This window comes from Cuculus canorus, chromosome 2 (genome assembly GCF_017976375.1).
Source record: "Cuculus canorus isolate bCucCan1 chromosome 2, bCucCan1.pri, whole genome shotgun sequence".
Classification (NCBI taxonomy): Eukaryota; Metazoa; Chordata; class Aves; order Cuculiformes; family Cuculidae; genus Cuculus; species Cuculus canorus.
The window spans coordinates 63,930,410-64,074,588 of record NC_071402.1 but is presented as its reverse complement, the minus strand read 5'-3'; the positions used below and the strand labels follow the sequence as shown (position 1 = coordinate 64,074,588).

Sequence of the window (144,179 nt, the reverse complement as noted above, 5' to 3'; positions counted from 1 at the left end):
ATGCTCGATATCTACTCCTAAATCGTTACCACTGCCATAAATATCTAATTGTAATACTGCTGGTTATTCCATAACAAATAAAGACAAGGAATGAAGATCACCATGTCCAGGTGAAATGGAAAAAAAAATAATAAAAATTAAGCTGCTATAGAGAAAAAAAATCTAAGTATTCAGGACCCACAGACAACAACTAGACTTAAGGATCCGCAAATCTCACTGAGAAATGTGAGGCATATTCTCTTAATGTATTTTAGATGTAATTTTAGATGTATTTTGGATGTAATTTTCAGTCTTTCTCCCAGCCTGTCTCTGCTCCAGCATTTTCCTGCATTTCAGCCACCACTCTGCATCAATGATTTTCACACAGGTCCCAGTCACCATTAAGCACAAGGTAAATCGTTCGGCTTTAATAAAACAATAGGCTCTGGAAAACAATGTCACAACCCCTGAACAGAGGAGGGATAGGGAGGCTGCAGGTTTTACTCTGATGAAGTTTCTCTCTGGTTCTTCTGTTATGGTTGTCCCCACTTATAACACTACTGCCTTTCCCACTGTCTGCACCAAAATATCCTCCAATTAGGCATTCTTCCTTTTTCTCACTTTCAAACCTGCTCTATCTTTGATCCCTTTGTATGGCAGCAACCTCACAACTGCTGCAGGACATCACCAGCAGAAAGCTGATACTTTCCCATCTTGGCTCACCCGCTGCACGAGCTGTGTTGGATCGCATTGCTGTATCTGCTCCATGACTTGATGTCACCTCTAACATGACTGCAGCAGTTTTGTCAAACAGCTACTGGGGTATAGGCAGAGAAAGCTGCCCAAAAGCACAGCTAAATTTTTTTGAAGACATTTAACATTCCTCACTCCTGGATGCTTCATCATGGTTCTGCCACCTCTTTACACAGGACAAGGGGAACATAAGGTCAGTATAAGGCAATGATTTTGACTGAACAGCATTTTATATCTATTTACTACAGATTAAAGGATGTGAGCAAATAAAAGGCAAACGAGAAGCTGCATCCTGTCTTTTCTACAAATCACCAGTGATTCTGCTTTTGCAGCTTTGTCCATCCAGCATAATAAAAATAAAAGCACTGAAACTCTGGATGTTAGGCACAACCTCAGGCATGTGTGAAATGATGGACTAAGCAGGCCTTTGGTCTTTATGTCTGGGCAAGTACATGGCTCTAATTAAGCCATTCTACACTTTCCTCTCAAGGCCTAATGCAGCATCTTGTGACTACTAAAATAATATAGCTACGATCTACCAGGTCTTTATTCTCTTCTATGTATTCCCTTAGCACTGGCAGGAGGTAGAGCGAGAAGGTCTGTCTCTTCCCATTCGAAGATTCCCCTCATGTGCAAATGCTGAGATATGGTCCCAGAGAGTAGCAAGGACCTAAATTGCCACAAGCAGATATTCAAACACCTGCTTTAGCACTGATAATGCTCAAGTGAGTCACAACAATGAAGCTAATGTAAGAATGACAAGAAATAGTAGAAAAAGTCAAGAACATATGTAACTTGTCAGACAAACAGTTTTGTAAACAGAAGCTGTATTATCTGAGAAACAATGTGTGACCATTTCATGAGTATTGAAGACCTTGTTTCTTGTTTAATTGCAGAGAGGGAAGATTTCTTGACCTCAAGTGTTTTTGTCTTGCTAAAAAATGACTATCATTAGTGAGAGCTGACAAAAGGTATTTGTCATTTCAATTTTCAGCACTTATGGGATTCTGGTGTCACTAATTTGCATTATTTTTCCCATCTTTAGATCTTGTTGTGTTGAGAACTAACTTGGATAGCTTTACTGAAGCGGGGAGCACTCACAGCTGCATTTGAATTCAGTTATCTGAGTCGGCTCTAATAGGCCTACAGGAGAACAAAGGTAAATACTTCCTCCTGAAAGCCTTACTCATAGACCACTTAAGCAAATTCATATGTACATTACTACAAATGAATTATTTTGATTTTTAACAGAACATAACTGAAAAGGTCAAATAACAACAAATATGGCAATCTTAATCCCTCATGTCTCTCCATCAATCTTTCCACAACAAATAGACAGAGAGGGAGCGAAAGGAAAAAGAGGCAGCCGTGTGTGATTACCAGAGCAATAGCAGTGAAGCAATACATAGCAGAAAGCACATAGCTCTCTGCACGGAAATCAATTTCTCCCATGGGATGGGGTCGATAGTTGTCTGACAGGACAGTATACAGGCAATTTAATAGCATTTTATCTAAATGAATCTATTCTTCCCCTCCCCCCCCAGCTTCAGAGTTCATAAGGCGGCTCTCAGTAAAATAAATTTATTTATTTATTTATTGTCATACAACAGGAAACTATTTACCATTCTGAAGACATTACCATTATCTCTTAAAAATCATTTATCCCTCTTAGTTGCTCATTACTCGCAACTCTTTATCAACATTGCTATTCTAATTAGTTAACTCACGCATGTAGCTCATAAAAATCACTTTCAATTACTCTGGAAATATTTTTCTTACTCCAAAGCATTTTAAACTATAGCTCACTCTTTCAGGAAAAACAACCCCACAAACAACAAAAAGTCAGTTGTCTCTAAGGAGTATTGGTATCTGAAATGATATTTTTATGCAAGAAAAAGCTTGTCTTTTGATGCATGCATTATATACAGAGACTGGCTGTCCAGTGTATCTATTTAATAACATTTAATAAATAATAAAACCAAGCTGATCTTATTAGTGGATATCTGTGTGAAGTAAATGGTAATGAATGAGAACCCCTAATATGCATAATTCCAAGGATGGATCTTCGGCGTTCTGGGAGTTTGGTATTGTGCCCCAAAGGCTCTTGTAAATCCAGCTGCAGTTCTTACTCATCATTTAGAAGATTAGGGGCTGATAAGCGACAGTCAAGCCTTATTAGAACAGACTAAGGCAAGAGGAAACATTAATTGGTTAATTTAATGCACAAGGAGACAATAAACGCCCATATTGTGGTTCAGATGCTGTTTCTTCTATTGATTTGTTCACATCCTATTTTGTGAAATTCTCACAGGTTCTTGGTGGAGATACTGTGTGACAAAGTCTAAGTTTAAAAACACCAGAATACTTTTGTTTCCTATAGCTCCTCTATATGCCTATACCTCTTGTATTACTGAGGAACCTATCAGTAGCCCTGCCCTCGGAAGCCAAAGAATGAAGAATATTCCCTTGCCCTAGGACTCCTCCAACAAAGCAAAGGACAGACCCAAGGTATAGCAGCTACCTAGAGTGAAATGGGGTCTGTCACTCCTCAGTGGTAGGTATTTCTGCCTTGAACACCAAAATCTCAGCTACACCAGCTGCTAATTTATATCCCGTTCTAAGATTTCCTTTCCTTGAGATGTCTTTCTCACATCTGAACAGGAGGGAAAAGAAGTTATCTCACAGGGGAAGGAATTCAACAGGAGAAGGAGAGTCTTTCCTTCACTTAGCTGACCTAGGCACTCTTTCCCTCTTATTCTTTAGCACTGTAACTTGGAAGACTGGAGGTGATAATTCACGCACACATTATTTCAATAATTTACATTTGCAATAATTTTAAATATTAAGATATAGTTTGAAGGCATGCAAGCATCATTAATTTCAAATAAACATTGTATATTATGCTATGTTTAACATTATTCAATCTCACTTTTTGTAGATGTATTTCACTTCTAAGCATGGCTTTCGAATCGTTCCTTTCAAAAATCCCTAGCCACAGCCTCTACTTTCCACACAGCAGCCTGGCACAGTTCCTGCTGCAAGCAAGGCTCCTTATGTCTGTGGCACTGGCTGGAAGGTCACTCCTCCTTGCCTGTTGCAGCAAAACTCTGTTTGGGCAGAACACCTTTATGCTTCAAATGTCTTCAGTAATTTCACATTGGAAGTTGATGTCTTCTTCGCACCTCCCCATATATAAGGAAAGAGGTAGTCTTGTCTGACTCCATTCCACACATGATGTGGTGCTGCAGGGTGCCTGTTAGCAGATCCCTAAAGTCATGGAAACCTTGGCAGAAGAAGCAGTGTCCACCGACAGCCCAGCACAACATCCTCTACACCACTACTTTAACTAGTACTCCAGCTGCACTCTCTTATCTCCCAAAGGACCGACCATATCACAACAATCTGAGAGTGTCTGCTAGACCTATTTTTCTGTTTAGGGAACGAGCGTATCTTCTTGTTGATACAGTGCTTATTTGCAGTTCCACTGAACACTATGTGGGATAGCAAGTGAGAAACCTATTCTTCTGGACGCAGCGCAGGGATAAATCAAGGCAGCTCTCCACATCTCCGATGATCTGACAGTCTGCTTGGAGCAAGACCAACGCATTTCTTTCAAATCAGCAAGCAGGTACCCAGTAGCTGGATTAAGCAAGTTAGTCCATTTCCTCTTCTGGAGATACGGAGACCCCGATGCTCTTTCACTGGGCTTTTATTCCACTGAAGTTCTGAGAGTTTTAACCATACTGAAAATGAATAAAATTGTGCAGGCTGCCCACAGTACTCCCTGTCCTTTGGGCCTCACGCATTAATGAGATGCTGTTAATAATGCCATTCACATACGCAATAATACAAAAGATTGTAAGTACATTCTCTTATAGAATATTCATCGTTAGTGATCACAGTAATTAACTTAAAATAGTTCCTCATCCTTCTCTGTATAAGTCCGGGGGAAAAGTAAGCACTGAAATGTAATATGACTTAGTGCTCATTTAATACAAGCAAAATTTTATCTAAGCTATCTGGTTATTCTCGTTTGGCTAACTGGGTGGCTGAATGTGGAGATAAATAAATGAATAAATAGATAGATAAATAGATTTCCCTAAATGTCATAAAATTTCATAGAAATCATTGTCCCTAAAGAAAAAAAGTGCGTGCTACAAAACCAGTTCTTAAAATTCATATGTGGGGTTTTTGCAGTCTTTTGCAATTGGAATTTCCAGCCAGCCAAGATTTTTATTGGCCAGTTTGAAGCTACCTCCGCAATTTATGTTTATACATAAACAGCTCTGATTTTAATTGCTATCAACTTCTTATACTTGATAGATGGTCTTAAACATTTTTTGCCTCCTGAGGCTATTTACTGTGCAAAGTATTGGCACACTTTCAAGATTTATATTCCTCTAAGGAACAAAGTTTACAATAAAAAATAATGTATTCCGTGGCTGTGAATGGTAATGTTACTAAACAATCAAAAGATATTTCACCATTGATGGTTATTTCCCCTTCGCACCCAGCATGGCACTGTTTTTGTCCTACTATAGACTTAGGCATTTTAGTTGTCTTTAAGAATCTAATTTGCCTAATATAATATTTCAGAGATCCAATATTACATAATATAGTTTCCTTCCACTAGAGCTATTATTGGACTAATGATTACACTTCCATTTTTCCCAGTAATTATTTTAAGAGGGTAACTCTTGTGGAATGGATTTATTCACTTATGGGACTGCAATAAGCCCTTACAGAGCTCAACCATGACACTGCAGTCAGAAATAAGAATTGTTACAGAAGTGTTAAATACAATGTCAAACGTACATGTAGTTAGTAATTATTTAGGCTGACATAACTCAGTAGATGATTGAAGTCACACCTGGATCTAAATATTTGGAATGGATCCAGTCTGATGGTAGCAATCATGGGTCACATTGCATAGAAAAAACCCAGAGGACAAGGATGGATTCTTAGAAAAATATATGAAGTCGTACCATTTCTATGCAACTGCTGTTGCAGTACTGCAGGAGTTATATTATAAAGATCTACAAGTAGCTCATTTTAAATCAGCTGAAAAGATCTCCAGCACTGAAACAATTCATAGATGTTATTTAATGACAAAGTTCAGCTCTCAGCTGAACTCTTTCAAGGGAGAAGCTTACAGTATGTTACTTTTTTCAGCCATTTCAGCTCTTTAATACAGATTTCCACATCAATTTATCTTGTAAATAGGTAATTTAATGTCACACAGCTCTAAGGAAAAGAAAATACAGTTCTGCGTTGCTCTCTTTTTATCTTACTGCTACCACTTCACAAAGATAAGCAGGCACCCCAGCAATAAAAGGAAACACACTCCAGTGGTACTATGACACATCTTCCTCACTGGCTGGGGAATAGAAAAGTTGTGATTGAAGAGGGTCTATGATTTCCCTGGGCTAGGTGATGATGCAGCCTCTGCAAGAATAATTGTCGTGACATTCTGAATTTAAACACCGCGGTACCTGTTCATGGTGAGGTTAGCATTCCAGGTTACTTGGGTTTTGCCCTGGAGATGGAGGAGACATTCCCTACAATATCTACTAGAGATGGTAAATATTCTAGGAATAAATGCTTTTGTCAAAGTAGTAATTTCTATAATCCCCTCTTTCACATCCATCTTATAAGGGTTTTCTAGAGCAAACAATAGTCTAAACTGCAGACAGAATAAAAACTAATGAAAGCAGAAGAAAAGAAGTATAAAGGGATAGAAATGAGCAGTTGCTTAAATCTGTTAACTAGATATAGAAACCACTAATGAGAATGGTCAGAAAATTGAAGACACCAAAAAGGAAAATATTTTTGCAGATTTCACCCCTGTAGGAGAAAGCAATAGAAATGAAGATCTAATTAAGGTTATGGTTCAAAAAAGCATGTACATTTTTACTTAAACATATATAAGCTTACTTAATCATTTATACAAGAAGTTTTTCTAGTTCTACAATCACAAAGTTAGTTTTTACTTGGGCCTGGTATTTGGTGTTGCAAAGATTTTTGCAATATCACGAGTGAAAGTCCAATGAAAATTTCATTAGAATGTAAATCAACTCTAGAAATCTCTTTCAAGATATAAAACTGATAGTTCTTCTGTAGTGCATTTTATTTATTCCTTTTGATGCAAAGATATAAATCGGACAGCAATTTTCAAGTAGTCTAAGAGGGGACTTATAAAAGACAGTGGGTGAGATAATTGATTTCTGATTATTTATGTTTGTTTTATCTTTAGCATAAATAGATTATAAAAATACTTTGTTTCATGGCAGGTGTTTTTCTGATGAGTTTTAAGTTACGTATGATATATTCTTAAGAAGAGATATACTAAAAATAGAAATTTATTTTTAATTTGACTGCTGTTGACTCCCGTGCTTAAAAACAGTATATGCACAAAGAGGTTTATGCACTATGATTTTTAGATAATCTGTTTTTAAACTGCTGACTTGGAAACTGTGAGATTAATAGCACTGAGAGCATCTGAAGGTAATAGGATTACAATTTAATATTAACTAAGAGTAGCAGTGCCTCATCTCTGGGATAAAGTAGAGTAATTATTCTGTAGTGGCATACAGTGGTGATGCATGATAACTGCAGCTTTTCCCTGCATATTTAGGATTTTCTGTTCACTGGTAACTAGTTTTTACTTGTAATAGCTGCCATAAACAGGCACAGAGCAAGTCTGTAATGCTCTTACCCTAAGCTGATGCTGATCAATTGACAGACCCATTCTCAAAGGGTCCCATACTGATACAAATACACAAGGAAAGACTGCTTACTTTTCTCCCAGAGAGCAGAATTATAAAAAACATCTGCTCTCACCACTAATATACTCCGGGACTGGTGATATTGCACAGTTCCTCTAGGAGAGCCTGTTGTAGCCTAGAGTGGCCAGAGGTGATGACTGTTGTGCTGGCTGCAGGACAGAAGGACACAGGGACTGGCAGCTCCTGCTGTACTGTCATCTAGATCTCAAATTTTTTTCCTCCTTCTTCTGCTAATTAAATGTATCTGTGTGAAAGAAGTTGGCCTCCATGCCATGTTGCCATTCCTTCTGGGATGCCAGGGTGATTTGGTTTTGTGTGTTGTCACATATGATTGTCTGACCAAGCCACACTTGAAACAGGGTCACAGCTCCTCAGGGCAGTGACATGAGGGCTGTGGAGTCCTTCTTCTTGTTGTAGGAGTTTGTAACAGAAGCATTAAGAGAGCACGGCTGATGTGCAAGTGGAAATCTCTGTGCATGAAAGGACCAGAGAAAACAGCAGAGCAAAGACCACAGGAACAGCTTTTATTTGTAAACACAGGCACAGTCAACAGTAGACAAGCTCAGCAACATAGAAGAAGGTGTAGTTTACATCAAGATGAAAAGGCCTGTGCTTCAATAAGGGCAAAGTACAGCTAGGTCAACAGAGGACGTAGACAAGCGGATGACAAAGAGGCACTTTATCCCTAGCATTGCTTCTCCTGCACACACAGCATTAGCAGAAGGATGCACGAATCAGGAGATGGAAACTGCAGAGTAAACTATGATTAATATTTACAGGGTCAGAGAATTAAATAAGACGTATTCAGAAGCGCAAGATTGCCATACTAATATCAATCCTTAGAAAGTTAAACAGACCCACCCAACAAACCATTTAATGATGACCAGTCCTTGCCAGCCCCATGAGTGCAGTGAGGAATCTGCAGTCAAAGCTCCCTGTCCCCCAGGTCACGCACAGTGACTTCTGGCCACACCTAGTAGACATGTACTCGCTGCTTGTATGCAAGATTGAGTGAATGAAAGCTAGGAGAGCAATGTATATTTGGTGAGCAAACCAAAAATATTTAAGTCAGAATAGTAGGGTGGCAAAAAAAAAGCAACCTATGCATCTTCATAGTCATAGTTTGAGGAGGGATATTTTAATAATCTTAGTTTGCAGGATGTCCTTACAAAACACAAAGCTTGAGAATTCGGTGTACTTCAAGGCCTGCTAACCACAGAACTTCAGTGGGATTCAAATGTTGTTATTTGTGCAAGTTAAAGTCTACCTTTCAGGTAAAGTGGAGTTTTGAACCAACAACTTCTGCATTTCTCCCAGAAAATTCAGACCCACGGAGGATCTCATGTACTGCATCCACTTAAAAGTAGTGTTATACTCAGTATTAATCCTCTCCATTCCTTCCTTCTGTCCAGCTGTACAGATTTCTAGTTAGTTTCACTCAGTCATTTTGACTCCTTTTCTTGCTGAGGGATGTATAGGAAAACAGTTTATGATGTAAAAGGGATAATGACTCAACGAATGAGAAACAATAACAAACCCACCAATGTAATCGAAGATAGAAAAGAATTACCTTAGTCGCAATTCATCTCAATGTCAAGACCTCTGCTGTTCAATGAACCCTGTTAGGTTAGCAGATGTGAGCCTACTCTACACTCACAACAGACCTGCGCCGGTACCCTGAGGCAGGAAATATTATCTGGGAGGAACTCAGTGCACAAGGAGCCTGATGAAGCTGTTCAAGACCATGCAGCAGAGGAAGGAACCTGGGATTTTTTAGATAGCCCTAGTATGGACTTACTTTTTCCTTCTGGAGAGTCACAGAGGCTCAAAATACACCTTTTAAGTCACTCATATGGTAAGAGCCACTTACTGTTTCCACATCTCATTCGTCTGCTCCTCCAGCGGTGTATTCCAAGGTCATTTGTGACCCCTGCCGCTAGCTGTGCTGCAGTTCCCTTCTGTTCATACAGGGCTTCCAATGTTCGGAGGCCTTTTTCAGAAACTCGGTAGCACAGTGTCAGGAGCACACAGAGAAATTGGAGAACAAATTGCCCAGCATTAGTAACACATACAATAAAAATACTTGACTGCCTGTGAAAAAACACTAGTAGAATAAATCAGAGAAGAGATGGAAGGGGAGGTAGGATGTATGTTTCTGACGGTAAACGTAATGGCAGCAAATCTGTGGACTGAAGGGGTAAAAAACTCCTAAGCGAGAAGCAGCCATAGGCATTGCTAGCTAAGAGGGTAAGAACATCACTTCAGCACACAGTTCTTCTTGTAACCACTTCTTAACAGCACCAGGTAATAGAAATGCTGACCAGAAGTGACCTCTGGGGGTCATTTCCCACTCAAAGTGGAACTGTTGCCTGCACTGGAATGTGTTGAATTTGACTGAGCCTGGAAAGCCTGAAAGGATAGAGTTATACTGAAATGTTTTCATGCATGTTATTTCTACTGATTTCAACATAATGTGGCAATTTGAACACACACAAAAATCTGTGTGCAAAATCATAAAGCTAAGTAGCTCTTCTACTAATGGTAAAAAAAGTCACTGCTTCTTGAAACTATGATAATTAAATCTATGTCAGCTGTGTTATAGGAGCATCAGCCTATATTGTACAAACTAGTTTACTCCTTTTTCCCTATGAGAGCTATGGAAGTTTCTGCAGCTGCACTTGTGCATCTGCCTTATTCCTTGTAAGCAGTAGAATAATGATAGGAGAGCATGCATTGCAGGACTGTAACAGTATATCTGCGGTGCCTAAAGAATTGTTTAAATGGATCCCTTGTTGTGATATTTGCAAAAGTAGGCAAACAATCATTCACTTCATAAGGAGACAAGCTTAGCCTACTCAGGAGCTGGCTTTGACCATTGCCACGCGTTGTTACCTGTAGTGAACTAGCTAGCAGAAGTATTAAACATAATCTTTCAGCTATGCCTATTGACTGTGAATTTTAAATAGACTCTGCTATAGTCCCTCAGTGGAAAAGTTTATTTTACTTTAAGAATATATAGGGTTGTGCTTTCAGTACTTTTTCTTTGTTTAACAAGAAGCTTTCTTACTGAAAACCCAGTAGACCACAAAACCAGTCAGGGGCTTTTATCCAGGATGTCTGACCCATCGCCTGACAATAATTAGTTCAGGTTAATTACAGCAAATCTGCAGATTTGCAGCCTGAAATCATCTCATCCCCTAAGCTGAACCCTCCAGAGGTTTCTTTTATGAGCTCTGCATCCTAAGGGTGGACTTAAAGTAATGAATTTGTCTCTAATAAGATTCATAGGTTTGTTCCCTAAGCAATGGTGTCAATTATAGAACCTAACACTGATGGCTTATTTTGCTGAAAATAGAGAAATAGAGAGTTTTTAATGAAGCGTGCAGGATTTTTAACATTTTTATTTAACTCTTTATATTGTCGAAAAGTACAAAAATACAGTTATGCAAAATATCATACCACTTTCTATGTATTTCTGTGTGTGCCAACAGCTAATTTCCGTCTGCTCTATAATGGAAAAGGTTAATGTAATGACTCTGAGATTTCATTTGGAAATGTTCCAGAAGAGTGTCTGAGTATTTGCTGCACTTAATGGCAGGAAGTAATAAGTGAGGTTACGTATTGGTGAAAAATGTTTCATGTACTGAGAAGATTAATACTGGAGAGTGGCACAGGGGACACAAGCCTGAGGCTTCCTCCTCAATTCTGACACAATATAATATGTCCATACTTGATACGTGCCCTTCTGTAGTTAGCTCTTAATCATTAACAAAGCAGACAGTAAGTCTCTAGGGAATACGGTTTCAGGAGAAAAGAAGGAACCAGTTGTAGGATTTTCCTCTCTCCTACAAACGAGTTGCAGGCACCTCTAACTGGGAATACTGTACCAGATCATACTGGTACCAGCACAGTACCAACATAGCATGACAGTGCCATAACACCCTTAAGGGTTTGACTCTGTCTTTAGTACTTTAGTACTGGTTTTTGTGCATAGCTACTGTAGTTAAGGTTCCTGGAAGATGAACCGCCATGTCACAGCTTTATTTCAGCATTTTGTTTCACATTGGTTTTATTTCCGATTAAAGATTTAGCATTACTGCATATGAGAGATATAGCCTCTCCCTTCCTTTAAAACTTTACAAATTTATTTTTAATTCATATTAATTACCTGCTGTCTGACACAGTCTGAGTCACAAAACCGAGGTTTTGAGCTCATGAGAAATAGCTCTGGTCATTTATTTTGCCCATTTTAATAATTAAATTATTTTTTTGCTTTTAATGGCATTGAAAGAAAAGACAACATTTTGGGACTCCCCTGGAAAGAGATTGTTGAGGTTGGACCTGGAAGGGAGTAAATGTGGCAGTAGCCATTACTGGAAGGGCACATGTGGCTAAGAAGCACAATATCTGTACAACTACAATGGCTCCTAACATTTAAAACACAATTTACCTGCACAAGGAAACCCACCACAAGAGCATGTTTTGCTCTCCTGCCAGGCATCACACAGGCAGGGCAACACAAGCCATACTTTCAGAAAGGCTTTTTAGATCAGCTGTGGTCTGTCTGCAGCTTCAGCAGAGGGTAGAGGTGAGCCTCCATGCTAATCTGGGTTCTGGGTGCTCAGCTGAGCACAGAAGTCACCATCACAAAAAGGAAGTTTGGATCAATATGGGTACGGACTGTTGGGTTGAACTTAGAGAACTTGTAGAACTCGTGTCAGGTACCTAAGACAGACATCAGGGAGGACAGGCTGTTGTGTTCACTGGTGGTCTAACTCACACTGGGAGGAGGTGCTCCAGGAGCCAGATTAGAGATTCCCTTGCATCCCATGGTAAAGACCATGATGAGGCAGGGTGTTCCCCCACAACACATGGAGGCTAATGGTGGAATAGATATCCACCTGCAGCCCATGGAGGACCTCACAGAGGAGTGGGTGGATGTGCCCTGAAGAAAACTGCAGCCCATGGAGAACCTGTGCTGAAGCAGGCTCCTGGCTCCTGGCAGGACCTGTGAACTCACAGAGAAGAACCCACACACATGAGCAGGTTTGCTGGTAGGACCTGTGAAACTGAGGGGAACACACGCTGGAGAAGTTTGTGCCTGCAGGAATGTGATCTACTTGAAGGACCCACACTAGGGCTGTTCATGAAAAACTGCAGCCAATGTGAGGGGCCCGTGCTGGAGCAAGAGAAGATTGAGAGGAGGGAGGAGCAGCACAGTTGAAATGGTATGAACTGACTACAGCCACCCTTCCCTGTCCACCTGTACTGTTTGGAGAAGGGAGGTAGAGGAAATGGGAGTGAAGAGGGGCCTGCAAAGCAGGTAGTGGTAGGGAGAAGGTGGTTTTAGTTCTCATTATCCTACTCTGTTATTAATAGGCAATACATGAAATTAATTTCCTCAAGTCAAGTCTGTTTTGCTGGGGACAGTAATTGGTGAGTGATTTCCATGTCCTTATCTTGCTTCATGAGCTTTTCATTCTATTTTCTCCCCCAGTCTTGCTGAGGAGGGCGGGTGAGGGAGTAGCTTGGTGGGCATCTGTCAGCCAGCGAAGGTCAACCCATCACAAGTACCAAGACCTAAACTTTAAATGGAAAAATTACTTCATTTCATATTTTCCTAACAATATCTAGGTCTGTATTTCTGCAGCAGGAAATACATACCTAAGAAAGCAAAGTGATTAATCACTTGTCTCATATAGCAGCCAATATTGAAGTATGTGCCATTTTTTCTGTCTCAGGGCAGAAATATGAACCTACAAATTGGATGTTGTACATGAGCATCCACCTTGCTTGAGAGACCCTCAGCCTGTCTGTAAGTCAAACTGTCCTCTTACTCGTTCGTGCAAATAAAAACTATTTCAAGACAAGCAATTGAAGACTGTATCTACAGCCCGGCAGTTGCAGTAATTGTCTCAAACACAGATTGGACCTGTGACTTATTTTACTGAGGGAACAGTAGGAGGATCATATTTGAAAAAGCTCAAATTTCTTCTGATGTTGAATCAAATAAAAATTCTACAACCTCTCACATCTCTCGCAAAAAAAAAAAAAATATTGTTTTTCAGGTGGCTCTAGGGACTGACAGGTGGTATTATTACTTAGGAAACGCATTTGGTCACCTCTTTAAAAACACTTACGTTACAAAGTTATCCAGCAGGGGTTCAGTTAGGAAGAGCACATACTTTGCTTAGTTCTGTTAACCCTGCTAACTCAGCGTTGCAACATGTTTTACCACATAATAACCTCTCACCACAGAAAGACCACAGAAAACCTCAGGTGTGCAGGATACCCATCTTTTAATCTCACATTGCAGACAGAACTCTCTTCACTTGCAATGTGTAACCTGTTAATTGTCTTACCCTCATTTATATGATAAGTGGTTCATTTCCTTTATTGTGATTGAATCCCCTCCCTGTATTACAAGAAAACTGGAGCTGCAGAGAGTGCTTGATTGGATTTCATTGCTGTAGGCCATTTCTTAAACAGGTTACAGGTTGACAAACATAGAAGAGGGATCAATATCCATCCTTTGCCTCATTGACAAGCTAATCTTTTCAGTAAACATTTCATCAGTACCTGCCATTTGTATACATACCTGACTCATGAGGATGGAGAAAGCTCCGCTTTATAAGGTTTAGGTAACTAATAAATGAAAAGACAAGAATATAAATGGGACAAATCATCAAGATAGCATTTTTAAGAAAATAGCCTTTCATTGCCTGCAGAGTATAACCAAGCATGTTTCCAACCATTCTTAATTTTAATTACGTTGCATTACACTCAGACCTGGTGTCAGCTTCCGTTTCTGCAACTTAGCTTGTACCACTCTCTCTGAAAGGTCTGCCCCTCAGCCTGAAATCTCCAACCATGTTACAAATGCTTTTGAAGATCACACTCGCCAGAATTAGAGGTATTAAATGAGCTCAGCAAATATAACAGGGGAACTAAACTGTTCCTTTTCAATGCACAGGGCCTGCTTGCTTTTTTGCCTGCTTTTTCACTCCAATCCAGATGAGCAGGGCCACCACGCTTGAATAAGTGACATCCTCCTTTCTTATGACAGATAACAGGACTATTTTAAGGGGGAGGTTTAGTGAAGCCAAGCCTCTACTAATCACTTCAAACTCATGAGTCATACTCCAAGAGAAAGCAAGAATTATGTTAAGTGTGTTTGGAGACATATTTTTTTGTTTGCTTTTGTGTCACAGGTTGACGTCTTCTTCGCTCACAACTACATGGGCTAGAAACTGCTATTTTATCCAGCATAAGCTAAGACCAAGTTGTTCACTATATTTGGGCTTTTCTTACAGTCCTGCCTATTAGACTTGCACGGCTGAATGACAAATGCTGCAAAAATTGGAAATGCCGAATTTTGGTCTAACCTGGGACAGAGCATGAACCCCTGCAGGGTCTGTGGTGAAGGAAAACAGAGACCAAATGGGACAATTTGGGTTAATAAGAGAAGAAAATAATTCTTCTGTTGAAACTTAAGTAATAAGTTTATTGCTATCTTACTGTCTTCAGAATAAAAAAAAAGTTGGTATTAGTGATGCAAACAGCCTATAAACCATGGCAGACAATCCATTTATTTTAAAAGCCCTTCCTCTGCTTCTAGGATCTAAAGCTACTACTGGCTAGACTAAAAGACTGCACCATTTCTTCTTGCACCGCTGAAACACAGGCAGCAGAAGGGTGTACACAGGAAAACAGCTCCTTTCCACATAGACAAGTCTCCCTTCATTGCTCTAACCTGTCTTTTCACTAGGGCTAATGGCAATGGTTGTGCTGGTGCAAACTGTCCATTGGTGCGAGTGCTGCTTTACCTAAGCTGCTTGTGATCACAGTTACAGGGCTTGGCACTCCTCTAGCTTTAAGCAACATTAAGGCTTCTAGACCATCTTCATAGGGAACTGCCAGTGGATGTTAGGATGGGATACCAGCCCTATGCAGTCATATCAACAGATATAGGATACTGCACCAACGCAGCTTACGGTGCATGTTAGTTCCTTCTGACAGTTTTAATTTACCATCTTGCCAAGTTCTACAAATCAGGAAAGTCCCTTGCAATAATTTTGGAGGCAAACTGTTTCTTGAATTTCTCCCTCACTTTCCTATTTCCTTTCTTCTGTGATGTAAAGAAACTTTATTAAGCCACACAGTGATATTAACGACCAAATAAATTTTGTAGATAGTAGAAAATATAAAGGTGAAGATTATCCCAAGTGTAACTTCAGTGACACCACTGAAGCGACATTAAAAATATTTGAGTCCTTCATCTTACTAGCAAAAATTAAGGTGATAAAACTATGCAGCACTTCAGGAATATGAACAGAAAAAACGTGGGATACTGTAAAGGTCAGGAGAATGCACACACATTGCCTTTTCTTCCCTAGGGAGTCTTTCAGTTCATGTATTAAAATAAGCATTCACTAACTGCAACACACCTCAGGTGCCTCTTATATCATCTGTATAGCTTTAGGAAGCATAAGTGGAAAGGAAAGGCTCATTTACTATTCAATAGTCTGGAAATTTAATGTAACGTATTTCCAGCATCTTGGATGCTCTCCTTTCTCATATCAAGCTGGTCCATGTGAGTCTGAGAACTTTTGTTTTCCAGACTTTGAAATCAACAAAAAAAAGCAGTGTTAGGATACTTCTTTTATTTGATGTGCAGACTGGATTAGAAATATAATAGGGAAAAAATATTCCCATAACATAGGTTAATTGCTAGTAAATGTTGCTCAAGCCGTCTTAGGTATGTTGATTAATGGCCTCAGTGAGCAGCTGAAAAATAGCTAGGCTGCTGGAAAGATCATTAGCAATTTTAACTCTTTAGCTATTGTGATGGGCACAGAGAAACAATTACTAACATTTATAATACATTTCACTTAGTACAGTGGCATACTGAAGTGCAAGTTACAGTGAGGCAGAAAACCACTGAGTTTTTCTTGCATTCAATTTAATAGAAGTTTACAAGACAAAGAGAGGCAAGATTTTTTTTTCTTCTTTTTCTAAAGCTTTTGGACACATCGTTGACAAACGCATGGGGGATTTTGTACAGAAAATAATTACTCAGTTCTGCTCATTAATCCTAATCTTTGAAAGTGGAGGGGGGAGAGATGGTGTGTGAAAGGTAGCATGCAACGATAGACCCTTTTAGCTTATAGAGGCACAGCAATATTAAACTGTGATTTGCAGCAGCACAAAGCTTGCAGTCCAGGGGCTAAAGAAAAGAACGATGAGCTTTCAAGCTGCCTTTGATCTTTCAAAGCTCTGAATACCATAGCCTCCCTCAGAGCATCCAAGAGACCTTGGTGCTTGTGGGAATTAATGACAATGCCTCTTCTTGCCCAGACCAATGGCAGACCCTAGTGGCACTTCAGTGTCTATTGCAGCTTCAGGGAGAGGATCTCTCACTAGTCAGAAGAGAGGATTTCAGTACTCTTGCAGATCACTCTAGACCATTGATACGACATAAAACCAGGACAAGGATCTTACTGTCAGCCTTTAAATAGCCATCCACCTCCACAAACACAGTCTTAAATTGCCTTTTTCTAATCTAGTCCTCAGAAGAGAAGGAAAGCATCACCTTCAGCATGACTCTTCTTTGTGGGGCTTCGACAGTCTAGAGCATCACTCCACAAACCTCTAAAGACAACAAGCAGGAGGGTGGGAGAATAAGCAGATGAGCTAAGAAAAAAGAATCATAGCTATGCATAGGGCAGTGAACACTGCTTTGTTCAGGTATAAAGCAGCCTCCAGAAATTATGATCCTGTTCCCTGAAATAATGTGCCTTCCAGCTGTCTGTGTAGTAGGCAGAGCATATTGGTACACAGGTCTGCCAAGATCAACTCTACATGGTTGAATCCTCTTTCTGGCCTGAAGATAGAGTCCTTGACTCAGTTCAGGTACAGCTGGGTCATCTTCTCAGTCTGCTCCACCAGATGAACCAGGCATGCACAGAATGATCCTTTAGGGTATGGCAGATGTTTTTTTTAATCCTTCTATATTCTTCCGGCCACTTTCCACCTTCAACCCTAGGAATTTCTCAATAACTTCTGTCTACCAGATCATCTTTGTACCAAAGAGCGGCAGAAGGGTGACACACACTTATGAACAGATATCACTGTCTCCTAGACCATTGCTTGGTAGGCCCTGGTCTCGCACATAAGCACAATGAAACATCCCTAGTGCTCAGGGCTCTTTCTTCCTGTCCTTTTCTTGTGCTAGCCTGAACGAACTTGTGCTATCTACTCTCAGAGACTCTGTGACCATATTAGCATTCAAATCCCAGGAGGGGAAAATAAAACAATCCTGAGCTGTGAGAGAATAAGAATGGCAAGAAGCTGAAGGCTATATCTAGCTGGTAATGAGACAAGTTCAATTGTAGCAGACTCCTGGAAAGCTCATCAAGAACAATCCCTCACATGGTTTCAGAAAATATGCAACAGGAAATTACAGCCTGAAGGCACTGTGTTCACTAGCAATTCCAACCAAGAAAGGGAGAGAGAGCACAAACCAAAATAATTGAATAAGACTCTTTGAGTTTTATATGCAAGCTCTGCACTTGCCAAGGGAAGTGGGCAAGCAGCCAAAAGGGACATGATTTATCACTAATTATCAAATACAGGAGAGAAACAGCCTGCTTGTTGGAGAAAAATATTCATGTAAACCTTTCTCTGAATTTTCTAATGAATATACTTTAACATTGGTAAAGTTCAGTAAAAGCACATTTTCTACAATGTAACTGTCTGGAGTGAGGTATTTGGTCATGTACCTGTGGTGGAATGGCAAGAGGAAATCCCCCGTGTTTCTTACACAGGCATAACTTTTTTATTGGTGCTTCTAAGAGGAGATGCAGCCTGTGCACAGCATAGACACAAAGAATGAAAGGTGCTGTAAACTATTTGTTTCCTAGAAGTAACATGTGGGATAGATAGCTGTATGCAGTGATTTGACACACTCATAAGGAACGTAAACCCCTTCTTGGCAAGAGTCCACCAATAGACAGGTCCCTACTGGGGGTGGGGGAGGTCTTCTCTATTTTGGAGAACTATCTCCATCCCCACTGTGGCCAGGCAGGGCATTGTCTCCTCTCAGACAGGAGCAAGCGCTGTATGTTGATAATGCACACAGCCACCCCACTTTGAGGCAGCCTTCCAGCCTCAATTTCCCCTGGAGCTGTGGCCACAGATCTACTCGTCTGTCTTCTTCCACTCCCAACAGATCCATGTCAGTACACTCACAGGTATCCAGCACCTTCTTACTGTGCCTATGGCTGGTGAGGATATTCAACGATTGAGTCAGTACTACAAAAAACATTGAGAGCTGCATCAGCCAGGATGCTTTCATAAATGTAAGCTTTTCATATAACGATTTTTTTTGTTGTTACTTTCTTTTCTGCAGTCAAGGTTTAAAGTGAACTTTGGATGCAGGTAGATAAGGCAATAGCCCCAAAGCTGCACCATTTGAGTTTGCTGTTGGCAGAGACTCTGGGGAGGGCAAAGAAGCTGGTGAAGAGTCTAAGGCACGTCTTGTGAAGAGCAGCTGAGGGAACCGAGATTATTTAGCCTGGAGAAGAGGAGGCTGAGGGGAGACCTTATCGTTCTTTACAACTGCCTGAAAGGAGGTTGTAGTAAAGTAGGTGTTGGTCTCTTCTCCCAAGTAACAAGTGACAGGATGAGAGAAAATAGCCTCAAGTTGCACCAGGGAAGGTTTAGATTGGCTGTTAGAAAAACATTCTTTACCAAAGGAGTGGTGAAACATTGGAACAGGCTGCCCAGGGAAGTGGTGGAGTCTCTGTCCCTGGAGGTGTTCAAAAAAACATGTAGAGATGGCGCTTCAGGACATGGTTTAGTAGGCACAATGGTGTCAGGCTGATGGTTGGAATGGATGATTTTAGAGGCCTTTTACTTAATGATTCTGTGATTCTATGATTCTATAAATCTCCTTGTATTCCCATCACTTTACCTTACTCTACATTTGTATGGGCTCAGCTAAATCCCTTCCAAATTACATTTTTAGTCAGATTCACAGAGCAAAATCCCCCTAACCCATGGAATCATAGAATGCTTTGGGTTGGAAGAGACCTTTACCAATCAAGTCCAACCCTCGCCTCAGTAAGCAGGGCATCCTTAACTGAATCAGGTTGCTCAGAGCAGTCCCCTTTCATGGTTTAGTAGACATGGTGGTGTTGGGCTGATGATTGCACTTCATGATCTTTGAGGTCTTTTCCAACTTCAATGTTTCTATGATTCTAAGAATTCTTTTACAATGAGAGTGGTGAAACACTGGAATAAGTTGTCCAGGGAGGCAGTGGAGGCTCCATCCCCGGAAACATTCAGGGTCAGCTTAGATGGGGCTCTGAGCAACCTCCTACAAGAAAGCTGGAGAGGGACTGTTCATAAAGGCTTGTGGTGGCAGGATGAGGCAGAACAGGCATAAGCGGGAGAGGAGCAGATTTAGACTAGATATAAGGAAGAATTTCTTCAACATGAGAGTGGTGAGGTGCCGGCACATGTTGCCCAGGGGAGCTGTGGCTGCCCCATCTCTGGAGGTGTTCAAGGCCAGGTTGGATGGGGCTTGGACAGCCTGGTCTGGTAGGATGTCCCTGCCCATAGCAGGGGGGGTTAGAACTGCATGATCTTTAAGGTCCCTTCCAACCCAAACTATTCTATGATTCTACGATTCTAAGTGCCACATTTACACAGTTGTTTTTTAACACCTCCAGTGAAGGAGACTCCACAGCTGCCCTGGATAGCTTATTCTTCCTTGTATCCTGTCTAAATCCAACTTCCTTAATTTAAAACCATTACTCCTTGTCCTGTCACAACAGGCCTGGCTATGATGCCTGTCCCCAGCTTTCCTCCAGCCCCTCTTTAGCTACTGGACGGCGGCCAACACAGCCCGTCTTTATTCCAGGCGACGCCGTGATAATTGCTATCACAGCCCAATAATCGACCCGCGCCACTAAGAACGTTACAAATGATGCTCAGAGCTAAAAGTCAAAGTGGCGCAGATTTTGGGGAGACCCCGGGGCCCTCTCCCTCGGAGGTGCGGGGACGGGCGGCGGCAGCAGCGGCTACGCCGGCACCCAGCGGGAAGGCGGGGCGAGGCTGCCACCTGCCGCCCGGCACCCTCGGCAGCGGCTGCATCCAAAGCGGAGGCGGCGGGAACTGTATGTAAGGGGCGTCCCTGCCAAAGGTTTGGGCAGGCAAGCGGCAGAAAAGACCAAGTTCCTGACGAAAAGTCGAAGTTGAAGCAGAAGTGGTGGAAAGACCCCAGCTGAGACAGCATCCTTCTTCACAAACCCGAGAAATGCAAGGCAGCAGTGATGGCCACTGCTCCATCTCCACCTTCCCCTCTCCAGCCTGAGGGAGTAGCAACGCACTATTTTTCCTTCTTTTCCAGCACAGATTCCATTAACCATATTTTACAGCTGTGCCTGCCTTAAGGGAGGGGGGGGATCATAGAATCATAGAATAGTTTGGGTTGGATGGGACCTTAAAGATCATCCAGTTCCAACACCCCTGACATGGGCAGGGACACGTCCCACTGGATCAGGCTGCTCAAAGCCTCACCCAACCTGGCGCTGCACACCCCCAGGGATGGGGCATCCACAGCTTCCCTGGGCAACCTGTGCCAGTGCCTCACCACTCTCATAGTGAAGAAATTCGTCCTTATGTCCAGTCTAAATCTGCCCCTCTCCAATTTAAAGCCATTGCCCCATGTCCTATCCCCACAAGCCTTTGTAAACAGTCCCTCCCCAGCTTCCTTGTAGCCCCTTCAAGCGCCAGAAGGTCGCTGTGAGGTCTCCTTGGAGCCTTCTCTTCTCCAGGCTGAGCAACCCCAACTCTCTCAGCCTGTCAACATGTACTGCCTCGGCACTTGTGACCCCTGCCCGTGGGCTTCGCAGCCGGAGTATCCAGTGTGGGGCCATAAACTTGGCTGTCTTGCTAACTTGACACCAGAGGGCGACAAAGAAAGAGCAGAGTGCAGCCCTACAGAAGCAGCTGCGGGCAAAGTGGCCTTCCTTCGTCATTACCTCTCCAAGGAGGAACCTTGCAGGGCAGTTTTACAGTGGCTGTTAGGTCATGCAAGGGTGAAATCATCCAGAATGCCCTCCTCTGTGCAGCAGAGGAACTACGAAGTGTATGGGGAGGAGTGCAGCAGAGCAGGGTTTGCTCAGCACCAAGACTTGCTTTTAGGGGCACACGGGATCATAGGGATGGTGCTTCGTCTAGGAGGGTGGCAGGGACACGTGCTGTCAGAACACGACTCCAACAGACAGGGAAGGGGATGCTAAACCCAGGCACTGCTGGAGACTCTAAGGCTCTCCTTGGCTTTCAGCATTCAATACCTGTCACAAAGGTCTTCCTTAGAAGCTTGAAGCAGCAGATTATTTTGTGGCTTATGACTTGCTTTGGGCTGATAGTACAGGAAAGCCCAGGACTACTGCAACTCCTGTTTTGTGTTCCTGCCACAAGAAGTGAAAACTCGCAGTCTGGTGTGCAGGACTTTTTGGAGCAGAAATTATGTCCCCCAAAGATGTGAAGAGAGAGCTGAGAGGCACTAAAACTCTGTTCCATCATCTCCTTACAGTTTAGTTTGGGAAAAGCAATACAAGGATGCAACAGCTCACTGTGGAGCTGCATGTGCAGACAGGGTTTTTTGGTCTTTAGGCTGTGTGAAAGAGACAGAAATAATGATAACATTTTCAAATTTTACTTTCCTATCATGTAGTAATCAAAGCAGCCTAATCATGATGTTTTCCTGTGTCCTTCCCAAAAATGTGGTTTTCTCAGATTTCTAGTGCCTGGTTCAACAAGGAAGGGAGGTGGCTTTGGTTCAAAGGCTTGCTTTATGCCATCTCAAGCCCCTTTTCCACTTTTCTTGGTGTAAAACAGCTTCCAGAAGGCATCTTAGACATAGTTGTTCCCTCGCAAAGCATCTGATGGAAAGAAGACATGGCACTGACAAGTACTGTGACCACAAGGCAAGCGTCACTGGTGTTTGTAACCGATAGACTGAAACAGTCTGGGGCTTTGTTCACATTACCATGTTCTGGTCATTCCAATACACATCAAAACATGGGGCAACCAAGATGCCAGTGAGCACTTTGCCTTCTTAAAAGCTTTATTTTCTAAGCTTAAGATGTCCAATACTTCAGTTGAAGTCATATCTGTCTTTTTCTCAGTTGGCTTCTTGGATATCGTAGGAAGAAAAGAAAGCAACTGCTGAAAAGACAGTTCAGATTAACATTAAAACCAGTCACGTAGGGAAAATGTTTTTAAATAATGACTAAGACAGAGGGGAAAAAGGACACAAGTTACATCTTTAACCCCAAAAGCTGTACCAGTGAAGTTAGGAACAGATGAAAGTGCTGTAAGGGCAAGTTATCCTCCAGTGGGACTAAGTCTATCAGACCAGAAACCTGCATGGACCTCAAGCAAAGGAGAATGTTCAAGTGAAGCCCAATCTAAAGAGGCTGAAGCCAAATGAGGAGTTTTATGCCATAGATGGTTGGAGGGGAAGAGAAGAGAAGACTTTAAAGAGGGAGTTGGCATTACGTGGCAGACTGCTTTAGTGGGATGTCCCTGCCCATGGCAGGGGGGTTGGAACTGGATGATCTTTAAGGTCCCTTCCAACCCAAACTATTCTATGATTCTATGATTCTATGATCAAAGTCAGAGATACCCTCAAAAGCTAAAAGCATTCTCAGGAACATGTGACACTCTGCAGCTAGCAGCGCACTGGTCTAACAAGACACCTCTGCAGTCCATCCAATCAAGTCAATAACTTTGTCAGAGGCAAATCCACCTCAAAAATTAAAGCTGGAGACAACTAGAGTGGCTCAGCTCCCAAAAAGCAAACAATTTCCAAGTACAGATTGCAAGATTCCAACCACGTGCTCATATCTTTGTTGTCCATAGGCTTATTATTATTTGTGTGATGTGGTTTTCCATCTTGTCTGTGGTCTTCTAACAGTACTTCTGCCACTTCATAAAATTACAGAATGGTTTGGGTTGGAAGGAACCTTAAAGATTATCCAGTTCCAACCCCTCTGCCATAGGCAGAAACACCCACCTTCCACTAGATCAGGTTGCATAAAGCCCCGTCTAATCTGGTCTTGAACACCTCCAGGGAAGGGGCAATCGTGATTTCTCCAGGCAACCTGTTCCAGGGCCTCACTGTTCCCACAGGAAAAAACTTCCTCCTAATAGCTAATCTAAATCTCTCCTCTTTCAGCTAAAAACCATTACCCCTCACCCTGTCACTTCACTCCCTGACAAAAAAGCTCCTTCCCAGCTTTTCTGTCGGCTTCATTTAAGTGCTGAAAGGCTGTTGTAAGTTCTTCCCAGAGCCTTCTCTTCTCCAGGTTGAACAAGCAAAACTCTCTCAGCCTGTCCTTGTGTAGGAGGTGTTCTAGCCTTCTCATAATCTTTGTGGCCCTCCTGTGGACTCGCCTTGAAACTTCTCAATGTTATCTTCCACTTTTGGAGGAGGAATTGCCTGGATTTTATCTGTTTGTGAGGATAAAGGAGGGAAGGTAGCAAATTGAAATGCTTTAATGCAGGCTTCCCTTTGTAGCACTTTTTTTTTAGTTCTTCCCTAAGTGTTCTGTTATTATTCAACACGGAAGACTGGAAATGAAGGCACAGACCAGCTAGAATTCCTCTTCCTTCTCCTGTTGCTGTAAAAAAGACCTTAGAAACCACCTGCAGGCCTCTAAAGACAGGTATTTTTCTCTGATATCAGAGCTATCAGGTCAGCCTTTTTTTTTATCCCCAGGACTTCTATGTGTACACCTCTGGCTGAGGAAGCTCTTAAATACCTTGTTCTGCTCTAACATGACAGGAGATAAACTTTCCTTGTCACTTTCCAATCTCCACAACTCTCCAAGATGTGGTGAGGAGTGGAGTGATACACCTACACCCAGTCTTTTAATACAGATTGCTGTTAAGTCAGTCTTCAGTGTACACTTCCCAAAAATCATACGTCTCTGGCTGAGTCACATCAACAACGTTATCCTTCCCTTTGCATTTGGATTCCTGTGTACCTCATGGTTCACTGCGCAGCCAGAGTTCATTTGCAGAAGGCATCAACATCATGAGCTTGGTTCACGAAGAATTAAATTGACAGAGGTTTTAAAACTGTTGTAATCATAGAATCGTAGAATCACTAGGTTAGAAAGGACCCACTGGATCATCGAGTCCAACCATTCCTAACAATCCCTAAACCATGCACCTCAGCACCTCATCCACCCGTCCCTTAAACACCTCCAGGGAAGGTGACTCAACCACCTCCCTGGGCAGCCTCTGCCAGTGCCCAATGACTCTTTCAGTGAAAAATTTTTTCCTGATGTCAAGTCTGAACCTCCCCTGGTGGAGCTTGAGGCCATTCCCCCTTGTCCCGTCCCCTGCGACTTGAGAGAAGAGGTCAGCTCCCTCCTCTCCACAACCTCCTTTCAGATAGTTGTAGAGAGAAATAAGGTCTCCCCTCAGCCTCCTCTTCTCCAGGCCAAACAACCCCAGCTCTCTCAGCCGCTCCTCATAAGACTTGTTCTCCAGCCCCTTCACCAGCTTCGTTGCTCTTCTCTGGACACACTCCAGAGCCTCAACATCCTTCTTGTGGTGAGGGGCCCAGAACTGAACACAGGGCTCAAGGTGCTTGCATTGAATCTCTGTGGAGTGCATGAAGTGTGCATTCAGTCTATTTGAGAGACCTTGTACTTCCTTCCATGTCTGATTATCTCTGATAGTCCCTCAAACTGCTCTGTCTGAAAAGCTCTGGAACTTCATTTGCCAGTAGCATTTTAAATAGATAACTACAAGCTTGTATTTTGTCTTCTCTTTACTTATCTTCCTGGTTTTCTCTGACATGAAGAAAATCTAGGTGGCAGCAAAGAAAAATTCTGTCTTCACTCACTCAACTAGGATATACATGGTTTTATACCAGCCATTCAAGGAATTACAGGGCCAATAACAGCAATGTTAGGAAAAAAAATAGAGTATTTTAATGCTATTAATTTATTTAACATCAGTTTTTACCTTTACTTGAGTTTCAGTAAGCCTATTTTTTCCAGAAAGTCCTGTGCTCATTCTCAGGGATGATAATGTACTGCACGTGAAACACTTGCCTATTTGGAGCTGCAACATTTGTTAGCTGAGGGTTGAAGAGGGGAAGGTCCCAAGACTGCAGTTACTGAAACACACACGTCTGAGTGGGAGTTGAGTGGGTATCCTTTACTGAGAACACATCAACCGAGAGAGGCAGCAGCAGAAATTAAATGAGACACAAGCAGGAGATCAAGAGAGAAAGAGGTACGCCTCTTCGGCTTCAAATGTCAGTTCAATCTTTGTAGAAAGGGATGATGTACAATCTGCTGTATTATTTATCATTTCTTAGAAGGTCTCTTCTTTCTTTCCTGTTCTACAACACCTGCTGCTTAGTTTTTTGCTCCATGTTGCAAAAGCAATAATGTCATATGTTAATATTCTGGAAATAAAATTTGGAGACTATCCAAAAAAAAACCTCAGGTAAGAGCAAAGGCTTGAGTAATTCATATTAAAAATATTTAATTTTCAGGTGTTCGTTATATATGTTAAATTCTTGATTACAGCAAAAGGGTTGTAACATACAGCATCACAGTGACATATAATCAAGCTGTAACAGTGCAGTTTATTACAACTGTGTAAACAAAAAGTATTTCTGTAATGGCACTCTTCTTGAACCATATCCTGGCATACAGAATCTCAGCAGAAGTCAAAAGAAACATCTACAAAGTAAAGAAAAGTCTAAATTGAAGCACAGTATATGCACTTGGCCAAAACAGCTCAATCCACATTTTGTAAGAAGAAAAGGTGTCCTCAGAATTTTTGCTTGCCTGCTTTTAAGGAAATCCAATCTCATTTTTTTCAAGGCACCAATCCAGCACGTGAAGTGTTTTTATTATTACTGAATGATATGAATAAAGATCATGTCCATGTGCGCACCTCCTACTGTAACATTACTAAAGGAGACAAGAGATGATTTGGAAATATTATTTAGGAATTACATAGCACTACATGTGGAAGAAGATACTCCTTAGGAAAGAAAAATAAGTTATTGAGAAATAAAATCCAACATGCTTCATCAAAGAAACGATTTTGTGCATAAATTTTTAAGAGAAAAAGTAACTTACTTTCCTGTAACAGAAGTAAACTATTTAATGGTAATAAAATGTACATACTGTAAACTGTAATCTCAAATAGATTTTAAATATTAACATCTAAAAGGTTAACACTGGGATTTAAACAATTTTAGTAGTTTTCAGGTTGTGCATTAGTTATGCCTTGCTTGCTGGCAAAATTGAATCAATCAATGTTTTAGTGTTTCATGAGATCCTTTTAATAAAAAAACATAGGTCTGACTGCCACTACATTTTACACATGTACATTTCATACAGGAAGTTTTGCATATGTTCCATCTGCAGAGAGAAGACCCCACAGTAGTAGGAGGTATGGACAGAGCAAAGAAGTTACAGTTATTAAAAAATACTGAAAAACTGGGAGTACGTGACATAATTACAAGCTGATATCTTCAGTTCACAGAAAGATATAAATTTGCTTGTTTAAAAAAAGACACTCGACATGTGCTTACTCACATGCTGACACAGAGTTCATGCAAACTATAAAAAAACCTACCCACTTTATAAATTTTACCCTTCAGAAATGCTGAATATGCTTCATCCTCAAATAGACTGAAGTCAGAAACAACAGGGACCTAATATGCAGATTGACTCAACCAACAGGTAATTGCTCCCTCTTTAATGAGAAGTGACCAGCAGTATCAAACAGGAAATTTCATTGAATCGTACTTCATTTCTAACATCATGAAGTCCAAAACCGGATTCACATGTAAAGGTAGTAGAACTACCTTTAAGAGAAAAAAAAAAAAAGTTATTTTCTTGGAGGAAGGACATTCTCTTCATAATAGCCTGGATTTACTACATTTCCAGCTGGGTCATATCTAGCCACAACAAATGTAGAGCCATCACTAGCAGATGCTTTTCCGACACCCATCTTTTTTGTACTCTTCCAAACCATTGCTGTGAAGTGACCTGAAGAGATATAAACATAGGCATTCATTTTTAGGTACTAAAGCTATAACATATGAAGGGCAGGGAAAGAAAGAGCAATACAAAACTGTTTCTTTCTCCAAAAGGAGAACAAGCTAAGAACATGAACATCTACACCTAGCCTTCCGACTTGAAAAAGCCTGATCTGATCTGTTTCCACACTGTTATTCCCAGCTCCATGTCCTATAGCCAAATAAGAATTCCTGGCGAGGGAATCATGAAAGAAGTAGTTTTATGAGTACCAGATATAAAATCAAACAAATACATCATGGACTTGACTCCCTGCAGTGTGAACAGCAGTACTGACAGTGACTATTATTCATGTGCTTTGACCATCTCATACTCCCCCACGCATCTACATGCGCAACTGTTCAAAACAATATTGGTTTTGTGGCTACTTCTGCCCAGCTGTTACAGCCACCCTTGCGTTGCGCTACTCTGTCAGTTGCTCCCTTTATGCACAGACAAACCCCGTAGGAGAACACCATGATTTTCTGCATCTGAAACAAGCTCAGGCATATATCTTCCTTGAACCGTATTCAAGGAACAATGTTCTTATGTTCATTTGACTATGGACTGTCAATATGCAGTCAATGGCCTGTGGCTGATCTCCAAATTATATCTGAAGTTACCTCTGTGACTGAAGTGACATAAGTTGGTAGAGAACACGTCAATGTAAACAACAGCACAGTACATTTAGTAAGACACCTATATGATGCCAATTTAGTATTTTCTACAAATTCATTTCCCTTAAAAATAAGCTACCTTTTAAGAACTACGGCGTTAGAAGGAAAATAATATTAAAAACCCACAAATTTTGCATACTTCTTAATTTCTCGATTTCCTTTTACCCTTTTGTCAGTTTCTATATAAAACTTTGGGGAAATTTTAACATTTTCCTTCTTATTTTCTTTTTCCAAGAATCACAGAATCATGAGGTTGGAAAGGACCCACTGGATCATCGAGTCCAACCATTCCTAACACTCCCTAAACCATGTCCCTCAGCACTTCATCCACCCGTTCCTTAAACACCTCCAGGGAAGGCGACTCGACCACCTTCCTGAGCAGCCTGTGTAGAAATAAAGGTAGTTTTTTGAAAAACACTAAAACGAGTTGGATGGGCAATTTATTAAATTAAAAGCTGTGTTGTTGACAAAAGAGTACCCAGTCTGAACTTACCTGTCCCAGAAGAAAACCCTGGGTTCTGAAAGCTGTAATTTTTTATTTCACTGTACCATCTGTCAGCCACATCCTTTCCTGAAAGACAAAAGAAATCTGCTGTGAGTGCGTGTAGCTCACTTATAGCCTGGCCAGCAAGATCTTCCATTAAGAGCTGGCAAGAACTCCTAGAAACATGGAGAAAGTCTTTTCACTGAAAAGAGTTTTTGAAATATAGGTAAGGTGGTAGTATATGTAACTTATCAAACATATTGTTTAGCAATAGCTGTTGCTACTCGGATAGTACTTATTCCAATGCTTTTTATTAAACACCTTAAGCCATCAGTACCATCAATTATTTGAGTTTTTCTCAACACAAACATGGTCCATCAGCTTCTCCACTGGAGTGCCAGGGATGCATGACTTGCACAGCCTGACTCAAAGCCTTGACAGGCAAGCTATGAAACTGCTGTATAATCAGGCAGAGTTCATCCTATCCAGGGAAGACCTTTGCAGCAAGATGCTCATCTGGTAAGACAGAGCTGACGAAGAGTGCTATACTGTCACCAGCAGATCGGGGAACAGGGCCATCCACCAATTCTTTTCCGCTGTTGAAATTTCATAACTTTGAAGTTAGAAAAACCTTTGGATAGTATTTGGATCAAGATGGGTCAGAAATCCCTTTAGTCCTCAAAGAAATCATCTAGTAATTTAACACGTTGAGTTTACATTTTTTTCTGCCTATAGCCTTTCAGCCCGGAAAGCGGTGAATACACATCTCCCTCATCTTGGATGAGTGTTCCTGTCATTAGGATTCTATACACAGTTTTCACCACCATTCTCTCTTGGAATGTGTTTGAAAAGACCTCAGTGAGCTTTGTCAGATTTTTAGAGCAAAAGGGCACAGGGACGTTTTCTACAGGAGGCCTCGCACCTATGGGTGCAGGTGTACAAACAGCTTCCCTTACACCTCCAAGCAAACCAAAGCAAAAAACGACACCTCTGAGATCCTCTATTTTTACATGTCCTTATCAGCATTTAATACTTCAAGTTTAAGTGCATTTATTTTTTAGTGGTTCTTACTCAGTACTTGAACCACTATGGATGTCCACTTTGAGGTACTCTAACTCAGGGTACTATAGTCAGCCACCACAAATACACTGTCCTACAAATGTGTGAGGACTGAGACTATGGCCGTGTAGTGATGTAGCTCTACATGTTTGCAGGTCTTTAAGGGTGAAGTTTGCCAAAGAAATAATCCTTTCTTGTTTCTGTTGAACAGTTAAGGAACCTGATAGAAAGGAGAAGATTCAGATAATCTGCAATGGATCCAGTGGAACAGGCAGGACAGAGGGCAGGAGCTCAAACCAGAACTTACAGATGCTATTTACTCAAAAGTCAAATGTTACTTCTTTTCCATTACTGGTTGTTAGGAAATTCTTGTGTCAAACACTGTAGGGGAGAACAGGGCACATTTTTCCCTGAGCTACATCAATAATGAAATTTCTGTGTAGCATTCCAGGAAGTATAACGCAAGCCCAGTTGATTTCATAGCAAGCTGCCAATGCTGTTAAGCCTACCGTCATGAAGAACGCTGGTCCCTGGTGGGCTCTTGGCTGCAGATCAGCCATGACTCATGTTTTGCTATTTTACAGCAAAAAAGTCTTAAACTTGCACTATTCTGGAAATCAGACACTGCATTAACTTCTTTAAACTTCAGTTGCTTGTGAGTGCAGTCTGCTAAAAGGATGGCATTGTTAGCCTGGCACGTTGGCTGTCCGAGATGTCACTTAAAAGAAAATGTTGAATGAAATGCTACCTCTTGAGACGTTTGTGAGCTCAAAGTACAATGAACTTATCCATGCCAAACTGCTTGTTAGGGATGGTGATCTCATAATAGAGTCAGTTTACATGTTCTGCATAAAAAGGCAAAAAGAGAGGTAAAGCCTCTCTTGCTTCCCAAAGTAAAAGTTCCAGGAATAATGATAGGATCCTTCCTTCCCTGATCTCCCTACACCAAACAACAAACCCTGTAGACCTGTTTTACAGGTGAAGTCTGTAACACAAATAAATATGTGTTCGTTTGTTACTCACACTAAAGCTAAAATAAAGACTGAAAAAAGTGCACAGAGCAACCTTTGTGTAATACAAGAGGAAAAGAAAAAGTACATAGTAAAAAAAAAGAAAACAGAACCACAAAAACCAAGCAGATCATCCTGTTCCGCCCTAGACTTCCAAGTAATGAAGGATTTCGATATGTTTGTGGCAAACTGGGTAGAACAGAAGTACAGAAAAAGACTGCCAACATGTCAGATCTTATGAAGCACATATATTTTACATGTACGGGCACTTAAGTGACAAAGCTTTGTATGTAGCAATTTTATAGATCTAGGACTGCATTCCTACTGCTAGCATCCCTTCATTACAGATCAGTGTGATATAGTTCAAGAGAAAATTATCCCCTTTCTGCTTACTGTACCCCTAAAGAAGTGTACCTAGGCTCCATGTGACAAGAACTTAAAATCTCTATAATGGAAATATTGCAGGAGAGATGGAAGTTTTGACAAAGAGTATCTCTTCATTTTTTTTTTAATTTAAAGAACAATATCATGTGAAAATTTGTTAAGTCTTTAATTCAAGGAAAATGGGAATAACATTAGGCAATATCTCAATCCTGTACATGAAAGACAATGAGCACAGTTAGGTAGCGCAATCTATGATGTGTTAATTCCCAGCTTTAGTGATGAAAGCTTGGAACTTATTGTAGCCAGGCAGTGAAAGCCTAGAAGCTAATAGTTGTGCTCCATTTTTCATGTGCAGGATCAGGTTTTTATTATATGGCATTGCTGTCATCCTCCTTGAATTAAAACACTGCTGCAAGAAGTTAGACTGACTTGTTCCCAGCAATAGAGAAGGTGACCAAAGGACTAGGCGACTTCTGACCTACTCCATCTTGAAACCATGAAAGTGTCCTGGAAGCAAAGGGCATGAACTGTCATAGACCACAGGAGATGAGGGGGGCCCTATGTGGAAGTTGTTACATGAGAAAACAGGTAGGTACCATGGGATTGAACACGCTCTTTCCTCTGAAATACTTTGCTACCGATTCTTTGCCCCTTGGGGAGCTGTAAACAATGTGGTCGTGAGACATAAGACAAATTAGCGTTGAAATTGACAGCCGATACACAGGGGACTGAGGGAAAACTCTATTTAGAGCCGAGTGACCCCCAGGCTTCACAGTGCCTAGAGAAAATGACCCACAAAAGAAGAACAGCAGAGCACTGAGCCTACCTGCATCCTCAGACTTGCTGGTTCAAAGAACTGACCACAGCATTTCCATTCCAAATTATTACAGAACAGATGATGCAGTTATATTTAGCATTCATTTCCATTTAGGATGCATCTGAATGTTTCATTTAAAACAATTTCCACTCCAAAAAGCTCTCTTAAAACAGGGGTTGGTTGTTGTTCAAAATGCATTTCAATGAGAAGGAAAGCACACAGAAAAGAACTCTCGCTCCCACCGTTCTTTCCTGACTATAGCAGAAACGATAGAAGTTTACTTCTATCAAAAAGCACACAGATCTGTCCTGCAGTCACCACTGCAGCTTTTCTTCTGCTGCTCCACTTGCAGAAACAATTAGTAATTTGTTTTTGGGTTTGTTTTTTTTTTGTAAATATCCTTCCTGCAAACCACATTCACAGTTTCCACACTTTCTTTATGGAAACATAGTCTGACTCCACCCTTCTAGTGATGGCTGCCTGATGACCTGCTTGGTTAAACTTACCTGCTGTTCATTTTGGTACAGGCTGAATCTCACTCTGAGTTTCACCAGCACCTTAGGACATATCTACATCATACAAAAACTTGGTGCAACAATTCTTGAATTAGCACCCAAGTACAGTTCTGCCTAAGACTAGGTCCAGCACAGCATAGTCATGATTATTTAGTCTTTGCCCAAGCTATGTGCTAGTAACATGGCCACAACGACTGAGGCCAGTCCATACAAAGGACTAACAGCCCCAGTGCAAAGCTCTTTTGCCAATACCACTCTCTGAAGGCTGGAGAGGTAAAAGAGGGTCACTGTGTGCAAACAGGTTTTAGTACTTTTCTATGCCCATGCTTTACACCTGATCAGTTGTCCTATTAAATTTCATTTCTGACTCTCCTCCTGGGTGAGGAGCTCTATCCTGTGTAGGTGGAATGGCAGGGAGGGGGTCTGAGCACCAACAACTTGTATCAGACCAGGGGCTGCAGGCACCTGAGTGTCTGCAGTGCCAACAACTGGAGCACCAGTGCAGGTGTGAGTATGTGAGCAAAGCACAAAGTGGATTAGAGTAGGTAAAGAGATCTGGGAAGAGTTGCTAGAGGAGTGTATGGCTACCACAAAGATAAGGGAGGTGCTGGCTGGCAGCGAGACCTGCATGTGCATGTGTGTGAGATATACTGTACAAGTGACCACTGTACCAGGAGTGGAACCGGAGCCTCAGGGGTTTGTACATCCAGGTGCCAGTAACTGGGGTAGACTGAGATTCAGGGGCAGTTACGGGGTAGACTGGGTGTCTGAGCCTAGCTGCTGCAGGGATCCACACTGGAATGTTATTTCCACTACTGGAATACATATATTATAGATTAATTAGTGCCGTAAGAATATAAATCCATTACTAGAAATATTTATTTTAATATTAAATATTATGAAATTTTATTTATATATATTCTACTAAAAGACTTTGTCACCATCAGCCAGAAATGGGAACAGGATGAGGCCCCAGTGCTGTTCATGCAAATGCTGACTGCTTCTGCCTGTGCTGATCCGTGTGGCCAGCTGCATATATACATGTGTTGTATATGTGTATTTGTGTGCTTGCACACCTGGAAATACACTTTCAGCCTCCCTATAGGGAACATGAGGCTCTCGCAGCCCTAGTACTGTATTCAGATCCCTCTAACATTCAATTTTTCTGGCCCAGCCTCACTGTTACTCCTCACTCTAAAGAAGCTTTAAATCTTCAAGGAATCCAACTAAGCAAGTTGCGAAAAACATTCTAATAAAAATCATATAGGACATATTTCTGTGCAAGGATGGGCAGCACCATGGCTATCTATTTAAAAACCTGGTACCCCAAACCTGAGAATTTCTCAAACATTTTTCTAGTTTTCGTTATCACAACCTTCCTTCCACCAGTCTGAGTGGAAAGAAGGTAGACATAGATTTAAGTTTGCTTCAGAAATAAAATGTCTACCTAGATTAAAGTCATACTAATGGTTTTGGGAACAAATCCTTTACTTCCGGTGTTCCTCGTGCAGGTTATTTTATTTTGTGTTATTTTATTTAACAGCACTGTATAAGCCTGCTGTTAGACAGCAACAAATGCATCAAGGCAGACTCTTAGTGAGAGCATGCTCCTCCAGGACTGGGACAGAGGGTGGATGTGGCAGTCTTCCCGCTAGTCCCAATCTGTAGACAGACTCAAGTTCCTCCCCTAACAGATGTAGGTGATGACATACAGTGAATTTCTCTTACAAACTTTCTAGAATCTATAAGCTGCAGTGTTTTTACAGGCAACATGGCATGTTCTTCATGACCACACCAGCCATCCCAACCAGAATTTAGTCATCCAGTGCTTGCCCCCACCTCCCAACACATGAAAAATGAGACAAGGCATCCTGAGAAGCCTGACATACTACAGCTGCCAAGGCAGGCTGCAGCCTCTCATATTAGTGGCAGATGACAGCTCACTTATTTGAAGACAAAGAGAAGTATGCCACGGAGCAGTTCCTGCAGGACTAGAGGGAGGAAACAGCTGTCAACTATTTTTTGGATTACAGGGATAAACATATTTCCAGCAACAGCTTTAGACTACGTAACTCTAAAAACCTGAATACAATTCAAGGTATTCTTGTACCAGAAGAGCAGTCAAACCAGACAGCTCTTATAGGTGAAAGCTTAAATCTTTCCTGAAACAAGAAAAGCATCTCATGACATTATTACAGAACTCAGTGAGGGCCAAAATAAACAACAGCAACACTTCTTTTAGACAGAATACAGAGTATGCTGGAGGTTTATTGAGCTTTTCTTTATCTGAGAAAGAAACTGAAAAACACTGCCTGCCTTTGTTAAGCCCTTGAATGGATGCCTTAACACAAATTTCAGCCTCATTGAGCAGGGTACAAATTAACTATCCAAAGGCAACTATATAAGAAAAATAGGAAGAATGAATTGGCCTCAGAGAGATGAAGACTAAGCCCAGATGAGACAATAACTTTCTTTGAAGAATGAGTTTTCTCATTCTGGTACTTTGAGCGATCCTACTACACAGGAAATGTAGAAATGTTTTACAGAACAAAGGAGGATGTAATTTAGTTTATTCAGCAAGACGTTCAGTCCACTGGATAAAATATACTTATGTATGGAAACAGTGGATTGAAGACAACAGATGGGATTCAGAAAAAGACAGCCACTACATAATCTATGGAAGGAATCATGTGTTTTGTTTCCAGCTCTCTAAATGGGAATTCTGTAACTTTAACCTCAGGGGAAGGAGCATAGGCCATGAACACAAAGAAGGAAGAAGTAAGCCCAGTAAGTGAGTCATAGACACTATGCAAGCTCTGCTGTACATCTGTGTTTTCCCATGCTGCTCTGAACCCTCACCTCAGATTCCTGCGATGGACAGAATGCCAAATAGCTCAAATTGTATTTTTCCACCCCAGGTTTCTTTTTCATCATGAAAAAGTACCCATTAGGGACTAGAGTTGGCACTTGCAGAGGAACCAAGTAACATCCCTTGGTCTAAAACTCACCAAAATTTCCAGGTCCTTCAAACAGGGCCTCCAGCCTGCAGAAATGAGCTTCTGTCTCCCTGAGGCTGTGCTGGAAATTCAGGGGGTGGATGGGAATAAGGAAAGCAAGCCATCACTTTTAATACATCCCACCTGCTGTCTGAGCAGGCTAAGGCATGAACCCTGCTCATTGGAGAAAGGAGGAGGGAAGAGCCTGCTGAATATTGCTCTGACTGAGGGCTCACTACAGGCTGTCAGCCCGGCCAAAAATCCAGCTCCTTGGGAATCCAAACCAAAGGTTGCCAGTTAGGTGTTTCACTCACAATCAGAAAACACATGCATTATTTTTGTCTTCAAAAGCAAAGGCACGGAAAAAAGCTCAAAGCCTGCTTCCTGACAGAGCAGAAGAAACTAGATTGTTTAACACAATAGCCTCTGTCCCTTTGGTGTGTGTCCCCCACTTCCCAGTTTTTGCCCTCACAAATGGAAATTGCTGTATAGCGTGCAATGGCCCTTCTTCCACTTTCCTCACCACAGCTGGCCTGTGGTCAGCCCTCTCTTTGGCTGGGACAAACTAAGGACAGAGGTGAAGTACAGGGCATCGACAGCTCCCTTCACTCATCCCATGGACATACAAATAGCGATCAAGACAGCTCCACAGTGGGGATATATGGAGCAGCCTGGCTCCCAAGTCCTGCCTCCAAAGGGACTTTGCACACTAACACAGTTCCTTACCTCCTCCATGCCTACATATGCTCCTAGCTCTTAGTACACATAGGCAAGTGCACACACCATCCCATCCCCATGAAGCCTGAGCTGAGCTGAGCTGTGGGTGGATGTGCTTTCAAAGAGAAGGAAGCACCAATAACTCCTGCAACCAGATGCTGTGAGCCCACAGTACATGAGACAAGCCATTTATCCAGTGTCTGTGAGACAGCAAGAGAAGAAAGCTTACCTGGTTGGTCATAGGATGCCCATGCTAGGTTTTCTCCACATTTTCCATTAGCAGACTCAGAGCTGTGTTTGAGGACCCTTGTGGTAGCCAGTTCTTCTGCATACCTAGCAAAGGAATCCACAGGTTGAGACAGACCACAGCCAAAGTGAGCAGAGAGGGGGAGGAATGGGAGGAAGAGGAGAAGATGCAAGCAAAGAGTGTTGCTGGAAGATGACTATTTAAGGCCAGGTTACTCAGTTGCAAAGCTCTGAAGCCAAGTATGCTTTAAGCTTGCATAGATCTAGCTATCCTTAGCTGCAGCTGCTGGTGGAAAGGGAAGTACCTGCAACAATTGCTGCAGGTGTCACCTCCTCCTGACATTTCTAGGACCCTCACAGGAGTAAACGTTCTCATTGAGATCGGAAAAAAAAGACCAAAGTGGGAATTCAGTCAAAGCAAGTGTAAAAATAACTACACTTACAAATGAAAAATAAGTCAAATGCAAAACAAGTGAATGCACCAGGTAACAGTATGGAAGAGAAGGGGACCACACAGAGAATCCAAGGCAACAACAGTGTACACCAACATAAGAATAAGCAGCACTGCTTCTGTAGAAAACAACATGTACGAGAGCGTGGGATGTATTTTATTATCTTTCAACAATAGGTTCAAGAAGAGCATCACGCGTAAAATAATGATTCTCTTTATTCAATATTGGAAAGGCTTCAGTACAGAGACAGTCAAATTGGAAAGACCATTTTCTGTTTCTCATGGCACAAGAAATAGGAGTCAACACACAGAATCATGTCATAGATCTAAAAGTCAAGTAACACAAAGAATTTTTTCCACTCTGTGCAGCAGGCTCATCGCCACTGGACAACGCAGACATCAAAGCGCCAGTGGTTTGAAAAATGAGCTAGACAAATTTACAGTGTGTGTATGTTGGGGAGGAATCTTCAGGGCTTATTAAACAGCAACAAAAAAAAAAAAAAAAACCGAGGATACAATCTACTGCTCGGGATACCCATGATTTCCAGGGGAAATGTGTAACTTCTAGGAGAAGATAGTGCAGGAAGGATCATCACATCTGTTTTATCCTGCTGCTCCTTCCCTAATCATGAATTACTGGCATCTGCCAGAGACATGAAATTGGTCCAGCTGAACATTTTGGCCCAAGCTAGTACTTCAGTCATTAGGTTCTCATTTCCTTCTGTCCCCCCAAAACAAAATTTAAAAGTATTTAGCTACTGCCATTGCTTTAGAAATAATGAAAGCTTGTCAGTTGTCAGTCTGCTAGATCCTGAAGTAGAGGATCTTCAGATGATCATTCATGCCCTATCCTATACTACAGTCCTGCAGCATTTCTGCTCAAGGATTCCCACATCCCAAGCATGAAGCAAGACTGGAACAGAGTACGCATTGCACATAGGCAAAACTGCCAAGGATTTGAGACAATTTGATCAATTCACTCTCTCGGGCAGTTAGCAGCATGAGATTTCCATCTGAGATCATCACCCTGTGCTTCATTACAATCAGAGACAAACAGGTACCTGCTGAGGGTGACTCATCTCATGCTAAAGCAGGGATCCAATAGTCAGTTCATCTAACCTGTCACAATTATTGAAACCGAAAATAATAGGAAACAGGCCATTTTCAACACAAACAGAGAAGCATGGAAAAGTACTCAGAGATATGCCAATATATACCAACAAATGAATCAGATACACCTAAAGGAAAGGTGAAGTTCTTTGTCAAGACAGATTTTGCAAAATCTTAAGTTCAAATAAGAGATTTCTTGTATTTCATGTCTTCTATTCAGATCAAACCACTTCTGGTTCTTGCTATCAACCAGTTTCACCAGTCTCTGAACACGCTTCTTAATTCTTACAAGTTACAGACCACAAAGGTTTCCTATTATTATTCATCACAGCAGGGAAAGTCAGCTGAGGCCAGAGAGGACTGTGAAGAATTCCAGAAGGACCTAAAAATACTCTGCAAGGGCAATAGCACACTTAAAGATAAGTGTGGAGCAATGCATATTTGACAGAACAATCTGAACTACTCATGCAAGTTGAGTTGTTTAAACCAACTGTAGCACTTTGGAAACACAAAAAGTATTATTGTAGAGCCAATGAAATTTTTTCCTCTTTGTAAGGCATCACGTAAAATGGAACAAAAAAACCCTTTGAAGAACAGAGGAAAACCCCCAGAAGATTACAAAGTTATGTGGATGAGTCACTGGCATTCCATCTCTTAGAAAACTGTATCCAGTTATCATGGTGTCTCAAGAAGAAAAAAAAAAAAAGTTGAAAAGCAAAGATAGAATTAGATCTTGCCTGCTGCCAAAAGGCACATCCGCATGCCATGTACAAAGTGCATTGTATGGTATAGCACCTGGTGGACATCTCTGGTCTACGAGTGTGGGAAGTGGTGCATCTGTGTGACAATGCAGCATCATGCTGGGATAGGAAATCAGGTTCTGGAAAGGCTACAGTCTCTCTGGCTCCCAACCAGCTGACATGGAAAAGTCTGAATGCGTATGGTAGAAAGCCTAACAGGAGAAGAGATCTTATGTCTGCGGGGATCAAACTAGCCACCATTTAGCTATCAGGGAAAGACATTCATTTTCCATATAGTTTAAACTGCATTTATTCTTTCAGGTCTCTCCTTTGCACTGTGAGGATCAGCCTGAAAAAGAGTAAAGATTTTCAAATCTACTTTGAAAAAGTTTGCTGTAAAGGGAAAGGACATACTCTTGTTGTCGTGCCTACAGCAAAGAGGACAAGTAACATTGGACTCAATTTTCTGGAAGGGAGACTTAGGTCAGGCAGCAGGAGGATGGATCCACTGTATGTTAGACTGAGAAGAAGTTGAGCAGTATTTAGCGCTGGAGAAGAGGTATGATGTGTCTCTCCTAACAGGCTAGAGAACAACGTAAACTGATTATGCTTTGGGGGCAGGGAGATAGACAATTTGATCTGGAATTACTTCTTTCTGATTCCATTGATCTTAGACCAGTCAACACTTCCTACCATGAGAAGTTCATTTCTCACTATTTCAGCAGCAGTGGATATTCTGCAGATGACAATCCATCATCTGACAGAGGTGGTGGTGAAGCATGTTTTAGGCAACTACCCCCTGCAGAGGTGACATACCAGTGTAGACAGATGCAGCCCACATCTGGAAAAGAGCGCAAGAAAGACTTATACAGTTGTGACCACAGAAGTGCTGATGTGACCAGCTGATATTATGTGACAGGGAAAGAAGGGATGACAAGAGTTGGGGAGTTGGGTAGGGAAACACAAAGAGTAGAGTCCCTCACTCCACTCAATAAGTCTTCACTGAATACTGGTTTGTCAAAAGGCAAATATTCTGGCAGTACACACAGTCAAACCTAGCAGATAAAAGTGTAACAAATCTTTTTAGAGCAAAGAAAGGGCTGAACTCACTGTTGGGCTCCTCTGTTTAACTTCTTGCAGAGTTTTAATGGAGGGACTCCATGTTTCTTCCTGTAGTCATTGTGTGCTTTCAAGACTTCTTCAGCAAATTGTTTCGAAGCTGAAATCACATCAAAAAAAATGGAAAGGTCTGTCAAATGCAGACATTACTGAAAACAGAAAAAGCATACCCTATAGCTAAGATACTGGTGCAGGCTGGACTGAAGAACAGAAGAATACCATCCTCTTTACTTGAAAGTTGGATGAAATTAACCATTTACACCTTCCATCCAGGAATTAACAGTAAGAGACACTCCCATTGGGATGGTACAGACTCACTAAAAGTTGAATAAAAATGTAAACTGTATTCCTTTCCTTGCTAGCAAAGTGATTTAAGGTCAGTTTGACCGACGTCCATTTTAAGATTTCAGCACACTGCATTACCATTGCAAAGAAGTCTCAGAGTAAATGACAAATAGGTACTTTAAGGAGATGCACTAAAAATGCAAAACATTGTCAAGGCATGCAAGAATTTTCCGTATTAGTCAAGACACCACCTAAAGAAAACTGAGATGCGTAAAACTACGCAAATACTTTGAAACATGCACTTTTTATCTATTATATAATACAAATTCATAGAAATCTCAAAATGCAGCTTTATTCCGCTCAAGACAAACAATTAGTTCACAAACAACAAGTGATAAGTAAATAAATGGCTGCTGGGGATGATTTTTTTCCCTCGTGCTACAGTATATTCGGTAAATATCTGAATTCCAAAGTTACTACAAAGCTTTAAAAAGTTCCTTTTTGTACCTTGATAAACTTGAGACTTTCACCAGCACAAGGCAGAGGACAAGTAACAACTTGCAGTGCAATTGACCTTGATGGCAAGCTCATGTTACCTGCTTTTATGCCTTTGCTGAGATTTTCCCCAAGATTCAGAGAGGAAAAAAAAAAAAATTAAAAAAAACACACCTTCCTGGCACTGGTAACCCTGTGGAATTTGCTGCTTTAAAACAAATTTAAAATAAATTTGGAAAACAGGGAACTAGGTCAGTTAGAGGGTACAGACAGCATCTTCAAAATAGAAAGATAGCTCACTTTCTCTGTGTTGCCGAAGCATCTGAACAGGCCAAGACATCTTTGAGTACTTACTCCACTTTTACTGGGACAGAGGTTTCTACATTTATTAATGATTCATCAGCTTTATTTCTGAATACCCTAAGCAGCACAACTACCATCATTTTCCTTGTATGACACTTGTGAAGTTCAAATAGACCTCCTGACTATAAAGTGTTTTCAATTAAGCTTAGTTTTCTCAACTTCCTCTCACTACTTGATCCTAATAACTACAATCAACCATTCTCTCCTTTACTAGCATGGACATTATCCTCCTGTTTGTAATGATGCATTTTCTTCCATTGGAGCTGTGAGTTTGCACATACTCCCCTCCTAACTCTTTACTAAGGTGATTACTCAGCCCATGTTCATGCTTTAAGCTGTTCTTAGAATTCTCTCCAGTTTCCCCAACAGCTTTAGGATAACATAGCAGCCTAAGATAATATCAGTATCCAAAGCACATAAAACGCAATTGTTTCATGCAATGTCTTAAACCTTTTGAACACAGTCTTAAGTCGGGTTGACCTTTCCCAGACCAAAGTGTGATTGTGGACATATATCTAATACATTCTCCATCAAGATGCTTTCAGGCTAGATTTTTTGATACAAAATAGTTTGCATAAGACAGCAACAGGAACCCTGTTGAGTGAGGTAAGATCTACCCACCAGCTTCCTCCTCTTAGGTTTTTCTTCAACTTTGTGTGTCACAAGTTGCATGTCATCAAATAAAACAGGTACCTCCACTCCGGTGTTTAAGCACACACACACCCTTTTTGCTAACAAACCTCTCCCATCACTCTTACTGCCATTGCTCCCAGCTCACTGATTCTATCAGGCCAGAATCCTAAACCTCTCATCTGCTACATCATGCAGGGTCATGCCCTATATCATTGGCTACTGAGGAAAGCAAGAGTGTAGCCAGTTTGCTTAGTTTCACTGATGCAGAGGTCCATGCTTCCAGCAGGGAAATTTTAAGACAGACTGAAGACGAAAGTTGAAGTTCACAGCTTTGGAAGTTGACTCACATACTCCAGGCTTCATTTTTCTGCACAAGACCATCTTAAAGGTTGTGGCTGTTATGACCTAGACTTAATAGCTCATCCACACAACATTAAGTGTTAGAAAAACAATCCAACTGCAACTCTGAAATTTCTATTAAAATTATTTGCTCTCAATTAAAATAACATATTGAAATTCTACAAAAAAAAAATATGAAGTCAACTGAAATACGGGCTGTGTCAATTTTCAGTCCATCCATTAACAGAAGTATTGCACAATCCAGCTCTGTAATAACATTTTAACTTAAAAAGAATAACAAGACATGGGCAAAACTAAGTTTCCTCTATACACTGCTCTCGCTGTCCCTAGAGAACCTCCATGCTTACCTTCCCTCAAAAGTGGCTGCTATAGAAACATTTATCTACTGTGACTCAAGCTCATGTGCTAAACACCTCCCTCTCTGCACAGCTTCTTCCATGCATGCTGATGTGTGGAGAGGGACACTCAACTGCCAAATTTATTTCAGATTTGTTTTGGAAGACATGTTAAGTTTTTCCATTTTACCCGTGTTCCATAGACAGAGAAGTCGGATGCTAAAAGTGAGAGTTAACAGGAGTTTGCAGGCTCCCACCCAAATGTGAACAGCTTCCCAAACAGCTTTGGAGACGTACTTTTTTCCCTTCATGTAGGCTGCTTAAGCTGCTAGAAAAAAATATTTCCTGCTGTCAGGAAGTAAGGTTTGGTCATGAATCATTACACAGCTGAATAAGTAAAACAGCTAAAGATATTAGATACAGTTGCTTGCTTCTCATTATTCAATTATTTACCTCCATTCTGGATTCTTCTAGAACACTGGCTAAGATAATGACAGCATGTGATAACAAATATCCAGGCTATTATGTGGTACAGAGCATATCTTACAGTTAAGTTTTTAACTTACAGTTTCATTCATCAACTTTGTGTGACCACAGAAAAGTGAGCTGTGGCACCTTAGGCTGCCTTTTCCCATCAGATTTGTTTATCTGAATATTCTTTATTCTCTTGCTTTCTCTAAACTGTGCCAATCTAGTCCGTCTTTCTCAGGTGAAGAGCTCTTCATGCCCGAATCTTTCCTGCCTCTTCTCTGAAACTTGTCTTCTCCTGCTCTGTTATATGCTTAGTTTGGACATCAAAACAGATGCGAGCTATCTGAACATGTCTTCTACAATACTAGCTGCTCTGCATTACCCTTGCAGCTCTCAACTGGACCTACTCCACTGGTCTTGCAGAGCTGAAAGATGATGCGAGGAAAGAGTAACAGTAAAATATGCCACAAAACACAAACATAAACACTCTTCTACCCAATACCTACACAATAGAAATTTTGGGGATAGCCCTTATATCAGCACTTGGGATGTACAACATTATACCAGGTATACACTTGACTGGCCAAAAAAAAAGCATACTTTTATGGCTAAGTATTCACCCCAGTGATTCAAGGAAGATCACAATTTCAATTTCTAGATGTATCATTGTCTTGTCAATGCTCTCTGTCCTATTGTTTATGGATTAATCTTTGCTAGTACTTTTGTACTTTCCACATATACTAAATTCTTCTATTTTGCCTTCAGATAATTAATACATCATGCAATCAATAAGAAAAAGTTGAGGTTGTGCAGCCTAGAGGACAGAAGGGTCTGGGAAGACCTTATTGTGGCCTTTCAGTACTTAAAGGGGAGTTCTGAGAAAGACAGAGACAGACTTTTAGCAGGGTCTGTAGCAATAGGACAAGGGGTAATGGTTTTATACTAAAAGACAAGCTCAGACTAGATATAAGGAAGAATTCCTTTACGCTGAGGGTGGTGAAACACTGGAACGGGTTCCCCAGAGAAGGGGTAGATGCCCCATTCCTGGAAACATGCAAGGTCCGGTTGGACAGGGCTGTGCTGAAGATGTCCCTGTTCATTGCAGGGGAAGGCTGGACTAGATGACCTTTAAAGGTCCCTTCCAACCCAAGCCATTCTATGGTCCTACATTTCTATGAAATAGACCTCATGTAGAGCCCTACACAGCAGTGTCCCATTATGTCTGTCTCAATGTCTCTTTGAGCCATGGAGGTCTCAGCAGGCCTCAATTCTTCACCCAGTGTGTGCGCACTACAGTTAAATTGAGATAATGACCCCACCTTTCAACTCTGCCCCAAACTAAATAATTACAAATGTGCTTATATAATGGCTAAAGCAACATATCTCAAGAAAGTTGCAAAATATACGTCAAAGGACCCACCCTTTTAGAAAGGAGTAAACACAAAAACCTGATACCAACAGCCTTGGCAGTGTGACTCAGTGTGACCCAAGACATTACACGTTACATCTAAAATCTTTCCTCCCCAGGACCCAGGCAGAAAGAAGCCAAGTGCCAGAATACATGGAGAGGACACAAATGCAAAATGGACAGAAAACACATAAAAAGATAACAGGGTAAACACTGAGCATAGTTCTGCTTTAGTACTGAAATCCCTTCAGTCTCCCTTGACTTTGTAGAATTGCTCTACTCTACTCTGATAGCAGAAATGGAGGAATAAGAATGCAGCAAATACAACTGCTAGTATGCTCAGCAGGTTTGTGAAAAAAATCATTGCAGGCTTTAAGCAACTGTAAAGTAATTCTATCAAGAAGCCTTTTGTTACTGTCCCAGATAATTAAAGATACCTCTATTTCAACAAACTTCTCAAAGTATATTAACAGACTGGAAACAAACAAAATTCTTGAGTAAAAGACAACCCAGTTTCCAATGACCACATTTTCATCTAGACCTTTCTAAGAAACCTGGGATTTTTGTTATTAATAATCATTATTAATAAACTTTATTCTCACTTGAAATTTAATTACCTGAAAACTAGCATTAGCAGAATCTTTCATTCTCCAAGAACAATGTTCCTTCAATGGAGAAGTGCTGGATATTTAACCAATATGAGAAATGTTAAGAGAACAGTTATGCCTCTGCTGCATTTTGACTCGGCACTTTGGTTTGATGTCACAAGCACTCCAGGGTAATCTTATACTGGCTAGCCACTACAATGCCACAGGGAGAGAGCATTCCACGTTTCTTTCTCCACATACTGTGCATGACTGCACTTTACCGCTCTCCATTTGGGACAGTAACACCTTCAAAGGCCAGCCCTTTATGCTGTCATTTGGGAACATGGATTTGACACTCCAATTCATTAATCACTTCCAGCCATAAAACCTGACCTCCTTCAGTGCTAAACTCCCCTGTACGCTAACAAAACTGGCTGATTGCTTGGAGACATACAGAAGAAATGAAATCACATATACCCCACAGGGAAGAAAAAATAAAATGATACTATATTCAGAAAGTGTTACATCCTGGGTGGGTTTTCTTTGTCTTCTTTAACAACTTTGAACCAAGAATTCAATAAAAGGGCAAGATTTCCATCTGATACAATAGACATTTCTGGGACATATCATAATTGTTGATACATTACTTCCCTTCAAACCTGAATTATCCTAGGACCCCATGAACAGTTAGAAGAGAAAGTATTACTTATAGGAATGAAAGGAATTGGGGGTTATAATTAGACACAAATTTGAATGGGATTAGTTTCTTCAACATTCTTGTGTTTATCAGGCTGCTCAACATAGCTTTCCCTTCAGCTCAGATCCCTCTTGAGGGAGGAGATTCTCTGATGTCCTTCAGCATTCAGGTTTTCTTGAACTTTTCTTGCACGCTTGCTTATTGCTGAGGTGAACTTCACTACAACAGTCTGAGTCAATTGAATCTGACGGACAAAGTCCTCTCTCATTTTATGATCTGGGCTCCCTCTGCAGCAAACTGGCAGCTTAATGGCCTTGCATTACCTGTGCCATATGACATAACACACTGTTTTCCCCCATACTCAATTTGAGGCATATTGCCTGAGAATATGAAGCTGCTGCTGTAATAGTGTTTCAATGACGTTAGTCATGTCAGTATTAGATTGCAAATCCTATTCTTGCTATAATAGACAGTGTTGATTACTTCCTCACTTAAGGACTTTTATAAACTGTTAGGCAATTGACTGCCCTGATTAAAAAGGAACACCTGGTAAACTGGAAACTGCACAGCTCCGAGAGGCAGCAAAGCCTTCTGTGATATAAGAATTTTAGAAAGAAAAGCAACTCTAATCAGCAGTCTTGAGCACTGAGAACCAAGCTCTCACTTTCATGGGAGACAAGGGTCAGGGAGAAGTCCTCTGCTTGCATCCCCTCTCCTCCAAACAATCAGACCAGCAAGCCTATCAAAAAATAGTCATTACACCATGGAGTGCTCACCTTGCACAAGGTTGGAACCTGACTGCTCATTTGTCTAGGGAAACCAGTGTTGGGTTTGCATGAAGGACAAAGTATCATTTTTATTACTATTCTGCCAAGGAAGACAACTAAATGCTGTAATCATGCCACAAACCGACACAGACAACCCTGGCAAGCAGTTCATGTGTAAGATGCTAACACTTTTAAAAAGGCTCAGACAACCCTTTCATTGGTAAGATCTTGTATTCTTAAATCTAATTGCTGCACAGTTCCTAGGGTACATATGCTTCAAAGTACAAAGCCACAAGTGACATGCATGCGTTAGAACTGATATACTATGCAGGAGAATAAAGTGAAGCCAACTTTTCCATTTCTTCTCTTCCTCTCCTCCCACCACACCTGTTTAGAGTTTAGAATTACAGTAATTTTTGAAGAAAATAAGGTGTAACTATATTCACTAGTGACTAACACAAGAAATCAGAACTTCCTACCATCAAATCTGAGCTTCAGCCACTAGGTTGTGATTCCACCTTATAACAATGCTTGCGTGACAGCATCATGATACTAAGCTCTTCAGCAACTAACAACTCTTCTAAGCCCTTTATAAGTAATTTTCACATCTAACAAGTAATTTTTGCTGGTCGCTTATTCATATTTTGTATATTGCATGTTCTTATATTTTGTGGATGGGCAGCAATAGAGAGAACCTTGTTGGTACTCAGTGCCAACTGTCTAGTGCCAACCAAAGTTTTTGCAAAGTAAAGAATTTGCAGAGAAGAGCTGAAGAAAGTAGAACCACCCCACATCCCCTGGGATACAATCTGCCATTTTATAGCTCTACCATTTATGTTCTACCATTGCTTGGTGTAGCCACACCTGAACTAGCTTCCATCTCATTTGCTCCAATATCTTCCCCACCTTGATTTTCTGGTAAGGACATCTAAGCTAGCCAGGGCAACGCTCAAAGTACATTTATAGATGCACCTTCTTGAGGCATGGAAATATGGTCGTGTCCATTTCTTCTAATCACTGATGTGTAAACTCACCCATCCAGTAGCCCAGGTCAGGCAGGAAGAGACAGGAAGCTTTCTTTACCATGCTCACTTTCGGTTACATCATCTCATTCTCAGCCCCCTGCCCAGCAGATTAAACTCCAGTTTTCATAACTCAAAATCTCGAAAAACATGGTCTCATAATAGAATGATTTGGGTTGGAAAAGACCTTTAAAAGTCATCTAGTCCAATCCCACTGCACTAAGCAGGGACATCTTCAACGTGATCAGATTGCTTATAGCCCCATCCAACCTGACCTTGAATGTTTCCAGGGATGGGGCATTTACCACCTCTCTGGGCAATGCGTTCCAGTGTTCCACCGCCCTCACCCTAAAAGGGTTCTTCCTTATGCCTAGCCTGAATAAAACATACTTAAAGCATCAAATAGGCATACTGTCCCCATGCCACCCCCTGGAAGTTCAAATTCCACCTAAACCCCAAAATCTTTAAACCTCTTGATTCCGGTGTTCCTTCTGCAACTCCTGTTGCTTATGCACCAGCCCAGTGCTCAGTAGCCAAAGGAAAAAAGAGACTACAGTATATTTAAAGAATGTACATGCATGCCTTCAACCCAGGACTGCAGTTCCAAAGGGAAGCCCTTTGCATCTCTCCAGCAAGCCAGGGCCACACCTACAACACTATGCCTCAAACATCCCCTCCTGTGACCTGCCATGGGGGCTGTTCTGGGGAATATACTCACAGTCACACAGCCATCATACAGTGGAGCTGTAGAAGCTATAAGACCTATCAAAGTCTGAACATCATGAAACACTTTCATTGTTAGGGTGACAAAGCACTGGCATAAATTGCCCAGACAGGCTGTGGAGTCTCCATTCTCACAGATACTCAAAAGCCATCCATGCATGGTTCTAGGAAAGCAGCTCTAGGTGACCCTGCCTGTGTAACGCAGTGGACAGATGACTTCAGAGGTCTCTTCCTACCTCAGTGCTTCTGTGATTCTAAGTAGAGAGGTCTGTTTTAGTAACAGGTCTTCAGAAGGGAAAATTCAAGAACAGGTCATACACTACGACAGCTCATCTTAAACCATAGAATGGTTTGGGTTGGAAGGGACCTTAAAGATCATTTAGTTCCAAGCCTCTTGCCATAGGCAGGGACACCTCCCACTATATCAGGCCACCCAAGGACCCACCCAACCTGGCCTTGAACACCTCCAGGGATGGGGAATTCATAGTTTCCCTGGGCAACCTGTGCCAGTGCCTCACCACTCTCATAGTGAAGAATTTCTTCCTAATGTCTAGTATAAAACTTCCCCTCTCCCATTTATAGCCATTCCCCCTCATCCTATCACTACATGCTGTTTCACAAAGTCCCTCCCCAGCTTTCTTGTACAACCCCGTCAGATACTGGAAGGCCACTATAAGGTCTCCTTGGAGCCTTCTCTTTTCCAGGATGAAGAGCTCCAACTCTCTCAGCCTGTCCTCGTAAGGGAAGTGCCCCAGCCCTCTGATCATCTTTGTAGCCCTCCTCTGGGCCCACTCCAAAAGTTCCATATCCTCCTGATACTGAGGATTCCAGAACTGGACCCAATACCTCTGGTGGGGTCTCAGAAGAGCAGAACAGAGGGGCAGAATCACATCCCTCAGCCGGCTATGCTTCTTTTGACACAGCTCAGGATACAATTCGCCTACCAGGCTGTGAGTGTGCACCACTGACTCATGTCAAGTTTCTCATCAACCAGCACCCCCCAAGTCCTTTTCTGCAGGGCTGCTCTCAATCATGTCATCCTCCACCCTGTATTGAAACAGTGGGTTGCTCCAACCCAGGTGTAGGACCTTTCACTTGGCCTTGTTGAACCTCATGAGGTTGTCACAGGCCCACTTCTCAACTTGTACAGGTCCCTCTGGATGACATCCCATCCTTCTGGTGTGACAACTGCAAACTTGCTGAGGGTTCACTCAATCTCACAGTTTATATCATTGATGAAGCTACTAAACAGCACTGGCCCCAAAACAGATTCCTGAGGAACACCACTTTGTCACTGATCTCCATCTGGATATTGACCTAAGGACATCACTTTCTAAGGATAAATTCAGTGCCCAACATGTGCCAATGGCCCACAGAATTTGTAAGTGTGACAAACCAACAGAAAGTGTATAACTAAGCATGTATTCAATAATTTACTAACATCTACTTATCACAAGATAACATCAGAGCTTTCATGTGGAAAACAGTCCCCATGCTCCCCATATTTTTATTTGCAAAAAATCAGCAACACATGCAAACCCATTTCAGCTTTGTGACAAACAGGTATACGTGAGGAGATACTCTTCACTGTCTATGTCAGAAAATTGCTCCCAAACACTGCTCCTACAGTGGTGGCACAGCAAAGTTTCAGAAGGACAGTTAACTAACCATGACATGTAACTCTGCAATGATCATACTTAAAACTGAGATCAGGCAAAGCCCAGATGATTTCTGTTCAAAAGATTTGCGCTGGTAACTCAGTTCAGTCAACTTTAAATGATACTAAATAATGCTTGTGGTGGCCTTAAACATTAGGCACATGTTGTCTTTCTCCACAATATCCCAGACTACTACCATCTCCTCATACCAGCTTGCACAGGAGCCAGTTCTGAGCCACAGTAATTGGCCACCCACCTCGCCTCACTTCACCCCTCTCCACAGAGCCACCCAGCCCAGCTCTAGCAGAGCTGCTGTTCAGACGGTCAAAGACAGGGCAGAACTTGCTTACATTTGCCTGTAAAAACAGAGCACAGATATGCTTCAGCTAATCTTTCGGAGAACAGCATGGCCTCCACCGAAATAGTGATCTGAAATAGCCTTCTGTCCTGTTGAGATACGCAATAAACAACAAAGCAGTTAAGGTCAAGAGACTTTTCCTCATGCTTAAAACAATGATTTAAATTTTTCTAGTAATAAATGCTTTCTTCATGTATAATTTTATTGAGAAAGACTTCTTGGGAGGATTCGGAAAGGAGAGCCAGTATTTTTTAATGTGCAACTGTATGGCATGGGAAACTTTGGTAGGGGTCTCGGTTACTACAGACCATTACGTTCCATCTTATTCTTCATGAGTCCTTCATGCTTGTTTTGGTATTTATCTGCCTTGAGCACGCAGAGGTAAGGGTACTAATCTAACAGGCAAGAGGAATAAAGACTGTTGCATGGGATGGCTGCTGCATTCTTCTCCTCTTCCCCACCAAAACCTTGATGGTTCAACAGACAGGTAAAAATTAGGCCCAGAACACTTTTTGCCAAAACCCAATGCCTTCCTGGCAGATTTTTTGCTATTTGCCATTTATTGAACTTGAACCAAGCGATCAGTGTCTGCTACACACAAAACCAGGAGAAGAGTGAAATGTGGGGTTTTTAATCAAATTAATTTGATTTTTTTAATTGCCCTTTTCCCACCATACCTCAAGTTCAGTTCTGATGCAAAGAGAAACAGCCAGTAACATTTATTGACCTCAAATTCTGCAAACGCCCTGCCATTACCAAAAGCGAATGCTCACTTTCTAGCAGTTCAGACTAATTCACTTGCTCTAGCCCCATCAGTCCTGTAAACCCGTCAGCATGAAATGCCTTGTCGTTTTGGCAGGTTGCGAGTATTGCATTTCCCAGAAAGCAAACACCTCTCTAGTATCCTTGTGCTTTTGTTATCACCTGCTATGGCTATCTTCTATCAAGCCTCTAAAGTGAAAGTTTGCACTTCAGATCAGCTGAAGATATACTTTGTTCTGCAGAGAACACAATAGTCCTTTTTACTGCACTCTGAAGTTGCATCGGAAGAGTTAAAAACCAGCACATGCTTCTAAGGAAGATTAAAACCAGCATGAAAAACTGCATTGAGTATGGTTCCTGCCTCTTCATTTTGTCAAAACCCTTTCCCAGCCCTTGTTTTCATACTGACTCAACGAGGAGCACAGTGGGCAACTCCCATCCCTTTCTCTCATTTGCAGAAGGGGAAGGCGGGGGAGAAGAGTGGAAAAAAAAAAGAAAAGAAAACCAAACACTGCAAAAAATGATAGCTTATATCTACTGAGCCCATCCTTGTCTTTGTCTGATAGCGTGAGCATCCACTAGCCAGAAGAAACAGGGAGATTCCCCTGCCATCACCTCCGCCTGGTTTTTAGGGAGGGAGTGGGGCGAGAACCCTTCCCCCACCAGGCAGGGCAGGAGGGGAAGCGGAAGAAATGAGACTTTCAGCAGTCTCTTTCTGCTACCAGTCAAGCCGTTTCAGAGGCTCACACTGCGCAGCAGCAACCTCCATGCTCCAGAGCGGAGCTGGCAACCAGCTGCTTCCTTGAGCATCACTCGCAGCTGCTCGCATGGATGGATATCCCTTCTGGAGTGAGGGCTGCCCACAGGATCCCAGCACAGCTGCAGGGGGGTCAGAGCCCAGCCCACACAGCAGTCTCAGGAACAGGGCAACAAAAATCAGCCAGCTCACTATCGCTTCATTTCCTGCAGAAAATACTTACCCCACGCTTTTTGGTTTGGGCTTTGCTGGATCTATGGAGAGGAGAGCTTGCACCACTCCCTAATCCCAATGCTGTTTGAAAACAGGAGAACAGTTGGAAGGCAGAGGGGTTCCCTGTGTTTGACTTAAGTATTTGCTGGACTTATGGCCACGGGAGGAGGTTATCTAAACCCGATGAGGGAGTTTCAGTATGAATTTGGTTTTAGCAGCCTGCAGCTTCCAAGGAAGTAAGCTGAGTCAGAAGTAACAATGTTTTCCAACCCTTTGCTCTATTCAGTGAGGCGAAAGCAATGTGAAGTCTCTAGCCCTGATACTTGCAAAGAACATCGCTTCAAATGTAATCCAGCAGCTATTGACAACACTTTATTAGTGAGTTTTTAATCAAAGAACTGATATTTTTAACAGCAGGATTTCCTTGCCTGGATGTACTTCAGCTTCAAGATTAATTTACGAAAGATAAAAAGTTAAAGAAATTGAAGACATTTGCTCTAAAACAGTGGCCCCACTTTACATGAATTAGGGCATCCTTAAATATACACCTGCGGGTAATCTTCACCTTAATCTTTCTTACATGGGAGAGGAGCAAGCACTCTGGAGGTCAGACAGATCCCAGCCTATTTCCATACATCCTAGTATAGAGAAACATGCCCGCACCGTGCCCTCAAGAGAGCTATACAGCAGGAACATGAGGCATTTTACACAAAACACAGAGGAAGTGGTAATCTAAAAAAAATAGCTGCTCACGCCCATTCAAAGACTAACCACACTGAATGATCTCAGACAGGAACATAAAGACTTCGATGCAACACTGGAAAGAGCAGATGCAATTTCATCAACAAAGAACAGGACCACAGTTTTATGATTAATCTAAAAATACCACACAGTTCAAAGACAGTAAACTTGGATGCTGTTTACCATTGATTTGAAAAAGCATGACACAAATGACAAAACATATTTAATATGTACTTGGATCTTAAGCTCTGTTAGTATGACTACTTAAGGATGCAAGCAATATCCAAGCATTAGCAAAAGCAGTTTCTGGTCTGTTTTTGCTCCTAAGCGTGGAACACCCAACTGATATGCAGTAGTAAATGAGCAAGGAAATAAGTAACTGCTGTATGGCTGTATTAGTAATTTGCAAACAGAGACTGTGCATATATTAAAACAAGAGGACATTTTTTTTAAACATTTTGGGGATTGGTAGGTGCACTCTGCAATATCTCTATTGCTTTTATCCAATTAACTTTGCTAACGTACAGCTGCTAGACTTTTCTGGTATTTGTACTGTTTATGCTATTAGCAAGAAAGTGCAGAACTTGATACTTCTGAGCAACTACTGTTATTTAAATTGTTGTGGTTATTTACGAAATCCTAATCCACATGAAAACCCATGCAGCTTCCAGGACATGGGGTCAAACCCACCCACTGGCAGCTATATGGTTCTTTGCTTGGACTAAGTGTGAGACCAGTAAACCCTTTACAGTCACATTTGCAGACAGCTCTGATCTCATCTAGGATGCCGACCTTTGAAAACCAGAAAGAGTTAAAAATCTCAATGCATCCATGCTGTGGCCCATTAAAGTGTCACCTGCACAAAGATTTTCCTCAAGGTTCTCTGCGAAAGGCTTATGGCTTTAAGCGAATCGACTACTAGTTTTTACTGAGTATATCCTATAGGTACTGCTTAGGCACAGAACACACAGACAGTATGCCACCACAAAAAGAATGTCCTAACCACCAGAACAAACATAAACCATCCAGTTTCACAGCTGTTTCAGAAAATCAGCACAGATTTTCACTCACGAGTCTAAAAGGACAAAGATGGAGAAAGCCATGAGCTTTCTTCTTAATGTCTCTGGCTCCTTGGCAGCTCCAGGGGAGGTTCCCCCAGCCAAGACTGTCAGAGCAGGGCATGTAGGCAGCCAGTGGCAGTGGAGAAAGGACCAACCATGCAGCCAGCAGCAGGAACAGGCTTCATGTGCAGCCTGGAAGAGACTTCAGAGATGAGCAAGGCTATTCTCAGTTAAATGGTAACCAACCCTTAAATCTGAATCCTCCTGACAGGAAGGGTAATAAAAAGCTTCCCCCGTCAAAGCATCCTGCTGCCTGTCTGCAACGCATTAAAGTTTTGTCAGACAGCTATATTCAAGATAATTTCAAAGCTATAGGGCTTATAATTATTTCATAGAGCAAAGCAAAGCTATTATCAATTACAAAATATAAGTTGTATATAAAATATAACTACCTCTGCACTGTGCAGGTTGAGGACAGGGGTCCTTTTTCTTGCTTTTTTAATCTAAACCTGTGTAAGAGAGAAAGCTCCTCCCAGGCTGTACCATGCACAAATGAAAGCAGTTTTCTCAGAGCCACTAACGCTTTACCAATGCTTTCCAAGCACAAAACGAGTCACAGACATTGTAAGACCGCCAACCGCACAAAGCCATTCGCTCACCTGATTTTCCCATGATTAAGTGGTGGTGGTTTGGTTTGTTTTTTTTTTAATTTCACCTGATGCCTCCTCTCCTGACTGAGTTTTGTTGCTAAGTGCTGGGGAAAAAGCGTTTGCAATTTCAGCTTAACTTCTTCAGTCGCCTGTAACCGCTGCTGGAGAAAACTCAGCAGCATGAACCCGTTACCGCCCCTTCTTCAGCACTGGAGTAAGGCTGCCCATGCCTTATAAGGCATAGGGAAACCATTTATTTTTTTTTTTTTCTTAAAAAGATCCTCTTTAGGGTCAGGAGCTATTTATCCTCCACAGTAACCAAGCAGCTCCAAAACACCATATGGTTTCACATACCAAATTAGCTTAGTAATCACAGCTGTCTTCTGATAAGAGGACGCTGTGAAAAGAAAATCTGCTGACAAATAATTCTGCTGCCACAGCAGGCATAGCCCATGAGGTTCATTCGTACAGCTAAGTAGTTGTTAAAGTTTTACCCAGTGACTGTATGTAAAGTTGAAACAGGTAAATAATAAGGCAGTTCAAAGTATAGCTATGTTTTATGTCTAAAATAAATTGCTTTCAGCACTGTTACAGCATAATCTGTAGTAGTTATTAGTAAAATGCAGCATAAGATTTTATAGGTTAAACAGGAACCATGCTGATGGTGTATTTCTGTAAAAAGAGTTGGATGTGCGTATGACTCATTTTATTGGTGCAAGCACATTGTACCACTGTTATCTTCACACTACATCAAAATACCTCAGGCTAATCTGGCAAATATTAACTGCTTCACCTACAGTGAACACAATACTTTGATTTAACTTCAGAAGTGCCACATCTCTTTAAACAATAATTCAGTTACGTATTTCCAGCTTTCATCTTTTCATCATCACAAAAAATCATCTGAGCTTAATGCTTCCCAATTTCTTACGATGTCTTTCAAAATTCAGAGGTTCTATTTGGTTTTGTGCCAAGTCTGCTGGCTCAGCAGGTTTTAATTATTCTTTATCTAACTCTGGAGGCTGAGCTCCACGATGAGAGAAATAAAAGGATGTTGAGTTTTTATTTGCCTTTATAAAGAAGTAGCAGCAGCAGGTGGGGAAGACAAAATCCCTTCACCATCACACTGTTCCTCCTGAAGCTGCTTTGCCTGCAAGGCTGAAACACAGACCAAGTTGGTGCCAATGTATAATTGCTGATGGCATCATTAAGAAGAGGTATGGGGGCAACTGATGACTACCCGGAGGAGGAAACTGCAGGGTGTGAGATCATACTCACCTCCCCTAAGCTGGTAGCAAGCCAGGCAGCAGAGGAGGAAGAAAAGGTCAGAGGAGGTGCAGAAGGAAATATCTTCCACTCCCTCTGCCGTGAGTGGTAGTAGTTGGCTTAGGAGCAGGGTGGAGAGCTGGAGCTGGTACAATCAGAGCCCTTTATCTGGAGGCAAAAGTTGCTGTTTTATTTGCTTTCAGGAGTGAACAAGCCATGGGCCTGTGTGCAAACTCTAGCCTCTCAAAATGCTCTGCTAAACTTGAAATACTGGGTTGTAGTGCTCTTAGGACATGGATCAAAACTCAACAATGCCCGGTGCCACCCTATGGCTGCAACAACGAGTAGAAGGGAATTCAGATCACCTTCAAAAGTGACCAGAGACACCTGCATGGAATATTCACAACATCTTGTGCAATCATAATTTAGAAAAGAGGGTTTCTCCAGTCTGGAAAAAATCCAGTGTTAACAACAGGAAAAAACTGATGCTTTTTCTGATCAGAAGACAAGGAAATCAAAACCACTGCTCAGACATGAAATGTGGAAAGTATCAATACAAAATAAATTCAATGACTCATCAGAGACTGGAAAGCAACATAAGCTGAGATAAACAAAAACAAAGAGGAAGAGAGGAGCTGGGCTTTTTTATCATTTTAACATTACCTGATGAAATTTCCACAGTAATGAATATTGCTGATCCTACCAGATGGAAATTTGGAGGGAGTATCTGTGCTAATAATTAAGAATATAATCAAGTCTTTGTAAATAATGAAAGTGATTAAATAAAAGTCACAGCTATGGAAATTTACAAACTGTAAATAATGAATACTGTTTTACCAGTTTCGGGTAGTATCAAACATACTGACATCTGAGTGGAAACAAATATTTCCCATCCGCTTGATGATGGATCAGAGCACCTCCAAATACATGCTTGTTTAATTACTGCATGATTCCTTTACACAAAGAAAATACTAGGATGACATTGGTATTATCCAATATTGGGCATTGGGAGTTATCTTACAGAAATGCCCTGACACAGCCAGATGTGAGCCTAGTGTTCTGCCTCGTACAGCAACACCTACTAAACATTTCTGGAAAAGATGCAATAAAGAATTACAGCATGGATTGACTATTTTTTAATTGTTTCATCTGTAGGCTAATAGGGAAAAAAAAAAAACCCAGCTGGCTAGAAAAAGTAATACTTAACTACTAAAGACTGGTGTAATAAATATTCTTTCTGGAAATAGGTTACAGAGAACATAAGAAGGAAAAATGTAATTTGAAAGGAAGTGCTTGAATCATAACAATCGGGGAGTTAGAGGTAATTCATCTGCAGTAGAGCTATTTCATCTGCATCCTGAAGATCTGTGACTAAAATTTTGGTGTCAGACCGAATATGTGACATTCAGATGACAGAACAATTCCTCCTTCTACACTATCTTCCCTTTTCTCACACCAAAGAAAATCCATTTCACCCATCCACATTAACCCCTTCTCTTTACCTTGCTGTGACTGACCCTAATGCTCACAGTCTCATAACCTCCTCTGGTACTACCATACATAAACCAACATCCTTCCCCTGCTCTGCTTTCCCGTCTCCTCCAGAAGCTTCCTGCCCCCCTTCACACCAACAGTTATCTTTTCACCCTCCCAAAACCCATCCTGTGTGAACTGCGGTTCACATTGTGATATGCCCTGGGTGGCCACAGGCACTCTGGTGGTGCCCCATGCACTACCTCAGGGACTCAGCAAGCCCAGAATGGCAGAACTGGCAGCATGAATTTCCAAGTCCAGCCAGGATTGTGCTGCTGCCTGCTGTCTCACGAAGCTTAGTCTTCACAGCTGAGAGCCTCCTCAATTCCTCCAGTAGCTTCCAACAGCCAGCCGCATATGGCTAAACCTGTAGAAACTCAGGACTGAATAGATGTCTTTTTGACAGAACCACAAACCCTAGGCAGACCCCAGGTTACATGTTGTCTTCCCACAGGTCTGCCACAACACAGCTGAGTACCCATCTCCATCTTGTGAGGAACCCACCAAAGCGGGACTCTAAATCAGCTAGCTATGCGTCTCTCACAAGGGCCCCAGTAGCATCAAGGATTGCAGCCTGCAGTTTCTGTTCCGGCAGGGGTACAAGCGATGAAGTAACAGCTGGCCAGCTGCTGCCTATGCAGATCCCCAACTGCTTGCAGACAGGTTCAGACAAATTTAATAAGGCCTAAGATTAACCTTTTTATGTGTGCACACTTTGATGAGTTCAGTTGATGCAAATGTCTACCATCATTATGCTTTGAATTATTAATTCATATCATCATGAATTAATCACGTACAAATCACGTACAATGAGATGCCCACAACTGACTGGGACAGACATACAACACTGTCATACATAAGCCTTGCCAAGGAGGTGTGCATGCCTCCCAGCTTTCTTTTAAACACAACAGTAAGCAGTTTCTCCACAGATCAAACCATGCATACGGAAGGTTTGTGAGCAATACTAAATGTAACAAATCTGTTCTCTCCAGAGAGACTCAGAAAGTGACTCTAAGAACCAACAATATTCATATGAATCACATATGAATAACATCATCATCATCAAATGGTTTGGGTTGGAAGGAACCTTAAAGATTATCCAGATCCAACTCTCCTGCTATGGGCAGGGACACCTCCCACTGGATCAAGTTGCTTAAAGCCCCATACAACCTGTCCTTGAACTCCTCCAGGGAAGAGGCAACCATGACTTTTCTGGGCAACCTGTTCCAAAGCCTTACCACCATCGAAGTAGAAGATTTCTTGCTACTATCTAATCTAAATATACAATGCACCAGATTATCAATCAACTACAAAACTGCATATTGAAGTAAAAGGAAAATGGGGGGAAAATGATGGTAGAATATTTGAGAATATTCCTCCTGTCTCAGTTTTGCCAGGCTTTGCTTGTGGGACCCAAATTTGTATTGCCATTTCTCCTGTAAAGTAATTCAATCTGTGTAGAAAGTCACAAAAATTCAACTTTAACACAGCTGGAGAAGTTAATTTATTCTGCAAGAGGTGGTATTAATCTCTGCTTTCTAGTTTGACCATAACTTTCAGATTCTGAAGAGATTGAAAAGAATTGAGCTGAAAAGAGCAATGGTACTAAAGTAAGGCTACTCTGCATTTCTCAGCACTGTGCTGTTATCAGGTGCCGTTATCACAAAACCTTCACATAAAACTGAAGACAGTCACTGCAGAGTAGTCATTGATTTTAACTTCTTCCTACACATCGCAAGATAAAAGTAGCATGTGATTTATCACTAACAACAGTCTTAAGGACTGGATTCAAAGCAAAGGTTTTGGTGACGAAATGTAGAAATACTGCTCCTCAAAGGAGAATGTAGCACAGTAACTGCCCTCCTCTAGAGAGGCCAAACACTCTCCCCAGATGGCATTCTTCAGGCTTAGTCCTTGATCAGGTAAGTGTCTGAGGGCACAAGCACACAAATCTCACCAGAGTGGGGCAGTGAAATGACTACTTCAGCCACAGGATGTTCCTCAACACGGGCCAAACAATTTGGGTTCCATCTTCAGAAAAAAAACTTGAGAAAAACCCTCAGCATGGTTGTTCTCAACGACCTCCAAGCAGGAGAAAAAATACATAGCATAACCTCCATAGGAAGCATCACTTCCCACCTCTGTGAATGCTCAAGGGACTTCTCCTGCACCCCACCAGAAAGAAAGACAAGAAGCACCTATTATTCTCTAAGAGGCAGGGGCGAGCTCAGTCTCAGGGTACAGCGGAGTTAAGGTAAAGAAAGGGAGAAGAAGTCACCCTGGAAGGACTTCTTGAACAAAAAAAAGAAATTCAGGATGTTCAAAAGGAAGAGGGTTTCTGTCAGTGCTACAGAGCATTACCGCTCTCCTCCAAGGCTGCGATGGGCTGAACAGTACCTGGCGCATGGTGTTAGGACACCTCACCGGCTCTCTACTTCAGAGTGGTACCTCAGGCTGCAGTTAAACACCATTTTTCCAGGACCACTGTTCTGTGGCGATGGTAAGAGAAGTCCAATGACAGCCCAGGAAGCACAAATACACACGAGTCAAACAACTAGACCAGCTGCTGACCTCCAGTAGCAATATAGCTATACGTAAACACACGGACTCCACAACATCCCTGATTTTGCCTTCTGGTGTACAGGTCTGCCATTTGCTACATTTTCTACCAGATCCACACACGCAGGGACCTCTGTTTTAGAAAAACCATCATCCTACTAACTGGAAGCACCTCCTGCTTAACAGCCACGTATTTAGCCATTACATTAAAATATCCTTGTATATGAACAACTTTATGAGTCAGAAAGTAAATTTGAGCAGTTACTCATGAGTGAGATCATACAATTAATATAGGTCCTGAAAATATCATTTTAAATGTTCAGAATACAAGGATGTTCATCTACCATTGGGAATAACTAGAGAAGAAACAAAGAAGGTAGACAATATGATTGTGGTACCTCTGATTTGCTTCTGCCTTGAATTATACAGGCAGTCCTGGTTTCCTGATTTCAAAAAGGATATGGCAGAAGTGGAAAAAGATCAGAAAAAAGCAACAAGCGCATGGAAGCTTCACAGACAAAACAAAAGGGCTCTGAGCAACCTGATCCCGTGGAAGGTGTCCCTCTCCATGGCAGAGGGATAGGAACTAATGATCTTTAATGTTCCTTTCAAACAAAACATTCTATGATTCTTCAGCCAAGGCAAGAGATCACAGAAAGGGAAATTACTGACATTATTACAAGACGATGAGCAACACAGATGGTTAATGACTGTTGATTGTGTCCTCCAGTACCAGAATTAGATGATATTAAAAGAAGCTTGTGGGAACAAGGTTACAAAAATGATGTGGGATGCAGCAGAGAAAGTGCTTTGTCAAAGAGTTTTAATTTTATGCACATTGTTTCTTGTCCTGCCAGCGGGTACTGCTGAGAACTGTCTCCTCCCCTTTCCTTCAGGTATTTATACATGCTGATGTGATCCCCCTGAGCCTTCTCTCCTCCAGGATGAACATTCCTAGCTCTCTTAGCCTTTCCTCATAGAAGAGATGCTCCAGTCCTGTAATCCTCTTTATGGACATGCACTGGACTCATTTCAGTACATTCATATCTTTCTTGTACTCGCAAGCCCAGTAAAGACTGAGGCATAGAAGGCACTTCTATACTTTGGCCTTTTCTATGTCCTGCATCACCAAGCTCCAGCTGCATTCAGAAGTGGGACACATTTTCCCTAGTCTTCCTTGTGCTGTTTACCTACTTGTAGAAGCCTTTCCTGTTACTTTTCACATCCCTTATCAGATTCAAGTCCAGGATGGCCTTGGCTTTCCTAACCCTATTGCTGCAAGATCAAACAGAGCTCTATCATCCTACCCTCACTTCCATCTCCTGTACACTTGCTTATGTTTCAGTTCAGTTAGAAGGTCTGTTTGTTCCTCTTCGCCACTCCTCCATCATCTCCTCTCCAACTGCTTTCCTACCTGACCTTTACATCAGCCTCTTCACTATTACCCTGCATGAATTTAATTTCTATGTAAGTGAAGCATTCAGTTCTTCAAATATAAACTCCAGCGCCATCACATCTGCATTCATCACACAGCTTCGATTCAGTCTTTGTACTCCCAAAGAGTGCTGTTTACCACCTTGAGGCCATGCCTGTTTTAGCAGGTAGATCAGCACAGCAGAGGCAGATTTGTAAGGAGTAACCTGATGCGTAAGCTAAATGTTTCATAGAGTTTCACCTTGACCTAAGACTAGCCTCAAGGCCAGCAGCATGGAATGGATACTCATCAGCAGCTGTAGCATGTCAGATAAACTCCTAGAGCAAGTCTCTGACTATATTTAATCCAAAAAGAATCCATTTCACACCCAGAGACAGCTCCATGGTGCAAACTAATGAGTGCAAGAATGGTAACCAAGATGAGCACTGGAATATCATCCAGTCCTACTTTCACTGATCTCTTTCTATTGTTGATTCTGTGTGTTTCTCATAATTTCATCCAACTCCCTTGGCAGAATCTTTACTTATCTCACTGGTACATACAATCAGTTTGCAACAGCACAGCTCATCTACCTTGTGAGCTAACAAATCATAGTTCATTTCCCCTAAGCAACATTTCTCTGGCATTATTGCTTTGTGTTCTCCTTCCTTTGACTACAGAAACACAATTAAATCCAGGAAAAGTAAAGCTAATAAATATAGAAAGAAAACACAATTTTTGTTCAATTATATTTTTTAGTATTTTTCCCCTCAATTAATACTTTTTCCCTTAACAGTCTCCCAATACACTGGATTTTAGATGCAACAGACACATTTTAGATGCAACAGACACACTTCAAAAAAAATTTCCAGCAACCACTGACACGAAGAACAAGGGCACTGCTTATCACTAGCAGTTGAATCATTGTATTGGAGTTGATAAGACATTGCTGGAAGTAGGCATCTGAGCAGGACACACAAACACCTCTGCAACGACAACAAGAAGGCTATTCCCAGTACCAAACTTTTCGTTCTTCTTTCCCTCTATACTTCCCAAGAAATTGCAAAGCCCTCCCTGGGGAAGAAAAGGCTAATCAGAAGTGTGAGGAAAACTGATGTGAATTCCATAGGACAACTCGTGGGAAAAGGATTCCACTGTTCAGCTCAGCCTATGACATTTCCCTTGATGCACATCTCTCCAGTGGCACCACCAGGAGAAATGAGTCCCACCAGGATGCAGCTTTCCTTGCCTTCTCAGGGGGACTACTTGGAGTACAGGAGTTTCACACCTCACCCCTGTATCTGGACATCACTGCTGGGGCTGGGCTGTTTGGCTTCACAGCACTGATTTTTAGCCAGAGCAGCCTAATGTTCTGGCTAACTCTCCTGCAAGTCCTGTTGCTTTCATGAAAGCAGCAGTAATGGCAACCTGATCCAGACTGTCTTTCCACAGTTCTTCCAGTACAATTAAACGGCCCTGCTAAAACTGTGTACTTGGAAGCAGTGCACCCTGAGGCAAAAAAAAAGAAACTGTGAACAAGTAACAAGATTGCACGTGTATGCCAGGTCTGCTGTGGGTCTTCATTCATACCTCCCAGTTCAAGGATCTTGCCCTCATCTGTTCATGCTGCTCAAAGCTCTGTCACAAGTTTATGCCTTAGCATTTGCCCTGGCTTATCTCCTGGCTATGCTATTTTCTGCCTCTTCCATTCCTGAACAAGGCTCTTACCATTCCTTTTTTAATTTTCTTTTTTTTGTATCAATCAATCTGAACCAACTTTTCTGCCAGTTTGCAGTTCTCTGCAAGTCTTTTATGTTGACTCACGTTCCAAGAAATATTTCAGATGCTCCTGTCATACTTATTACCAGTTTCAAAGTCCTAGGATTGCGGGAATTTCAGCTATGACTTTTTCTTTTTTTAAAGGTTGCTTTCTAGACCTCTTGCTTGTAAAGAAAATCCTGACAGTGTCACCTGTAAGAAACAGATGGCAATTAATTTATTTTTAAATAATGTAGGCATCAAGCTATTCTCAAAAAGCCCTACAGTTTCTGAAGAGTGGGAGATGATAACTCAAAGTGGAAACATAATCTTTTTCTTCATTGATGCTCAGCATGTGCTTTTTTTTTTCCTCCATGAATTCTGTCCCTTTGTCTTTTCATTTAGAAACCTGTAACAGAATCCTTGCTAACATTCAGTTAATTTCCTTAACTCTGTCAGCCCATTTATATACCTGTATTTTCAATATATGTTTTTTAAAGACTATTAAAGATCCTTTAGAGATAGCACATTTGATTGAAAACATTATATTTTATTACTGTTTACATAATTTAAATGTCTTATTTTTTCTACTACTTAAACTAATAGTCCATCAAATAACGTATAGCCAATATTCAAGTTGACAAGAATAAAATGATGTTTTGAGTTTCATGTGATTTTAGACAGGACATTTTGTTTTTCCTGTCTTTTCCTTTTGTCTGACTTAATTCAAATCCATTATTTCAATTTTTCTTTTACAAACTATGTATCTACATATGACTGCATTCTGCCTCATCAGTGTTGTTCAGTACCGCCCATGAGCACTTGCCTTCTGTTTCCATTTTTTATTATTTAGCACTTCTAAGGCATTGATCAGCATCTGCAATTTACAGGCTACTTAGAGTGTTTTGCAAAATCATAAAACTGACCAGCATTAAAAGTTTGTGAGTAGATAACCTCAAGCAAGAAGGCAAAGAAAGTTCTCCAAACCTCAGAGCAGCTGCAGCTGGAGTCTGTGCTATCACCTTTAGGCTGTACTACCACCCATCGGCTTAAAGTAGAATTTACAAAAGCAGCAGAGAGGACAAAGCCACTGCTCCACTGTTGCAGCACAGCCTGCCTCAGTGACCTAGCTCCTACCAAGATGTGAATCCCAGTAGCGGAAGTCTACTCATTCCTGATGGATTTAGTTTCAGAGGCTGGAGAGATTACCAACCCTCATTATGGAAAGAGTATCCTCTTTGATCACAGCTAAATCTAACAGGGGTTTCGGCTTTTCAAGGCAGGGCTTCTGTCTGGGTGTACAGGATTTTCTTGGTAGCTGGTCCAACACTACACTTTTTTCTACGAACTGAGGAAATTTAGAAGTGTCATCACTTAAAAAGCTTTTTTTTTTTTTTTAATCCTTGTAAAGGAAGCTGAAAATATTTACCATTCTAAAATGTAAAGTTCTCTTCATAGATGTAGACAGAAGTTATCTTGCTCTTCTGATTCTGGGTGGGGTTTCCCTCTGGATCACTCTCTATAGCTCAGGATCTTAGCATTTGGAAACAGTTCCTGTACAGGACAGAATCCAAATTAACCTTGCTAATAAATTCTAAGTATTAGCAGGTAAAAACCTTTAACCTTGAAGGTTCTTGTCAGCAGAAGTAATGAACTGCTATGGATTTTGAAAACGTCAATTAATCCTGTGCACCTTTAGTTCTTTAAACATATTTTATTTTATTTGGTCAGATAAAGAATTAATCTGCTTCTTTTCATGTCAGTAATGTCCATCCTTCTGTAATTTTTTAGGTTTTACAGCACCTGCAGTAGCATTTCCCAACAGTGGAACAAAATGTGCAGGTCCAAAAATAATTACATAGAAATATTGATCTTTATGTCTCTACTTCAGGCCTAATTTAACATATAACTAAAAATTAGATAAGACAGATCATATTGATTTTTGTCCAAAATCCAGTCCATCCTGCATATCTTTGAATGGAGACTTTGTTATATATACAAAATACATATGTATACACATACGTCTTACAGAAAACAAGTATCTCTTAGTAAGCCGCAGCATTAGTTTCAGTTAGACACTTACCTAAAATGTACACAACTATAAGAAAAGGAAAACTTTTAATATTACCTCTGCCAGGATAACATTAAAAGTTTTGCTTCATGTCATAGAAGAAATGGAAGATTTGTGTGTAGACTCTTTGTTGATATTAAACATTGGCTAGTTTCACACACTCAATAACCAACATTTAGCAGCTCAGCTCATTAAACATAATGTCTTGCTTTACATCAGTTCTATCTGGAGAGCTCTTCCTGTTAAGAACAGGTAATATAGTGCTATTGTTACTCATTTAATATCTTGGAAACCATGCAAGAGGAGAAAGATAAACATTGTACAGAGAAAGCTATGAGTACAACTTTCTGGGTATATGAATATCAGTATCAGTGGATTTTGAGATTTAATCTGTAGCTGGCAAAGCAAGTAAATATTGAGCCTAATTCATAATATAGTTATTACTGTTTTTACTCTAATGCAAGGTAACAACAGCAGACAGAATAAAGGAACATTCTATGATCTTTCTTTACTGAGTGTGAACACTCAGGATATTTTTTTAAGCTATTGCTCGGTGAAGCTGACCATGAACAAGGAGGTCGCCAAGGTAGTACAAATTCAACAACAGAGTGCATGTATGAATCTTGTCAGTATTAGGAGAGTGCCTTAATTTATAACTTTTCTAGTTTACAGTTCACAGATGATCTGTGACCTCATTATTCTGTATCAGTTATTAAACAAGCCACGATTTATTGTCTGTATTTTTATTATATTTTCTTAATAATTCTTCTATGTACTATCCATTGTTTTCAGTAATTAAAATACTTTGGAGCATTTACAACATAGAACTACACTAGTTATAGGAATTCCATGACTTTTGCTTGTGGTGTGCTTTGAAGATGTCTTACGTTTTCTATACAGCTGTTTAATACAAATACCCACTTCAGAATAAGTGATTTTTTTTCTCCTATTAATATGAACAACAGCCAGCTAGATAAGCTCGCTGAGATCTTTATTTATATCATCTATTTAAAAATTACTGCATTTTAGTTCCATTCACAGAGGACAAAGCTGTTATTAGAGCAGTCAATTCATTTAATTAGAAGACTATTCTGAGATTACTTCAAAATTTTCTGTGCTGTCAGAGTGCTTTAGAGTATTTGGCTCTAGCCATATGTTGTTACATATGTTACATGTACATCATTCCATTAGATTTCACTGAGGATGGATAAACCTTTAAGGGTAATTTATGCATAAACTGAAAGGTATGATACTTCCTAGAAATGCAACTGTTGCCATAGTGGAACATCTAAATAGTGAAATATTTAGGTATTGATGAAAATAAGGAGTAGGGGTGGGCAGTAGCCCCCTCTTGCAAGTTAAATGCCTGTTCCTTTATGGATGATTGCATATAATTATTCTTCTAGACTCTTTCAGCTAAAATTCAGGTATATTTTATAGTAGAACTCCGTTTGGAGCCTACCAATTTTGACTTCACAATCTTTTTTTTTAACTAAATGCTAAATCTGAACCAAAGGAACTAAATATTGCTTCAGATACTATTCAGAACCTAGTCCCTGCTGTTGTTGGGAGACAAGACCTTATGGCTTTGAAAGTGTTATCTATTAGTATATAAACCTTGCTCTACAACTGCATACCTTTTTCTGTGCCTGCAGCACAAAATTGGTAGACACATTGTTTGCCTAATGCATTTCTTATTCCTCTGAAATTTGAATTTTGGATATTTGTAGTAAGTTACATTGGCAATAGAACAGCGGTGGTAAAGTTATGGTTCAGAAGAATGCAACAACTTGTAAGCAAAAAGTTTCTCAGAGATAACGGTGCAGTTCGATACTGTCAGGTGAAATGCAAGACAACAATAGAGGTTGTATAGTTTATTGACAATATACTCGCATGGCAATCAGCGCAGGGAGCCCCAGTAACCACACAGAGGTTGTGAGGGAAAAGCAGACAGTCCAGTCAGGCGCCTGATTGAGGCTCAGTCCAGGGGCATCCCTGACTCAGCTTTAATACTTCTCATTTTTTACAGCAGGTTATATATATATATATATATATATAATCATGCTCACCTGGTTACACATCAAACAATACAATGCTGCAATAATTAGATGTTCAGGTCACTGTGACTTTATAATCATCAGTGGAGGTAGGATGTTCGCTTTGTGTACTGGGACTACATCACGTGCATTGAACCATGTCCGTGACTCCTCACCAATCTTCTAAGTCCTCCCTTGCGACTCGTACATCACAACGTGGTGCATTTCTCCATACAAACTACAGGGACCAGGTTCCAAAACTTGGAGTAGATGATTTTACACATAGTTTTTCTTTCACCTCAATCAGTACTTTCGGGGAAAAAAACCAACCCCAACCAAACCCCATATCCTGGTGGCATAGTTATTTATACTTGCAGCAGTACAGATATTTTTGTGTTAAAAGATTCTTATATAAAAGTATGTTTCCTATTATTTCCCTATTTAAAAAAAAACCCAACAACCTAATGCACAAGTATTCTGAAGTTCCTTCCCCAATATAATCTGAAAATTCATACTGTGTTTTAGGAAGACTTGAAATAATGTACACAAACAAAGATTACCTGAAAGCACTGCCTGAAGGAAGACAATGAGAATTGGAGTGGCAATATGCCATCAATAACGTTCAGAAATGCAGCTGTTTTGAGGTTAGCATTTCTTTTGTTCACTTAGGTGTCTCTATTCTGGCTGGTTCATATCAATCCCAAAGTAAAAAATCATCAATAAGGTGCTTCATTAAGACATGGAAAATAGTCTTCAGTCTTGAACAGGACTGGAGGTTCATAGAGTGTCTGTTGTTGTGCGGAAGACGATTTCTGCAAATTAGATAAGTTTATTTTTCACCTACTTAAAACAGCAAGTTTTAAAACAAAGCGTACAGAGCTAAAATGCAAACCAAGAAAAAGTTTTAAAGGAATATCTCCTTAGTAGAATTTTTAATCATAGTGCAGATGGATCTGGCACATTCTCTACGTAAGTGAAGAAAAGCAGTCTTTGACTTTTGCCATCTTATCACCTGAACAGACTCGGTCCTGGAAAGCGCAGGAGCTTCTTTCCTAGCTGATGGTAGTCATTGTAACTTTTATTATTCCAAGGCAAATACCTTTACCTTTCCTGCTCCAGTCTTTAAGTTCTCTGCAGAGGCTTCCTTTGAGTTAACCCCTACCCTGTGTTCTTATTTACTTAGATAAAAAAGCCTTCATATGGAAGCAAACCTGGCAAATGTTTCTTTCCAGAGGGCTGCTGCTCCTGCTTAGCTTCTTCATCAAGTATATGTTAGAATATATTTACCATGTTGCATCATTAAAAATAATATAGTAGAGAACTGGAAAAGAGTTGTTACACTGTTTTTCAGGAAAAGCTTTCAGGTTTCTTTTAAATATTGACCATATTGTTTTTTCGCTATACCAAATGGTTTCTTAAAAGAAACAACAGCAAGGACCACTACTTACTATCCTGTCAGCCCTCCTGCAGGTAAGCAATTCTGCCCTGCAAGACAGAGCCAGTGTACGTTCTCAATATAGGGTCTGACCCAGAAGGCTTGAAATCAAGACCTCATTCATTAAAAATTCTTTTGGATTCTTAATGGAGATATTTTGATGAACTACTTTGCAGAGCTCTCAGTCAGTTTGTTCGCAGAGTTCTTCAGGTACATTTTTGCCCGTCTATGGCGAGGAAATCAGAGTCTTCACCAGTAATGAAGTTAAAGGCATACCAAGCATCATTAGTATACCTGGATTTTGGAATGCTTTTACAGTACCAAAATGAGGATATAATTAAGCATACCTACAAAACACCTAGTTGAGTTGTATACTTGTACTCCATATGAAATAAGTACATAATCTTCTGTTATAAAGAGAACTCCCGAATTATGACATTTAAATTTTATTTGTCTAACTTTACAATACTGTTAATTTTTCTTAAATGTTCATTTTGCCATTCAAGTTATAATGAAATAAAAATATAAACAAAGACTAGACCTATAAATAGTGGATATTATCAATGTCCTCTGTATTGGAAATTTTGCCAAATTTAAACCGATTTTTGAAAACAAACTTCTGTTTTTTAATAATTATTTCTTATCCTGTACTGCCCTGTGAGAAAACACCTTGCAAACAAGGGAAACTAAGGTCACAGTTATCCTGCAAATCATGATGCTGATCTAAAAGGCGGTATATATACACATGTGCAAGAAGATGCTAATTTCAATATGGTGAGGAAATAGATAGGCAGGCACAGTACCCACAGTTGCCTAAGTGCACATTTACAAATAGGTATTTCTGCAGCTGCTTAGTGGACATTTTTACTTTTTGAGAGTCTACATCCTTAGTGATACCAGAAGTCTTACAGAACTGTATTTTACACTGCCCGGTATTCACAAGGGAAGAACTTGCCGCAAATTCTGAAAGCCAGATTACAAATACAGGGTTGAAAAGAAACACAAAATATACCCTTTGTGTAAAGAAGCAGATACATTTATATGGGAAGTGAGTGAGGGGACTTGACTAAATTAAAATTGTAGCAAGAAAACATGAACTACAGTTACAGTGTAAATCACAATATTGATAAGCCTTCCTTTCCAAAGGGGTGACATATCAGGTGAGGTCATTAATGTCAGGAATGAAGAGTACTCTCCGTAGGCATTTTCAGTCCCACATCCTTGTGTTAACTAGTGAAAATAGATACTTCACATTGCAACACTTCATATTACTGCAAAACAGTGACCTGCCTTTTAGTTAATGAATTAATACCGGTAAATTCTCTGTGTTGATTCTATTGCTATCCATACTCAAACCAATAAACTACTGGATATGCTGGGTTCAGCTTGCTGACACTTTAGAAGACTTTTCACCTTATTAATTGGGGAAATACCGCTAAGCTGACAAAGTGTTCCCATGCAACGCTAAAAAGGTACTTTATTAGAACTTTCAAACTTTTCAATTGAAGACTATAATTCTGTGGTTGACAACTGTTTTTAGCAACAAAATGGAACACACTGTTTGTTATTGCAATTGGCCTGTAAATAGCAGCTTTGCATTGTTTTTTGGGGTTTTTTTTAAAGAAAAAATTACATCACTCAAATTCAACACCGAAGAAAATGACAGAATGCAAAGTTAATTAACTTAAAGACTACACAGAAAATAGCAGTGAAGAAAAGGTTTAGAATCATAAAATCAATCATAGAATGCTTTGGGTTGGAAGGGACCTTTACAGGTCACCTGGTCCAACCCCCCTGCAGAAGCAGGGACATCTTCAACTAGATCAGGTTGCTCAGAGCCCCATTTAACCTAACCTTGAATGCTTCCAGGGATGAGGCCTCCACTACCTCCCTGGGTAACCTGTTCCAGTGTTTCACCACCCTCATTATAAAAACTTCCTTCTTTAACTGAGTTTTCTGAACTGAGTCTTAGCAAGAAAATACATATTCTTTTTGCATCTATTTTTCTCTCCTGACACACATGCTTACAAGACATAGGAACACATGGTCATCTTCTTCTGCAAACCTACTTTACTTCAGTTTTTTGCACCTATATTTTGATACAGAAGCCTGAGCTAGCACAAGATGAATATAACAAAAGATAAAGAAAAGAATCAGGGAGCTGATGCAAGGACGAGTACTTATAAGTAATGTATGGGCAAGAGATGCCAAGAACTATCAGGTGTAAAGAAAACTTTTTTTTCTGTCCAGAAGATTACTTCAAAACTAGCACACAGCACAAGTTTTTAGGTTAAGTATGGCATCTCCTTGAAACACACTAGAGAAAGCACTTCAGATCTTCTGTACAGTAACAGTCCACATGAAGAAACAAGAAAACGTAGCAAAAACTGCATCCTCAGAAACTTTAACAAGGCATTTACACTATTACTGAACAATCAAAATCACCCTTTATTTTAAAAATATTGTTCAATGTAGCTTTTATTTCCCTTTTTGGTTATGTTTCTGCAGTGATCATGCTAACTAAAGTACAATCCTTTAAGAGTGTTGTCAGCACAGGTTTTCCTGCTTCCTTTGTATACCATCACAGATGCTTTAATAAAGGCTCGCTCATCATGTGCTTGTGTGTGTCCATCATGTTCCCTTCTTCAGTTACTCACACAAATCCTTTTAAGAATTTGTGATTTTTTTTAGTTCGGATTTTTTAGATTAAGTCTGAAAACTTCAAAAAAATCCTAATACAAGTTTAACAGTTAAATTCAGATATATATGTAACAAACACTTTCATCATCTATGCTGGTAAGCAGAGCAACTAAGCTGGTCACACGACAACCAAAGCTTACTTACATTAAGGAAGGACGGAAAGCTGATTGTGTGCAAGATTTTCTTGAATGTGCTTGGAAAAGCTCCAAAGTCTGTTTCTGCCTTTATGACCCGTTCTTCCAGTCCAGCTACACTATTTCCAATCATCTTCACAAAAGCCTAGTGAGGAAAAAAATCCAAAAGAAATCACAACTTTTTCACTAACAAATTAAAACAGGTTTATATATTGCACGACAGCGGTGAAAGGCCCATTACTTAAACCACTGAATTACAGAATGGCTTGGGTTTCACGGAACCTTAAAGCCCACCCAGTTCCAAGCCCCCTGCCATGGGCAGGGACACCTGCCACTAGATCAGGTTGCTCAGAGCCTCATCCAACCTCAAACACCTCCTGGGATGGGGCATCCACAACTTCGCTAGGCAACCTGTTCCAGTGCTTCACCACCCTCACAGGAAAGAATTTCTTCCTAATATCTAATTTAAATATCGCCTCTTTCAGCTTAAAACCATTACCCCTCATCCTGTCACTGCTCCTGATAAAAAGCCCCTCCCCAGCTTTTCTGTAGGGTCTCTTTAAGTACTAGAAGGCTTCTCTAAGGTCTCCCTGGAGCCTTCTCTTCTCCAGGCTGAACAACCCCAACTCTGTCAGCCTGTTCTCATAGGGGAGGCCCTCTGATCATCTTTGTGGCCCTCCTCCGGACCCGCCCTAACAGACCCATGTCCCTCCTGATGCAGTACTCCAGGTAAGGTCTCATAAGAGCAGAGTAGAGGGGGAGAATAACCTTCCTTGACCTACTGGTCACACTTCAAATAAGGAGTCAAAACCTCCATGCTCTATTTTCCTTCCACCTACACATCTATTTTATTGCTAGAAATTTCTGAAGATACCTAAAAGGCTGCTAAAGCAGGTTAAACCTCATAAAACCATCAGTCTTCCTTTTCCTATTTGCCTTTCAAATAACTAATTTAGCCTTCTTAGAATTTAGACTTCTATGTGCCTTTCTATTAAAAGCGGGACCAAGGATCTGAATGACAGTTTTCAAGCTTTACCATGTATCAACAGACATTTCATTCTACTGGTCTCCAAATAGCTCCCAAGACAGTGACTTTGACAGATACTATAAAAATCCCAAACCAACCAAGCAATCAAAAAAACCTAACCCCCAAACAAGCAGTATCATTGCTTTCTGAAAAAAAAAAGATGCCTGCCTTCCTTCAAGCAGTAAGTTTAAAAGATAATTTTTTTTTTTAAGTTTTTCTTATTTTAGAATGCCTGCAGTCTCCAGAAATTCTTAATAAATTGCATTATCTTTATTAATCCTGAAGTACTGAAACCAGACTGGGCATGGAGAGCAAAACAGATTTTAGCCCACTCCATGTGCATGCATGCACACACACAATTATAGCATATTGCTGATCCCTCCTCCCATTAGGAAACAGAATACATCTAGAAGAAATCAAATACATACCTCTAGTTTGTCAATCTTCCTGTATATCTGTCTCATTTCTGTAGCTTTTGTGTAAATTTCAGGTATACTTTCATTGACAACTTGAGAGGAATCACTTCGAATCTAAAGATAATTCAAAGAAATAATACAAAAATCAATGAATAAAACAATATGTTCAGTAGATTTCATTCTGGAAATGAGCTGAGCTCCAATTAACAGATTAAAACTCATAGTTTAAAAATATCATATTAGTATTAGTATAAAAATACTAGATTAAAACTAATAAACTAGCCTCTTTGTTTAGTATAGTAAGTGCCCTTCAAAAAAATTTATTTTGCATAGCAAATATTTTCCTTTATAGTTATATTAAAAATAGGCTGCTATGGCCTCTCAGAACTAAGAAATGGAACATTTCCCAAGATACAGTACAAAAATCAAACAAGCTAAACTAAGATTTTCACTTATATTTCATTACTTGTGCATTTCCTCAACTTTGCTAAAAATGCCAGGCCACAAAATCTTGTTCTATTGGCATAAAAAAAAAAAGTAATACAGTAAAGTTCCCCTGGAGCAGTGCAGGAGAACCACATGCGCTAATGCTTAAAAAGGCAGCCTGTATACCAGTGGTCAGCTTACTGGAACTTTCCATTCAGTTCCCCTGTCTCCCCTCACTGAGAAAGTGAGAACAAAATTGACTTTCTAATGAAAGGATAAGAAAGGGTCCCCTAAAGACAAATCTAGCTTTGGAGGTTTGGCAACTCTGATTAGATACTTTGATTACAAAAAACACAGAGGATGTCTTTGTGTATTTTAAAGGAAAACGAGAATATCATATTGCTCTTTAAAACAGCTGTCATTGTGCCATTCAAAATGGGATTCCATCTACGGACAGATCATAGAATCATAAAACGGTTTGGGACGGAAGGGGCCTTAAAGATCATCCAGTCCCAATCCCTTTGCCACAGGCAGGGACACCTCCCACTGGATCAGGCTGCTCAGACATACAGATACAATTAAGTGACTATGCAGCTATATGGGCATATTTTGCTCTGACATGAAAGTTCAGTAGTTTTCATCTTATCTAGTAGTTTTCTGACTTGTCTAATTACCAGAATAAGTTTTCTAATTATCAAATGTGTTTTCATACTGAAACCCGCCCAGACCATAGGGTACCTCCTACCTCTGTCCCACCAAAAAACTCAAACACACATTAAACTGCATTCTGGCTCCAAAACCACGACCGCAGGTGAGTTACACGTACCATGTCCAACATTCCCACAAATTCATCCACTCTGGTCAGCAAATCTTCGAGACTCTTGTCTAAGCTTTCTATCTGCAAAACAGAAACACTTCAGAGGGAGCTGGAAACACAAAAGGAACCCCCAGACTCTGCCAAACGAAACCTCCGAGGACAGACACCAGCCAGACTGACACCAGCTCAAGGCAAACCCCAGCACCTCTGGGCCATGTTGGGCACCCGTGACCGGACAGAGAATCATGGAATGGTTTGAGTTGGAAGGGACCTTAAAGATCATCCAGTTCCAACCCCCTGCCAGGGGCAGGGACACCTCCCACTGGATCAGGTTGCTCAAAGCCCCATCCAACCCGGCCTCGAACACCTCCAGGGATGGGGCAGCCACTGCTGTCCTTTTGGGCTTTCAAGACCAGGCATTGAGCAACCTGATCCAGGGGACATGTCCCTGCCCATGGCAAGAGGGGTGGAACTGGATGATCTTTAAGGTCGCTGTCGACCCCGACCATTCCATCCTTCTGTGACTCCCTGACACCCCGTCCCGCACCTCTTGGCTGAAGAGGCTGCGGTCAGCCAGCAGGTAGGCGGAGCAGGCGGCGGCGGTGGCGCTGAGCGACGCCTCCCAGCCCTCCTCCTCCTCGTCCTCCTCCGGGTCCCCGAGGCCGGAGGCGCTGCTCTGGCTCTGGGAGACGTTCCCGCTGTCCGCGCCGGGCACCTCGGCTCCAACGCCCTGGTCACCACCTCCTACGGCCGCCATCCTCCTGCTCCTCCCACTACTGCTCCTCCCCCTGGTGCTGCTGCTGCAGTTCCTCCTGCTGCTCCTCCTCCCGCTGCTGCTCCCCCTCCTCCTTCTGCCTCTCCTCCTTCTGCCTCTGCTCCTCCCACTATTGCTCTTCCCCCTGCTGCTGCTGCTGCTGCTGCTGCTGCTGCTGCTGCTGCTGCAGTTCCTCCTGCAGTTCCTCCCGCTGCTGCTCCTCCCGCTGCCGCTGCTGCTCGCCCTCCTGCTTCTGCCTCTGCTGCCCCCACTCCTCCTCCTCCTCCTCCTCTTGCTCCGCCTCCTGCTCCTCCTCCTCTTGCTGCTGCTCCTCCCACTGCTGCTCCTCCTTCTCTTGCTCCGCTGCCTGCTCCTCCTCCTCCTGCTTCTGCTGCCCCTGCTCTTGCTCCTCCTACTGCTGCAGCAGTTCCTCTTCCTCCTCCTGCTCTTGCTCCTCCTGCTTCTGCCCCTGCTCCTCCTGCTCTTTGCTCCTCCCCCTGCTCTTGCTCCTCCTCCTGCTGCTCCCGCTGCTCCTGCAGTTCCGTTTCCTCCTCCTGCTCTTGCTCCTCCCGCTGCAGTTCCTCCTCCTCTCCCTGCTTTCCCCAGCTCGCCCCGCTGCCTCCGCCCCCCCACCCCGGTCTCCCCGCTGCTCAGAGCCGCGGGGTGGCGCCCGCTCAGGGGATGGGGATGCGGGGAGCCAGCCGGGAGGCGAGGCCTGTCCCGCCGCTCCCTCGCCGCGGGCGCGGGTGTCGCTGATGTCTGGCTCCGAGTTGCCGGCTCTGCAAGGCCGGCCGCCCCCCAGCCCCGGCGCTCCCCGGCAGAGCCCGGGGCAGGCGCCTGGCTCCTCTGCAGGAGCGCTTGGAGAGGTTTTATCCCGCGGGTAAAGCTCCGCTCAGCAGCTCAGCCCGTACCGAAGGGGAACGGGATGCGCGTATTCCCACCGTTTCGCTCCGTTTCTACCCGCAGCAGCCCCAAAAATGTCTTGAAAAGACGATTAACATAAAACAGCCTGAGTGATCAATGAAACGCGAAAATAGAACCATTTTGCCGGCAATGTGCGCTCGCAGCCCAGAAAGCGAACCGTGTCCTGGGCTGCATCCAAAGCAGCGTGGCCAGCAGGGCCAGGGACGGGATTCTGCCCCTCTGCTCTGCTCAGACTCCACCTGGAGTACTGTGTCCAGAGGGAGTCCAGGAGGGCCAGAACGGTAATCAGAAGGCTGGAGCACCTCCCCTATGAGAACAGGCTGACAGAGTTGGGGTTGTTCAGCCTGGAAAAGAAAAGGCTCCGGGGAGACCTTAGAGCAGCCTTCCAGTACCTGAAGGGGCCACAAGAAAGCTGGGAAGGGGCTGTTTATCGGGGAGTGCAGGGATAGAATCATACAGTTAGGCTGAAAGGGACCTTAAAGATCATCTGGTTCCAACCTCCCCTGCCAGGGGCAGGGGCATCCCACTAGACCAGGCTGCCCAAGGCCCCATCCAACCTGGCCTTGAACCTCCAGGGATGGGACAGCCACAACTTCCCTGGGCAACCTGTGCCAGTGCCTCACACTCTCATGGTGAAGAAATTCTTCCTAATGTCCAGTCTAAATCTGCCCCTCTCCAGTTTATACCCGTTCCCCCTCATCCTAGCCCCACAAGCCTTTATGAACAGCCCCTCTCCAGCTTTCCTGTAGCCCCTTCAGGTACTGGAAGGTCGCTATAAGTTCTTCTCTGAGCCTTCTCTTCTCCAGGCTGAACAACCCCAAGTCTCTCAGCCTGTCCTCGTAGGGAAAGTGCTCCAGCCCTCTGGATAGGATGAGGGGGAATGGTTTTAAGCTGAAAGAAAGGAGATTTAGATTAAATATGAGGAAGAATATTTTTTCCTGTGAGAGTGGTGAGGCACTGGAACAGGTTGCTCAGAGAAGTCATGGATGCCCTACCTAAAGCTGTTCAAGAGCAGCTTGGATGAGGTTTTGAGCAACCTGATCCAGTGGGAGGTGTCCCTGGCAGGTGGTTGGAACTGGATGATCTTTAAGGTCTCTTCCAACCTGAACCATTCTATGACTGATAGTGGCACATGCAAAAATAACGCTTTTTTTTTTTTTTTTTTTTTTTTTTTTCTTAGTTGATGGAAAGGAGTGAAAAATGTCTGTGAGCCTTAAAAGTTGTTTTGCAAAGTGTCAGCTCCAAAGCTGATACAGGAATACTTTTGCTATTCTTGGCTTGTAACTGAAGTCCTGGGTACAATACTTTCACGTTGATATGTGAAATGAAACTTATGTTTCCTAACTCCTGGGATGACTGTGGGTATTTTGTACTAACAGGCTTTATTTGGACATTCACTAAGCGGTCTCCTGGCAAAGGTTGGCACAATGTGGCAGTGAGTCACTAAGCCTAAGGTAGTGTAGGGTTTTATCAAAGAGTCAGAACTACCCTAGCTCCTCAAAGAAGAGAGCAAGGCTGGCTTCAAACCTCCAGTCAGGAGCATAGCAAACTCCTTGGCTCCTCTGAGAATCAGTGTAACAGTACCCTTCCCTAAAAGCAGTACTAGGAAGAAACATTATGGAAAGAAACTTGTTTTCACTATCAGCCGGAGCAATAAAGTCTGCCCTGCTATTACAATGCTTACGTAGTTGAAGAGTCGTCAAAACCAGGTATCTTGTTTCCACAAGGAAGTGAGACACTTCTACAGAAATATGTGTTTGAGCACAGGGGAAAGGACATAGTGTAGATGTAAGACAGTGCACATTTTATTGCAGACAGGTCACATTTGCATCAGTTAAATAAGGTAAAATGAGTAGCTTCAGCCAGACAAATCCACTTATTCATAGAAGTAGTCTTTTTTAAGATGTAACAATATTTTCCTGATAAGATGGTCTGATTGACTGAAGCACATTCAGCTATTAATTTTTTTTACTGCACCAATAATTAAATTTTTTTTTAAAAATTGAAAACCTTTGGTAAAGTACAAACACAGTTTTAAGATGAACAGGATCAATGTTCTATTCTTACTGTGCTGGGAAAAATAAGTACAGCTCGATAACTGCTGCGATACCTACAAGAGGTTTAATTAGAGTAAGTGAAAGAATTTTAAAATAAACTTTTAAAGCAAATCTAAAAGAAACACACTAATGTCCCAAACACATTTAACAATGAGCAGAAGACTGGTTGTTCCACAGGTATTCTAAATTAAAGACGATTAATTAGTCAACACATCCTTTGTCCAGCCATTACAGATTCCAAAATGGAATGTAATTTTTTTAAACCAAGACTTCTGAATTTTCATATCCATACAGTATTTAAGAAATGTCTATTCCACCATATAAAAAAGCTTTAATGTACTACAAAGTTAAAAACAAAGAGAAAATGGCACAAGCTAAAAGTAGAAAAATACATTGTAAAACATTTATATTTTGTTCCTTACACTGATCAAGATATAACAAAATATTTTAGATTAGACCACTTCCATAAATTCATGGCGTTTTCAGAAGCAGACAGTTACCAACTCAGTCACTGGTTACCCATCAGCCAGCATCCAGCAAAGGTGTCTGACCATTGCAAACATCCAGTATATTTTAAGTTTGTAGAAATCCTGTGTGGACATCAAGCTTTATAAGTACTAGAAGAGTCCAAAAATAACAGAAGTATTCTAAGCTAGGTTTGACAGTCAGTTAGCATCCCTCCTCTGTATAGCAATCAGCCAATCTTTTGTAAGGAATGACTATGGATTTAGGTTGCCCCAAATGTACAGCAAGGACCTGTGTTAGCTCTGAGATGAAGGGGACAGTCCTAGAACACTCTTTCACTTTCATTGCCTTCTCATTTGCATCCCTAAAATTCACATGAACCATGATCCTAAAAAAACAGAGATGATGGGGAAAAGAACAATTTGAAAAAGAAGTATTATCTAATAAATATCAAAAAAGAATACATTTACACACAGTGGTGCTGGACCTAGTGTTAAGCCCTCATTGCAATATTTCTCTCCCCCTGCACGCAGGCCTCTGCTGCAGGCTGGGCTGCCTCTGACCAGCGGGTGGTGCTGGTTGCTCACCAATCACAGCAACATCCTCCCACACCGCCCCCTTCGGCTTTTAAAAACATACATATATATATATAGTTGTCTTTGGAAAATGTATTTGCAGCATCTCCCTAATGTTGTTACCACCAGAGTAGGAAACCGCGACTTTTATAGAGCTTGTCTGGATTAGACATGAGGTTGCAAATATGGTGTAAACAAGTTAGTGGAAGGTCTGTATGTAATGGTAGAAGGTCAGATGGCTATTAAGAAGCACTCTCTTTAAAGTGGTATTAGAAGAAAACCAGATTCCACTTCAAATGGACATGTCTATTACTATTAAAATCTAGTTCATATACATGCATGTATAAATACATCCACCCATGCATGCAAACCCACATGTGTAGCACTGCTACTGGTAGCCTATAAGACTGCTTAGATTTATACCAACTAAAACAAGTTTGCGTTCTCACTTCAGGGCTGGGACATAAACCGGGTTTTACACTCTGGCTTCCTCCTGATAAATTTTGCAGTGCATGGCAGTTTTATGTCTAACTCCAGATGCCACGTTTCCTAGAAAGCAACAATTTTCTGCACCCATGAGGTCTACGAGAATATCAGCTCTCTGTTTTGTGCATAACGTGTTGCAAGATTCAATTGTCCCAATTGGCACTTAAGACTGAAAGAAGAGTTGCACGAGTTGCTACTAAAGTGTAATGACTGTTCCATCTTCCTCGATACCTCCCCTGGGGATAACCAGACTGTGTCGGGGATCAGTTTTTAAGGAACTGAGTAATTTGTGGATGCTGCCGTTGCTTTCTCGGCCAGAGTTGTTGTTGAGCACCAGGTCCCTTTGAAGTCTGTGGCTAAGGCTGCTGCCATTGATTCGAGAGAGGCTACTGGAAGTAAGGCTGTGCAGTTTAGGAATGTTCTGTGGCTCCAGACCACCCTCAATGACAATGTCAGCCTCTTCATCACTCTCCATTTCATCAGGGTGGAAGTTCTGCAGCACGTGGGATGTAGGCAAGCTATGGTGACTAGCAGTGCTGTCTGTAGACTGGCCAGAGCTACCAGACATCCTACTGCTTCGAATAATATTGTTCCTCTGGTTTGCTGGCTTGACTGTGATAATAAGGTTATGGCTGTTGGCAATCATCATGTCTGTGACTTGGTCAAGAGTCTTTCCTGCTACTTCAATACCATTAACTTCCAGGACTTCATCATTCACAGCCAGTAAGCCTGTGCTCTCTGCTAAGCCTCCAGGAACCATGCGAGAGATGAAGATACCAGGTACTTTTTCTAATCCATGAGGAGTAACTCTTACGCTGGTGCCATCGCGAATGTAAAATCCCAACGGTTTCTCACACCCGTGTCGATACAGCCTCACTCTCCTGTGCGTTTCAGGAAGAATGTCCACATCAATTATAGAAGACACGGGTCTAAAATCATGAGGCATGCTAATGTTAATGTGAGGACGCCGGCGGAGGTTGTCATTGCGGAGTGTTACCAGTGCCTTTTTCTTCCTCGATAGTGTGTTGGTCCCAAAATTACTGTAATCCACTTCATCTGAAAGAGAAACAGTACCAATGTATCAATCAGAGAATAATTCATCTACAGGGCATTTTCCTCTTAACTCTGATTTAGTAAAGACACATTCCTACTTCTGCTTACTCTAGCCATTGTTTCACTTCATGTCTCTCAGCACATCATTTGGAATAAATGAGTTGTGTTCAATGACTACCCATATCTCTTCTGTATTTTGAAGGAAAATGACTTCTGATGATCTCAACTCCTGTTCTCGGCTGTGCAGAATGCAATTATTGGCAGATGCAGGCCTGATACACCACCTTAGATGTGAGACCATATTTTAAGAGTCAGATTGTAATTTTACACATAGATCTCAAGTGGGCAAGGAGTGTATACACATTCCTAAACTAAAAGCCTGAATCAGTGAGTATTTTAATATCCAGTACATAGCCTTAACTGATAGCAGACTTTAAGTACAAACGTGAAAGCAGGGTGTGAGAGGGTAGTTGGATGCGAGCTTTTAGCCTAGTCTTTTTCAGTAAGGAATTTACGTTAATACACATCTCTCAGTACAGCACTTTCCCCTTTGGAATATTTCACTTCATTTCAGCTAAATTTGACAGCAATAAAAAAAAAGGTTCTATGTAAAGCAAGCAGCCCGACGGAAAGAGAAGCAAGGAGAAAAAAGCAGTTTTTAGATCCATATGCTAAGGATCACAGAACAGACACGGACTTACACACGCACTCCTGTTCTTGAGAGGAAGACCAATATAACCTTAGCCTTTTTAGGGTCTACTGTTTAAGGAAACGTTTAAATATCTCTAGTGGTATCTCAAGGGCATGTCCAAAGTGATCAACTTTAAATCGGCCAAGCAATACGAGAAGTTATTCTATATAAGCAGCTCAGGTTGCGCTTTGCATAAAAACTAGTCATGAAGTTGTTAATTTACAAAACCACATTTCACACTGAAAATGCCGTGCATATTTTAAACATGAAGCATACGCTAGCTGGAAAACTATTTAACCAAGAGTTTAAGCAAGCTATCCCTTTTCAGATAACCTAGCAGACTTCCAGTTTATTCTGTTGTTGAAGATGAGCAGTAAAATACAAAAGTACAATTAGAGAATTGCCACTAAGAAAATTTTCTCTCTTACAAATTAACCTTGCACAGTATTGCTCTACCTGATAAAGGCTGGAAAAAAAAAAGTGTTAGCAAAACCAAGCTTATCATTACATTTTTATTTCTTGCAAGGTCACATTTTCAAGTCAGCTTTCAAGGTATATTACTGGCAGACTTCAATTAAGTGACATTAAGTCACACAACTCAAAAGAGTGCTAAGCAGCAACCTGATCTAACTAAGCCTGCTTGAAGCAAGGTGTTGGATTAGCTGGCCTCCAGAGGTCCTCTCCAGCCTAAACTATTGTGATCCTACCTAGTCTTCTGGACTGGAAAAAATTGTTTCACTACTTCAGAAAGACCATTTCTGCATCCTCCTGGAACTTATTTACAGTGGTTGTACTAACAAGGAGAACATCACAAGGCATCTAGAAGGTCATCTTGAAGGAAAAGCTTCTGTGAAATAAAGATACTCCTTAGAAAAGCTTGTTGCGTTTAACTTCACATCACCTCTTTTCTCCCAGGCAGTTCAGAGCCACACCAACTGCACAGGTCCTATTGTGTTATTTAGACTGGTGAGGCACAGGACCAAAAGTTCTTAAAATCCACCAAACACATGAAGCTATCAACTGGTTCCTGCAAGCATATTCACAACTGAGACAGTAACTGCGTGGAGATGGCACCTCCTCAAGTCCACCCAGTGAGCAGTCTATCCTTTTGAACACACAAGCCACTTGTGGCAGCTACAGTCAGGTATTTTCCTTCTCTTTCATGAACAGCATCAAAGTCTATGTGTATGTAGATGACTATCTTTTGATGAACGATTTGAAAGCTGGGAAGAAACACTTTTACCTTGTAAAATATGGGTCCACAAGAGATGTCTTTCATCACCACAATCTCAAACACTGCACCCTACTCACTCTCACAAATCACGGATTAATTTTGCCATAATGCTCTGAAAACAACCTGGGGATTCAAATTTAGGATACTCTTTTTCACTTGAAACATACAGAGCTGTAGACTAGTATCAGTGTAACTTAAAAGTCTGTGACTACTTTTACCCCATAGTTTCAGTTTAAGACAGCAATTAAAATTAAATGTGGGTTTGTGTGTTAAAGACTCTTTCAGAACTGGCAAACCAAACTCAAAACAAAAGCTACATCCCTTTAAGACTCGCAACATTAGATTGGCAAGTGCAGTTCATTGCACTGTAGGTAAAAGGAAACACATGCCCTAGTTATCCATCTATTCCCTGAAAGCACCGAGATAACTGCTCTCTCCCTCTCTGTGAGTTAGAATATTAACACTGAATACTTCAAGGCAGAGTTGTAAAAGCTCTACCAAATATTTCACCTGGGAAGATCTGTTGACAACACTGTTTTCTTCCCCTTAAATTAGCAACAACCCAGATAGTTAATTCTCACAACACCTGAGTTTGTGATGATCAATTAGTAAGGTCACTGGTAAGCAAAAGGAGTACGCTGGTCCTCTTTGTCAAACATAGGTGGATCATTTCTCAAGCAGCTTCCTTTGGCTGAACCATCACCAGAGCAATAGCACAAAAGGCATGGTGGTTTTGTGCCCATGACCTCCTTACCTGTGCTCAGCCCACTAATCCGTCTCCCCAGATGACTGCCAGCATTCCTAACCTCTGAGCAGCTTCAAAACAAACACCTCCTCCAATAACAAAAAGCCCGGCTTACCACAAAAATGCTATCTTTTTCCTCCAAACACGTACCAGGCAGAAGCAGGGATTACATTACAAGTCATATAGGCTTCTTTCAATGCTGGGCCATCGATCATTTTTGGATTTAATATTTCAGGACTGGAGCAGATTAAAAAAGAAGCCCATCCTATTGATGACTGGATTTTTCTTAGGATTGCATATGAGAAAGATGAAGTCCCAACTTTAACAGGTGAAACTGTTAAAACTTATTACAGGTTGGAGAAATGGGAACTAATTTGGAAAGCTTCTACAAAACTTCTCCTTCTCCCAAGTGACAAGTAATAGGACATAAGGAAATGGCCTCAAGTTGCACCAGAAGTTCAGATTAGAAAAAAAAAAAATCATAGAAGAAAAATGTTTTTCACCAAAAGGGTTATCAGGCCCTGGAAAGTGGTTGAGTCACCATCCCTGGAGGTATTTAAAAGACAGATAGACAAGCTGCGCAGAGATATGGGTTAGTAGTGGACAGGTACAGTTTGACTCTATGATCTCAAAGGTCTTTTCCAACCAAACAATTCTATGATTCTAGAAAAACATCAATTAAGTTTTTCTAGAACAAGTTAAAGTAGAGAATACATGCCCCTTAACAATACAATGGTTATTACATAACTTCTGTTCAAGATGACCTGCTCACTAGCAGTTCCATTTGTTGGGACTTCACCCTAAAATAAATTTTCAAAAGCCAAACAACAAACTCACAACAAAACAGCCCCACATGCTTCCGCACTATTCAGAGCCATTACTCTTGCTGCAAGGTATCTCTGCTGAAGTTTAACATCAACTGTTGCTGTGGCAGCAAAAATTCATCAATCCCTAGCACAACGGAAAAAAAAAAAATATTTTCTTTCCTCACAAGGGAACTGGCAGAAGTCAGCCAACATCACTCCCTTTTATCAACTGCGTGGTGGTCAAACAGTGGTGTATGATCTATTTCCAGTAATATACTGTCCAGGTGGCACATACCAGACTGACATGAAAACTGTATCATCACATAATTTATGATGGTACTTTTAATGCAGGTCTGTAAAACTTGTTCCTAGGTTTTGAGTTTCTTCACCATATAGGATTGCAAGGAGGGAATGCCATTTTAGCTAATGGAACAGACCAAGTTTGACTCCAGGTCTCAGTGGAGACCTGTATATACCATATCGTACCAGACAGAGCTCATTTTCATGTTTCATTTGTTGCAATATCAAATTCTCCTTTTTGCAGAGAAAAAGGTCTATAGAAAACTACACACATATGAGATGGAGAGTTGCCACTAAGGGGCACATTTGAACAGCCTCGTATTTTACAGTGTCATGTTTTTCTGTCTCTTGAGTAAGGCTGGAGTGAAAGGTTATGTGCAGGTGGCAGAGAGAGAATTAGTCTCTTAGGTGCTGAACATGACCTCTGTTTCTTCAGATGGGGCTGAATATGCAGACGTAATGCTTTCAGACAGTGAGTACTATAAGCTGGATGGATAATCCTGGATTACCACTAAACTCTGGAAGACTTGGACATCAAGTTTACTTGTGCCCATAATTTGCTTCCTATTGAAATACTGTTCCTGTAAAAAGAGGTGAACATTTACCATAGTTTGAGATGGAATCCTCAGCTTTTTAGTTCTATCTTACCCGAAACTGCAACCTGAACCTACACAAAAAAAAATACTGCACACTCTTCTCTAGGCGCTGAATATTATTTCAACTCTTTTCTCCAAAAGCTTTGGTTTTCGGTACATTTTAGGAAATACTCTGTTATCTGGCAAGAAGTTACACAACACCTTCAGTATTTTGGCTGCATCATTTCTGTTAATATGTGCTTATTTTCTTCACTTCCCTCCCACCCACCCCCCTTTTTTTAAAAACACTACCTACTTACCCACGAGGACCTTTCTTTAAAGAAGATATATTCTACAGATGTCATCATGCAGAGATATAGCTGTGCTCAGTGGTGGTTTGTTTGTTTTAAACTGGTGGAACTACCTCCACTTGTCCAGCAACAGTGAAACCCATTAAAGGAGATTATCCTTTCCAAGCATGGATATTTTACTCTCAGAATATTATTTTTAAAGCATAATGTTCAAAGTTACAGACAGTAACATCTTTGAGGTACTTCTCTAGCAATTCTGTAGTCAGCCTGTGACTTTACAGAATACATTGTAACTTCCTGGTGGGCATCATGAATCCTGTAATTAATTCATATAGTACCTAACAGCAGAGAATACTAAAAGGGCTATTTATAAGGGAAAGAAAACTGCTTAGAACATCTCTTTGGCTATAGCCAAAAGAGTATTGTATTTCTTTAACTTACATGAAACAAGAAATTATAGACCTTCTGAAAAAAACACCAGGAGCACCACTCCCACTGCTTGGACAGCTGCTTTTCATAGGAACTGCCTGCCAGAAGAAATACCAAAGCTTAGCCAGATAAGCTTGTATAAACAAGCCGAATTCCACAGAGAAGCAGACTGCCAGGCTCCTATAGGAACAGTTCATTTCAGACTCTACATTTTCAGTGTACATGCACTCATGGCTATTATTTCCTCTGGGAACTGTGGAACATTATTTGACAGCTCTGGAAAGTACTTCAAAGACAAAATTACTTCCACTACGGAGAGCAGTACTTCAGGCAGCTTGGGAAGGAGGCCAATGAGTCATTAATAGCGAAGGGTAACCCCTCCATCCAACATATCTCTATTATTGAGCATTCAAATTAGCAGCAGTCATAAAAGCGTTTCAAGGGAACGTGTCACATTTAACCCTTCTACCTTTCTGTGTCCAGCTACAAAACACTGTCTGTGTTTGACACAAGTTGCATTCAGTGTCTATTTTCTGAGTAAGATCAAACCTAGAGGCATTTGTGAAAGCAACAACAAATAAGCTGGCAGCCTCTCATTTGTCACCTGTAAGGCTGACCACATGCAAAGGGATTTAAAAGGAAACAGATATGAAGTGAACTATGGCTTGGGGGGAGGCCCAGTGCCAATATCACTCATCAAGGAGGAGTGTTTAATGGGGGGAAAAATAAGGTTATCTGAATGCTAACACCACATTCTGGGTTTTACAGGAATACTACAAAATCCAGCGACCGCTGCTGCCACCAACATCTGAGTGAACCAATTTGAAAAACACACAGTAGGTAAAGTAGTAGTAGTTGTTATTCCATCGAAACTCAGGTAATGTATCCCACACATACACAGACATATAAACACACACTCTCACACTCAGTCCTCTTTCCCTTCACATCTCTGCATCATAGGGAACTAGACACAATCTCAGACTACCTAAACTTTACAGCTTATCTATGACATACAACAGGGCTTTTGAAGTAAAACAAGATCAAAAGGCAGAAGTTCAAATCAACAAGAGATCTGCACATTATCCTCGACATCTTTAATCTCAACAGAAATTTCCCCAAATAATTGCACTAGAAAGAAAATCTGAGAACACCATCCTACTTCAGTCTAGACCACAGGAAATCTAGTACACTGCAGTTTTGTGAAAGGCAACCTTCATTCTACAGTGATTCAGTATTAAAAAGATAAATTTGCCTTTCTACTTAGAACGTATTCATTAGTAGGTTAGAATCAAAATCCGAGGAACATAAATGCGTCCCTCTACTCCCAACACTTTCATAAACTTAAAGTATCCCACAGTCTTTCAAGGAAGTGAATGTTATTTGGTTCCTTGGTCTAGTGTGTTACAGCAAGCAAAACAGTTGCATTAGGCTTAGGCTCTCTTTAGTATCAGACATGCACACCACATTTTTAGGCCACTTGCCTTGAGGATGGAGAGAACCCCTGAGGCATTTAGCCTAAGCTGCTGATATGGCCTCCTGCACTTCTCTCTGCTCGTCATCAGAGGCCACTGTTCTCTTGCTGAACGTCTTCCCTTGTCAGCAGAAGGACCTTTATTTTTGACTTGCTACACTTCTCAAAGGAGTAGAAGATGTTGCTCGACCTGCAAGTTTGTCCCATGAAACAAATAAGGCTTTTGGAGAACAGTGCTACCAACTGTAAGCAAGCATCCAGGCTTGTACCTCCCAAAGCTATCCTCACACTCGGAAACATCCAAACCCAGCTTCCCAAACTAGCCCAAAAGCCAGCTACAGGACTCCAAATTTAACAGGTGAAGTTGCTGACGATGTTTACTAGGACTGTATTTACCAGGACTATCAGAATCTTCTTCCTTTAAGTTTCACATGTGACTCCCCATCTACTCTAAACCAAGACAGAAACAGCCCTTCACCCCTTGTTTCCTTCCGCAGATCACATTATGCCGAGGTTATATTATTGCAGCATTAGAAAATCACGGGGTTTGAGCTTTGGCTTCACTGTTTTGGTTTTTTTTTTTGAAAGTAGTTAATATTTCTCTTTTCCTGCAGGGGGCTGGTGGGAAGTCATGTTTCTCTTACACATCTCAGACATCAATCTCTATCATATGCTGTTTAGGAATAAAAACCTGTGCTTCACTCCCCCCTCTACCCCAACAAACACCACCCTCCAAACTATAATTACCTGCAGTCTCTTCAGCAAGTCATCGTTATAAACTTTACAGCTTAAAGTTATTATAAAGCAACGCTTTAATCACTTTATTTCACCTACTCCATTTTTGATCTGCAAACAACACACTATACCTCTTCTATCACTCAGAAGATTAAGAAGTTGAAGGAAGCACCATTTGCTCCCCACACAGGTACAAAAGGACTTGTCTTTCCAAAAGAATGTGTGCATGTTGTGCAAAACAAACCAAAACAAAACTAAGCAAAATTAGAGACCAAACTATAATAACTCTTATGGCACACTGCAGATACCTTAAAAAAACTCACACTTATTAATGACACAAAAAACCCCAACGGATTTTATCAAGTATTCTGTGAGTACTGAACGTAACTGTTTCCCAGCTGGTAGTCAAAAAATAGTTACTTTTTGCACATGTCTAACATTTGGAAGATAAGAACTTGATAAGTTGAAAGACTGAACCAAAGAGCAAATCTGGTAAGGTACCATTCCGTTTTGCACAGCTGCGATATTTGGGGGGAAAAAACCCACCACAAGTAATTAAAAACACAAATTCACCTCTAGATCATATTCATTCAGAACACAAATTTTATACCTCTGATAAGAAACAAAAATTTTCGTCCCACAGCAGTCTCAGAAGAAGCTGCAAATGAAGATTGGAAAGGCAGCACAAAATAAACTTAATGTATTTGTACTAAGACTATACACACAGCCACAGGTCAAAGGAGAAGGTTTTAATGAACGGCAATACTGAACCTCATCAGAACCATGAACCTATAGATCCTGATATTAAAATGAAGCCTTATTCTCTTTTCAGAAGTAACTTCATGAGCATCAAAGGCCATTTCAGGGCCCAAGGAAAACTGAATCTAACCTCCTATTTCACACACTGTCCTCATACTTTCTGCCACACATCCTCCACTTCTCTGCTGGGTGCTTGCCTCTTCTCCAGTTCTGACTGATCCTCCCTCCCCAGCCAAAAGCAAAACTGATATTAATCAAGAATTGTCTGTTATCCTATGTTCAGGTAACTGCTGATCACATTGCCAGAGCATGCAAACAGTTTTTCTATTTGGAAGGAAAAACTATCCCAGAGCTGGGGCTGGAGCTTTGGATAAGGTATACCTGCAGGCCTCCTTGATGACTGTGGCTGAGCAACTAAATTCAGTGAACTTTACCTCCTGCATCTCCTTAGGGTTCTTTTCCACTTTCGAGAAAAATGCAGTGTTGCCAGGACATGAACATTAGAAGACTGAGATATCTCACAACCATAGCAGTGGCGACATTCGATTGCTGTAAGCATTAGATCTGTGAGATACTGGGGTACTACCAAGAAAGACTCTTCTCTTCTGAAGTAATTCTTTCTCATGCATTCTTTAGCTGAGTAACACCTTATTCATCCCAAGCTAGTTCAGACAGGTAAGCTAGGAAGCGCCTTTTAGCTTATATTTCTACATTCCCAGTAAAAATAACTAAAAAAAGAAATCAAAAAATTGTGGAGAAGTCCATATTCAATGAAGATTTATGTCTCAAAGAAATAACCGATGCTCTCTTCTACACTCTTTACCCTGGATTGTTCTAAAAAGCCACTACCACAGCTTCCCAGAGACAGATGTGGTTTTTTGAAGTTAAAATTCTCCTAGGATGCATTTTCTCTTCTCAAAAAAAAAAAAAAAAAAAGGATGCAATCATGTTTTTATAGCTTTACTGTTGTGGTGTGATAATACCACATACATCCTGCAACGGGTGGGAGGGAGAGAAAAACATTTACAGTGCTTTAAAAAGCACTTTTCTAGTTCCTGCCTCCAAATCGGCAGATGGTAAACAAAGTCCAGATTCTCCCTCTTATCACAGAATTAAAAAGGTTTCAAAACAAGTGTGGCATAAGAAATTAATTACAACACTTGTCTTTTAAGTCGCGATCTTTGGGAGTATCCCAAACTTTGTTGGCTGGAGTCAGATTAGTCACAAGATGAACACCCGTCCTGGGCCAGCCCAGCACAGGGCTCCGCACAGCTGCACCCTCTTCCCATCAGCCCCACGCAGCTGCTGCCCTGGATGCCCCAGGCCTGGCAGGCTCTTGTCTCCACCTGCGGCCTCCCGGATACACCCCATGATGCCCTCCTGGCTGGAGCAGTCGTGGGAATCGCACCTCGTGTATCTCGTACATTCTAGTGAGACTGGAACAGGTGGCACTGCCCCAGCACAGACAGGGTTTCCAGTCCTCTGCTCCCCAGGGTGGAGGAAGAATGACCTTCACCGAGCCCTGCTGAAGAGTCGGACGGAGCCACCCTCTGTGCCAAGGGAGTACAGCCAGTGCAAGCCCATGCTTTGGACATGGGAATAACTGGATGCAAAAAGAGCCCTAAGAAGCAAAGCAAAACAGAGCTCCTCTCGTGGTGGGGGACAAGGAAGAATCGACTTCAAGGCACTGCTGGTGCAAAGCAGAAGTGTTGCAAGCCGATTTTACATACATCTATTTAATAGTCTGTTTTCTAATGTAGAGGAGAAGCAGAGTCAAGAGCTCAATCAAATTACTACAATTCAAACAGTGACTTCCCCAAGTTGCCCCTTCAGAGGACAAGGCTGCGCAATCTCACCAATGGAAATCACTGCTGCTTCTAGATACAAAGCAAGCCAGGCAAGCCTCTCTACTGATGACAGGTTGCAAAGCTGACTGCAGAGTGCAAACCAAGATTTTTCCTGATTAAACACAAGAGTACAAGCAAATGCTACTTTTCTTGAGAGCTCCATAGCTACTGTGCAGGTCCAGCCCTGTGCCAGGCAGCGCAGAGCAATTCAACCCTACAGAGAGGGGCTGAGAGGAACTCCCCACTTGGGGAACAAAACTCCGACCCCATCCCTAGTGCAGAGGTGCCCTCAGCCTCTTCCCCCAGACTAAGGAACAGCTGAAAAAAAAAGTCACTCCAAGGAAGGATGCCTGTCTGGGTTTTGCCCCATGCACATCTACTCTGCCACGCTAAGCACACGTTGGCTGTTTCCACTTAGGGAGGAACTCCCTAATGTATCCTTTTTTTTTTTTTCCTTATGCCCAGCATAACAGTGGACATTTAGAGATTAAAACCATATCCCACAAGTTCTCAACATGAAGTTGATCATCATCCCTGTGGCCTTCACCCCCTTACTTGAGTGGCACATTACTACATGGTACCCATAAAACTCTGCTGTGATTGCAGCACTTACCTGGGCTACTGTGGCATGTTACCACCTTGTTTCCTTAGCAGGCACAACAGCAAGAAGCAAGAGGGTCAAGGCAATGTCCCCAACTCTCTTCCTCAAAACAGGAACAAAGTCTTTCCTAACATACAACTACCATGGGTTCTCCAGCTGAGAACAAAATAAAGTTGTTACTTTTAATGTTAGACTAGCAACATCCTTTCCTGGCCAACACCAGAAAGTGAGCAGCACTTAACTCTCACCCCTCCTCTGTCAGGAAAAACTACATGTTTGAGTTACAGGCAGCTTAAAGGGATCATGGTGATCCTGGCAGAAGGATCAGCTGTTAGATTTACTGCCTAAGTGAGTTCCCTAACATTATTTTTATAATGGTGTGTTCTTTTCTCCATCATTGGTTAGGGCACCATGCCTAACTGTGTAGACAAACCTAATTAAAGGCTGCAGCCTGGGCAAACCTTGCACCTGAGGGGATTCTCCAAGAGCTGTGGACATTAGCAGAACCCTGTGTACTTGAGGGGTCCAGCCCTCAGATGACCACTAATTGGACAGTGAAGCTTCTCTTTTCCTAGAATATCCATCACCAATCTGCAAGACTGAAAAAACAAACAAACAATTTTTGAAACACCGCATTACTATTTACGTGTGATAAACTAGTGGCTGGTGTACTTTTTCTTTAAAAAGCGTTTCTTCCTATAAGCACATGATATAAACAAGGGAGTGGCAGACAGGAAGTGATTATTCAGAAATTAAAGAATTAGATCAGGTTCCATGATATCAGAACAAAACATGACACATGGCAAGTGAAGCTGACATTTACTAGCTCAAATATAAAAAACCTCTATTTAATAACCTAATTCAGAGCATATATAAGTATTTTGTCTCCTTAATGAACATCAGTGTTGGCAGCTGCAACCATCAATATGCCCCCTGGGGAGCACAAGTTACTCCATGTATTTCACTAGCAAAGTTTTATCAAACACCACAGCACAGACCTTCAAATTTCTTTAAATGAAAGCCTAGCTCTGCCAGTAAGAGCAACAAGAGTCTGACGGCACTGCTGTTCCAGAGGTGCTAAATGCAGACACTGCTTAAGTTCAGCCCTGGTCTCTGCTAAGAGACATCTCCTGCCATTATGAACAGAGAGAAGGTTTCCAGTGCCACACTGGTACATCCAGTATTCCTGCCACTGGGAATTCCCACCATGATCTCAGTTTTCCTGTTTCACAAGATATAACATTGAGTCATCACCACATCTGCTTGTTAAGTGACATTGTTGGGGAGCAGGGGCAGACACATACCTGAAAGAACATACAGTATTCACAGCCTGATCCCTCCTGTAAGTGAAGTGCATGGACCATGCTGGGATATGGCTTTTCCTGTGCCTGGAAAAATTAAGTTAAGGGCAGACCACAGCCACGCAACTCCTTAGCCATACAGTCCTTAGTGTGCACTGACTGATTTACTACCATTGTAAGTTCCAGAAAAGTCACCTTAAAGGAAAGCATCCCACACAAGAGGGCTAATTACATAAGCATTTTTCATCTGTGAATCCCAAAACGTTAAAAATAAAAATTTATTGTTCATGAGGGACTAAGCTCCCATTAAAATGGTTAAGCCAAAAAACTGGAGAATACATCTGAGGTTATGCAAAGCCCAGCAGCTTTAAAGGAAGGAGGAGGGGTTTGCGTGGTTCAAAGGCAGGAAAGAACAGATGTGGTAAGTTAGGGCTTACTTTCGTTACACTGCATAGGTTGTTTCCAAGAATGCTTTCAACAAAGGCATCCTCCAAATGCAAAAGACAAGTGCTTGCTAAGTGGACTCAGGCAAGGTTTGATACAAGCTGCATCCTGGCCCAGAGACAGTGAACTGCTACCAGTAACCTCAGGTCATCACTTACTTCTCACCTCTAGCTACGAGATGTCCCTCAATCTTCAGTCCCTCCTGCAAGCACCACTGTGGGCTGCCAGTTCACATCTTCACCCCCATATATGAATGAAGAATGAATTAAAAACACCCTCTGCTTTCTTTAGACAAAAAGCCCAGTGTTTCTTTTCATGCTTTTCCTCACCTCTCTCTCTTAAATTGCTAGACAGCACCAGGAATTGGCAAGATCTTTAATAATAAGATTAGGCAGAATTACTAAACCCATACTAAATTCCCACAACAGAAGCCAAATGATGACCAAGACAAAATTTTTTATTTGATAATCTATTCTATCTTCAGAAAAAAAACTGCTCCAAGAACATAAGAAGTGAAGACAAATAGTTATATAAACTAAAAAACACTGAATCATAGGTTGATGTGATCAATGTGTCTTCTTGCTAAGATGCTCTTGGGGCAAATACAAACACTCAGCACTAAGTTGTGCTGTATTTTAACATGTACTCATTAACATTGAAACAGCTTATTTAAAGTCTACCAACTCCACAAAGCTTTGTGGCTGCAATGTAAAGATCAATATTAAAAACCAATAACTCTCTCTCAGGGTTAAAAAAGAAGTTTGTGTTGTGCTTACATTAAGCCTGACAGACACATTTAAAGGCAGCCATGAAGAGAAGTGCAGAACCTTTGTGTTCAGTACAGCACTTGGGAGGCATAGCATCAACACGGCACACCACCTCCGGCAGAAACTGAAAATATCCCAGTGCTGAGGAACAGATAGAGCATCAAGGAGACAGGTTAAACAGGTTTCTAAGTTAATAACACCTGCCCTTGGCTTAGCAGCTAACACCACATTAATCCACGGAGCTGGAGTGAAGAAAAAATAAAATGAGGGGTTGGATTTTTTTTTCCCCACAAGCTTCTTCTTCCTTTGCCCATCTAGAATGTATTTATACGCTCAGCTCCAGTTTTTCCTTCTAGGTGGATGCAATTTAAAATCCACATCACCATGCTAAAACTCTACACAAAACAGCTTATCTTGCCTTTGTCTGTATCAGTTCATTTCACACAAGTCGGGCCTTTGGCTGTGGCAAGTCAAATGACAAGCTAGTTGAAAGGAATCAATCTCAAGCACTTAATCTCCACCTTTTAATACACAGACACAGTGCTGAAAGTTTAGGAAAGAAAATCGGGAAAAAGAAAAAGGCTGTGGCTATGAATCACCTGCTTGTCTGGGCAAGAAAGAAATCTGGAAAATCCTGATTCTAAGAGTACCCGAAGCATACTGAAAGACTGGCAAGGCATTCAAGACCAGCTAGGCCTTATGGATATCAAAAAGCCAGTCAATGGAAGGGAGAGTCTCATTTGTGACACACATTTTTCTCCTCAGAAAGCACCACCGGCCTATTTAGTTTTATGCCTCTCATGTCAGATCAGTCAAAGGCCAACGTAACGTCAACACGTCAGATCTCGCATCAGCTGCTTGCCTAAACAACTGGGGAAATGGTTTTAGCTGAGCTCTGCTCTTTCACTTGCTTCAGATTGTTGTGTTAAATAAAAAGTCTTGCTCTTCTGTTACGCAGCCCACAGGAAGCAAGGAGGAGATTCCTAGCTTTAAAATCATATTAGTCAATAGCTCCCAGTGCTCTCACCGCTGCTATGCACAGAGCCAGCACTGCTCTGTCTGTTTGACAGGCTGTGGGAGGATGCTGTGTAGGAGACTCATCATGTTATGCAGAGTCAGCCCAAGCTCCTTCACAATGGGAGCTTTCTGCAGGACTGCAACACAAAAACCTCCCTAAAACTACAGGACCATCTGAATAAATTTCCCAAACAGAGAGCCAGCCCCGCAAAAATCCACTTGATAAACAAAAGACTACCCAGCAAGTTACTGGATATCGAGATGTGTCACCTTTGGGCTCACCCCAACCCCTAACCTAACAAATAAGTAAAAAGTATTATTATTGTCACCCCCAAGCTTAGACTTAGGAATTTCCATCTTGGAAGTGCTACAAGAAGTGAGTCACTCTATATACCTTGGCAGTGATTTACAAGCCAACAGGGAATATCCAGAAGGAAACAATGTCACCAGTTGGTGAGGCAGCTATGTTTACCAGCTTAAACTAGTTTGTGTTTCAGTACTTCTAGCTAAATATAGCAAATAGCAAATCTCCAATTCAAGTCACAAAGCTATCAGCAGTAATTTACAACTTAATATGCCTGAAGATTAGAGATCTTTAAAAGTTATCCCAGTTGCTGAAGAAAAAAAATTAGATATTAGGATCGCACAAAGTGCTGAGTTCTTTTGAATACTTGTATTGCCCTTGCCCGATCTCCGCAAGGTCTTCAGCAGAGCAGGAGGTTCAAACACTGAAGATGTGTTTGGCGTGAGCCAGAGCAACTGACACCTTGCTATCTCTCTGGGCAGTGTGAGGAAGCCAAAGGAAGCCTTCACAAAAAGAAGCCTTCAGGCGTGGTGGCACAGGGCACCCACAGGGACAGTAACTATAGCAGCTCAGCGTAGACAGGAACAGGGTGGGGAGCTGCCAGCCTAAGTGACTTCAACAGCCTGAGAGGACCTAGCTTTCTGAAGCTAAAGCTTACTATTGTAAAGGATTTGCAAGGTGTGAGGAAGCTAGTTAGAAATTGAAAAAAAAAACCAACAACAAAAGAAAAAAGAAAAGAAAAAACCAGCCAAATCCATTCTATGCTGATCTAACTAAGTTTGGAGAGAGGTATCAATAAATGAGACACTAAATAATTAAAAGGTCTTTTTGTGTGTCAAATGAGATGCAAAATACTGTACAATATGGCAACAAGAATAAACTGAGGAACTAAGGGCTCTCAATATATCTGTTCACTACATAACATCTAGCAATTTACACACTTGCGTCTGATAAGCAGTGTTAAAGGTGCACTCCCGCACTTATGGAAGTCTTCCTTACTTCACTCCAAAATAAACCCTTCATGTGGCTTGACCTTTGAAGCACACGGTAAGAGGACCAACAGAGAGCCAGGCTTATGGCATGGTAGAGTTTGGATGAACATCAGACCAAAGGCTGGCTAAGAAGCCATGAGAATACCATCAAGCAGCCACCTGAGAAAAGGTTTATTAATTGACCACGGTCCTTAAGCTGGTTTTCCTCTGTCTACTTCTAACAGATCTGTTATCATCAGAGATTTATTCTTTCCTGAGCATGATGACTGCCTTCAGTACCAGAAATGCTTTATAAATGGTGAAAGCTGGACACTTGCACAAGCAAGGACCACATGCTTCAACTGTGTATTTTCAAACAAATGATTTGCAAAAAAATGAGGATGCAAACCTCTTCCACGACACTGATTCAGAAAGCAGGAGATACACTTTAACACCTCCTCCCCAGCCGAAGAAGTTTTATAACTATCCGACAACAGACTACACAAACATCCTTTCTAGCTTTTTTATTTGTGCATATTATTGCAAGTCTATAGAATGCTTTCCTTAAGGCTTTAAATGGAAGAAAGTAATAGTGAACACAAATTCTTCCCCTCTGGAATTTATAGATGCCCTATCAGCTGCTAATGGTTAACAGGCAGAAACAAAGGTGGCATATGTTTTTAACACTGCAACCCCAAAAAATCATTAAATAAAAGCTTTGCAAGAGCCTCATTTTCTTTTAATAACATGCTAGGTCTCTGTTGCACACTTGGTGAGGCACTTTAAAAATCCTCATTTTCTAAGCAGACATAAACTGCATCTTTGCAAATACAAGACACTGTCTTATGAGGAAACAGCTTTCTGAAGTTTGTTTTAAGATTTTGATTTTTGAGGTTTCAGTGCATGGGGCAGCACACAAAGTATCCCTAACTGGCACTCACAGTTACTGCAGATTGTATTAGTTGCTCATGCAGATATTACAGCTGTCAGCACACATGTACCACGGACTACAATTATTTGCAGACTCTTCAAAAAAAGTCTGCCCTTGTACAATAATGTTCCCACTATACCCTTTTCAAGAAATCACTCACGTTACAATGGAGATAAATGGATGCAAGTGACCATCTTGCTAAAGGATTTACAACAGGAGTAACTTGCAGAGTTTGAGAACTTGGCATAGACAGAACTTTTACACAGCAAGTTCTCTTTAGATGACTCGGCTGCCACTGAAACAGGCTGAACTCTGAGCCACAATTCCTCTCACGGGGGCTTTGCCAGCTCTCATGCCTACTGCCAGTTTTCACCAGCTCAGCAGCAGCTACCACCTGAGAAACCTTTTCCAAATTCAACTTCTATATCAAGCCTTGCAGTCTGGGGGCAAGGTAATGCAGCCAAACAGCAAGAAAATTCAGACTTCTTGCACTATGGATCACAATGTCTCAGAATGAGGGAGTTCTTTTGTTCCTATGAATTTACACTAGACCAACACTGATAATTTCTTTCAATTCCTATAAGTAGGGAAGGCCACATTAAAAAAGAAGAAATGTCAGGCTTCTTCCCTCCTTCAACATTTTTATTTTCTGCTCTTCACATCTCTAACAGAGCAGGAAAGCAAGCTGTTGCTCTGTCTCATCCGTTGTCATTCTCTGCCAGCAACACAGCCAAGAAATTCCAGCTCTAAAATTTACAGACTGCATTATACCATGTCAGCACCTCTGATGGAAAAAAATATACCAGATTCTCATCCATCCTTCAAACAAATTCCAGAGGAAGTCATGCTGTTAGTTAGTGGGGTAGAGAAATGGAGGAATTCCTGTTTACCGTGAGACTTGAAAACTTACTTGAGAGGTAACCATCAATTAACATCTAACACATGAAATACTGACACAAATTGGTGTGGTAACACATATGCTTATCTAGAAGACCAACCTAAACTCTGTTGACGAAGAATCACTGTAGAAGGCTTCACAGCGACTAACATGAGAGGAATGGGACATGCAGGAAAATATTGCTCATTGCTTGTTTAGGGTAGTAAGTGATACCAGAGAAGAGACATGGCCCCATTCTCTGAGAGGACACCTGTGCAGAAAGGCGTTTGCTACGTCATGCCATTGCTCTCCCAAATATCACTGTTGGGGCTCAAACCGCTACACAGATTACAATACTGGGCTGCCAGGAACACAGAGACTTCATCTCACAAAAGCTATGAGCTCTCATTTTATTTTAGGACAGGCTTGATTTTGTGATGATCTCTTTTAAACACGCTATGTTAGTCTTACACATCTCCTGCCCTTCCAGCTAAATCACTAAACTCTTCGCTGGTTGTTGGCTCACTAAGAGGTACCTTAGACTTGAAACTCAAACCTGACCATGTACAAATATAGGCAGAGTCACTGTAGTTTCCAAGTGCAAGAGTCAAATAATGCTGGCAAAGCTGGGACTGCCATTGCAAGAACATACCTAACATCCCACAGCTGTGGGCTTCCACATGCTCCAGCCAGAGCTGAGCACAGCCCTGTCCTATTCTCAGTCAATTTATCGCTGCAGAAAGAGGAGAGGGGAAGTAGACACTGTGGTTCTTCTCTTGAGTACTTCCACCCACAAATAAAAGCCAGATTCATACTCAGTATTGGGAGCAATGAACACCTTCTCAAACGCAGGTCACCACACCTCTCACAATCAAGGCAGTGAAACCCTCAGAACAGTAACTGGCTCATTACAGAGTGCACACACACCAGCTCTGAATTCTAGTTTTTCACAGAGGGCCAATTCGTACTGATAGCACAGCTTTGCAAAACCCACACAACAGGCTCAGTTTGAACTCTCCAACGGTTCCAACTTCCCATGGACATACCTGATCTTTGCTAACTAAACTCCACCCTTCACTCTTTCATCCTGACAAACAACTAGGTTGTCCAGGATGCTCCCAAGCTGATAAGCAAACTCCTTTTGATTACTGCTGATTGCATCAATACAAGCAGCGTTTCAGCAGCTGGCTTCGCACAATACAGAAAGTTTGAGGGAGAAAACAAAAACCATACCAATAAAAACAGGGCCACTGATAGCTGAACCACCTGGAGAAGCAAATAATTTGCCAGCTATTGGCCTGATTCACCCTGCTCATGCAGCAACCCTTTCTGTCTCATCTCTTCTGATAGGCGTCTTCAGAGCAGGAATTGCATCCACGTTTTCAGTATATTGAGTCTTGCAATTCTAATTACAACATAGAGATTGTTCCAGCTTGTGTGTGGAAGAGAGAATGCTTGCAAAGACAGCACTGGTTTGTAAACAATCTTCAAAAATTTCCTGTAAAAAGAATGCAATATTTCTCATATATACACGAAATATATATGTTCATACATACATATGAACGCACATATCACAATTTTCAGTCGCGCCTTTTCATTTGTTTTGGCCCACTGCTGTCTGGAAGACACTATATCAAACATTTCATAGTTTCCAAATCTAGGCCAAACAGGCCTAGAGACAATCTAGATTTAATTCAAAAAGCAACTTTGCCTGAACTGAACTTTGCTGGTGATTCCACTTGTGAAGAGACTATATGGAAAACACAACTTGAGAAGCAGTAGGAAAGAAGTACTGATACTATTAAGCTCTGCAGAAGGGCTGAAAACAGACATGCAAGTCGCAAATATCCATCCTGTTGTTAGTTTAGTTGGAATGACAGATTCCATCCATGAGCAATTTCAACATGCATCTCCATGCCTCACACTACAAGTTAAGGTCTCTGACTGAAACCTTTATACATCTGCCATACACAAGGTTGAATTTGGGCAGACTTCTTGTCCATTATTCTACCTGGCTTTTGTTGCTAATTCAATGAGACCTTGACTCTATTTTCTCAGGCTGCAGTAGGCCATGCCATGGCATAAACTTAGCTTGATCTCAAGATTGCTACAGCAAGCCAAACCCATTGCTGTATCTTCTTCCAGTTAGGATAGTGGTTTTTGTAGCCAGGTAAAAGTGCTTCATGCTTGACAGCCACTGAGCAATTGGGAGGAAGTCACTGCTAGTCCCTGCAGGTCACTGACTATGGCTTTTAGCCTCTCCCTGTGGGATTCTAGAGGTTTAGGATTCATTAGATTACTGAAACAGCAGTAAGGTGGCCAGCAGCTCCACAGACCAATACCAGAAAAATTATTTTCACCTTAACATTTCCTTGACTGTAGGATACCAAATGCATTAACTGGTTCTTCTTTCCAGTACTCCTACCTAAACAAAAATTTGCAGGCTAAGTCAATTTAGTCAGCCTTCTCTCAAAATTACTACCATGAAGTCCCCTCTTCACTCTCCTCCTGCTCCCTTCCCAAGAAGTTCCTGGGATGACAGAAAAGGATCACATAAATATTTGGGGAGTACAGGATTATTTCATGCAGTCTATGTGCAAGTTTATAGCAGAAGGCCACCAATTCAGGACCAAGAAGTTATAGTGCAAGCTGAAAACATTGGTCCTTAGAGGGAAATAGTTCCCATATTGTCTTAGTATAAAAGCCTCAGCCTAGCCTTTTTCCAAGCCTAATTTTGCAGGCTTTGCTTCCGAAAGGATTCTGTTCAAGTCAAGAGAGGCCTGTTAAACAACATCAAAGATGTATGATAGCTCGATATCAACTATTTCTGTATGCCTTTACAATAATCAGCAATCTTATGGATGTTATCACCTGACTATAGAGACACCACCTCTGTGGAGCTACTGAGGAAAGGAGGCAGGAAATAAAGTCATGCTTTTTGCTTTGCAGATAAGGGACTTAAGGAAAAACACTTGAAGGATCATTAACAAATATCCCAAATATAGTGTGCTAGTAATTGACTGTCCATCTGTCCTGGTTTCAGAATAAGTCTTTAAAACTTCTCAGCCAGTCCTCAAGGAGCCCCAGATCAAAAGGACAGTGAAGAACATCTGCTCTCATCAAACTCCTCCTGGGAAAAGAAACGTACGTGTACATACACACGCTGGGGCATAGATAATGAAAAGCTCTGCAGAGTACTCCCTGAAGCTAGGCCATGTGGCTAACATCAGAGGGACAGCAAACTCTGCACAGAAGAGGCCTTTAAAATAAGACCTCTGACTGCACGACACGCACTGCTTACTCTGTTACTGGCCAGCAACTTGCTCCAAAAGGATGACTGCTGCCTGCGCAGCTGCTCGTAGCCTTCCAGAATAAAAAGGGAGACGGTCCAGATTTACCGCTCCCAGAAGTAATTCCGAAGTACTCAAATATAGGGCTATAACCCAGACTCTGCTCTACATATGTGAGATCTTCCCAGTCCAGTCTGCAGAGAACTGACAGCAAGTTACTTCAGTATGAGCAGAGGGATCTGGAGCAGGGACAGTGCCACAGCTCTTCAACTATCTGGTCAAATTTTGAAGTGACATCTTTTAAAGAAAAGAAAGGTTTGCATCTGACATCAAGTGGGATCTGGAGTCAGAGCAGATAAAAGACAGGGTTGTTTGTCCCAGGAGGTTCTGACAGAAGCTTAAAGCAATGCTTATGTTCTGTCCAGCATCTCTGACTGAGGCCAGCAGAGCCATAGTGATGTGCCAGCAGATGAAAGCAGTGTTAAGTGCTACTGTGGAGGGAGCAGAAAGCATCTGAGCATCTGCTGACCTCACTAAAGCAGTGGCCACTTAAGTAAAAGAAAAGTCTTCCAGAGAAACAGCAGCAAGCTCCTCAGACTGTCAAGCTTAGATATCCACTCAAAACATCTGGATTTCATAGCAGAGGAGTACAAGGCAGTAGTCCAGTGTATATACAGAGAACCAAAGGCTGTCATGGACACTCAGTCATAGAGCTATTTAAAGTAGTACAAAAGGGAAAAAGAGAAAGAATCAAAATCAACTGGAAAATAGGAGGGAGGCAGGGTGTGTGTGGTGTCAGTGCTGAGCAGATGACTACAGTACAAGGAAAACTGACTACCAAAAAGAAGCACCAAGAAGATTTTGAAGAATCAACATCTTTATAGTCCTAGAAATCTGTTCACAGAGGAAGAAGACAAGAAAACAAGAAGGTCAGGCTTCAGATTATGAGGTAGAAAGAGCACTATGGTCAGCACTGAGGAAAGCTGAAATTAATTATTTGGGAGAAGAAGGAACTGAAACTATTGCTAAAGACTGAGAGGACCTCTGTAAATAGACCTAAGTTTCCTCAGTCATCTCACTTCAGTCTGAGATACGCTTCCCTTAGTGCAGATTTCAGGCAGCAGCTGAAGAAAAGTTGACAATTCACACCATCTAGACACAAACCACTCATTTATTAGTACCCTCTCTTTCCATTGCAGACGGTGTTCAGGCACAAAACTCTATTCGAACCTAACACCAAAACTTTTTATTTTCTCCCCTAGAAAAAGAAATATTTTATCTTCAAATGATACATTAAGAACTCTGTTTGGCAAGGTATCCATCTGCTGTGACTAGATTTACAGCTGTCATATGTCATCTTCATTGAAGTCAGTGGAGCTGCAGCTGGATCTACCTCACGAGCTTCACTGTTTAAACATCACAGTCTGAGGTTATGTCAGGTTGCAGATAAAAATACTATCTATCAGAGATTTATCTATTTTCTATCAAGACAGTGAATCTTGGCTTTTGTTTTAGGTCAGGTCATTAAGGTCTGGGTCTACACTTCTGTGACCCTCTTTCTGGTTTGTCTCTTGGCATACGTCAAGGGACTTGCAAGCCTTTCACTGAGCCAGGTTTGAAATACAGCACTCAGATCCATCATGAAATTCTACTTGTTAGGGCCAGTTTGGGCCAATTAACTCACATTATGTGGTGGAACTTCACAATGTCATGAAGCTCACTGGAGCTTCACAGTCCCTTCAGTGTCTCAGGAATCACCAGCTTCTTAAACAGCAGAGAAAATTACTTCCACACAGCAGTTATTTCAAGCTTCCCGACTCCATGAAGATGAGTTGCTTGAGATAACATGAATGGCCCCGAATGCTTTCTGCTCAAGATAACTTTATTCTCACCTTTCAGCAAAATACCTCAAGGGCACCAAAAAGCTGCTGCTTCTGCCTGATCTGGAAGCCTTCAAAGTTGGCGCCCACCATTCAGAATATAGCACAAACCACCCCTTGCAACCTTACAGTGTTTTAACAGTTTTAACCTTTCTAGAAACAAGTGCTGAGATGTCCTCCCTGAGCAATTCCCAGGATGAGCTAGGCAGCAGTATCTACAATGAAGATTTATGCCTGGCAACATGTAGACAGGTAAACTGCGTGGCCTAAAGTCTGCAAAGGTGTTCAAGGAACAGTGCTTTCTTTGTAAGCTCTTTTGCCTACAAGGAAAGATCTATCACATCTTGTCTGTGTGACCTCTCTGCGAAGACTAAGCATAATTTAAAAGTGGGCAGAAGCTATATCACCTCACCTCTGCCACTGAAAGACAGCACTGCTTAAAACCAGAACAGATATAGAATCTCCAACACAGCAACATGCTTCTCTTTGCCACTTAAGTGACTGAGTTGTACCATACCACTTCTACGGCAGAGCCTAAAAACAGATTGAAGGCAGAGGAGACAGGAAACTGCGCCATTGGCTGTGTTGGACCCAGTAGAGAATTCTTGCTCCTTGCAAAGATGAGACCACAGAAGAAAATTTCTAAGTGTGCACAGTAATGTTAGGTGTAGGGAGTAAGGAAGAGGGTGGTGGGGGTGGTGGTAAATGATGATCTCATGCAGCTATCAAGAAAAACAGGAGGGAAGGAGAAGAAAGAAAGCACACTTGACGGACATGTTAAGAGATGTCTGAACAAGAACAGGGTTGGCCCAAAACCACACTGCAGTCTCTTGGGAGCAGTGGAAGTAAAAGCAGTTCTGCAACTAAAGGCTTATCAATCACTCGTGTGTGTGCGCTTTATTAACTCCTAAGAAGAGTGATGTAAAAGACAGGAATGAAAGGATGACTCTTACAAGCTCTCAACAGACAGGAAGAGGTCAGCAGATACAGGCAGAGTGGGCAGCCTAGGAAGTGGTGTGACCATTATGTTTGGGAAAAGCCAAGATGTACAAAATGCCCATGTGCCATACTGCTGCCTGGAATGATTTTTATCTCTCTTTCCTTTGAATAACCAGTGTTACATTGCTGACTCCCTTCATATTCCCACTTACATCAGACTCTCCCAAAACATCCTTTCTTCTTCAGGAGTGATGACTGCTAAACTGCAACAGTGAAACAAGCAGCTGCTGAAGGAAGGATGCACTGTCTTCAGTTCATTTACAAGTTATGCAACTCAAAAGAGAACAATTCACAGAGTCATTCTCTGGAGCAGAAGAATGAGAATTAGATGCTGAACTATCACCATTATTTTATTATGCACGTTTGGATCCACAACTCTAGCAATCTAGAAGAGGTGGTCAACTTTTTAGGGAAAAAAAGCAAGCCAGCTAACACTAGGTTACAGACTTAATCCTACAAAAAATGACACCACCTTGCGAAAACATTCCAGCCTAAGCTTGTTTAGGTAATTAAGACAAAAGATCTTCCACCCTACCTTTGCTATAAGGTATTCCAGTACAACTGTACCTAACATTTAGCCTCAAAACATGCCCATTCAAGTTTGGATACTGGATTCAACCCACTTAAAAATTCTTCTGCATAATTTGAAAAACTAAGCCTATACTTCATTAACAGCTGGTTGCTTAGCATTAATCAGCCATTTCACGGCTCTCCCACTGTCCTTGTAGCCAGGGGCTGAAAGTATTCATTATAAAAGTCACTCAGTTTATAAAGTTTTGTCACAGGATAAATATGGTCATGACTTAAGATTCTCAGCAAGCCTTTCCTGAGTCAGCACCTGGCCCACTCCCTTCAGCGAGTGCCTGCCCAAGCCCAGCTACGCTACTCCATGAATGCCCACTTCAGCTCTTATTTCTGCTAAAACTGCTCTATCCTCACCCAAGCAGGATTTCCTGGGTGTTATAACCCCAACACTATGGCATAGAAAATGTCTGTAAAGATGTAGCTATAGATCTAAATCAGTCTTCAGTGCTCCAGGAAGTGAAAAAGTAGACAACGTTGATTTAGTGTTTGTTATAGTTCATTTCTGTTTCAATATATAATTCTCTAACAACACTCCAGACAAGCACAGTACACAGACAAGTAGCAGCACAAGCCTCTCTTATACAGTTCTTCCTCAACTCAGAAGCAGCAGCACCAGAAGGACAGGTAAGGTATTTCCCAGCTTTCAGGCTCGAAGGGAATTCCACTGACTACATGTGTCCAACCCCTGAATACCACACTTGATATCATAGGTGGCCTCCTGAAGCCAGTTAGATGCTTTTTTCCACTTTGCATCCTGGAAGGGTCACCAAAAGCATCCATGCTCCATTGATTAGAGACTATTTGAGCTGCCGTATGGGTGTACTTCTGGTCAGTTCATAGGCATTTATTCTCATGCCAAAACAAGCCTTCAGTTTCTTCATCTCCTTCCTCTGCCACAGTTTCATCTATCAGTGCTTCATATGTTGACATCTGTACTATTCGCTCACTAGAAATCACTTTGGACTGGTGCAGCTAGGTCTTTGTCATCTAATAAGCTCCCAGTTTGTATCTTTCAGCCTCTAGATGATTTCAGGGCATCTGCCTGCAAGGAGCTGCTCTTCCATTAGTTCACCTATGATGAAGTCAGGAGTTTACAGGAACAGCATAAAAATGGGCATGTTTTGATAAGCTAGGGCTTGAAAATCTGAGTGGAGGGCAATGGCAAGTAAAAAAATAAAAGTGTACAGTTCTGACTTTTACCATAAACTTATTGTGAAAACATTCAGGTTTTCTGGCTATATTTAAAACTTCACCCTTCACTTCCACAGGAGTTAACAGAAGATAACTAAGTCCTCTGTTTCTTGCATTTGCTTATGCTGCTCTTTTCATGAGGGGGAGAGGGCAGGGAGTAGAAAGAAAAATTCAGTCTTTGGCATCTGCTTCTTTCCCCTCGGCTCTCCTAATATTCCTTGGCACACTAGACCTGATCACGAAAGACTGCAACAAACTGCTGGAGTATTTCACCAAGTCCTACAGCAAGGACAGGACACCATTCATTTTGGATGTTTCAAGCATGAAAACCTGTTTGTTTCTACTCCATTATCAGATAGCAAAGGCATTTTCAGTGAAGCTATAAGTGAGATAAAAAACAATCAATGAATTGTCCTCTCCTCATACACAGCAGAACAGGGGAAAGTTGCTTTCCTCGTTCAGCAAAGGCAGCTGCTGAAGGAAAGCAGAAGGTTATCGGGGATGGAAGAAGTGGCATTGCTAATATCAGCAATGCAAACATCAGAATCTCATCCCCTGCCTGCTGGCAAAGCAGCTCCCCTTCCGCAAAGGCACAAAGGAAGAGGAGTCAAAGTAATTGAAATAGAGACGAGCGCTGGGGATAGATTTCCTCGAAGAGTCTAATTAGCAGAGCAACCAGGGCCTGATCTCCTCCCTCTTTACTATAAAAACATAAAAACATACTCTTCATTAAACTCCACTTGCAAGTGATTGCAGGTAGACTGGGAGAAGGCACACTTAATAGAACATGACTAGAAGGGCTAGACCCGATTTAAAAAGTCAATAAAGTGTGTGTTTTCATTTAAGAAATAAAACTTAGTCATGTTTTTAATAAAAATCCAACCCTTATTTGTTTTGGAGAAGAGGGGAAGAGAGATCAGTGTGCTGCGCCCCTCACCTCCCCAACTTCGAATCCATTTCATTGCTCCTGGCAACAACAAACAAAACTCAGCTCATCCCTAGGAAAGGTTTGCTCCTAAAGAGAGTGGGGTAATCCAGGCACATGCTGGGTGGAGAGAGGAAACCCACTTGGAGATTCTTGAATTGCTTCAAAGATTAATCTAACTTTTTAATTTTAGACCAGAAGCAGCACAGCAAGATAGGGATTTTGTTTTTAAAGGGCAATTAGAGCCTTCCTCTTCCATTTGTTCTTTCTTCAGAAGAAATGTTTCTATTGTGTTGACATTTTGAAAAGGAAAAGCCCCACTGTGATTGTTTTACAGCAGTTATGAAACGCAGCAACCACACAATATGCAGCCCTAGGTTTGTGTTTTTGGTTCTCCTTTAGGTGCCTGGGTTGTGCAGGCATGAAACCATTTGCCTGACAGCTCAGCTACTGGTCACTTATCTAAAGAGAAAATCACTGATGACTACAAACCAAGGTAAACACCCTGCCATGCACAATGGAAGAACTCTGAAAAACAATATGCTCTTTTAAAGACAGCCCACACATTAACAATCCATTGCTTTTCCACCTTAGTCACTGCCTCTGCCATAGTCATATCTTGGTTATCAGCCTATTCAAGCTCATTTTATGCCTATGGCAGATATAGAAATATTTGGCTTACAGGGTATACATTGACTAAGAACAAGTTACCCTGGAAAGCATAATGCCAGATTTACAGTCTACAAGCACCAGGACAAATGACCATTACCTACTCTACTGAAATGGCATCTGAAAAGCTATCTTAAAAATCCTTTAATCTCTTTTCTTGAGAAAACTTGCCAGTACTGAGTGAATGGCAGTCATGTTGCTTCCTAGCTAAGGTCAAGAGTTCTGCAACACGTTGCTATATGATTTTATCAGTTATGAGAAATGCAGAACTCCTCATGTGCCAGCAGCCAGCCTACAACACTTGCAGTGAAAACTGGCATATAGCAAGTGAGCGAACAAGAAAGATTAATTTTCTAACCCTAAGCAGCTCCCTGGACACATCTCTGATTCCTCAAAATCTTGTTGTCCATAAGGTGCCTGATTTTTCTGCACCAAGACTGCAAACCTATTTCAGAGTTTGAACAATGAAATTTTGTGCAGCCCCAGTCAAGTCACACCAGAACAGAAGCCTATCACATTTTCAAAGGCAGGGTCCTTATTTCTCCCAGCGGTCATTAAAAACAAACCCAAGAATCCCCAGGATATTAGGCTCAGTTTAGGGGGAGGAAAAAAGTTTAAATGTTTGATTCCAGATTTCCCACAGTGATTAACATGGTTAAAAAAAAGTTCCCCAGTAATAGGCAAGAACAGTGCTTACCCAATCGATTTCATGCCATGAACACTGACATTAAGATGCCTTCCTGCCAACAGCTGGGTCTTACTAATCCTTCCATTCAACCTGCTGAAACATGATTTGCACCCAAGGCCACATGCAAAAGCATCTGGCTTAGTAGCAAAAAAAGAGATGCTGTTAAGCAGGATGAGCTCCACACTTTTCTATCCCCATAAATGAACACAATGCTAGATTCTACAGGCTCTGAGATGGAGGTGACAGGAAATGCAGCTTTAAAAGTAGGGGTAGAAGCGTACCCTATAAAGTAGGTACAGCCCAGTGCAGGTGCCCACTAAGCTGTAACGCAAAGCAACCTTAATTTCAGATTGAATGAATCCGAGACCTGGAGATTCATAATACATTGTTGAGGTCACTTCTGCTTACTAAGTAGAGGAGACTCATCAGTCAAGAGCCTGCTGTGAAGTCCTTACGCCTTACAATTACCAAGTTAGATATGAAAGTCAAGGAGGTGAACAGCAGCTTCCAACACAAGTGAACTACAGCAGGGAGCATTTTAAGAAGTTAACAGAAACTGGGCTGGACAACAAAAAGTCTGAACCCAAGCAGGTTCAAGGCACTCCAGCCCTTTCCTGCTAAACATGCCATGTTTAAATGGAATCAAGTTTTTATGCCTCGATCCAGGGAGGATTTCCTTTTCTAGGACAGAGTAGCATACTATTTCCTTCTCTCAAATAAAGACAGCAAAACTAGGTCTTCTGAACTTAACTTGATCCAGCAACGCTGGCATTAAGTGCTGGTCAAACAACATGGGAGAAATTAATTAAAAAAAAAAAAAAGTAATGTAATAGCTCCCTCAGAGCCTACCTTTACCCTGAGACTCAGGAAATGGATGGCTGAAGTTTTATTATAACTAGAGGGGGAGCATTTTTCTTTAATAATCTCCACAACTGAAGTTACTCAGGTGTGTCTCCAGCAGACCTAGTCTGAGACACATTGCATAGTCAGAAGATGAAGTCATCATCAGTTCAAAAACCAGTCTAGCCACCAAAGCTAGGCTTCTCTCCCACTCAGCTACTTCACAGCAAACATTTGATGTACCCGAACAGAGCACAGCATGGCAAACCACCACTGCAAGCAGCAGGCTCCCCAAGGAGAGGCAAGATAAAGAACACAAGCTTCTCTCTGCATTCTTCTCTCTCTGTGTAGCTTCTCTACAAACTCAGTAACTCTGCAAACAACTGAGTTGCCGAGCTGTGCAACTGCATCATGTCACCAGCACCCTCAAGGGTTTAAGGAACACTGACACATATTCACCTCAGAGCTTCAAATCAAGCAAGCCTTCTACACACTGCTCTCTCCAGCGTCAGGAGTACATCCCAGCCACACAGACACAAGCCAATTAATGGCTGGTCAATGGTCAGAATTGCTTCCCAAGTTGGCTGAGGCCAAACATACAGCATGATGAGCTTTGTGCTTTTTTTAAGGCATGTAACGTTTAACACACAACCTCCTTAATTCAGACTAGATTTTATTTATTGACTATTCACATCAATCAATAATGCTCCCTCCTCTCCCATCTTAGGTAATTTCATATGTTGAGGGGAGAGGGAAGAGGAAGCAAGATACTCTTCTTTCCTCCATTCTGAAAAAAAGACATCTTGCAGCTTTGGGGTTTCAGTTTTAACAGAAAGCAAGCAGTTATACAGATGGTGTTGGGAATTACAGCAGTGAGATTGTAATCCAAGGAAAACAGCATTGCACAAGTTTACTTGTATTTTTCAAACTGCCAGTCATTTGCTACATGGGGCAAACAGCAGACTTGGACTTCAGAGGGTCAGGATAACACACCTCTTCAGATCAAGCATGTTTGAAAACAAAGTAATCCAGACACATGAAGGGTAAAGGGTGAGAAGCTCCATCTCCAAGAACACAGTAGACTGCATCATGGGATCTTTAGCATATATCTAAACTGTGTTCTTTCGGAACAACAATTCCAGTGGGATTTAGGAGACGACAGAGAAACTGACTTGTCATTTGCTCCACCCATTCATACATAGGTAAAATTTGCTCAGCCAGAAACTGGCTGCAGGCAAATTGTAGCACACATAGGACATACACTACCTCCTTCACCTTGCCAATGTTAAATAAGCAGTGCCCATAAAGAAAGCCAGTACCTAACTTCTAGTGGGTTTGATCTTTCTCATGATATCCTTTCTTACCCTGTTCTAGAGGAAAAGCATGCCTCTTGTTCCTCCCTTCGTTTAATTTTCTCTTATTCACCTTCCCAACCATATGAACCTGGGCAAAATACACTAAGATCAACAAAAGGCATATGCTTATGGTGAAAAGTACGTATGCATTCCTAAATACCTCCCAGGGAGCTCGTAACAGCTGAGGAAAACTCCTACCATGTACCACTCGTACAGGAGTTTGATATGCAGGGTCTGGGAAAGCACCTCAAGACCATTTAGTACAATCCTCTACAGTGAGACAAGTCATTTATCTCCCAGGAAGAGAGAGACAGCAAGAAGATGAAAAAAGGGCTCTTGGCAACTTTCAATGACACTGAAACGCAGTTATAAAAAATAAATTATAAAACCCAAATCCACTGGAAGGGGACATGTCTGTCACACATCTCCACTGTCATGTGGGGTCTGCATATAGCGTCTGCATCCACAGAAGGATGAGATTCATCATTTCCAGCCAGTCATCTGGGCAGTTTGTCCTACTATACCACCACACTAAAGCTAGCTCTGTACGACCAAGTTATTTGACCACTTGAAGCAATATATAAGACAATGATATAGAACGTCCCAATATTCAGACTAAGGGTTTACAAGGCTTTTACTTCAGACCAGTTTTCCTGCCACAAAACAAACTTATACCAGGTGAGCTGGGCAGGCTTTTTGAATGCAGTCTCTAGTTTTGTTTTAGGTAGAAAGTATCCAGCTTGCACACCCTGATGTTGCACTGCAATGCCAGCCAGCACAAGGGGCAGGAAGGGGGATGGAAATCAAGAGGTTTACTTCAGAAGTACCCTTCTGACCCGAATGAAAACATGAAAAGCAGACATAGCTATCTTCCAATGCCTTTACCCTGCACCAGAGTCAGACCTATTTTCTTCTCCCTCAAGTAATGTTTAATTTAGGGAAAAATAGAAGGAAAAGTTCCTAAGCCTCTTCGCCTTCTCATTCCTCACTGCTCCTTCTGGGCCAAACTGCTTCTCAGATGCTAGTGTGCTAGGTTTATTGATGAATACATCCCACTCTGTTGTGGAAGCATGTTTTTCTGAGATGTTCTCTAGTTTGCCATTGTCACTGACCACGCTGGATGACTTTAACAGCAACTTTTACAGCTACTTTTGAAGTGGCCTCCCCTACTTGCAGTACTGCTGAGAAAATGGCTCAAGCCTGGGAGTTGCGAGGGAGGAGGAAGACACTGCATAGAGATATATATCACACCAGCTGTGTGCCACGCTGCTGCTGGACCAGGGAGGGAATTGGTGGCTGGGAAGCAGCAGCCAGAACAAGGATACTGGCACAGAGGGTCCTGCAAGGCCAGTTACTGTTGGAGCAGGAAAGGCTGCAGCTACCCAGATGATCTGCTAACTCACAGCTCCCTAGCCGAGGAACCTCACCCCAAAATTGGGCCTTATCACCACCTTCCACCAGGCTTTCAGGATGTTAGTGTAGGGCCACAGGGCAAGAAAAGTTGGACGCTTTGGTAGACTGCAAGGTCTGAAAGCACAATTTGGTCCTTTATTATAAACTGTCTTTTAAAAAGAGATTGTAACTTGTGGGAAGGTTTGGCAGAGAAAGTAAGTTCCTCCCCCGCTTTCATATGCCTCTAAGAGCTTCACGCAATAGTCAAAACACTCCCAAGACTTTCAGTTGCTGTCTCAGCTTAATACAGGACCATGTACTTTTTCCTCTCCCACATGAATGCCCTCCTCAGTTTTCCAAAAGACTCACCTTTGCCAGCACGAAGAGAGGCATGGGTTAGCTTTTGGCAACAGGGGTAACAGCCTGCACAAACCACACAGCGGATCTGCAGCAACTCCTCATTGCACAAAGGAATGCTTGGGAAAGGGGAGAGGACAGCACAAGGGTAACAGTGTACTTTTCTCCAGATAGAAAATACTGAGTAGGAGTGCTTTTGTTCATTTCAAGGGCAAAAAACAATACATTCTTATTAGCATGCATACTATAAATCAAAGTCTTACAAGCCTCAATGCAATAGCAATATGAAAGACGTTTCCAAGCAAAGAACTGCTGTTCTACAGAAAACTGGGTCTAAGTGGCAAAACTTCAGCAGATAAGTTTTCATCCTCTTCAGAATGTGTTTTACCTCAACATGCTGGCACTTCATTTCCTCCCTCCATCACACCAGACACTGATGCTCTCAAGGCTGATGGCAATTGCTTCGACCATTCTCCCCAGCTGGTTCAGGAAGCAATGACGGTAACTTGGTGCATGTAAAGTGAGATTGAAATCAAGCTAGGGACACAGTGTGAGTAACAAAGCCAGACCACCCGTCCTTTCAGGAGGGTTTCCTTCTCTGCCCTCAAACAGCAGCCTCCTTCAGTCCCACTCCTCACAGAGAGGCACTCAGTTTTCAGTGAGGCTACCTCTCCTTTCAGTCCCCATGGTTGAGAGTCACCATTGAAGGACTGAGGTTAGCATCTGGAAACCACCTACTTCCTTCCTTCCACACTGGCTTAATCACCAAGCATTACTGAAGTTTTGAAGAAATCTGACCTCAGAGGAGAGGCACTTGTTCGCTGTCACCTAGTGACCCTTTTTGGAGGCACAGGTACCTGCGCTAACACAGCTAAAAAACTGTTCACACCACATCTGCTAGAAAAAGCTAGGTGCAGTAGAGCAAATGTCTGTTTATAGTATGGTGTATATCTGGTGTTAGCTATGAATTGAGATTCCCTTCCTCCACTTCATTCCCTCAAAAGAGGGCACAGCACAGAGGAAAAAAAAACCAAAAAAACCCCAAACAAAACTACACGTAGTTCTGTTTACCCCTGGAGTGCTAAGGCCAAGGGCACCGCTCTCCTGCCCACGACAGACAGCTGCTCTCCTAGCCCGCTCTGGACACCAGGCACAGGAATCCAAGCTTGGCACCATGCTAACCCAACCAACTATGTGGCTTCTGGAGCAAAACCAGTTCATGACCGGCCAAGAGAGCACAGAAGCAGCCAAAATGCAACTGCCTGTACCAGTGTTTGTGCAACCAGACCCTTAGATACTCATTCTGCTTATGTTTTCAGGTCAGAAGTTTTTTCCTTGGTAACTATGAAAACTAGATAACTTGCAGAAGTGCCTCAGAACTTGACCCCAGGCTCTATAAGCAAGGGCTTTGCAAATAAAACCACCCAGCACTGCCACAGCTAAATAAAGCAGCTGAAGTATACCTAACTAGTAGTACCTTAACTATAACATACTTTCTCAAGAATCACGGTTTTATCCTTTGAAGCTATGAGCAACAGCAAGCGCCCCAGTGCTGTCTCCCTAGCCTGGGTGGAGGATACATCCTCTGCTACTTTAATTTTCTACTCCTTGAGTTTTTCCTTGAAAGTCTCCACCCCCAATCCTGCATTCCCATCTATCCACCCCCAAGCACTTGGACTAAATTAAACCAAAAATCAAAGCCAGCTGATTATTTATTAAACAAACAGGATACATTTTGTCTTTGGTAGAACGGAGCACTCCTGGTAGCTGTGGACTTTAAACTTCACTTTGGGGAGGGAGAGGAAGGAAGCAGTGTTTCACTTTAGGAGAACACACTGAGAAGTCATTATTTTACTTAAAAGCCATCTGCCAATAAAATGAAACTGTACACATATGTAAGACTTAACAAGCTATAAACAAGCATCAACAGCAACACTCATATTTCAGTGATAATAGTCAGCTTTGATCACTTTTCCTTCAAACCATTTTCAACTCTCTCAACTCCTGTCAAGCCCATCTCCCACATCTGCTGTTTAAAGGAAGCAGCAGAAATTTGAATTAATGGGAGTGTAGAGAGAAAGCTAGTGCACTTTGCTTCTATGCCAAAAGCTTCACTGGGATGCACAGAGGTCCCTAAAAAATAGAGGACAGCAAAACTACAAATGAAAAAAAGCCAGTTATGTACACTGAAAGGTGTTCCTAAATTTTTCCAGAGAAATCCCTAATACTTTGTTTTCTGTGAGAAAATGAGCATTTGACTAGAGATCTCCTAATCAGGAAACAGACACATCATGTATTTCTAGAATGCTAATGAATGTACGGAACAGAGCAAGGATTATCAGCTGCCTGCCTCAGCTGACACTGGCACTCCAGCATCTGAATTCCCTCCTGCTTTTATTCAAGTCACAGTTTGCAAAAAGATCTTTTGCATGAAAACAAAACAACACACAGTCAGTTCCCAAATGGATTCAGAGAGCTACACGTAGAGGTACAGGAAGACAGAGCTTAGAAGTCACTTGCATCAGGGATTGTTTTCCTCTTCTCATCAGGGAAAAAAAGCGAAAACATATCCAAGACAAGAATGTGCAATAAAATCAGATTAAGGAATGTTAGTCACTCCTGGCTTCGCCTCAAAACAGAAGTCAAAGACTTTCCACCATTCATTCATAAGATGTCTAAACAGTGAATCTTGCTGAAAGAAAAAAAAAAGGGAAGAGTGAAAGTAGGCAAAGAAGGTTGCTCTTCCTAACCTACTAATAAGCTCCCAAAGTGCTTTTCCTTAATACATGTGCAAAAAGCCAAAGCATCCCTGTGGCATCAGCAGGCGCTGTGGCCAGGGCTGGGTCCCAGCCAACCAAGAGTGCAAATACAGTATTAAATGCATTCATACTTTCCCACTGAGACAAAGCCTGAAAAGCCTAACCACTGCTCTATCCTCTGTGCTGGCTCTTCCCGGTTAAGCCTCCTGGTATTGCCCCTGAACAAAAATGTCCCTGACTGCTTCCATCCATGTTTATACAAGGAAGAAACTGAGGGTCATGGGCTGGAACAGCTGAGAAAACCGGGCACATTGCTGCAAACGTGTCCACTTTTCTTTGGATTTGGCTTAGGTACTCAGTGGCTTTGCTGATGCGATTCAGCATCCAGTTACACAAACCCCAATGCGGTTCTTGGAGAAAGGAGGATTGTAATTGAAACCACCAAAAATAACCATTGGCATATGACACTTGTTATTTAGCACAGACCCCCTTCAGCAGTTCCATGGTCATGATTCAGCAGACACGGCAGCAATATTCCAAAATAAGGTCTTTCTCCCTTTTCTGCAAAAACACCATGGAGCTGTACAGAGCAGCTCAGGAAAGGATCTCAAGCCCCAAGCTTAACCAATTTAGCACCACGCTGCATCCCAAACACAGGAGAAAATGAAGACTAATGCAGTTGCAGAGAGCAAATTGTGCTAAGCCTCCACAAGGCCTCTCCCAGGGACCCCTTTCTAGGCAAGCAAAATGGACCTGAGCTGCTATTGCCAGCAGCTGATGAGTCAAATAACCGCATTATGAAAAGCTTGTTTAAGATCAGAGTTGTTATTTAAGGAGCTGGTATCTCACCTGCCTCACAAAGATAATCCAGGTACACGAGACAACATACCCAGAATATAGCTCCTCTCTTTACATACAGAAGTGATGTGCTCTGAAACAGCTTTTCTATGTCTGTTTTAAATGTGTCACGCTAGCACAGGAGTTGTTTACCCAACTTCTGCTGAGATAATAAAGCTGGACACATAACACCTCCTAGCAGCTGCAGAAGCTAGTGAAAGTACAAAAAAAAAAAAAAGCTGTTGGTTTTGTTTGCTTTGAAAGAATGAAGGCAATTTAAAATGAAAATTCTTCATCTTAAGAGGGCCTGGCTGAAAAAGTTACTGAATGGCTACGCAAAGTAACTTCCTCTCCAGCTTTGCCATTCAGAGAGCAGCAGCAGAGAGTACAAATGCCCCAGACTTCTTGTAAATATATATCAGTTAAAAAAAAAAAAAAAGTTTGCAAACCACACAGTTTCAAAACAGTCAAAATAAAACTCCTGCATTTATATAAATTTTTGCTTAAACATCAGGCACAAGGTACCACATTTAGCATTTCCAGAGAGATGCACATGGAGATGACTACGAGGAAGATTACTGTGGTTGTAGACTTCCCTTTAAACACCTTCTTTTGCTTTGAAAACAGACAAGGAACCTATGTCTGAAGAGAAACAGCTGTTTACCTGCTCCAAATTTACACATACACTGGGCAAACAAGTTTCCACACATATGAGGGTTTTTGTCTTGCAGTGGTCATGTCAGATCCTCTGAGCTGTCAGACTCAACTGCCTTCATGTGCGAGGACTGAGAATCTTCTAAACCATTTCAGAGGAACAGTTCAGCTCCTTGGAGTCTTTATAGGGTTTGAATTGAACCTAGCACCTCAGCTTTGAAACTCATCACGCCAGGCTGCCACCTATCCATATTGTTAATGGTGACTGTCCCTTTCTGAGGACTAGGAATCAGGGTAAAATAATAAGTAGCAGAGTATAGCAGTTGTATCACGCTGGTGCATGGAGAGAAAGAGAAAAAAAACCAGACAGGAAACAACTTCAAAAACACCCAAAACAGCGGAACTGTCCATTTTACAGTATTTTTTAACCAAAGTAAATCAGTCAGACACGTATACATGTGTTCTGAGTAGATCATTCATCTTAACTCTTTTAAAGTCATTATCTGGCACCTATTTCCCAGCTGATGTAGACCTCCAGTTGAAGATGCACTAGACAACACACCCAATCTCTTTAGTTATCTTTTCCCCCCTCATCTTATCATTAAAAACAACTAAGTGGCATGGGATCTAAGTGTCTTAACACCTGAAGATTTTTTTTCATCAAGAAAAGCTTATCAGCCCTGTGCAAAAGCAGTGAGATGATAAAAAGTTAGTTGCAAAAGCTCACGTTTTATCATGGAAATGATTACTTTATTCAGGAATGGCTAGTGGCAGTGACTGTGCCACCACACTGGCAGATGCATCATTTGTGTGAACTAGTGCCTTGGTAATCATCAGCCTCCTACTGTCTCTGTTTCTGAAAGAAACACCATTCTGAACAGTGAAAAGAAAAGCTCCCAACAGATGCACTACAATGCAAGCAAATTCAGGGCTATACTTCAGCAGCTCTATTCTTTCACATACCTTGCAGCAAAACTTGCCTTATTTTACTGACATTCAAGCTGCCAAGATGTTTATCTAAATCTCAACATCTGTTCAAGTATAGATAAATATCACATGCAACCACTGTTTCTTCAAAATGCCAATACCATCAGTGTCATCGACACAGATAAAAGTCTTGAACCATATTCTGTACTATACTGCCCAAATTCAACATTCAGCTTCCTTCCGATGTCCTTCCTGGCAGTGCCTCCAAAAGCCACTCTAGCCATATAGCAACGTATCAGTTCCTAATGTCTCTCAAATTGCTGTTCAGAACAGCCACTGTTTTGAAATGCACATGCATTTTCAAGCCAGCTGTTTGCAAACACTAAGAAATAGTTAAGCTGATTATTTGTTTTAAAATGATTAATGTTTTAACTACATAAAAAAATGTCTTCAGGGAAAAGATCTCCGAAGGGAGGTTTTGCAGACAGAGTATGTCAGTTCAGAATCCAAACCCTTACTAGGTTTCTTTTTAAAAAGAGTGAGATTTTGCTGGTTTCCAGTTCTTTCACCATCTTTCCCATAGATGTTTAAAATTTCCCACGTGTTCTGTCTTCCTCTGCTTTCTGAATTCTACTAAAACTTTGTCAGTAGGTAGGTCCCGGAAGAAACCTCAGTGATATGAAGACTGCAATCTCAGAACCATTAGACCACTACAAGCAAACAAAGAGGTCAATACACAATTGCAAGTTACTCGATGTGAGCCCAGAGAGACCCAGACTGCATCTGCACAAGGACAAAGCTTCCCATTTGATCCTGAGCTCTGCACCAAAGCACACTGCTTCTGGTATTCAGGCATTCAATCCGCTGGCAAAACCCATCCATGTGCACTGTAGCCAAGCACCACATTCAAGAGGAGAGAGATTAATTCACTACATTGAATAACAAGCATTCCTGATTTATTTTAGGCTGCGTGAAAGCTAATAACATAAACAAATCTTAAGTTTTCCTTGAAATGGTACAAACACTAAGAGTCCGGAACCATGTTTTAAGCAAGACAGAAGGAACCTAATCTGAGTAACATACTCTACAACTGCACATGAGCATGAACACATTCTGCTCTGTAAACCATGCCAGTCCGCATGAGCTGACACAGCCCCATCACACAAGAGGGATGCAAGTACCAGAGCCTTTGTGCGTCTTACAGACAAAGGACTGCAGCAAGCTACTCTTATGAACTTTCAGACCTCAGCACCACCCCAGAAACACCTCTGGCAGCATTTCCTCCACAGCGATCCCCCGTCAGCAGGGATGCAATTTCTTGCTATTTCTTTGTGTAAGCAGCTATCCAGCAACACGTGTTCATGTCACTGACATGTCTTGTAGTGCCAGGAGGTCTTTAAAACCAGGGATACCTGGTTTGCTGGAATTGCTCAGTCCATACCAGTTGCAGGAGAGCCACCAGGGAAGCGTACCATTCAGCAAGTGGTTGTGAGCAATCTAGCTAACCAGATTTACACTAGCAGGGAAACAGTTTCCTCTCATGGTTGCTGCTGCTGAACATACAGAAGTACCTTTTTCACACTTCTCTTTCAGTTCTCCTGGGACACCCACATGGAACTGAAGTGGTCTGAGACAAAGGCAGTGACATTTCTGAAGACAGATGGAGCTAGTGACTCTGATTTTCCAAGATAAGCAGAACACACCCATAAACCAGACCAACAAGACTCAAGAGCATGCTACCCACACTGTAAGACACTCATCAGGGTAGAAAGGCACCCACATCACACTCTGCATCTCCAGTACTTCCTCATGATGTAATATGGCTCTGGGAACTCAGTATGCAACTGGTGAAAGGAAGGGTGTGGGACATAGTCACCATTTACCAACCGAACTGGGACCATCCGCGGTACAGTTCTGAAAAAAACACTTGAGGAAATACTGCTGTCTAGCCTCACTCCAGGCACTCAGAGGTAGGAAAAGTTAATTGCAAAGATGCTCTCCACACGGTCTGGGGTTCAACATCGGTGAAGCTCACTTTGAGACAGGGCTTTGTGTGTACCTCCAACCACACCCTTTCTCTTGCTCACTACCGCTATGCATTTCCTAGGGCCAGAGCAGATGACAGGTACCATTGCTGAGGGTCATCTGAGCAGAGGAAGCCAAGTTCATTGCAGCAAGCTGTTTCCTGTGATCTGCAACCCATGAGCTGGCTCCTGTGGCCAGCTGCTTCTGGCTTCAGGGAATGTTTCATGGAGGGGAGATGGGTTTTGAGGTACTGCCAAAGCCACTTTGCCCACAGCAGCACATGTTAAATCACAATGGATATCCAGTCTGCAGTTCCTCCCAGTGCTCTTCCTTCTCTCCATCCATATCTGGATGATACGGCATGCCTGAGGCAAGCTTAAACACCTCCCCCTACCCCAGGTGCTTTGCAGTGCTTGCACAACACAGATCAGTCTACAGCAATGAATGATCTCTAACACAACCTTTAATACAACCCACAGGTACCATACTACTTCATTACACTGTATGTCCCCTGTAAGGTGCCTGAGAAACTGCACGTGTGGCAGGGGGAGGTGTGCTGTGGAATGGTAGCCAAACAGATGAAGAACAGAGAAATTAAATCCCACATAAAGTGAAATACAGCACAGGCCAGTGCTCTCCTAGGCCCAGGCTGGGACCCTCACGGCAGCCTAGAGACAGCTGTTCAATTCCTCTCTTTCAGTGCAAGAAATGTTAATGCACCAAAACTCTACACTGTGACAAGAGCTACCAGGTAATGCTGTCACACAGCCTGTGAAGTCAACCAAAACAACACGGACGGGGAAATTTGGCAATACTCTCACCAGCACGTTTGCGTCCACAAGCAAAAGGCAAGAGACCAGAACTGAAGACTTAAGTTAAACAGAAAAAGTTTCCTGTTTTTCATAGTCATGGCCCAGTGCAGGCACAGATACCTTGAAGAGGTCTGAAAGGCACCAGTCAATTACTGAAATCAACTAAAACAATAAAAGAATCTGATGTGCCTCTGGGCTTGGCCTATTTACACAAGAGGAGGTGTTAGCCAGATCTAGTGAAAATCATGGCCAGAATTAGCATTTGCAGTCACTCTTGCAAATGTTAAGCTCACTAGCAAATCAGGAGCAGCATCGTTTGTCTTCCATTATTGTCTGTCCAGAGGAAACCCTTGGGATACAACCACTCAGGTACAACAAGTCGATACATGGAGACATCATGGAAAAGTAATTCCTTCATGGACATCTAATGGATGAAGAAGGAACTTTCAAGTGTAGTACTGTAATACCCAAGTTCAGTCTAACACTGAGAACAAGAATCTCACATTTTGAGAGAGGTGCAGGTAAAACACACCATGAAGAGGTGATCTGTAGCTTTAAAGACAATTCAGGTTCGAGGAGAGACCCTGTACCAGAGCTTGATGTGTAAACATTAAGTTTGCTTCCTGTATGGTACCCACTCCTCTCTCTAATATTCAGGCAAAAGTTTTAAAAGCAATGAGTGCACTGCACAAGTGTCTAGTGCACCTTCAAGTGACTGAGGAGTAACGCAGACACAGAAGACATTGTCGCTCCTCCTGCTATTGATACTCTTTGTCTCAACTAAGAATTGCTCTGAAACAATTTTTTTTAAATGTCTTGTTGCATACTGTACTCCAAATGTGCTATACTTCTATTTTTTTTTATTTTTCTCTACAAAGAAAAAGGCACATTAGAATTATGCAGCTTCAAGGAATGCAGGCTTAGGGAACTATTTTTTTTTCTTGTTCCTAGCCACAAAGACACTACCCATGGACTCATTTATGGGCTTTATTATAAAGCATTCATTTATTCATTCATTCAGATTCTTGAAGTCCAGGGGGAATTCTTTCTGAAACATTATGGTTTTCTGGATAACAAATGTGTTTTTTCCTCCCCTTCACTCATGTCAGCTGCATTTAAAAGTAAGTACACAAAAAAAGACTGCATTATTTTGTAAACAAAATCACTGCATCTGCTGGATACATGCTATTAAAACTACCAAACTGCTTGGAAGAATTAAAACAGAGCAGCAATAAAGCAGGCTAATCAAGCGAACAAACCAGTTGCCATCAGTGCCCAACCCAAGGTCATAACTGACAAACCTCCTCCTATCACATCTCAGTGGCATTCAGGGATGAGGAAAAGAGCCGTAGGCCTTTTCAAATCTTCAGCTGGTGCTTCAGCTTTGAAGGAAACAGTCATGTTCACCTGCAACAGCTAAAAAGGCAGGAATGCTGTCTCCAAGCCCTCCACTGCTCGGTAGCTGTGCAGTACCCTCATGGCGCATTCCACCAACTTTGCTGGATTCCAGCTCTTCAACTTGCACAGACACCAGGCAGCACATAATTTCTTATTCATACCTAAATTCAAATTAAATAAACATTCTCCTTCAAATTTTCACAATGTTTATTTTATAACTTCAACTCCTCTATTATTTCTAATGCAAAGGAATAATCAGAGAAGAAAACAAATTGGGCTAAAACCCAAAGTATCATGCAGGTTTTCCTCACTACTTCCATATCTGCTTTGTTACTGCTACTCCATCCTACTGATGCCAATGTTCTCCAAGCATGAGAAGGCAGCTTGGAGTAAAACAGACATGAGCACTTGCATGTTTTCACCCAACACACATTCTCCTGCCCAGTGACCGATGGCCTTGCAGAGCAACTGAAAAACTAAGGCATGGAGTAGAAAGCCGAGAACTGGAAGGAAGAAAAAGCACGAAGTGGGAGAAAGAAGAACAGAAAAAATACAAAAAATTAAGGGAGGGCAGAAGATGAGTGGTGTAGAAGTTGTTCATGTGAAGTATTTAGAGGTTACTTGATGTCAGCATATGGCACTGGACTGAGGAGCAAGAGCAACAGTAAAGTTTTCTAGGTTAATAGTTTCCTTAATATTCCCACAGGATTCCTTGCTACTCTAAACATAGCACAGAGGAAAAAATAAGATTCAAGTAGATCATCATCAGAGGCTGCTTCAAGAAAGAGTTCTTTTAACCTCCCCCAAACTGCTTTCTCTCTTGCAGCTGAAAAATTTCAGAGTTTTTTACACGATATTAACTTCACATTTAAATTTGGAGTGTGCAATCCCAAGACCACAGGCAGTCCAAAGACAAAAGAAGAGCTTTCAGTCACTTAAAATAGTTTGAGTTGAGTTATATTTGTTGAGCTACAAACATCTAGCAGAAACATCCTTCACTGAATGCTTGTGTTCTGTACAAGAGTCTACAAATGAAGTTGTCATAAGCCCTCTAGTGTATTTAAGAAGTTTAGAGTGCTTCAGAAGGCCTGAACCTTGAGCTAATGTTTGCATTTGGATTGTGCTACCTACCCTCCCTCACTACACAAAAGTTACTTGTGAGGTCTCTTCAGGTAAAATCCAGGGTCAAAGAAGAGACTGTCAAGTGTATTCCATTATCTGCACATTATCCTTGTTTCCATCACTTACAGAAGGGAAATGACAGCTAGGCACAACAGGAAAAAAACCTGAGCCATGAGCAGGAAACAGATTCTCTTGTTTTGACTACTAAGGTAAGGAAAGATAAATAGTGGAAAATTCCCTCATAGGAACCTCAATAGAGGTGGATCATTTGACAAATCTTTCCTATCATTGTTTTCATGACTTCAAGCCACCTGTTAGAGCAGCTTTACCATCTTAAATAAAAAGGGTAAGATCAAGGAAGAAAATAAGAAATAGAGATAATTTGAGTATTTAGACATAATTAATTAAGTAAATATAATTGGAGGGTTCTTCTGGTTTGCTTTTTTAAGTACTGTCAGAGCAGCAATCTGCAACTGTAAGACAACAAACAGGAGTTGAGTGAGAAAAGAATGGTAATTTGCTTGTTCTTACCTGGGTTACCAGCTAAAGCAAAGCACCAAGTTAAGCAGAGGTTCCTATTAAAGGCTTTACATGTTCCCAATGTGAACTTCCCTAACAAGTTCCTCAGGTCTAAATTCAGCAGAATATGTGATTCTGGTACTAGCATGATGCAATTTTTAAAAAGCATCAACTGTTAAAGTCTATTTTTATTATTAAGTTATTACACTTTGAAACCAAATCCCACGTAGCTTTAACACAGAACTGCAACAAACATTTGCTGCCAATGACAGAGCAGCAGCAGCAGTGACATTTCTGCCAGGCTTCTGTTCCATGCTGACTGTACAGTGCAACTACTAATATTTACACACTGTATATTCCTGCAACAGTCCCCACTATCAGTTATCAATCAACCCCACAAGGGCTATACTATATGTAGGCTATACTATTTCCACATACTTTCCCCTGCTTTCACTGAAAACTCTTGCTTACCAGGTGTTCTGGCTGCAATTAAAGTAGTTAGTGATGAAAATCAAATGTCCTCATACTCTGAAAATTGAGTTTTCAAGAAGGAGAGAGTAGAGCCTCATGCTGGCTCTGCTCAGCCACGAGGCATCGCTAACCCGGACAGCAACAAAAATCCAATGCTGTTTTGTGTTTATGTCTGACAAGCCAGATAAAACATGATGGTTTTAAAGATGCTTAATAAAGTAGTTGAAAGATAATGATTACCCAGTCTCATCATTTGCACATGAAAGGTGAAGCAGAGACCTTACAGTAATTTTCCAGACTTTACTGGAATAAACAGCTGCATTTTACTTATCTTCAGATATCAAAGGATTTGACTGGGACAAAGATTACTTGGCTTGACAAGCATTGAAGACCCTTCCAGCTCAAAACCAGAAATGCTTCTGAGGAAAATCATGAAAGGATTTAATTTAAGCCTAGCAGCAATTCCTATTATACTAGCATGAAATCTACCACCATCCCCTAATCTTGTCAAACCTAAGACAAGATTATTTGCCTCCTTTCCAAATGCAGTGGAGTTGCATATTTCCAAAGGCTATATACAGGCAAGACAAGTTCTTCCTCCCAAGAAGCAAAGGCAGCCTCGAGTTTCTTTAGATCTGCTGTGGGCCTGACCATCCCATGCTAGCTCCTCACTCAAACAATTAGTTTCGAAGAGCTGGCTCAGAGGCCTCAGCCCCTGGTCACACCGGCACCAGGGCAGAGGAGGCAGGGCAGCCACCCTGGGACAGTCTGACCAGCAGTAGGGCCATACCCTACAGTGCTCCAGTGAGCTACAGTGTCAGAAAACTTCCTTCTGCCCCCCCCCCCTCCTCATATATAGGAGCAGATAAACTGAAAACCTCAAGCCACCTTCTCTTCACCCTTACCTTTACCTTATTGCCTCAGACTTGTAAGACCATTGTGAAAATCTACACAGCTCAACCAATGTAAAGCCCAGAAGTAGTTCAGTATTTTCCCTCAACACGTGGTGCAACGTGCTTGGTAATTTAACATATCAGAGACCTTTAACAAGAACAGTAAAATCACACTGTTCTTGTTCAGAAATACAACATTTTGAGGAGGAGAAGTCAATGCCTGTGCTGTAAAAGAAACAGGAAGGCTACTAAAGAACTGAAAAGATGACGTGAAAGACTAACTTTTCCAACTGTACCCACTCCAGAAGGCTGAGCAGAAAGTTTAAGGCTTTCAGTAGCTGGAAACAGGTTTCATTTTAGTTGCTGCCTCAAAGCCAGTTTGCGTTTAACACATGTGGTTAGACAGCCAACCACCATTCCTGGGGATTATCTGCTTAGAGTATGAAAGACAATAAAACAACCCACCATCGGTTTTTTCAGTCTGACCTGGGCATGATTCCCATTAGCACATTTTTATTTTAAAACTGAGTGTGATCACTCTGATTTTGTAGTACAAGAAAGCTAAGCACAGATGTTGGTACTTCAAGCAGAAGAGAATTTTGCCAGGTAAATAAAACTGCAGTTATGAACTGCTTATGAACATACAGAAATATATTGCGCAGCACAGTAGTTTAAATACTTTTGTTCAACCGTATGCAAAATCAGCCTCTTCCAATCTTTAATGTAATGTAAATTAAAACGAGCCAAATCGAAAACCCAACCAGGTAAATGTACATTCTTCCCTGCTGATTTTGGATCAAGCAAGCGCTGATAGCAGACAGTAGCTCTAATCACTCAAGGAGAAAAGCAGTAACTGGTGTTCAGTACTGGCTTACTCTTACAGTAACCGACTGTTGAAATATAACTACAAAAGAAAAGACCCTTAGAGCAATTTTCTGAAGATGGTACTTAAAGGGTTTTAACAACTATCAGTTTACCAGACCACAAAATGTACCACAGTACAGGTATCAGACATCATCTTTCTCCAACTTCAGGCCACTTCAATTAACAGCTGCAGTTCATTAGTGGCACTTACTAAATTAATATCTAAGACCCTGCTCCAGTTAGCTGCAGACAAGTGTTTTAGGGTTATTCGCTGTTAGAATGCTCTTCAGCTTCTTCACTTTTTTTGCCCTTTACAATCTTGGAAAAAGCGTGATACTTGACAAAGATAAACTGAAATACAGAACCAGCAGATGACAGTCCAGCACTTTGTCTCCTATTTGTAGGACACCTACCACGAAATCATTTAAATCCTCAAAAAGCTTTAAAATCTATTTTATCAATGGAAAATCTGTGAATTATCTAGCATTTGCTTGAGCATTGGTAAATTGCCTCTGCATTCATTAATTTACTGTTATTGTTACGGAAGTTGCTTAAGAGCAACAGTAATGAACACATACTCTGCCTCTGGAGACACACATTAAAGCAAGATTTGAGAACATCATCATTCCATTTAATTATAGAAGGAAAAACATAACACACTCACAATATGTAATACTAGCTCCTTTCATTTTTTTTTCTGCTTTGTTTCTGCTTGAATTCATAGCTTACACTTAAATATTTTTCCAGTATTCAAGAGATTGTCTCAAGTGCTGTAGTTTAAATTGGACACAGAACAAATGGAGTCTTGAACAAATGATGATCAAATGCATCATCAGATAAGCTCTTCCTTCATGCAGGTCTTGGCTAAAGCACAAGAGTTCAGTTACTATGGAGTAAGTCAAACACATGCATAATTCTTTGCATTGTTCTAAGGTCTCTGGGACATCCATTCCTTCCCCAGCAGCAGGCACCTTCCAGAGAGAGCTCTGGATATGTCTGGTATCAGCTAGAGCCAAGTGAATAAATTCTTGGGTCTAAAGCATCAGCTGATACAAATCACTACAGTGCTAATGCAGTCACAACAGCCACACCAGTTTACAGCACAGGACATGACCCATACTTGCGGCCTGGGAAAGCAAGTAAAAAGAAAACTGCCTTATCCTTTTATAGCCTGGTTTGCTAATTAGGATTTTTGTCTGCACTGTAATTTGGTATTGAAGAAAAGAAAGAAGAAGAGAACACTACATACTTCCAGCAGATGGATCACTACGAGCTATAAAAAACTTGTCATAGCTGATTTTACTCAAACATAACCTGCAAATGCACTATAGCCCTCAAAACTCCCAAAACTATGAACAGTAATTGTTGCAAGCACACTGGGAATGGCAATTCAGGCCCTCATTAAAAACACCAGCTAATAAGCATTGACATCCCCTGCCTGGGGAGGGAATAGCTACTATGATCTTGAAAATATCTCAGGTTTACAAGACTTGAATAAAAAAGACGAAGCACAATAAAATAGCCATCCCATACCTGGTCACAAACCTGGTAGGTACAAGTCCAAGCAGTGTGCAAGTCGCTCGCCTCTGGGGAAAAGTGAGGGAAGTGCTTTTGAATTGAAAAAGTGCAAAACTAAGCTTAGTTGAAAAACAACCAGGCAAACAAAAATCAAACTAACAAATTGTTGCTTGGTTATGCAAAAGATGTGCAAAGAGTAAGTTACCAATTTTGCCACCTTGGGAACAAATAGTTAAGCTATTTCAACACAATTGTATAAATCATTTGACAAGAGAAAGGATAACCCAGCTATAAACAGGGAAAACGGATAAGATGACTAATCATGCAGTTGATAAACAGTTTGTTCTGCTACAAAAACACCTGAACTTCAACTATTCAGTCTTTCCATGCCTGCATACTTCCGCCCAGATCCCTCAAACCCTCCCTACTCTACAACACAGAGAACAACCTTTGGCAGCCACCTCCCAAGAGCTCTCTCACTGAAGGGCTATGATCCCTGATCCAACAGGCTGATCCAAAGTCACACGACTAGCCTCATATTTTACTACCAACCCTGTCAGCTTAATTTGCTGCCTCTGAAGTCAGAGTTTAGGGTGTGAGCTGAAGCACTGTAGGCACACCACAATGCCCTGGATGGCACACTGATTTTTTGTGCTAATCACCTTTTTCTCCTGTGCGGGTCTCCAACAGAAGGACCAGCATTGCTCTCTTACCTCAGCTGGAAGACAGAGAAAACATTCGGGGATTAAAGGAAGAAGAGACAAACAAGACTTCAGTAACTCCTACTATTGTTGAAGGAAACAATTTTTAAAGGCTTCTTCACAGCAAAGGAAATGGACAGGATTGTTTGGGAGCATCCACAAGTATGAATCTCAAATGTTACATTCAGAAGTCCCTCATTAAAGGTGCTATTAATCAAAGGAACAAGCCAGAAATTACTGTTAACTTCAGTTTTACAGAGCAAGTGCAGAACAACGCGTGTTGGGAAAGCTTTCAGGCTTTGCCACTTGTGAGAAGGCATGGGCCTGTCTTCTCTCTTTTATGAGCTTCCTTATTTGTCAGCATGATTCTTCCACTGAGCAACAGGTAAAAGAAAAGCTTTTTAAAAAGGAAATACTGCATTTTTCCATTAAGGTTACAAGTTATAAACCTCCACAACTAGGACGCATCTTCTACTGAAGAAGAGGAGGAAGTATTTTTTTCCACATACAGTCAACTATTCTCTCTCATTTGCCTACTTCTGCAATTAGTATTTGGTGGCAACCACTCTCCCAACACAGAGACAGGGATACTCAGTGGCTCCAGCAGTCTGCTCAAGCAGAGCAAGGACAGCTGCATTTTAAATAGGATTGATCCCGAAACACGAATAAACTCGATCTACTGCTGCAGACATGTTATGCAAGCAATTTCTCATGACCTGATCCACCATGAACATTCATGAACATTCACAAGCCTTAACAGGCATTGCAGGAAGGAGACTTAATAGGACTGGTCATCCGCCTTTGCATTTTCTGCACAAGAATGGAGAGCTAGCAACACTAGTCCTCTTCCACAGACATTTCCACTCATCTGACACACACAAACAAAACAAACTACCCTAGAACATCTTCTCCATTGCCTCCTTGAATGGGGAGGGCCACAGAGCCTTGAATGTATCTGATGACACCGAATCAAAGTACACACTTATATCAGCTCATACCAACGAGCAGACTAGAGCCTCCCGCTAAATCCTTATCAGTATAAACACCCACACAGGAGAGAGTCCAGGCCAAAAAAGCTACATGACTGCTCAGAATCTCAGATCAAGTCTCATTTCTGACTCTGCCACTGACAAGATTTTAATTCCAAAAGCCTCATCACTATATAACTGAAAAAAAAATGTGGAGGGAGTGTTAACACAGCGTTAAGCTCCCCTGGAACTTAAGGGGCACTGTGGGGAAGACATCCTGTTATCAAGAACAATCCTCATCTGAAGTAACTGCCAAGCATGGTCTTAAAGGAGAGGGTTTCAGATATCTGCAATAAAAGCTTGACAAGAACAACACACAACTACTTAAAAATGATGCCAACTTGACACTTGGGCAATTCTGCCCAAGGTTTTCTTGATGATTCAAAATGGGAAGATTCAACAGTTCCTGGTCTACAGACAGGGGAGAATCATCGTCCATCTGCCAGGTCAACATAATCAAATACAACCTCATTTGTGACAGAACTTCTTTTTTTATAACTACATACCTGTATGCATTCATACACTATACAGGCATGAATCATTTGGGTATGACACTATCAAGATGGACAGATAATATTTCTAAATGTGAAGTAGTAGTAGTACTATGATCTCCTCCCTCCCCACAGCTTTCTCAACCAAGTGGAGTGGTCCAGCTGGCATGCTAAAGTGATGACACAGTACCAGCAGCATGAGGTGCACTCCCATTGGAAAAGCAGTGGCTCGTGGTGATTGCCAGCATGCTATCCTTCAAGCAGCTTACAGGCAGCAAGGCAGTCCCTCTACCTGCCCTGAAGCCATGACATTCCCGTAAGTTGTAATGAAGTGCCTGAGTGAAGGAGTGAGAGGGCTCCCAGCACACTTCGAGATACCAACATGAAACTGCATCTTACCTTGCCTTTGTATAAAAACCCTGAGTAGTGGATGAGCACTTGAAACAGCCTTGAAGAAGTTGTCATCGTTATTAATAGGGAGAAGGTCTCCATGCACATCAGCATATCCAATCATCACTTCTAGGTTGGCTATGTGATGAATGTGAAGAATTAGTTTGTAGAAGTCTTCAAACTTTCCTGGCTTGTAGCGATCCAGGGAAAATCTTCTGAACTCCGCCCCGAACTGCAAGACAAAACAGAGTATTTGCTGTCAAACATCACCACAGTTCAAATGCCAAGTTAGAGCACTGGGCATTGTGCACATCACTTCTCTCTTTCTACAATGAACATAGTCACATATTCGTGCTTTCAAGTCTACAAATGGCCTTCTGAGTCCTCATATCAGAACATAACCACGGCTACCAAGACACCATTCTGCTCAACAACAGATATGCTCAAGTCTCACCTTAAAAAGAAAGTGTATTTTTTAAACATTAACTTTTCATTAAATGCTCTAGAGGATAATTGTATTCATAGGATTTAACTTCGAAGCTCCATCATTCATTATCGTCATCTCAGGCATCTACAGAACCATCCTTCTCCAAAGCAGAAGTCTTCACTCTATTGCTTTCAAAAGCAACCAGCTATTCAGCTATTCAAGCAACCTTATAAAAATTCTTAGCACATTGCCCATCAATACCACTGGGATTCCAACCACAAGACCTTTAAAGAAGTGTGGTATGCGAGTGCATAGCGTGTTATAAGGAATTACACTCACTCTACATGACCCCTGAATTTCCTGGTAATCCATACCGGAGGAGGAAAGTTCTTATTCTAGCTTTCATGGACTTAATTTTTCCACTGTTTTGGTGGGGGTTTTTTTTGGTTTTTTTTGGTGTTTTGTTTTTTTTTTAATAGTTTACAGACCAGTCAGTGGCTGCTAAACAAATGGAGTGGGGGTGGATGATTTGTCACAAGTCAACTGAAATTGTTATAAATCCATGAATTTATTTTAAATAAGTAAAAAAATGATTACGAAAAATATTTCAATGGGCCTTATCTCCGATACTAGAAACAAAATATGCTATTAATAACAGGAGGAACAAAACAGATTCTCTAATCTAGGAAATGAAGAGAGTGAAAACAGGCATTTAATTAAACTAAGTAGCTTAAGTCATCTTTCTGGTACATTTAATTCCATAACTCAGATTGTATAGTACTAGTAAACTACTGTTCATCAACTGAACCTTTAATGCTATGCTAACTCACTCCTGAAAGTAAGGAACCACATCCACAAATCTAAGAACAAGAAGGGCTGTGACCAGGATTTCACAGAAATTCTCAGTTGTAAAGTCAGTTCATACCAGGGCAAGAAATCAAAGATAAAAAAAAAAACTAACAAGGAAACAAAGAAAAATCAGAATTTTCAGTAGATAAATTCTTCCTCAAAATGAAGAATTATTTGAGGTTCTCAGATGTTAAATCAACTATATATGCAAGCCACTCTTTTGCCGAAACTAACAAAAGTATGAATCATCACTACAATCATCTTCAAGCAAAAAAAAAAAAAAAACCCAAGCCTTGGGTGCAAGTATGTTCTCAAATTACTTCCGCAGTTATGAAAATCCCACTCTTCAGCATCAAAGCCTAGTTGTGACCATCTGAAAGCTTGTTTAGTCAAATTATGCTGCTTGTTTTTAATATCAACTGCTAGTTCCAGTTTGGATTTCAGTACAGAGTGCCCATCAAATGCACAAAAGCCAAACAAACCACAGCTGGTTCCAATGGAGGAAAAATAGTCTTTCTTTGTCCTTCACCCTCTGCTCCTCTCCAGAAAAATCCAAGTGGCAACTTACTTCTGTTGACATATTTCAAACTGAAAAAGAAGTTTAAGTCTTTTTATTTGAGAAGTATCTTAGAGCTTTCTTTTTCCCAGATGCAAACAAGAAGCAACCAAGTTTAACATCTACATGATAAACTGAAGAGGCAGAAACAAGATCTTTGTAGGGATCTCGTAGAGCCGCAAAGCTCTTGTTTAGAGCTGCATCTCCTGTTCTGCATACCTGAATAGGAACACAGGATTCCTTTAGCTGAAAAAGCACCAGGCCAGGGTATTCAGATGTCAATCCCAGTAACCACTCATTTACTGGACAGACCACTTGTCTGTCCATTAGCATGCATGGTACTTGCAAGGAAGTGGATGCTGAGAGTCTCACCCCAGCCAGTACAACACCCATGCTACACAACCACCTGGACAGCTGTCCAGTATGGTCTGCTGGGGAAGCCCATCTGTCCTGCTCTGCCTGACACACACTGAGGCACAAGCCAGCTGCCATGCTGGGACACCAGACTCAGCTAGGAAGTGACAAGAGAAAGGAGAGAGGAAAGAAGCGAGGATGGTTATTTACATATAGGTACAACCCAAAGTTCAGCTTAAGCTGCCACATGAGAGAAGGACGACTGGCTAGAGGGCCCAGAATCCCGAGCCTAACCTCTGCAGGCTAGACATGACTGTATCAATGGAGTGTGACATGTGGGTAACATTCCACCCACAGAGACATGACAGCAGACTTGGGGTGCTGAGGTCTGGTGTGAAAGCCGTGTAGTCAAATTAACTCATTCACATGCTCACCCTCAGGGAAGCCCCAGAGACAAGTTTCCTTCACCTAGGAAGAGGGCAAAAACAGGCAAATGCAAGTGATTTCACCTGTGGTTTTTGCATGACATAGCCCTTGAAGGCAAGGGAGCTGGAAGGCAATTCTGTAGAGTAGGAGAAGTGAAGAAAATCAAAGTCTCTTCAAAAGAGATTTAAGCAGATAATGCAGATGATGTGTTGTTGTTTAAAGGTTAGTATTACTGTAGTAGTTTAGCTGATTAATTCACCCCATAAACATACACAGACAGCATCCGTTTACAGTGGGTCTTAAAAGAGAGAAAAAAATGCTACAGCAGTGACCATTCATTCATCATCTCTAATGAGGTTGTTAGAGAGTATCACAGTAATAATAGGTTTTGCAGTACCACACAGATTGGAGACTGGGTGCTCTACATTGTATTTAGCCAAGACTCCAAGATAATATCCACCACATATCTTCCAGAAACTACACATTCTGAGGGCTTTGCACAAGTTGTCAAGATGACTATCTGCTTTTCTAAGCTACAAAGAAAGTTCATCTTTAGTATATCCCTCCACAGAAAGAGAAACAAGGACTGGTGTCTGCCAGCAGAGCCTCTACCAGAATAATACTGTATACACTGTTTGATAAACTAACAGTTTTAACAAGCTGATTAGGTTTCTGCAACAAAGTAAATTATTCTGACCTATTTATCTAATGCAAACAAAACACCTACTATTGCAGAAGTCAGAAGGGTCCAAATGAGCTTAAATTTAATCTGACAGAGCCAATTATGGTTGAAAAAAACCTAAACAGAACTGTACATTTTGTTTCACAAAGAATAAGCTCTGTCCCAAGATCCTCTGAAGTGTCAGCCAGCTTTGCTCTCTGCAGCTAGATGACAAAAAGCACTGAATGCTATACATCCAGCAGGAATCCTGACCAAAAACAGACGCCAAGAAAAATTAGCAAAAAAGGAAAAAGCAAAGTGTTCTCATAAAAACTGTGTTAAAGAAGAAAGTCACAGCTAGCTGACCAAAAGTTACAAGAGCAATCAACTGCTTTTTTGTTCCCAGCTAGGGGGAATGAGAGGTCAGAGGAGAGGAGGGAGCAGGATTTTGAGGTTTGTTTACTTGGAAGGCTGTTATTTTGTGAAATGAAGAGTTATTTACAACCAACTTTTATTTAAAAAAAATTTAAGTTTCAAGAAGTTTACAGGGTCAAAAATGAAGCCCTACACTTACAAGGTGCCACCCCTCTAGTTTATTGCTGACTTTGAGTTCAGGCTATTGTAATAAGAAAACATCAAAGAGTAACATTTAGCAATAAACATGAATTACGTTAGCCAGCTACTTCTCCCATGAAGTAAATATCAGGAACAGAAAGAAAACCAAACTCTCTCGCCCTTGTATGGACTGTAATTTCTGCTTACCTGCAAGACTTTTCAAATGACGAAGACCTGATCAGGGCAGCTTTATCAGTAAGAGGAAGCAGAAGCCAAGAAAGAGGATAAGGGAAGACAATGTAAATGCTTTTGTGCTTGCTAACTTCATCTGGGAATTCAGAGCTCTGCTGTCATTCATGCCTGTGTTTCTCTGCCTCCCCTGGCTCACCCAGCGCTCTTCTTGCTCTTCTCCCAGTCTCATAGTGGATGTTGCTAGTGGCAAGGTGCCACCAACCAAACAGATGTTCTCAGCTACAAGTTCCCTCTTCTTCCCTTCAACCGCCTGCCCCAAAGCAGATCTACTCCATCCCAGTGACCAAGTTGATGAGAACTGTGAGATTTCATGTTCTGCTGCATCCCCAGCTCACCTCTTGCTATCTCCTCCAAAACAGCCTTTCTTCTACTTGCCTTTCAAAGACAATTTCACTATCTTCTCTCCCCAATTTTAATCCTGACTGGCATCACACCATACTCCCTTGTATTCTCCCCTTTCACTCCCCCTTAAAAAGCACAGCCAAGCTTTAATATCTTCAATTCTTAGAACAGTTTCTCCTCACAAAGCAAGCTGGTAGTTCTCCCTGTTTTTCATGCCTCTTGGACACAATGCTTCACGTCTCTGCTTTTAATTTGCCTTTGCAACTCCTCCAACTCTCTCCCATGGCCTGTGAGAGTCTGTCCATGATGACACTTTTCTCTGTCTACTCAGAAGACAAATTCAGCTTCTTTCTCTGTCCCCATGACCCTTAGACCAACTTCCGTTCATGAGACATGCCTCCCATGTACTCTCTCATTGATTTCTTCATAGATGCTCAGCTATCGGCTCAAGGACACCTTAAAGCTAAGTGTACCCTTTTCCCTGCTTCACCTACCTTCTTTCATGATTATTGAGCACAAGACCATTACACTGCCTGCCTAAGCACCTGTAACTCCAGCACCACCCTTCATCCAGGTAGCTGCATTTATCTATGTGTTAATGACCCAGATCTTTTCTGCCCGAGATCCTAAATCCAAGGACACCAGTCAGCTATTCATCTGTACAGCTGGACTTTGCCTTGACTGCTGCTCTGCACTTTTCCCTAGCTTTCCTAAACACTAGTTTGTCTCACTATCACCCAACTATTTCTTAGTGGTAGCTTGTGAAAACAGTTATCCACAAAAGCTATTTTCCCAGCATGTTCTTCTGAACTCAGCATCCCTTTCTTTGCCACGCCTGCTCCAATACCTCTTCTCCAACTAGGTCACCTGCATAGCTGCTCCCTACCACCTCTCTCAGTCAGTACTGCCTCCAAGCAGCACACAGTGCCAGCCTTCCTCACTGCTTCAGCTCTTGGGGTTTAAACCCACAGTGCTGTTGTTCTTCCAAGAAACAGTTGTTCACATCTAAGTCTTTAAAATAAATCTTCACCTTATGTGGTTGTTCTACCTTTCCAAAACGAAATCTCTTCCTTTTTTTGTCCAGTCCTCTACATCTCTGGGAACAAGCCAAAGTCTACTTGCAAAGGACATAGACCAAGCTGGTCTGTGTTTTCATGAGAATACTGAGCACAACACACCACAATTACACTACATAGCTTTAGCACAAATACAGTGTGGGATGCATACATCCATGGCACGTCACCATCAGCAAGAGGAGGAAAGGAATATTTGACACATCACCACACAGAGGGACAAAGGACTACTGGATCAGGAGGTCCGGTCAACATTGCCAACAGCAGACAAACCCATGAGCTGATTTTCCTGCAGAAAGACAGGCTTGTACTAGGACAGGTCTCTAGCAAGAGAACACTTCTGAATGTTTGCTCAGAGAGGTATCTGCACAGTTACAAGACACCAGTTATCAGTAAGGACTCTGGCTGGTTGCAAACTTATTTAAGACCCTTCTAGTTTCCTCCAGAGCTCAGGGTGAACAACACAAACACACCCCTAGCCAGACCTGACAGGAGACCGGGAACAGCTGTGCAGAGCAGATGCAGACAGAAGCAGGATGGCTCCAGGACAAGTGGCCTGGGGTTGGTACACCACACCCTGCCCCAGACATTTCTGCCTCAATTAACCTTAGGAATTTCCAATGGGAATGGACTACCTCTGTACTGGGAGATTTTGCCTTCACTTAAAGGGAGGGAATATCTCCAAAGCTACATTTCATCTTTAACTTCTGGCCTGCATTGTAAATGTAATTAGGGGCAAGCAATCAATCCTTGGAAGAGCGTTTCTTGGTTACTAAAAGCTCAGATGAAGTGTGTGCAGTGTCTCTTACAAAGAGAATGATAAGGGACTACAGAGGAAAGTGCTATTAATTGCACCCCTGAAGAACTCCTTGGAGGTGGCTAGTCCTGCAGCCTGCCAGGCAGAGCCACCACAGGTATTTTGACCTCACACTGGAGACATTCCATTCTGAATTGCCTGTAAACAACTTTTCAACTTTAAAGAGCACCTTGGCAAATTAAAGGTTCATTGTTCAGTGTCCTTCAGAACTGTTTCAGGGTGGGGAGACTAAAATTTAGAAGAGTACTCACATTAAGACAGACTGACTGGATGAAGTTTTAAGCAGATCAAAATTCCAAAGTTACTAACCTAAAAATTATTACAAAAACAAAGGTAAGAACCTCAAGGAAGGATCAAGAATAGATTAGTAAGGGAGGTGCTGAAACACATAGAAGCAGCCCTAGCCTTCTGGTTATCAATATCCCTATGACGCATTGGCCATTCAGTTAGCACAGCTAGCACCCAAGCCTGTAACAGTATACCAACTTTGGGAACATTACTGGAGGAACTACCATCTTTCATTAACTAGATTTTGACCTTTTTTTTTTTTCCCCCCCTGGTACAAAAGACCTGAGACTATAATCCTAGCACCAAGGCATTTCTTCCCCTATCCTACAGTCTACGAAGCCAGGTAGTGCAAAGCACAGGTCCTAGCCTTCCCTGTATCTCTTACAGACACTACTGCTCACATAGTGCCAGAGTACAGGTCAGAGAAGATAGTTTTGCTGTGCTAGTGCTTATTGCAGCGGTCACATGAACAGAACTATCACAACATGACTTGTTTGTGCAACACCTTTTCAACACCTTGAAAAGTTTGGCTCCTCATCTGTGAAGGGCAGCAAGCATGCACAGAACACGCTGCGGTGGCTCAGCTACTGCATAGTAACATGTTAAGCTACAGTCACTTTCTCCCTAGTCACCCAACCATTTAAAGACAGACTTCAGTTTATTAGGTATGACCACTTCAGAAAGTCACCCCACTATGTAAAGCAAATATATGTAATAACAGAGGAAACAGGAGTTTAGAGACGCTATTCAGCATCATCAGAATACATACAATACCTGCCACCAGAAGCTCAGCAAACCGGGAGGGAAACCAGCAGAGGCAAAGTTTGTTAAGAGATTAACCTTTACAGTCTCTTCCTCTTGACACATTTTGCAACAACACAGACCGTCCCAAGCTGCTGTTGCTGTGGCATACTGTCTTCATTTGAGAAGGGGAAGCATTGTGGTTTTCTGAGTCCATGCCACATTTGGTTTGCATATAATTAAATATGTTTTGAAGCTCAAACCAGAAGTTAAATCATCTAGTTACAGGGCTTTTTACTGCACTTATTTTAGTTTTATTCTAGATATGACAAGTATGACCTTAACTTGGAAGAATCTGAAGTACTGCCTAAAAACTTAAAGCAGACTTACAGTCTGTTTTAACATCCTGTAGGTTTAAAATGAGTGATGCTTTTTGATCAATTTTGAAGAGTGCTACACATGGAAAGCATTTCTTAAAACTTCAGAAGGCCTGTAAGGTTACAGGATTAGAGTGAAATCAAAGAACAAGAGGCTGAAAAACACAATTGGTAGACTTCTCTCACTTAGTTAACATCAGACAGAGAAGAACCAGACCTTTACAATCTTTTTACAGAGGACTGGTAAAAGCAAGTTTGTTCTTACTGCAATTGCTATAGTGACAACACTGCTGTTGTTACGTTATACTTCATAAATTATACAGGAGGATTTGAAAGGTATATTTTTCACACTCCTCCTAAGAAGAGGACACGACACATGAGCAGGACAAACCACCCACAAGCTGTTTGTATATTACATCAATCTAGCAATTGGGCAGGCTTGCAGAAGCACAGACTTCTACTCTTGCCCAAGATTGAAACACACAATTTTATCTGATAGCAACTTTGTAAGAGCACAGAGCATAGCTGATCTCAAACACCTTCTTTGTCTTTGGCAACCATAACAGTATCACATCTACACTTTGGATATATCAAAATATGATTTAAAGTTTATTAAAAATCCATTTGTGGCACCCATCTGAACACCACCATTTACTGGAACAAAATCAAAACAGAATGGGAGAAGAGGAAAAAAATATGGTTATAGTTAACTGTATATATTTATCTTAATAGGTTTGTTTACAGTAGTAGGCTGTTAGTCACATTATTGTTAATTTGTAAATCAATTTGTAATGCAAGAAAACATGACACTATTAATCAGGCTGAAATGTCACAGTCAGCACTTGAGTCAGGTAGCTGTGTTTTCATAATCCTCAGCCATCATCAAAAGTTCCTATTATTCAGCAACAAAAGGGTTTTTCTTTCAGAGGACTGTTTGTCAGGGAACCACAAATCCATTTATCCACTTCAGAAAAAATGAAAATCAATTCTTACTTGTACATACATCTTGCAGGATATAATATAGCACTAGTAGAGAAATACTTTTCTGCTGCTTTTAAGTCAAAAAAATAAAACCGACAGTTTCAAAGTGCAAAACTCCACTTTCACAAACAATTCAAAGGGCTACCATTTAAAGGACTGAGGCAATCTTATACACCTCTATTATTCCAGAATATCCAAGTGAAAGAGTAAAAGAAATACACACTTGGGCTGACAGCTGCCCTTCTATTTAAAAAGCTGTATATACAAATCAAGAAAAAAAATATAAATCTCTTTTCATTCAAGGCAGGATGATAGAAGACTGGCTACATGGAGCTATAAGCGAAGAGAACTCTCACCATTAAGGTATGAATTCCTGTTTTAGAAGTATTTGTTCTCCTGTAGACTTACACTCATGGAGAAAGAGGCCTGCAACCTCTCCACAAAGCTAAGGAGAGAAAATGAAAAATAGGTTTGGGATCTCGTGGCCACAGGCAGGATTCTTAACAAAACAAACAAAAACAAAAAAAAAAGCCCCACACATTGCGTGCACTGGAGCTCTTCTTGCTAAAGGGGAGAAGAGAGAAAGAAAGGGTCATCTGGAAACCTTTTTCAGAGATTAGAGGCAATTTCTTCAGAGGGGATAGATACTTCACTTGTCACCCAACAGGGGAAAGAGGCCAATAAATACTAGGCACATGAGAATACACAGTTGTTTTAAGCCGGCAAAATAATGTGTTTTCAGATCCTGTGTTAAAGAGCTGAAACATTAATCCTGAGCTACACAGACAACACCTAGATAAGAACTGAGCTACTAATGTATTCTGTCGTGAAAGATGAGAGAAGCAGGATAAGCTGTAATTACAATTCAATTAATATTTTCCTATAACGTGCCAATTCCTAAGCAGGCTTCTCTTTATACTTCTGCTTTACTATCTAGCAATAAGTTTTTAAGTGTTTTGATTATAAGGCCAGCTCTCAGGGTAGGATACAGATGAGGCACCGAGCCTGAAGGAAGAGGACTTCTTAAAGCAGAAGGCTACAGCAATTCCCATCAATGCCATGTCTGAAAACAGAGGTGCGCACAGACTGCTGATGCTCTGTTTTCCTCTCCAGTAGTTGCTGCAACACAGTGATCCGAGAGGCAGCACCTTACGTTTGCCCAGCGAAAAAGAAGCCCAACGTAGGCCAATACATTGCACCACAAAGCTCATCCTTCTGCAAAGACACGTATCCAGAGAACACACTACTGCAAATGTTCCCACGAGGTAGTCAAAAGGCATTAAAACATCCACGGACACACATGTTCCCAGCAGGGAGTGATAGGTCAGGCCAGGTCCAGGGAAAGTACAGGCTAGTTTAGACCAGTTGAAATCTGATCATCCACAAAGCTCACACATCTACTGGACAAGGGAATAGGAATACCGCCTGCAGTTTTTACCCTTCACCACAAGAAGGATGCTGAAAAAGTGGAGTGAGTTCAGTCACCAAGATGCTCCCCTCCCTTCCTCTCCCCCTTTTTTTTAAATAATCCTCTGACACAAATCAGGAATCTTAAGGATACTTAGAGACTGTCAAAGAAGTGTCCTGCTTAGTACGGTACTAATGATCTGAAACTCTCCCCTTCAACACTCAAGGGCACAAAACAACTTTCAGGAACTTTCTTTTGGAGAAAAGGAAAAAAAGCCAGAAAAATCAAGGAAAAATTCAGTTAGTTTTCACAAGAGCCAATTCTGGATCATGATTAATGCAACACACCAGCTGGATGGTGGTTTATCCTTAAGGAAGGAACCACCTGGTAATCATAACAGAGGCAGGGCTACCAAAAAACCAATGTTTGCAGACTATTGTCCTTCTGACTCCTCACAGCTATTTCTTCTAGAGCTTCTTCATGTTAGATTTGATCTTCAGAGGAGGAGAAAAGCTATTTCACACTGTTGTGTAAAAGTAGTGCTCTCTCATACCTGGCTCCTCTGCTAAAAGGGATTCCACCTGCCCACGGCCCGCCACTTCCCCAGCCTTTGAAAAGCCACCTGAGAATCCCTTGATCCCTGGCCAGCAGCATGCCCTGGCGCAGAGGCTGAGTTGCACCCACCTCCGCTCACCTGGCAGCCTGCGCTCTCAGGCAATAGCTGCAAAATCATGAGTTCTCAGACTCAACTTTCGAGTTCTCAGGCAAGTCCAGACAGGATGCATACTTACAAAACACAGACAACTGAATGTTTAAAAGGCTAACTACATACAACTACCAAAAGCTGCACTATTGAATCTTTTTGTTTCCCCGTCCTTCGATAGTCCACCCTATTCAAAAAAAACCTAATCTATCTTACTAGATGATCGCAGCAGGGCAACTCAGTGATCCACTGGGACAAGACAGACAGCATCATAACTGACCCTACAAGATCACCGTGTTCTAACAAGCGGCACAAAGTCTTTATATAGTAGCCCTGCCAGATACTATTGGCCAGAGCTTTTCACTGGATCTGTTTCTAACCACTGAAGAGTAACTCCATGAGAGGGAACCTACAAGCTTTACAGACAAAAGAAAACCATCTTGCAATGCCAGTAACAACCTCTGTTTGCCAATAACCTGCAACAGCCTGTTACATAAACACCCTACCGTGACTCGTGCACAATAACATCTACAGTGTAACCCCACCAACACCAAGACATTCAGCAGCACAGCCCCCACTGACCCACACTGCATTTTTATGGCTCATCACCGAGTGCAGACTCTTAGCAGGATATTCTGAATTTAGTTGCTACTGTAAGTTTCCTTCCAAGGCAGTACAGTTCTCTAAAGTAACTTCTAGGTGCTCAGCAGCAACAATCCTGAGCAACAGAAGGCCTTCAGTAAACCCCTCCTACCCACACAAGTTTATTTTCCTTCTCTCCGCAAGTCCACAGTCATTGGTACACTTACAACCTCCTTAGATTCCCCTGTGTCCATACAGCTAAGTAGGATTCATTTACGGGATTCCTGCAGCTGCAAAGGAAGCCGTGAGGTGTTCATGATAAGGCTGCTTTTTAATTGTTAGTAGAACAAGCTCAAGCTCTGGCAATATTAAAGTAGAAGAAAGGATAAACTTAGAAAAATATTCTTATCTGTGTTCCAGGTTTCAATTTCAAGCTCATACAGTGCACAGGATCACTGAGTGCTACTCAGTAACTAGAAAACAGGATCTGAAACATTTGAGGGCCACAATGAATACTGTAGGTGAGTTATACCTTAGAACCAGTACAAACTGAACCAAAACTATTCAGCTATGGGAGATCAGACGGAACTTTCCAGGCCGGCTGAGCCCCTTCAACTGGCAACAAGAGGTTAGGAAACAAGGGCCTCTACCTACATTTCAGGTGCAACGTTTAGAAATGACTGGAGAGCCCCATGGACATAAGGCAGTTCTCCCACTGAAACCATCCTGCCAGTCTCAGGTCTATGTGTAGCTCAAGGCCGTTGGATCTGAACACAAATAGTAGTGGCAGTAAGGGACAAAAACTGGGAGCAGCGAGCACAAAGCCCCACAGCCATCACCTCCAATATCATGTAAACAGGTGATCAGGGCTGTGCCCGATTCCAGAACATGCTAACATCACTCTACGATCTCTTCAACCTGTGCACCATCTACACCTTTTCTATGTACATAAAACATGGGCTTCCAAGGAGATGTCTCAGATTTGCTTAAATGCCACTTATTTTTGCGGACACAGATGGTAAGCGAGCTTTTGATGTGCTGGTTCAGCCGCAAGTGGCCAGAGCCTCTGGAAGAGAGCTCGGCAGGACCAACCGTAGGTGCATCATCCTTTAAAGGATCTGAGCTTCGCAGACATGTGTTTCTGCACCTGACAGCCCGACACCAGCGTGCAAAAGCTGTCTGGCTGTCTATCCCCAGGGAACACCTGGGAAAGCCGCCGCGGGAGGCTGAAGCTTCTCCAACTCGCACCTCCAGCAGGATTCCAGCGCTGCCAGCTCTTCTTTCGCCGAACACCGCCGGAGAACCCGAACCACCACGGGCACTGCGGGAGGAACCAGGGCCTCCGCCCTCCCATACGTTCCGGAGCTTTTCCGAGCTGCCCCCACAAAGTTAGCGCCCGAGCCCCCGCGGCGAAACAAAAGATCGAGCGGGAGCGGCGGCAGGGCGGGCGCGAGGCCCCCGGCGCCCGCCCGCACTGGTCCCGCCGCCGAGCAGGGAAGGGTCACGCCGCCACCGGAGCGGGGATCCCGCGTCTCCGCGGGGCGCGACGAGCACCGTCACGGCTCTCCGGGCTCCGGCAGCACCGGAGGCGGCGCGGGGGAGCGCGGGGTGCCGGGGCAAAGCGGGAGGGGGGGAGGGGGGGGGGGCTCCATTCATTTGCCGTGATCGCGCCGGGCACGGGGCGCAGCCGAGCGGCGCCGGGTGGAGGCGAGGCCGCGCTCGGGCTCACCTTGCTCTTCACTTCCACCGCGCTGCACTCCAGATACCGCAGACTCTGAGATTTGTTGAAACTCCGGTTCATCTTCCCGGCCCCGCTGCCTTCACCCCCGCCGCCGCCTCCTCCTCCTCCTCCCGCCGCGGGCCGCCCCCCCGCCAGCCGATCGTCCCGCGGCGGCGCCCCCCACTACGGCTCACGCTCAGCGGCCACTTTGTCCCGGCGCGCCAATGAGAACGGCCGCTCCGCTCGGGATCGCCTCTCGGGCTCCAGCAGCCGCGCGCCCGCGGCTCGCCGAGGGAGGGACGGGCGGCAGGCGCCTGGCCACGCCCACCGACACGCCCGCCGCCGCCGAATGGCCGGGGCCGCGATCCCGGGGAGACCACGCCCACTGTCGCCGTTTGGCCACGCCCACTACCTCAGTTTGGTCACGCCCGCCGTGTCGTATTGGCTGCTACCATCCTCTCCGATTTGGCCACGCCCACCATCCCCGCTTGGCCCCGCCCCGCGGCGAGGTGCCCCGCGTGTGGATGGCTCTGAGGGAGAAGGGAGTGGGGGTGGTGCTGGGGGATGGCTGTCGGGAATTGCCTCCGTTGAGGCTGCCGTCTAGAGGGGCCTGGACAGGCTTGAGTGGTGGCCCTGTGCGAACCTCATGGAGTTTGGCAAGGCCAAGTGCAAGGTCCTGCACCTGGGTCAGGGCAATCCCAAGCATAAATAAAGGCTGGGAGGAAGGTGGATTGGGAGCAGCCTTGAAGAGAAGGACTTGGGGGTGCTGGTGGATGAGAAGCTCGACGTGTTATCCTTAACATAAGAAGGATATCCTCAAATTAAGAAGGATATGGAACTGTTGGAACAGGTCCAGAGGAGGGCTGCAAAGATGAGGGGCACCTCCCATACAAGGAATGGCTGAGAGAGTTGGGCTTGTTCAGCCTGGAGAAGAGAAAGCTCCTAGAAGACCTTATAGTGGCCATCCAGTACTTAAAAGGGGCTCCAGGAAAGCTGGGGAGGGACTTTTTACAAAGGCTTGTAGTGATAGGGCAAGTGGCTTTAAATTGTAGAGGAGCAGATTTAGACTAAACATGAGGAAATTCTGCACAATGAGGGTGGTGAGGCACTTGGAACAGGTTGCCCAGGGTAACTATGGATGCCCCGTCCCTTGAAGTGTTCAAGGCCAGGTATGGGGCCTTGGGCAGCCTGGTCTGGTGGGAGTTGTCCCTGCCCATTGCGGGGGGATGGGACCTAGATGATTTTAAGGTCCTTTTCAGCCCAAGCCATTCTATGGTTCTATGATTCTATGAGCCAGCAATGTGCGCTTGCAGCCCAGAAAGCCAACTGTATCTTGGACTGAATCAAAAGAAGCGTGACCAGCTGGTCAAGGGAGGTGATTCTGCCCCTCTACTCAGCTCTCATGTCCAGTTCTGGAGTCCTCAGCACAGGAATTACATGGATCTGTAAAAGTGTGCCCAGAGGAGACAAAGGAGATGATCAGCAGGCTGGAGCACCTCTCATATGAAGACAGTCTGGAGATAATTGTGGCAGTTCAGCCTGGAGAAGAGAAAGCTCCCTGGAGACCTTATAACCAGTTTTCAGTACCACAGGAAAGCTGGGGAGTGCAGTAATAGGATGACGGGTTTTAAGCTGAAAAAAGGGAGATTTAGATTAGATATTAGGAAGAATTTTTTTTCCTGTGAGGGTAGTGAGGCACTGGAACAGGTTGCCCAGAGAAGTTGTGGAAGTCCCATCCCTGGAGGTGTTCAAGGCCAGGCTGGATGGGAGTTTGAGCAACCTGATCTACTGGGAGGTGTCCCTGCCCATGGCAGGGGGGTTGGAACTGGATGGGCTTTGAGGTCCCTTCCAACCCAAACCATTCTATTTTTCTATGAAACTGAGTGTGGGCAGTCAGGTGGGTGTAGGGCTGGCCTGCCCTGAGTGCCCCCATGTTGCCAGGGCTGCTGGGGTGCCACATTAAACAATTGCCCTGCCAGGCTGGCAGTGGTGCAGGTGCCAAATAAAAATGCTTTATTCTGGTGTGGTGTTAGGCCCTGGCACTTGGCAGCCATGTGCACCTGCCCGGTTCCACAGGCAGTGAGTGGTCCTGCTGCTAAAATTGTGTAGAAATGCACACAAAGTGTACCCAACCGGGCCCAATCA

General features: G+C 42.0%; 3 protein-coding genes across 3 annotated transcripts; all 3 read right to left on the bottom strand.

The window, feature by feature from the left end:
* Positions 1-26,887: 26,887 nt before the first annotated feature.
* Positions 26,888-56,013, bottom strand: GLIPR2 (GLI pathogenesis related 2). The gene is made up of 5 exons (XM_054059097.1): positions 54,330-56,013; positions 39,966-40,074; positions 36,538-36,641; positions 28,820-28,897; positions 26,888-27,622 (listed from the first exon to the last, which is right to left on the bottom strand). The coding sequence occupies exons 1-5, from the start codon at positions 54,340-54,342 to the stop codon at positions 27,462-27,464; spliced, it is 465 nt and encodes a 154-aa protein (XP_053915072.1). The 5' UTR covers positions 54,343-56,013; the 3' UTR covers positions 26,888-27,461.
* Positions 39,966-74,798, bottom strand: BLOC1S4 (biogenesis of lysosomal organelles complex 1 subunit 4). The gene is made up of 6 exons (XM_009564241.2): positions 74,460-74,798; positions 73,922-73,993; positions 72,682-72,783; positions 71,237-71,371; positions 64,280-67,769; positions 39,966-40,074 (listed from the first exon to the last, which is right to left on the bottom strand). Exons 1-5 carry the CDS (start codon positions 74,667-74,669, stop codon positions 67,674-67,676), a joined length of 615 nt encoding a protein of 204 aa, XP_009562536.2. The 5' UTR covers positions 74,670-74,798; the 3' UTR covers positions 39,966-40,074; positions 64,280-67,673.
* A 2,593-nt stretch (positions 74,799-77,391) lies between these two features.
* Positions 77,392-142,259, bottom strand: PARD6G (par-6 family cell polarity regulator gamma). Its single transcript, XM_054060668.1, has 3 exons — positions 142,044-142,259; positions 128,932-129,154; positions 77,392-80,229 (listed from the first exon to the last, which is right to left on the bottom strand). Exons 1-3 carry the CDS (start codon positions 142,113-142,115, stop codon positions 79,370-79,372), a joined length of 1,155 nt encoding a protein of 384 aa, XP_053916643.1. The 5' UTR covers positions 142,116-142,259; the 3' UTR covers positions 77,392-79,369.
* Positions 142,260-144,179: the final 1,920 nt, after the last annotated feature.

Bases quoted from the DNA above. Each gene is read 5' to 3' on its own strand.
- GLIPR2 (XM_054059097.1), bottom strand. The intron at 36,642-39,965 runs GTGAGTTCAGCC...TTCCTTTGCTAG, and splicing joins TTAAACAGAGGAGCCCAACA to GTATGCAGAAGAACTGGCTA. The intron at 27,623-28,819 runs GTAAGTTCAGAC...ATATCTCTTCAG, and splicing joins AGGGTTTTCTTCTGGGACAG to GTCACTTCACAGCAATGGTT.
- BLOC1S4 (XM_009564241.2), bottom strand. From the start codon at position 74,669: ATGGCGGCCGTAGGAGGTGGTGACCAGGGCGTTGGAGCCGAGGTGCCC. The intron at 71,372-72,681 runs GTATGTATTTGA...TTTCCTCACTAG, and splicing joins GGAAGATTGACAAACTAGAG to GCTTTTGTGAAGATGATTGG. The intron at 67,770-71,236 runs GTAAGTAAGCTT...TCTAATTTGCAG, and splicing joins GCTTTCCGTCCTTCCTTAAT to AAATCGTCTTCCGCACAACA.
- PARD6G (XM_054060668.1), bottom strand. From the start codon at position 142,115: ATGAACCGGAGTTTCAACAAATCTCAGAGTCTGCGGTATCTGGAGTGC. The intron at 129,155-142,043 runs GTGAGCCCGAGC...TTTGTCTTGCAG, and splicing joins CGGTGGAAGTGAAGAGCAAG to TTCGGGGCGGAGTTCAGAAG. The intron at 80,230-128,931 runs GTAAGATGCAGT...TTTCTCTTTCAG, and splicing joins GGTTTTTATACAAAGGCAAG to ATGAAGTGGATTACAGTAAT.